This window comes from Sceloporus occidentalis, unplaced genomic scaffold (genome assembly GCF_023333645.1).
Source record: "Sceloporus occidentalis isolate IW3139 unplaced genomic scaffold, rSceOcc1.0.p SCAF_308, whole genome shotgun sequence".
In the NCBI taxonomy this organism is placed as follows: domain Eukaryota; kingdom Metazoa; phylum Chordata; class Lepidosauria; order Squamata; family Phrynosomatidae; genus Sceloporus; species Sceloporus occidentalis.
This window is the reverse complement of record NW_028317288.1, coordinates 550,173-694,351: the sequence shown is the minus strand read 5'-3', so window position 1 is coordinate 694,351 and position 144,179 is coordinate 550,173. Positions and strand designations below refer to the sequence as shown.

At 48.8% G+C, this 144,179-nt stretch overlaps 1 protein-coding gene and 1 pseudogene across 1 annotated transcript; both read right to left on the bottom strand.

The window, feature by feature from the left end:
• Window positions 1-7,820, bottom strand: part of LOC149274950 (interleukin-11 receptor subunit alpha-like) — a 17,463-nt pseudogene extending 9,643 nt beyond the window's left edge.
• A 28,059-nt stretch (window positions 7,821-35,879) lies between these two features.
• On the bottom strand, window positions 35,880-109,544 carry LOC149274949 (ciliary neurotrophic factor receptor subunit alpha-like). The gene is made up of 8 exons (XM_089505075.1): window positions 109,433-109,544; window positions 99,844-100,074; window positions 82,259-82,376; window positions 81,514-81,680; window positions 77,319-77,482; window positions 57,313-57,493; window positions 55,126-55,288; window positions 35,880-36,027 (listed from the first exon to the last, which is right to left on the bottom strand). Exons 1-8 carry the CDS (start codon window positions 109,542-109,544, stop codon window positions 35,880-35,882), a joined length of 1,284 nt encoding a protein of 427 aa, XP_089361201.1.
• Between the last annotated feature and the right edge of the window lie 34,635 nt (window positions 109,545-144,179).

Here is a 144,179-nt window from a genome sequence, read left to right as displayed (position 1 = left end):
GGCATCTCCCTGTTTGCTGATCTGAAGCTGGCAGAGATCAGCCGCAGCCCTTCAAGAACAGATCCGCCTCTGTGCCGAGGCGCCCGACCCCAAACCAATAGTGAATAACGCGCCGTCCGCCATGCTGCGGCAGCTTTAACCCTCTGCGTGCCGGATAGCTGTATAAGGGGCTGCGTTGAGCTGCTCTGAACCGTCCTCCGGCACACAATGGGTTAAATCCAAACACAGGGACAGCTGCTTCTGTTTATTAAATGAGATTTTTTTAACTTGATTTTCTGCTGAATCCGCAAAAAAAAAAAAAAAGGGAATAAAGGGAAAGGCTCCAGATTCATCCATTCTTCAGACCTCCATTGGCCTCGAGAGGGTGGTAGATACGTGGAACAGCCTCCCAGCAGAAGTTGTAGAGGGTAATACAGTGAGGGTATTAAACATGCATGGGATAGACATACGGCTCCTGAATCTAAGACGATTAGGGTTAGAGAAACGGGGAGACTAGACAGGGGCCGGATGGGGCCGATCTGCCGGCGGGACTTTTTTTTATATAATTGTATTTATTGTGTTGCGTAAGTTTTCTATGAATTAATTTGTTTATTGCTCTTGGAGGTTCAGACGGCCCCTGGCGGCCCCCGGCGGTGAGAGGCAGTCTGTTAAAATATATATATTTCAATAGATATTTGCAGAGTTGTTTAACCCTTTCATAGCTGTCTGGTATTCATCAAATGCCCCTCGTTCTATTGTCTTGGGTACGAGGCCCCCAGGGCAGACGGGGCCCCGGATCTGGGCACTGATGGGGTGTCCCGCGTTGGCCCCTGAGTAAACCCTCCAAGCTGCGGCTTGTTCTCTTGATCAATGGCCCCTCTCAGGCCCCGAGAACGCACGACTATGAGAAATGCACACAGCGGGGCCCCTCCCGGCCGCCTTCCTGCCCCCACCAGCGATAAGCCGAGCCGTGCCAGGACCCGGCTCAATGGAGCCTCTGTGTGCGGAGCCGGGGCCCCTGGAGACCTGATACCCCCACGCCGGAGGCTTCAGGGGGAACCAGCATTTTAAATGTTAATCCTGCGCAGCCCGGCAGACCTCGGAAACCTTAAGTAACCCCCGCTACGCCCGCCCCCCGAAGAGTTAAAGGATTACCAGCAGCAGAGCGAGGGGTTAAACTGCCAAGTGCTCTCTCACCCACCGGAGATTAAGGGGGTTAAACCATATCCTCCTCTGCACCAGCGTGACGTTTTGACCGGCAAGCAATTAAGTGGTTAAATTATACCCCTCCTCACCCTCAGAGCATTAAGGGTTAAACCTTTCACTTGTATGAGAATATAATGTTAAAGCGAACTCTCCTAAGGGGTTAAAACATGGCCGATATAGGAGAGGGGTAACGAATCATATAGGAGAGGGGTAACTAAGATATTAGAGAGGGTTAACTAGCGATATAAGGGAGGGCTAACGGCTGCTCGGCGGGGGACTCACCGGTACGACGCGATGTATCGGCTCGGCAGGAACGTCTCGCCGCCCGGCCTCCAGTAGCAGGAGAAGTTGTAGTAATCCGACGCCCGGCAGGAGACGGCCGGGGGCCGCGGGGGGGGCTGAAATCACAGAATAATAATAATAAAATGTTAGCGCTGGCTGTGCTGCGGGGTGTAACGGGTTAAATGACGGTTAACCCTCAGCGCGCCATAACAATGCTCGCTTCCTGCATGGAGATATGAGGTGGGGGGTGGGGTATTAAAAATGACCGTATTTATGAATATAACAAAAAAAAATTTTTTTTGCCCTCAAATTTAAGGTGGATTTTTCAAAGAAAACCCTTTAATGACGATGCATTGCGAGCCGTATGTACGCACTTTGTCGTGAAAGGGTTAAGTTCAGGCGATAAAAGGGACTGGAGATGATAAGAGAAGGTCACAGTGTTCCTGGACTATAATTCCCATAATCCCGAGCCAGAAACATGTAGGGACTGACAATGATTACCCCAGGAACAGAAGGTCCCAGACAATCGGTTCCTAGACTCCAATTCCCATTATCCTGAGCCAGCGCCGCGGTCTCACGGTTGGTACGCTATAAACACGCCGGGAATTTTCACTACTTGGTCCCGTGCCTGGAAGGGGCCGACCCGTAAAACTTTCCTTTTGTTATCTGCGGATGCCATGGACGAGGTCACGCGAGTCTCCCGGTTACAAGGTGTTGATTTAGCAAATATTTACGTACCCAGCAGGACAAACACGCCGATAAAAGGATTTGTCTTTTGGGGTAATTTGGGGCAACTCTAGTCAGAAGGTCCTTGAAGTTACCCCACCCCGTTTTACCCCGGCACGGATTGGCTACTAGTGTAGAACACTCACATCCCACTCTAAGCCGCAGGGCCGCCAGGACTCCGCCGGACTGGCTGTGGCAGCTGTAGTTGCCCGCGGCTGACGGCTGAAGGTTGGGAAGGTCTAGGTGTCCTTGGTCGGTGAAGAAGCCCCAGGGTATATCCCGAGCCCCGTTAAACCTCCACTCAACCACCGGGCTAACAAAACAAACACAGTGCATGTTACAAGAAGGGGGCAAATAAATATCGGGGGGCAGCAGGTGACACGACAAGTGCTGGGGGTTATATTACTGTATACAGTGCTGGGGGTTATATTACTGTATACAGCGCTGGGGGTTATATTACTGTATACAGCGCTGGGGGTTATATTACTGTATACAGTGCTGGGGGGTTATATTACTGTATACAGCGCTGGGGGGTTATATTACTGTATACAGCGCTGGGGGGTTATATTACTGTATACAGCGCTGGGGGTTATATTACTGTATACAGCGCTGGGGGGTTATATTACTGTATACAGTGCTGGGGGTTATTACTGTATACAGCGCTGGGGGGTTATATTACTGTATACAGTGCTGGGGGTTATATTACTGTATACAGCACTGGGGGGTATATTACTGTATACAGCGCTGGGGTTATATTACTGTATACAGTGCTGGGGGGTTATATTACTGTATACAGCGCTGGGGGTTGTATTACTGTATACAGCGCTGGGGGTTATTACTGTATACAGCGCTGGGGGGTTATATTACTGTATACAGTGCTGGGGGTTATATTACTGTATACAGCACTGGGGGGTATATTACTGTATACAGCGCTGGGGGTTATATTACTGTATACAGCGCGGGGGGTTATATTACTGTATACAGCGCTGGGGGGTTATATTACTGTATACAGCGCTGGGGTTATATTACTGTATACAGCGCTGGGGGTTATATTACTGCATACAGCGCTGGGGGTTATATTACTGTATATAGCGCTGGGGGTTATATTACTGCATACAGCGCTGGGGGTTATATTACTGCATACAGCGCTGGGGGTTATATTACTGTATACAGCGCTGGTGGTTATATTACTGTATACAGCGCTGGGGGTTATATTACTGTATACAGCGCTGGGGGGGTATTACTGTATACAGCGCTGGGGGTTATATTACTGTATACAGCGCTGGGGGTTATATTACTGTATACAGCGCTGGGGGTTATATTACTGTATACAGTGCTGGGGGTTATATTACTGTATACAGCGCGGGGTTATATTACTGTATACAGCGCTGGGGGGTATATTACTGTATACAGCGCTGGGGGTTATATTACTGTATACAGCACTGGGGGGTATATTACTGTATACAGCGCTGGGGGGTTATATTACTGTATACAGCGCTGGGGGGTATTCATGTAACTTTTAACAGATAATGTAGTATTTCCGCCCCGTTACCTGTCATGTTTGTGGCCGCACAGTAAGGTGATGCTGCCTCCTATCCTTCCGTATTCGACTCCTAGAACAGAATTATTTATAATTTTTATCTCCATCAGCAGAAAGCACGTTACAGGGTGCCGAGTATTACCGCCCCTTATATCTGAACATACCAGCTAACAGTACCTATCACCCTCAGCCAGGACTATTACACTTGCTGCAACTGCAGATTTGCCCCCGCTAGTTGCCCGTTTCTCCTCCATAATCAGTCGTTGGTCTCGTCTTAGATTCAGGAGCTGTATGTCTATCCCATGCGTGTTTAATTGCACTGTATTACCCTCTACCACATCTGTTGGGAGGCTGTTCCACTTATCTACCCTCTCAGTAAAGTAAAACTTCCTTCCCAGGGCCACCCTAAGACAAAATGCCGCCTGGGGTGAAGTTTAAAATGCCGCCCCCCCCCCCATTATCTACCCTTCCTCTCCCTGCCGCCCCCCCCCCCCATTATCTACCCTTAATACAGTGAGGTTAACCCTCACTGTATTAACCTCTACCACTGCCGGCTTGTAATGTTGAGTGCCGGAAATGACGTCATCTTCCGGCGCTCAGCATTACAAGCCGGCACCGAGACCGAGGTTGAGGGCTCACAGAGGAGAGAAAGGGGTGCCGAGCGGGTACCGACAACTTGGTAAAAGCACTCGGCGCCCCTTTCTCTCTCTCTTCGCGGCAGTAGGGAGGAGTCGGGCAACTACAGGCCGGTGAGTCTTACATCATTAGTGGGGGAATTAATGGAAACCATGTTAAAGGAAAGGACTGTTGAACATCTGAGGTCACACGGGTTTCAAGATCAAAAACAACATGAGTTTTCCTCAGGAAGATCCGCCAGACGAATCTTATTGATTGTTTTGATTGGGTGAGTAAAGTCATCGATCGCGGGGCTGCGGGGGACGTGGCGGATCTTTGACTCTGCGCTACACAGAAGACTTATAAATAAACTGCATCTCTGGGTTTCGATCCCAATGTTGTTGAATGGATCCGGCAGGGGCTGAGTGACAGACAGAGGGTTGTAGTGAATGGCGTATACTCGGAGCGAGGTCTTGTTACCAGTGGGATGCCTCGGCGGTCTCTACTTGGACCCATTCTCTTTAATATGTTTATTAGTGATATTGCAGAAGGTGTTGATGGAAAGGGATGTTTATTTGCTGACAACACAAAAAGTTGCAGCAGGGTTGATGTTCCTGGAGGGAGAAGCCGAATGGCAAACGATTTGGGAAAACTGGGAAAATGGTCAGAGCTGCGGCAATTGGCGTTTAATGCGGATAAATGCAAAGTAATGCACCTGGGGCATTAAAACCCAAGGGCAGAGTATAGAATATCTGATACGGTCCCAACCTCAACGTGCGAGGAGAGGGGTTTCGGGGTAATTATTTCTGAGGATTTAAAGGTAGGCAGACAATGCAGTAGAGCAGCAGGAGATGCGAGCCGAATGCTTGGTTGTATAGCGAGAGGTATTAGCGGTAGAGAGAGGGAAGAGCTCATGCCGTTGTACAGAGGACCGCTGAGACCTCACTTGGAGTATTGTGTGCAGTACTGGAGACCGGATCTCCAGAAGGATATAGAGATGTTGGAGAAGAACAGAGAAGGGCGACTAAAATGCTTCATGGATTACAGGATAAACCTTACCAGGACAGGTTAAAGGATCTTAACCTATATAGCCTGGAAGAAAGACGGGACAGGGGGGAGATGATAGAAACATTTAAATACTTAAAGAGAATCAACAAGGTAAAGGAAGAGAGTTTATTTAAAAGGAGAAATAAAACCACAACAAGAGGACACAAACCATAAACTAGAGGGGCAAAGGTTTAATGGTAACAAAAGAAAATATTACTTTACGGAAAGGGTAGTGGACGCATGGAATAGGCTCTCAGAAGAAGTGGTAGATGTTAATACAGTAAAGTCATTTAAGCAAGCATGGGATAGGCATAAGGCCAAGCTAGATATAGGATAAGGGCCGGTACTAAAGGAAAGTAAGTACTGAGGTTGGGCAGACTGGATGGGCCGACTGGTTCTTATCTGCCGTCACTTTCTATGTTTCTATGTTTAAAATAAAAATAAAAAAGGGCTTGGGGCGGCAAAGCCCCACTCGGCTCCACTGTCAGGCCGGCCCTGTTCCTTCCATTCCTTCTCCACCTCTGACCCTCTAGTGTTAGATTCTGGCCTTTTCAATAAACTTCCCTCCTGTCCTTTGTTAAACCCTTCCACATTGCTCTCTCCCCCCCCCTGTCTCTCTCTCTTCCCCCCTTCTCTCTCTCTCTCTCTCTCTCACTCTCTTCCCCCCTTCTCTCTCTCCCCCATCTCTCCCTCTCCCCCGTCCCTCCCCCATCTCTCCCTCCGTCCCTCCCCCCATCTCTCCCTCTCCCCCCCCGTCCCTCCCCCATCTCTCCCTCTCCCCCCCCCGTCCCTCCCCATCTGCTCCCTCCGTCCCTCCCCCCATCTCTCCCTCTCCCCCCATCTCTCCCTCTCCCCCGTCCCCTCCCCCATCTTCCCTCTCCCCCCATCTCTCCCTCTCCCCCCCGTCCCTCCCCCCATCTCTCCCCCATCCCTCCCCCCATCCCTCCCTCTCCCCCATCTCTCCCTCTCCCCCCCCCGTCCCTCCCCCATCTCTCCCTCCCCCCCCGTCCCTCCCCCCATCTCTCCCTCTCCCCCCCGTCCCTCCCCCCATCTCTCCCTCTCCCCCCCGTCCCTCCCCCCCATCTCTCCCTCTCCCCCCCCCGTCCCTCCCCCCCATCTCTCCCTCTCCCCCCCGTCCCTCCCCCCCATCTCTCCCTCTCCCCCCCCGTCCCTCCCCCCCATCTCTCCCTCTCCCCCCCCCGTCCCTCCCCCCCATCTCTCCCTCTCCCCCCCGTCCCTCCCCCCCATCTCTCCCTCTCCCCCCCCCCGTCCCTCCCCCCCATCTCTCCCTCTCCCCCCCCCCGTCCCTCCCTCTCCCCCCCCGTCCCTCCCCCATCTCTCCCTCTCCCCCCCCGTCCCTCCCCCCATCTCTCCTCTCCCCCCCGTCCCTCCCCCCATCTCTCCCTCTCCCCCCCGTCCCTCCCCCCATCTCTCCCCCTCCCCCCCGTCCCTCCCCCCCATCTCTCCCCCTCCCCCCCGTCCCTCCCCCCATCTTCCCCCTCCCCCCGTCCCTCCCCCCATCTCTCCCCCTCCCCCCGTCCCTCCCCCCATCTCTCCCCGTCCCTCCCCCCCCGTCCCTCCCCCCATCTCTCTCCCCCTCCCCCCCGTCCCTCCCCCTCCCCCCCGTCCCTCCCCCCATCTCTCCCCCTCCCCCCCATCCCTCCCCCATCTCTCCCCCCCGCCCTCCCCCCATCTCTCCCCCTCCCCCCGTCCCTCCCCCCCATCTCTCCCCGTCCCTCCCCCCCATCTCTCCCCCTCCCCCCGTCCCTCCCCCCATCTCTCCCCCTCCCTCCCCCCATCTCTCCCCCTCCCCCGTCCCTCCCCCCATCTCTCCCTCTCCCCCCCCGTCCCTCCCCCTCCCCCCCATCTCTCCCCCATCTCTCCCTCTGCCCCATCCCTCCGTCTCTCCCTCTCCCCCCGTCCCTCCCCCCATCTCTCCCTCTCCCCCGTCTCTCCCCCCCTCTCCCCGTCTCTCCCCCCCTCTCCATCTCCCCCCGTCTCTCCCTCTCCCCCCGTCCCCCCTCTCTCTCTCTCCCCCATCACCCCCATCCCCCCCCTCTCTCTCCCCCATCCCCCCTCTCTCTCCCCATCCCCCTCTCTCTCTCCCCCATCCCCCCTCTCTCTCTCCCCCTGTCCCCTGTCCCCCCATCCCCCCTATCCCCCCTCTCTCTCTCCCCCATCACCCCCCGTCCCCCCATCTCTCCCTCTCCCACATCCCCCATCTCTCCCACATCCCCCCATCTCTCTCTCTCCCATCTCTCTCTCTCTCTCCCCATCTCTCTCTCTCCCCCCCCCCATTTCTCTGTCACACAGGCGAGTTACTGTTTTTCTTACCTTCTTCTACCCATTTAGTTGACGTGGACGTCACAGAGATGAGCGCGAGAGTCACCATCACCCGGCTAAGACATGACGGCAAGCTGCGCATCTGAGAAAAGACATACAGAGCATCAGACATGAGCCCTGGGGGGGGCGTTGGTTTACACACAAACCCCCCACTCCGCTGACACACAGGGCTCCATCCACTAAACAGCGCACAGCTACCTGATGTGCTGATTATTTTATTATTGTCATCATTAAAACACCTGAAATATATTGTATTGTTTTCTTGTATCTGCTGGGAGGCAGTTTCACTTATCTACCACCATATCAGTAATATACATTACGTCTAAGCCTCTGAGCATTTTGTTTCAGATTGCTGTCACTCTAGCACAAGCTCACGCGAGAGCCCCAGGGGGTCTAATGAGACCTCCCCCCCACGCATGTGCAGAAAGTGCGGACACTCACTCACATTCAGACAAAAGTGCCCCTCATTGCTCCCCGATGCCCCCTTACCTCCCCTGATGCCCCTCATTCCTCCCCGATGCCACCTCTCCTCCCCAGATTCCTCTTTTTGCTCCCCAATGAAAAAAAGAGGGTAAAGGAACACTACTGAGAGTGCCCTAGCATGCCTGCCAACTGTCCTGCTTTGCAAGGGACAGTCTTGATTTCTCCACTCAGCCCCCACACGCCCTGGAGAATGTATACTGCACACATAGTTTGAGTGACACTCTACCTGCCAAGCTCCACCTCCCAAGCACACTGATTTGCCGAAGTAGAAGGTGGGCGGTATCACAGAGGGAGAAAGTGGAGGAAGCTCAAAAAGGACAACATATAGGAGAAGGAGAGACGATGAGGTATAATGGGGAGGAAATATCGGTGGGACGTCCTCAATCATCAACATGGGGAGAGCTGAACAGGCACAGGGCACAGGGGCCTCCGCCATACCGGCAGTTATTTAGGGCCCGAACCAATCGTAGGGGCCCCTACCTGAGGCTCAAGAGCTGAGAAAGTGATGCAGGAGCTTATCAATATAAAAGATCTATCGGGTCCCTTTTACCCCCCTCCCACCATACCAACAGCATTCCAGGTAAAGAAGAGACCGCCGAGGCTCCTGACAGCTTAGAAGTCTTTCTATAAATCATAAATTAAATAACGTTATTTGTGCAGATCTGATAAATGTGAATATTACTATTAATGATCAATTAGGAAAAAAGGAGGTTACCCCATGTATCTACCCGTTGTACAGCGCTGCGGAATATGACGGCGATATATATATATAAAATTAAATAATAACATCTGCCGATATCTGAAACCTGAAGCGCTCCAGAATCCGACGGTTCTCACGACTCCTGTGTTTAATAAATAGATCTATTATAGCGGGAAAAAAAAGTAATAAAAACATAAAAAAAGTATAAAAATCCCAGAAAATCCGGGGGAAAAAAACACATAACAGCCTGACGGCCGATAAATGAAACTCTTACAGGGTCGGCATCGAAAAGCACAAGGCGGTCGCTTATAAATAAGTAAAAAAAGGGAAATCTGCAAATTCAGTGATTTGGGAGAGAAACAAGAACCTGCCGGCAGATCGGCCCCATCCGGCCCCCGTCTAGTCGCCCCGTTTCTCCTGCTGTAACGACTCAAACCTTAATCAGTCGTTGGTCTCGTCTTAGATTCAGGAGTTGTATGTCTATCCCATGCATGTTTAATACCCTCACTATATTACCCTCTACCACTTCTGCTGGGAGGCTGTTCCACTTATCTACTACCCTCTCAGTAAAGTAAAACCTCCTTCTATCCCATCACAGCCTCTGACCCTCTAGTGTTAGATTCCGGTCTCTTTGTTCTCCTAGTAACTGGAAGGAAAGTGAGTGCTGATACCCGATCTGTGGCTCCCGCCGTTACACCACCACAACCCCCCCCCGCCCCGCCCCGCCGTTACACCCCTCGCAGATCTCACCTTCAGCTCCCCGCTGGCTCCCGGTTCCTGCGCATTGTAACGGGGCGAAGATTCAGGGCAACATCCTGCGCCTTCCTAACTGCTCGCGAGCCCTGCGGCCGGTAACATGAGCCGGGGCAGCTCAGACCCAACCCCCCCCCCACGAGAGCTCTGTAACCGGAGCAGGGGGGCCAGTGCCAAGAGCCGCCCCGCCCCCTACACATCACAGGGGCAACACATGGGGGCAACACGGCTACAGCCACACAGCGATATCTGTAACCCCGCCTGGACCGGGAGAACAGAACAACCGAAACAACACAACGGTGTCAAACACAGCAACAATGTAACAAAACAACAACAATAACAGAGTAACAACAACGTAACACAAACGTATCACTCAAACACAGAACCTGTCGGCACATCGGCCCCATCCGGCCCCCGTCTAGTCGCCCGTTTCTCCTGCTGTAAAGACTCAAACCTTAATCAGTTGTTGGTCTCGTCTTAGATTCAGGAGCCGTATGTCTATCCCATGCATGTTTAATACCCTAACTGTATTACCCTCTACCACTTCTGCTGGGAGGCTGTTCCACTTATCTACCACCCTCTCTGTTAAATAAAACCTCATTATATTCCTGCACAGGGAGAGCACGAGGGTCTCTCGGAACGTGGGGGTTTACATATGCTTCTTTTCAGCTGAGTTGAGTGTCGGTGGAGCCTGGAACGTATTAGAGAGGCACTCAGTATCATTATAGGCTGAAGCTGCCAGCACCACTCCTATCACTCAGAGGTTTGGCCGGCTCTCCCAGACACACAAACCGATCATTTCAAAATATTTGCAGATTGGGCCAAAAATCCAAATTTCCATAAACCGGTTCCCGGAATAAAACAAAGGAATGAGCTGCCAACCGTCCTGGAAAGACTGGGAACGCCAAAAAAGGAGTCCTAACCCTTTGTGTGCCGGGAGCGCCAAATAAAGCGAAACACAAGGGTTAAAAATTCACATGGATTTCGGGCCCCCGCAGGCCCCCCATGGTCCTCCTACCACAATTAGCCCACCAGGTCTCCAAGTCTAGAAAAGGGGGCACCAGTCCCTAAAATCTGTAAAGGGGCCACCTGGGCCACAAAAACCAATAAGGGGCCCCGCGGTACTGGCTGAGCCCCTGATAAAATGATCACAAGTTATTGAGTATTCTCCCTCCCGTACGCTGCGAGGGAATGACGAGAGAAATCGGTGACACTTTGTATCTCGGGTAATGAAAATCCCCGTTTTTTTATCTCATTTTTCCACTATAATCTATGTACGGATTGCCATTACCCGTTATACATTTTCCTCCGGTACTGGATCCACCCCAGTATTCCCTGCGTTTCCATATAACGAGGGATTATTGAGTTCCGTAGCCAGGGTTCCAGACGGAACGGCCAGTTACTCCAGAATCCGCAGCTGAAAGAGTTAAGATCGCCGCCGTCATACTGGAGGGTCCCGGCCCTTTGTAAATGAGTCATCTTTCCGCTATGTCTCTCACCTGACGGCCCCCGACGGCCCCCGACCAATGAAAAAAAAATGGACACTTTCACTTTCTGTTCCCCTAAAAATGACGGATCCGGAACGTTCCGGGATTAATGAGGATTAATAATACTGGGCACCGGGCACCACGTCGGGGACACCGGAGGAACCTGAATATTTTAATCAGAATGAATATATTATAGAATGTCCATTATTAAAGCTGCCGTCCCACTTGGAGAAACTTTAAGTGCAGTCCCTGAAAAAGATTAAATAATTATTTCTGGGAAGTTTGAAAGGGGCAGGTGCATGCTTTATCTCGGGGGGGAGAGTATATAATATATAATATGAGTAATATAAAGGATATAACGGGTTATAAGGACGGGATTAGTTATACGGCCGGAGAATATATAATATATAATATGAGGAATATACAGGGATATAACGGGTTATAAGGACGGGATTAGGTATACGGCCGGAGAATATATAATATATAATATGAGGAATATACAGGGATATAACGGGTTATAAGGACGGGATTAGTTATACGGCCGGAGAGTATATAATATATAATATGAGGAATATACAGGATATAACGGGTTATAAGGATGGGATTAGTTATACGCCCGGAGAGTATATAATATATAATATGAGGAATATACAGGGATATAACGGGTTATAAGGACGGGATTAGTTATACGGGGGGGAGAGTATATAATATATAATATGAGTAATATAAAGGATATAACGGGTTATAAGGACGGGATTAGTTATACGGGGGGAGAGTATATAATATATAATATGAGGAATATACAGGGATATAACGGGTTATAAGGACGGGATTAGTTATACGGCCGGAGAGTATATAATATGAGGAATATACAGGATATAACGGGTTATAAGGACGGGATTAGTTGTACGGCCGGAGAGTATATAATATATAATATGAGGAATATACAGGGATATAACGGGTTATAAGGACAGGATTAGTTATACAGCCGGAGAGTATATAATATATAATATGAGGAATATACAGGATATAACGGGTTATAAGGACGGGATTAGTTATACGGGGGGAGAGTATATAATATATAATATGAGGAATATACAGGGATATAACGGGTTATAAGGACGGGATTAGTTATACGGGGGGAGAGTATATAATATATAATATGAGTAATATAAAGGATATAACGGGTTATAAGGACGGGATTAGTTATACGGCCGGAGAGTATATAATATATAATATGAGGAATATACAGGGATATAACGGGTTATAAGGAGAGGATTAGTTTTACCCCACGTATTGCTGTGGTTTGCCCCTGTGCCAGTTAGGGACGCCGTGCCCAGTGACCGCTGCCCGGCGGCTTCTCTCGTGTTTGTCACATTGTATATTTATTCACCCGTTTCCCGTCCTGGCCGGAGATCTAATAAATGTGCTTATTTTTGGACGGGTGACAGACGGCGCAGTGACGGCTTCCTCCGCTCAGGGGACCGAGGTTTGTTTGGTGCAATAAGATGACGGGGATGCCACCCACCCGGCGATAGGGGTAATAAAAACACAAGGACATTAAACTGATCCATACAGATCGAGCAAATGGCATATAAAACCAGCGACAACCAACCGGTGAGAATAAACTCAGCCCAATAATAATAATAAATATGCAATGGGAATCAAGGATAGAAAGAGGAACAGAAATCAAAGGGTTAAGAAACATGTAATTATAATGTTTTTTTACTATATAAATGAAAAGGGGCAAATATTATAATATATAATACAGCTCAATAACTGACAGAGGAGGAGGAAAGGGGGGCATTAATGAGGAAAGAGGGGTAGAGGGAAGGAGAGAGGGGCGACGGGGAAAAAGGGGACATTAAGGGAGGAAAGGGGGGTATCGGGTAGGAAAAGGGGCAACAAGGGAGAAAAGGGGGCATAGTGGAGGCAAGGTAGATATCAGCAGAGGAAAAGGGGGCTCAAGGGGAGTAAAGGGGGGTCATGGCTCAAGAGGAGGAAAAAGTCAAGAAAGGATTGTTCATCGCATTATTCTGGATACCAGCTCTGCACCCGGCAAATAAATAAATCATTATTATCATTATTATCATTATTATTATTTTATGAATTTCATTTTTATTTTATTTTTATTTTGCACAAATCTGGGGAAATTGGGATTTCAGATCAGTCCTGATTCCACCCAAATCCCTGAGCGTGACGTTTGGATTCATCCACAAAAATTAACCTTAGAAGAACCCAAACGGAAGCCAACGTGGAAGGAATGTCCACGAGGTTCTCGCAGAGCGTCCTCCCCGCCTCGCTGGGACCAGGAGACGCGGCTGCTGGGCGGCTGATCGCAGGGAGCCGCCGGTGGGAGCGGGCGAGTCGGCGGCTGCCGCGTGAAACGGTTTTATATACATCCTGAGAAACCATTAAACAAAACATCCAACTAAACGCAATGATCTGATGAGCATGGCAGACCGGCCCCTCCGGCCCATCTACCTGTAAAGACTCAAACCTTAATCAGTCGTCGGTCTTGTCTTAGATTCAGGAGCCGGATGTCTATCCCATGCATGTTTAATACCCTCACTGTATTACCCTCTACCACCTCTGCTGGGAGGCTGTTCCACCTATCTTCCATCTAAGCCTTTGTCTGGGGTATAATTTGGCTTTAATCTGTTGAGTTGAATGAGGGCATCCATATGGCAAACAATTATTTTCGCGTCCCGATTACCCTGTGAGAAGGCGACAGGTGTTTATCGCAGCTAATTGTGTTCCAGACAAAGCCTCGCCGCACAGACGGGCTGGAAAAAGCAAATGATCTGAAGCCAAATCCTTATCTGTATTTGCCCGGATCAGTTTGACGAACGTTTACCCAAAATATCGCCCCGTTCACAGGCGTCACGGACACCGACCAGCTGCCTCTCGCCGGGAAGTAAAGGTGATCCGTCTCCTTCACCGAGTTTATCCGAGACACATTCACTCACTACGGCATCATCAGATTTACCCGAGTGACGAGTGGCAGCCTGTGGCAGAGTCAGCATTATCCGAGCGATTTCCTGTCCTGACGTCCCCTCCCTTCCTCTTGACCCGCCCTCACAAAGGCTGCCTGAACCAATCAGCAACAACCAGCAACTTAACAACAGGTTAAAGATCCCGGGAACAGGAAGTGAAGATGGCGGCTACCATGGGATACACATGGGGGGGGGGTTGGTTAATACATACAAATTGCTTATTTTAACCCCTTAACAATCAATGATGTCACAGACAAATAATATGTGCGGAATTGCGAATTTAAAAAAAAAAATTAAACATTTCTATTTTGAAATAGTAATACGCTACTTATGGGCCTATAACGTACAAAAAAAGTAAAAAGACATAAAAAGATATAAAAGCATACAAACATTGGGACAAATATTAGAATCTGTGAAGCAGGTTTTTCTGTTAGCTTTTGTAGATGAGAAAAAGATTTATCTTTTCATATAAAACTTGATTGTCACGGAGCTGGCTAGTCCCAGCGACTGCCTCCGCTGTCTTTTGCTCCCTTAGCCTGGGACTCCACACTTTCCCCGGTTCCCCAGTCACTCGCCGAGACTCAGTGTCGGGTAAAACCAAACGAAGACTGATTTATTTCTCACACACAGATATATCCAGCAAAACACACATTATATATATATATATATCACACACACACATTATATATATATATATCACACACACACACACAATATATATATATATCACACACACACATTATATATATATATATATATCACACACACAATATATATATATATCTATCACACACACACATTATATATATATATCTATCACACACACACACATTATATATATATATATCACACACACACATTATATATATATCACACACACACATTATATATATATATATATCACACACACACATTATATATATATCTATCACACACACACATTATATATATATATATATATATCACACACACAATATATATATATATCTATCACACACACACATTATATATATATATATCACACACACACATTATATATATATATATATATATCACACACACACATTATATATATATATATATATATATATATCACACACACATTATATATATATATATATATCACACACACACATTATATATATATATCTATCACACACACACACATTATATATATATATCACACACACACATTATATATATATCACACACACACATTATATATATATATATATCACACACACACATTATATATATATATATCACACACACACACATTATATATATATATCACACACACACACATTATATATATATATATCACACACACAATATATATATATATATCACACACACACATTATATATATATCACACACACACATATATATATATCCAGCAAAACACACATTAACATAAAACAAGATATTGGGACACAAACCGCCTACTTAATCTGCCTCCCAGAGACAACAGGGGCAGTAACGGGATTAACAATACAATAGGGGGGGGAGACTGATTTATACAACATTAAACTGAAACAATGGCGGCCTCTCCCTGGTGGCAGATCCTGGCTGTCTGCCGGAGATAATCCCCTCAGCCAGTGATGAGATGATACTGCTGGGGGGGACACAGAAGCCTTTACAAACCCAGGGCCCATAGTCAATAGGGAGGAGGCTGGCAGTCAGGCTTCTCCAGTGGCCCCAGTGATGGAGGCTTCCGTCACAATGATAAAAAAAATATTTATATATATTGTTATTTCCGTGCAAATAATAAATATTATTATTATTTTTATTATTAGTATTATTTTAAATATCTGAATTAAAAAAGAGCTGGAATGACTCAATTTTAGTTTTTTTCTGTATTGGTTTTTTACATTTTTGTTCAGATGGAGAATAAATTATTTTTGAAGTTGGTCTGAATTTTTCATTTCTTTTTAACCCCTTAAACTGTATGTTTTTATTATTATGTTAATAATCTGTGTGTCTATTTAAATATTTAAAGGGCCGGTGCAGTGAAAAGGGCCATTCAGGATTATTATTGAGAAACAAGCAGCCAATCAGGAAGCATCTTCTGTTTACATGGAGTCCTGTTGGTCATGCGCAGGTCTGGTCACAGTATGAGCGCCGTTGTGACATTTGTATCACGAAGCTCCCGTTCCAAGTCCAAGTCAGCCTCTGAGTACCGAAGCTGCCGGTTGTCGCAATAAACCGCTGAGATATAAATCAGGTCGTCAGGACTGTACCAGCGAATCCAGGAGTGTTGGCAGCTATGCAACAGCCTCTTACATAAGCAGCTTTATAAGGCGGAGCGCAAACTTTATAAAAAGCATCGGAAAACTAAAATAAAAAAGAATGAAACGCGCCCAACGTGCTGGTAACGAGCGCCGGCAGCCCGGCACCAGATTTCCTGCCAACGCAGCACTAATCACACGCGTGTAAAGCCTTCTCTAGGAGATACGGTATCGGGACTGGGGAACAATGAGCTGTGGGTCTGGCGGTATGATATATGGGGCCGGGGGGCAAAGAGCCCCCCTCACCCCGGACTTGGACCTTTATTGTGGAAAGTCTGGGAATTCCTTAAAAAAAAGCCTCTAAGAAACTCCAAATGTGACAAATCCGTAAACCGGAATATTTGCCAATTCCAAAAATAACCTTTAGAGCCTCCAACTGCTGAACGGAGTAGTCATTACAGGGAACATCCCATCGCCGGCCTCCTTATGTGCCGGATCAGGGGTCCCCAGAAAGAGAGCGCACCCCGCTTACTGCGCGGCAGTCCTGTCACCCCTTAATAACGGTGGTGACGCGAACCAAACATTAATTACCCTCTCGGGATTCTTACAAATAAATCTCAGCTGATTAAAATAACAACAGAGAGAAGTCATGTGACATCTAAGCATCCCGACACGAGCATAATAAAGTAAAACTAGAAATATTGCGTCTAATGATACATTTACAAAAGTGTTACATCCAGCATGGGGCTAAGATGGCACTGATAAGCTGTTTGGGGGGCTAAGATGGCACTGATAAGCTGTTTGGGGGGCTAAGATGGCACTGATGAGCCGTTTGGGGGCTAAGATCATGGCGCTCACAAGCTGTTTGGGGGTAAAGCTGGCACTGTGGGACATGTTGTTTGGTGAAGATGGGAGTTGGGGTCTCCCCAGGGAAGATTTTGCACCCCGTGGGAGCACATTGAGAATCTCCTGCTTCAAATGTTAAGGCTGGGAAGGTCTCGAAGTCTTAAAGTCCTGAAGTCCTAAAGTCCTAAAGTCCTAAAGTCATGTCTCTGCTGTCAGCGTTAAGGAGCCTGCAATGCTTTCCTTAAAACGTCCCTGTGATACATTTATTATTCCATCACCTCCTGGGGGGGCACGGTACCTGCGCGGGGTCCGGGGACAGAGGCCGCCGGCTGATATCATACGGTGATCCGTATCTCAAGTATGATGGCTGAGAATGATAGGACTTAAAAGCCAGGGCAAGGTTCACAGCTAACCCTGCCTGCTTCTATTAATTTACTTAAGGGATGCAAGTAACACACAACATTAACACAACTCTCACAACTCTCAGCCAGCACACTCATAGTAGTGTCAATGCCCTTGAAGAAGGGAAGACATCCGTGTCCTTGACGTGTCCCTCTTCCCGTGTGCGGGCACCATGTTTCCACGGTCACTGAATGTATGGAATGCGTGCCGTGAAGATACATTCCCTGCGAGGAGGAAGGAGATCCGGAGAATTCCATCAACGACAGATTTATAGCTTCATAAAACGGCTTCATCCGACCACAGAGAGGGCCACGGGGGCCACGGGGGCCACGTCCATAAGGGACAGCCGCATGTGCAGAGATAGTCACGGTATCTGAATTATTATTATTCACATTATTATTACTATTATTATTGTTATTATTACCAGTATTATTATTTCTCACATTATTATTATTATTATTCACATTATTATTATTATTATTACCGGTATTATTATTATTATTACCGGTATTATTATTATTATTACCGGTATTATTACTATTATTATTACCGGTATTATTATTATTATTTCTCACATTATTATTATTATTATTACCGGTATTATTATTATTTCTCACATTATTATTATTCACATTATTATTATTATTCACATTATTATTATTATTACCGGTATTATTATTATTTCTCACATTATTATTCACATTATTATTATTATTACCGGTATTATTATTATTATTTCTCACATTATTATTATTCACATTATTATTATTATTATTATTACCGGTATTATTATTATTATTATTTCTCACATTATTATTATTATTATCGGTATTATTATTATTATTACCGGTATTCTTATTATTATTATTTCTCACATTATTATTATTATTACCGGTATTATTATTATTTCTCACATTATTATTATTCACATTATTATTATTATTCACATTATTATTATTATTACCGGTATTATTATTATTTCTCACATTATTATTCACATTATTATTATTACCGGTATTATTATTATTATTTCTCACATTATTATTATTCACATTATTATTATTATTATTATTACCGGTATTATTATTATTATTTCTCACATTATTATTATTATTATTATTATCGGTATTATTATTACTGGTATTATTATTATTATTATTTCTCACATTATTATTATTATTACCGGTATTATTATTATTTCTCACATTATTATTATTCACATTATTATTATTATTATTCACATTATTATTATTATTACCGGTATTATTATTATTTCTCACATTATTATTATTCACATTATTATTATTATTATTCACATTATTATTATTATTACCGGTATTATTATTATTATTTCTCACATTATTATTATTCACATTATTATTATTATTATTCACATTATTATTATTACCGGTATTATTATTATTATTTCTCACATTATTATTATTCACATTATTATTATTATTATTAAATGCTGGACAATTATCTTCTACATAAAGAGGGTTAGGCGTAAAAATTATTCAGCTTACAAAATTCCAAACTTCTATCACCATAGTAACCAAATAAAACGGTCCAATCATCAGAAACATTCCACCGGTTGTTATGGTGACGAGAGAACTTTCTAATCTTGGCACCTTTTGTAAAAAAAAAAAAAAAACACAAAAAAGCCCCTCTATAAACATATCTGGGGACTGTCAGGGTTCCCCCGGAGTCTCAGGTTTTTGCACCAGTCTCAGGGTCTCGGGGCAGATTCTCCGGGTCACTCAGTCTGACTCCTTCTTATTCCTCCCCGTTGGGATCATATAAGACTCCCAGTTGGTACTTTTGCTCCCAGTATGTTATGGTTGATATCCCTGCTTGAATGCAGGTGACTCCATTAAGTGTATCTTTAAATAATGACAAATCTTGATGGGCTATTAAAGGGTTAATACTTCAAGTGTCTCGGGGGCAACTCATTAAGAAAGTATCCCCCCCAGCCAGTGTTCCCTCTAAGCTGTGCGTTTGTGCATGCGCATAGAATTTTTAGAGTGCGCACAGCAGTTTTTCCCAATAAAAAGAATATATATATTTTTTGATAGTTTACGCGGCGCGGATTTTGTGCGCGCAAAGAGAAATTTTCTGCGCACGCCACCTACGAAAAATTAGATGGAACATTGCCCCCAGCCAGTCTGAACTGTAAGCTCTGCGGGTCAGTCTGACAGCTGCTGCCCGCGGGTTCGTAGAATCCATGCTCAATGTGCGTGGAGGGAATGGGGAGGAAATACCGCCGGGGGGGTAATAAGTTTAACACATTCTGGATATTCTGTGATGTTATTTCACTTTCCCGGTCACAGAAACCTCGGCGGTCCCTTATTCAGATCACTTAATATCCGAACGCACTTCGTAAAGCACTGAGTACATAAATGTATACATCCGTACTACTCCATCCCATAACCCACACCTGCCACTAATAGATTGTCAGCTCCTGTGCGCCGGCCCCCCTCGCCAGGCGGTACTAGTTATGCCTGTTTACCTGTTGTACGGCGCTACAGAATATGGAGGCGCTATAAGACCTGATGAATAATTCTATCCTCCGTGTGGGCAGTCAATGCCTCACTTTAACCCTCTCAGAGCCTGGTGGGCGCTGCACGGCACAGCAGGGGTTAAGCCATTAATAACCCCGCGTTGGCCGGGTGTATATATAAACTGCAGCAGGTAGCACAGTGGAAATATTACAAATACCACCTCCCCCCAGAGGGGGATCGCTCCGCTGTTTATAATGATAAATCCCGTGTACGGGAAGGACTCCAGTTCCTTTTAAAGGCAAAAATGTCAGCCCGTTCCGCACTCCGCATAAGGACAGGGCCGCGGCAGGAAGGGGCGGGGCAGGGGTGTTATTATGGGATGTGTGTTTCGGTTACCAAGGCGGAGGGGTACGTTACAGCCGGCCAAACGCCGCTATCATCAGAAGCGACATCGCATTTAAATGCACCGTGTAGCACTGAACCACGCAAAATGGGGTCCCTTCCATAATTATTCCGGGAACGCGTAATTGTCATGTGACTCAGATGCCAAAGAAACAGAAAAAAAGCTTCTTAAAAGTTTCTGTGTTGTTTTTTTTATGTGATTAACAAGGACGCTTTTAAAAGTCCAAAGTAATGGGGGAGGGGTGAGAAGAAATTCACGGACACCTCTGCCGGTACACGGATCCGATTCCAAGCAGCCCATCTGTTAATAAATAAACTCTTTGATCACCATAAATCATCGCTCACACTCCGCTCGGAGCTCACACTCACACTCTGCTTCGATGGCCAACGTATTAAGTCAGGAGGATAAGATGTCCCTGATTTTAGGAGACAGTCCCTTCCTTGAGGTTCCTCTTCCCAGAAATATCCCTCCGAAAACTAAAGGTAAATTCCATTAGAAAGTAACCGAAGTCCGTTCCTCCATAGACTTTCATTAACCATAGAGTCCGGCTGGGTGAGTAAAACCCAGCCGTTCCTTGCTTAACGCATTCAGCACTCTACGGAGTCAGGGAGTCAGGAGAATTTTACTTGAAACGGTTTAAGTGGCGCAGAATTTATCCGCCAGACGTCACAAAGTCATCAGAAATCCACTCAGAACAAAAAACGTCTCCGGATTATTCGATAAAGTATTTGGTCAACTTCCCAAAAATACAGAAACCCAGAACCTGCCGGCAGATCGGCCCCCGGCGGCCCCCGTCTAGACTGTAAAGACTCAAACCTTAATCAGTCGTTGGTCTCATCTTAGATTCAGGAGCCGTATGTCTATCCCATGCATGTTTCATACCCTCACTGTATTACCCTCTACACCTCTGCTGGGAGGCTGTACCACTTAGCTACCACCCTCTCAGTAAAGTAAAACTTCCCTCCATTCTTTGTATCTATACCATTACCCATAATGCACTGCCCGGCAGGGACTGCTATGCTGCGGCTGATTCACGACCCAATACTAACAGGACAATCATCCGCTCGCTCGATGTCGCTCTCCTCTCAGCCCAGAGGTCGCCGTCCTCCACCCCGCCGCTCAGTCATTCCCACTCCCGCTGCTTGTGACGGATCGCAGGCTGTTCAATGCCCCCCCCCCCGATCAGTCACCATCCGCATACATCAAAGGTCCCATTATGTGCGCCTTTCGCTGCGGACAAAGCGGGTATACATGCAATCAGGTGACTCACTGCAAAGCCCTCGGGTCACCAATGGGTTAACTTATTCAATCCCCAAATACTCTGTGACTTTATATTTAAGAATAAAAAACAGTAACAACCCCAGCACTGTATACAGTAATATAACCCCCAGCACTGTATACAGTAATATAACCCCCAGCGCTGTATACAGTAATATAACCCCCAGCACTGTATACAGTAATATAACCCCCCCAGCGCTGTATACAGTAATATAACCCCCAGCGCTGTATACAGTAATATAACCCCCAGCACTGTATACAGTAATATAACCCCCAGCACTGTATACAGTAATATAACCCCCCCAGCGCTGTATACAGTAATATAACCCCCAGCGCTGTATACAGTAATATAACCCCCAGCGCTGTATACAGTAATATAACCCCCAGCGCTGTATACAGTAATATAACCCCCCGCGCTGTATACAGTAATATACCCCCCAGCGCTGTATACAGTAATATAACCCCCAGCGCTGTATACAGTAATATAACCCCCAGCACTGTATACAGTAATATCACCCCCAGCGCTGTATACAGTAATATAACCCCCAGCGTTGTATACAGTAATATAACCCCCAGCGCTGTATACAGTAATATAACCCCCCAGTGCTGTATACAGTAATATACCCCCCAGCGTTGTATACAGTAATATAACCCCCAGCGCTGTATACAATAATATAACCCCCCAGCGCTGTATACAGTAATATAACACTCCCAGCGCTGTATACAGTAATATAACCCCCAGCGCTGTATACAGTAATATAACCCCCCAGCGCTGTATACAGTAATATAACCCCCAGCGCTGTATACAGTAATATAACCCTCCAGCGCTGTATACAGTAATATAACCCCCAGCGCTGTATACAGTAATATAACCCCCAGCGCTGTATACAGTAATATAACCCCCAGCGCTGTATACAGTAATATAACCCCCAACACTGTATACAGTAATATACCCCCCGCGCTGTATACAGTAATATAACCCCCAACACTGTATACAGTAATATAACCCCCCAGCGCTGTATACAGTAATATAACCCCCCAGCGCTGTATACAGTAATATAACCCCCCAGCGCTGTATACAGTAATATAACCCCCAGCACTGTATACAGTAATATAACCCCCAGCTCTGTATACAGTAATATAACCCCCCAGCGCTGTATACAGTAATATAACCCCCAGCGCTGTATACAGTAATATAACCCCCAGCGCTGTATATACAGTAATATAACACCGGACCGCGTATTATTCTGCAGCCCCCCCCCAAACACCTGGGTTGGATGTAGATCCCTGTGAATCGTGGAAATTTGTCCAGATCTTATGGAAAAAGAGGCCGCGTTTATTTACTTTTCTGATATGTGGAATGTAAGAGCGAAGTCACAATTCTGCCGTTAGATGAGGTCACAGCGCTGCAGAGAGATCTGGCTAAAGTCATTACGATGTCATTTGCCTTATATATATATATTAAAAAATTACTAAAACATGAATATAATCAATGCATTATACAGGGGGCCGGACACTGATTTATCTATACATTATACAGGGGCCGGACACTGATTTATCTATACATTATACAGGGGGCTGTCACTGATATAACTATACATTATACAGGGGGCCGGTCACTGATTTATCTATACAGTATACAGGGGGCCGGCTCGCTGATATAACTATACATTATACAGGGGCCGGTTCGCTGATTTAGCTATACATTATACAGGGGCCAGCTCACTGATTTATCTATACATTATACAGGGGGCCGGTCACTGATTTATCTATACATTATACAGGGGGCCGGTCACTGATTTATCTATACATTATACAGGGGCCGGCTCGCTGATTTATCTATACATTATACAGGGGGCCGGCTCGCTGATTTATCTATACATTATACAGGGGGCCGGTCACTGATTTATCTATACATTATACAGGGGTCGGCTCGCTGATTTATCTATACATTATACAGGGGGCCGGTCGCTGATTTATCTATACATTATACAGGGGCCGGTTACTGATTTATCTATACATTATACAGGGGGCCGGTCACTGATTTATCTATACATTATACAGGGGGCCCGCTCTGCCCTTCCTGCAGGAGAAGCCCGGGTTGGCCGTCATAATGAATAAAATCAGGGAGAGGGAATTATTTATCTGAAGGCGACCCGTATGCTGTTCATGGTTTAGTGAATAAAGCCCGTTCATATGACATCATTTTTTCTTGCTGTCACCCACTGGGCAAAAGGTGACAGAATACATAATGGGGGGGGCGCACCATAGCCGCACCAATTCTCGGGTTCCCCTATCTAAAGAGACAGTCAGTTTTGGGGCAGCCCTCTCATGGTGTTTGCCAGCTGAGCGCCCTGACCCAGCAGTGTTGGTCCTGCGCAGCGGGGCAGCCCTCTCATGGGTATGGTGTTTGCCAGCTGAGCGCCGTGACCCAGCGGTGTTGGTCCTGCGCGGCGGGGCAGCTCGGGAACGCCGTGTTCTGTTCCTTCGCATTCCCGGGAACTATTAAAAGGTAAAAGCAGACGGCGGGTGACAGCTTTTTCCGTCCGTCTCTCTGCTTCATCTGAAAGTTCTGAAAAATGTAGGAGGGTCCCTGGAAATAAGTCGGCAGGCCCCCCCCCCCCCCCCCCCCCCCCCCGCCACATGGACTGACTGCTGCTGTTACCCCCGGTGGCTATTAATCACCCGGCTAACTGCCCCCCGGGGATCTGGGAAGCGTTTCAAGCTGCGACCCAAATATCCTCTTCCTACTGCGAGGCCGGAGAGAGAGAATCCACCGCCCTGTGCATGATTAATATTATTCATTGGTTTATATAGCGCCATCATAGTCCACAGCGCTGTACAATAGACTGTTATAGGATATTCTTAAAAGGGGAATTTCCACAGAAAACTTTGGCACAAAAATAAAAATAAATAACCAATAAACATTATTATATATAGCGGAATATAGCAATGCCTTCCTTACTGGGCTTTCCTTAATCAGATTTATCAGAAGAAGCTGCAGCTTCAGAGCTGCAGCACGCTGCCTCCTACTTTGGGCTACTTTCACACAAGTATTGGCTGCCTGAAGCAGCCAATCGCTGACAGAGGAATGCCAAGTAGAAGAAGTAAAGCATACGGTGTGCACAGTGCCAGAGAGCTGCGATAAAGGACTCGATGTGCTCAATATCAGGAAGCTGGAGTAAAGCCTGAAATGACTTTCATCCGTACTGATCGTGTGCACAATGCCAGGCTGCTCCTGAAAGCCCCGGCTGTGTCCTGGAAGAAGGTCCGCGCTGGCCTCCGTGCGCCCCTTTTGCACGTGGGACAACACGGCAGGATTTCATCAAAGACGTTATTGAGCCAGAAGGAGCTCAACGTCGGACAACAAAATAAATAACGGAAATGAAAGCGTTCGGTTAGGAGGGGCGTCTGGCCAATTTGGGGTTATTTGGATTAGAAAAAAAAACCACCTACCAGGGGGTTATAATTATTAGACGCAAATAAATGAAATTTAAATAAGGAGATTTAACTGGGAAACCATTCATTTCATCATTTCGCCCGGCGAGGCGGGGGGCGAGCGGGAGACGGGCGGCTTCCATGAAAGGGTGGTAATGAGTGACGTTTCCTTATTTGCATTGGAGGCTCGTCGTCTCAGGAAGGCTTTTAGGTTATCGGGAAATGTTAGATTTGTTTGTAGCTGCGAGTGAAGCCTGGCCCGGAGTAAGCGTGTGCGACGGCCCTCAAATGCTTTCACCCAAGCGTTACCTACATGCCTCCTCTTCTACCGGCTCCCTCTGGGGGCTATTCACAAAGGTTTGAGTTCATAGATGAGTTGAGTTCCTCAGGCCAACTCACCTTAGTTTCCCTGAAGTGATCGCCACGGTCAAAATGACCACGGATCAACTTCAAGACGGCCAAGACGTTCCAAAGCCAACCTGGATTTTAGGAGAACGCCATTAACTTCCACAAGAGAAATCTTGACGACCGAGTCACCGGCGACCTGACCGCCGTCCCGCGTGATCTTTTCTGCTGCCAACCCAACAGCAATCGAGAACTTAACGGAAACTCAACGGGGGCTACTCGACCCTTGAAAAACAGATGACGCGCCGCTCATGGTGGCGGAAGGTTTTGATTGGTCACATTCCTTCTCAAACTGAGGCTCTGTGTAGGGTGTGAGGGCGTAAAACTGTGCGACAATGGAGAGGATTCGCCACATTTACGATGGAGCCCAGAAGAGAATCCAAACGGGGCAGCATGACACACAAGTGGCACGATGGTCAGGGCAGGCGGCAGGGGAATAGCACTGACTAGCAAGCACCTCTGTACCTCGCCAGGTGATGAGTGGTACCCGGATGTTGCGGCCATAGCTACCCGCATTTTCTCAGGTTATTGGGAGCACCCAGGTACCCGTCTGCAACCTGGCTGACCCAGGGACTGCTGAGGCTATCACCTCCTCGACTCTAACCACGGCTGCCGGCAGGAGGCAGGTAACCCAGTCAGCAGGGTTGGTGAACCGGAGCAATTCTGGTCTGAAGAGCTCCGGTGTTTTGTTTGCCATGGTTCCTCAATGGCACCGAGCGCCCGGCACCAATGGGAACAAAGCAAGCAGTGTCACCATGTAACACAAGCCCAACGGGCACCTTATTACATATACAGGTTCCGGCAGTTGGGGCTGTGATTTATAAGCCGTCTTCCGACAGCCTGTCCTGGCTGCCAGCGGTTATTCATGTATGAAAATGTGCCGCATACCTCGATGACCCCATACTCGGCACATCTGTGCTCCTTCTGCTGCCGCAGGGAACCAATTATTGGCGAATCGCGGCTATTACAGTCAATTAGGAGGCGTGAAACATCCTCGTTACCGCTTCGGGATCATGATGTCACTTCCTCCGGGCAACAATTTCCTTTTAAAGGGACAGTCGCGCCTGAAACGCCCGGGATTTGATAAATTTTTTTAAACCAACAACCCCTTTCCTGCAGCCGCGAGACCAGATGGGGCGACGGTACATAAAAAAAAATCCTACAGTAAGGGCGGTAAAGATGCGGAATTCGCCGGCTGTCGGGATCGAGCCGTCAAAGGCGTTTCTGGATGATATTTTGTATCAAAGAGAGAAATCGAATAATTAATAAATATAAAGAGATTTTTGGTGTACAGAAGAATTTGTGCAATTTAAAGATAAATCAGGATTCCGTGGGATTGGCCATTCTGTGTCACATTGTACATGAACCGATTTGTGATTGGCTGAGCACGGTCCTTAAAAAAGACCGGGATTGGGCTAAAGCTTAAAGCAGAAGGATGGGAAGGATGATAGAATCTGAGGAATAACTCCAGATGGCGGCCAAAAGCTCCGGTTTACATGAAATAAAAAATCTTATTTACAACCCGATCCAGTAACCGGTTACCGGGCAGAGAACGGCGGGCAGCCGGCTATTAGCCACCGAGGCTGCAACCCGGAGCCCTGTATATATTTATCATTTATTTATCAGATTCATTATTTTTTTAAGGCATGTGTTTCCGTTAGAAGGCGTTCGATCTGCTCCCTGCGCATGCACAGGATCCCAGTGGATCCTCAGGATTTAACCCTCCCCGGATCTGGCCACCAGCACGCCAGCCCGCGGAATCCTGGGTAAATTCTATGCGCTGTATAAATAAATGATAATAATAGCGCGTTCCCTACAGCCTCAGCATGAAAAATGATCATTAAAGGACCTGCAGGAAACAAATAAAAGTCACTTAGCTTAAGTAGAAGCTGCAGCGCTAGGGGTAGCACAGTAATGATTCCAAAGCTTCAAAAGCCGTGCGAGAATACGGAGAATACCGTGGATGCGGGGAGCCAGCTCTTTACATCAAAGTCTCGGGGATTTTCATTTCCACCCGATCCCCTCCAGCTGGATTCCTGCCAGTCTCAACTCGCTCTCCAAGTCGTTTAAGTCACTTCCCAGAGATCCCGGCACCCAAACAAGCAAACAAATCCATTCCGTTCCCCTGTGCAGCTCCCTCCCCCAATTCCATCCCACTTCTGGTGGGAGGCTGTTCCACTTATCTACTACCCTCTCAGTAAAGTAAAACTTCCTTCCTCTGCTCCTCTAGTGTTAGATTCCGGTCTCTTGTTGTAACTTTTCTCCTCCTTTGAAATAAATTCCCTCCTGTACTTTATTAACCCCTTTATGTATTTAAATGTCTCTCCCCCCTCTCTCTTCCCCCCCCTGTCTGTCTTCTCTTTTCCAGGTGCAAAAAGACATAAAAAATATACACAATTCAGCCCAAAATCTAAAAGGGAAAGGTCGCTTTTATTATTACTATTATTACTATGATTATTTTATTATTATTGTTAATATTATTATTATCTTTTATTTATATAGCCCCAAATATCCCCGCAGAGCTTCTAACAGTCCCTACATTCATACAGGACTAGAACTAACAGACTAAGACAAACCGATCCATTAGGTAGGGAGGACTGGGCTTGTGAGCTTACAATCTCATACTGATACTGAACACAGAGCATCTCATAAGAGAGACGATGAAGGCGTAAAGGATTCTGGGTAATGCCAATGACACGTCGTTCCACCCACAGAAGACATTAATGGCCCCTCTAATAAACTTCAGCAAAGCCTCTGAAAGAATAAAAACCTGGAACCGGTTAATGAGGTTCTGTTGTTATGGCGACTGCACCTGTTTACACCTTAAATTGTTGGGTTTGCTGTTTGTTGCGGGGGATGTTTACGCGTTTCCTCCGATTCCCCAAAACCGGATCTCACTGACAACTCCGACCGAATCCACCAGAATCCACCCAAATCCGCCCGAATCTACCCAAATCCGACCGAATCCACCCAAATCCGACCGAATCCACCCAAATCTGCCAGAATCCACCCAAATCCTCCCGAATCCACCCAAATGTCCCCAACTCCACCCGAATCCACCCAAATCCGACCGAATACATCCAAATCCGCCCGAATCCACCCAAATCCGACCGAATCCACCCAAATGTCCCCAACTCCACCCGAATCCACCCAAATCCGACCGAATACATCCAAATCCGCCCGAATCCACCCAAATCCGACCGAATCCACCCAAATGTCCCCAACTCCACCCGAATCCACCCAAATCCGACCGAATACATCCAAATCCGCCCGAATCCACCCAAATCCCACCGAATCCACCCAAATGTCACCAACACCACCCGAATCCACCCAAATCCCACCGAATCCACCCAAATCTGACCGAATCCACCCAAATCCCACCGAATCCACCCAAATGTCACCAACACCACCCGAATCCACCCAAATCCGCCTGAATCCACCCAAATCCAACCGAAACCATCCGAATCCATCCGAATCCACCCAAATCCGCCCTAATCCAACCAAATCCGACCGAATTTCCCCTCAAATCCGACAAACTCCACCCAAATCGTAGGTCGTGGTCCTCGGCTTCGTCTTACGTTCTGGATCGTCTGCAGCCTGTGCCACCGAGGCTTAAATACCCCAATGGACGAACCAGTTGGGAAATTACGGCCAGGAGTGGAACAAGAACCCAGAACAGAGAGAATGGAACCCATCGCTCAACCAGGAACACTGCGGGGGGGCGCAGATCGACTAAACCAGAGGCGAGAGAACGCGGACGATCTGAACGGATCCAGAATAACCCGGGCTGTTTAAACGTCTGAGCGCATGCAGCGCGTACAGCGGGGCATTGGGGTAAATCTTGTGGCCGGTGGCAGCGCTCCCAGCGGGCAGTGAGATACAGAAACATCTGGTGGTAACTAAAGCCCTACCTGCCCCCCCCCCGGGGTCTGCAAACGGGGCATCAACCCAAAAATCTTCTACATGCAAAATGACAAAAACTTATTTTTTTTTAACAGTTATTTAATGCATTTGCATAAAAACTGCGCCTGGCGGAACGCGTATCAAAGAGCGAAACGCGGCGCATTAAGGAAGTTGTGACTTTTTATTATTTTATTTTGTTGTTATTTGGTTATTTCTGTAATTTTTCATCCCGTGCAAACCTAAGATTTATTATCGACAAAAACTACTGGTTTTAAGTTGCAGAATCTTTTTTAACCCTCAACATGCTGGACAGATCTGGGATCAAACGTGATAAGAGTGTGCTGGAGTGTTCGATATTTTAGCAATATTACCCCCCAAAAAAATTATTTTCTTTTTATGTTTTTGTCGTTATACGTTGGATATCTGAGAAAAAACAGTATATTATTATTATTATAATACTTTTATTATAATTTATTATTTTTATAAATTATTATAAATTCTTTTTATTATTATTTATTATTATTATAAATTATTATAATTATTTGTTGATTTTTTTGTTAGAACGTATTCATGAAGCTCGTAGATTTTGGGGCCGCTGTTATATTTCGCGTTTTTCTACATATTTTATTTTTCCGCAGAATTACAAAATTCATAAACAATCTGAAAATACCTTCACGCTTCGCAACAAATCAACAACATTTTTGGGTAATTTTCTTCTGTTTCAATATTTTCCCTTTAGTATAAAACCCCCATTTTTTACTTGGAGGCTTTGCACAAATTTCTCATATACTGCGCCGCGCACACAACTACTCACATAACATACTGCACCACACACACACTACTCACATAACATACTGCTCCGCGCACACACACTACTACTCACATAACATACTGCACCACACACACTACTACTCACATAACATACTGCACCGCGCACACAACTACTCACATAACATACTGCACCACACACACACTACTACTCACATAACATGCTGCACCACACACACTACTACTCACATAACATACTGCCCCGCGCACACACACTACTACTCACATAACATACTGCACCGCGCACACAACTACTCACATAACATACGGCACCACACACACACTACTACTCACATAACATACTGCACCGCGCACACAACTACTCACATAACATACGGCACCACACACACACTACTACTCACATAACATACTGCCCCGTGCACACAACTACTCACATAACATACTGCCCCGCGCACACACACTACTATTCACATACAATACTGTGCCACGCACACACTGCTACTCACATAACACACTGCACCGCGCACACAACTACTCACATAACATACGGCACCACACACACACAACTACTCACATAACATACAGCCCCGCGCACACACACTACTACTCACAAAACATACTGTGCCACACACACACAACTACTCACATAACATACTGCGCCGCGCACACACACTACTACTCACATAACATACTGTGCCGCGCACACACTACTACTCACATAACACACTGCGCCACGCACACACACTACTACTCACATAACATACTGCACCGCGCACACACACTACCACTCACATAACATACTGCCCCGCGCACACAACTACTCACATAACATACTGCGCCACGCACACACAACTACTTACATAACATACTGCGCCACGCAGACACAACTACTCACATAACATACTGTGCAGCGCACACACAACTACTCACAAAACATACTGCGCCGCACACACAACTACTCACTTAACATACTGTGCCGCGCACACACACTACAACTCACATAACATACTGTGCTGCGTACACACACTACTACTCACATAACATACTGCCCCGCACACACACACTACTACTCACATAACATACTGCGCAGTGCACACACACTACTACTCACATAACATACTGCGCTGCACACACAACTACTCACATAACACGCCATCCGCTACACGTCATGGGGAATCACAGAGACATCTGACAGCTCAAGGGTTAAGCTTCCAACCCAGGCAGGCAGAGCTGGGTAAGTACTACTCCCGCTCCTGTGATAAATGCTATCAGTCTTACCTTACAGGCTGTTATCCAGCAACGGACTCCATGCTGTGAGTCGGTTTCGCTCTGTCCTCCTCTCTCAGCAGACTGTCTCTCTCCCCCCTGTCTCTCTTTTCTCCCCCAGCTGTTTGTCTCTCTGTCTGAACTCCTCCTGACTTCTCTCTCCTTCTCTTTTCCTCTCTTTCTCTCTCCCCTCCTCTTCTCCTTCTCTTCCTTCTTCTCCCCTCCTCTCTCCCTCCCCTCCTCTCTCTCCCTCTCAGTCCAGGCAGCCCCCTCGCTGAGACCCCCGTGCTGAGTGGGGAGGGGGTGGAGGCCGGCACCCTGTCCCATTGGAGAGTCTGACTGCCTGTCTGCAGGGCCGGGGCAGATCTTCCTGTGAGTGAGTGGGGGGGGCAGGAGGCAGGGGGGGGCAGAAAACACTTTGTACTAAGTGACCCCTACCCTCCGAGCTGAGTCACCGACCCGCATTCCTCACACAACACGGAACACGCGTGCAGAATACACCGGGACACGCACCGCTCCTAATACACAGACACCGGGACACGCACCCCCTCCTAATACACAGACACCGGGACACGCACCCCCTCCTAATACACAGACACCGGGACACGGAGCCCCTCCTAATACACAGACACCGGGACACGGACCTCTCACCCCTCCTAATACACAGACACCGGGTCACGCGCCTCTCACCCCTCCTAATACACAGACACTGGGACACAGACCTCTCACCCCTCCTAATACACAGACACCGAGACCCCCTCCTAATACACAGACACCGGGACACGCGCCTCTCACCCCTCCTAATACACAGACACCGGGACACAGACCTCTCACCCCTCCTAATACACAGACCTCTCACCCCTCCTAATACACAGACACCGGGACACAGACCTCTCACCCCTCCTAATACACAGACCTCTCACCCCTCCTAATACACAGACACCGGGACCCCCTCCTAATACACAGAAACCGGGACACGCGCCTCTCACCCCTCCTAATACACAGACACTGGGACACGCACCCCCTCCTAATACACAGACACCGGGACACGGACCTCTCACCCCTCCTAGTACACAGACACCGGGACCCCCTCCTAATACACAGACACCGGGACACGTGCCTCTCACCCCTCCTAATACACAGACACCGGGACACGGACCTCTCACCCCTCCTAGTACACAGACACCGGGACACACACCCCTCATAATACACAGACACCGGGACCCTCACCCCTCATAATACACAGACACCGGGACCCTCACCCCTCCTAATACACAGACACCGGGACCCTCACCCCTCCTAATACACAGACACCGGGACCCTCACCCCTCCTAATACACAGACACCGGGACCCTCACCCCTCCTAATACACAGACACCGGGACCCTCACCCCTCATAATACACAGACACCGGGACACCCTGCCCCCTCCTAATACACAGACACCGGGACCCTCACCCCTCATAATACACAGACACCGGGACCCTCACCCCTCATAATACACAGACACCGGGACCCTCACCCCTCCTAATACACAGACACCGGGACACCCTGCCCCCTCCTAATACACAGACACCGGGACACGGACCCCCTCCTAATACACAGACACCGGGACCCTCACCCCTCATAATACACAGACACCGGGACCCTCACCCCTCATAATACACAGACACCGGGACCCTCACCCCTCCTAATACACAGACACCGGGACACCCTGCCCCCTCCTAATACACAGACACCGGGACACGGACCCCCTCCTAATACACAGACACCGGGACACGGACCCCCTCCTAATACACAGACACCGGGACATGCGCGGTATTATGTGACCACTAATCTAGGCCCTTGGTAGAAGAGCTGACAGTCGTTTCCGCGTGACGCGTGACGCTGTATTACAGGGATATAAATGTTTATAGAAATGGTGGAATTTATCATCGTTTGGGACAAAGAAGGAATAAAGAGAGTGAAAGTCTCGTAGATGAGAATTTATTATTTTGGGGGCCGGTAAGTCGGCTGTGAGATCCCCGCCGGTCTCCGATGCTGGAGGCGCCAGATAATTCCAGAGACGGTCTGGAGGACGGCGCTGTCAGGGAAGCACCTTAAGGGCTTTTTCCTCCCCAAATTATAGTCATTTCAGAGCAGAGAAGAGAGACAGGAATGTGAATGGAGAGGAAACTAAACGCAATATAATATTATCCCCTGGCCCTGATATTACCCCAATCCCCTGCCCCCCGATTTAACCCCAGTCCCCGGCCCCCCATATTTCCCCCGGCCCCTGATATTACCCCAGTCCCCAGCACCTTATATTACCCCCGGCCCCTGATATAACCCCAGTCCCCGGCCCCTGATATTACCCCAGTCCCCGGCCCCTGATATTACCCCAATCCCCGGCCCCTGATATTACCCCAGTCCCCGGCCCCTGATATTACCCCAGTCCCTGATATTACCCCCGGCCCCGGATATTACCCCAGTCCCCGGCCCCTGATATTACCCCAATCCCCGGCCCCTGATATTACCCCAGTCCCCGGCCCCTGATATTACCCCAGTCCCCGGCCCCTGATATTACCCCAGTCCCTGATATTACCCCAGTCCCTGATATTACCCCAATCCCCGGCCCCTGATATTACCCCAGTCCCCGGCACATATCCCAGCAGCCACGGCAGGTATGTCAGTGATTAGGAGATTGGGGGGCTTTGGGTGAATGAGTGCTCCATGATGTCATAACTCTACCCATATATTTGGAACCACTGGGGGTCCCGGGAATCTGCATCCCTTTCTTTACGCATTGAGGTTGTGACCCCCCCCGACCCGGGTAACTACGTGACGTCCGCTAAAGGGTCTCGTTCTGCTGCTCTCACTTCTATGTAGAACAACATATTTTGGTGAAAGTAATATATATAAATATTCTTCATGGAACGATCTCGGAATTCAAAGTCTTCCCTTTTAATGATTCGTCCCCAAAATCTGTGTAATTAATAATTATATAAATATAATCAAAAGAATCAACGGATCTCAGCAGAATATTACGGGCCAAACTGCACACAATGTTACCAGAAAACAAAAGAGCGGAATCTAACACTACAGCGTCAGAGACTGAGATGGAATGGAAGGGAGTTTTACTTTACTGAGAGGGTGGTGGATAAGTGGAACAGCCTCCCAGCAAAAGTGGTAGAGGGTAATACAGTGAGGGGATTAAACATGCATGGGATAGACATACGGCTCCTGAATCTAAGACGAGACCAACGGCTGATTAAGGTTTGAGTCTTCACAGCAGGAGGAACGGGTGAGTAGACGGGGGCCGGATGGGGCCGATCTGCTGGCAGTTAATAGGTAACTCCAAACTCTAGGAGAATATACATGGACTCTCTTGGTATGCCAGGTGCAAATAAAATTATAAATTATTATTGTTTTATATAGCGCCATCGTATGCCGTAGCGCTGTACAACGGCAAACAGGCCCTGACAGCAGTATATAACATAATAATTCGACTTTCAGAAACAAGGGGTGAGGAGCTTACAATCTAGAGGTTGAAGTGAACCTGAAGCTAGAGGTTCGGTGAGTAAACCTGCTGGGTAACCGACGGCCCCCAGCGCACGCATACAAACTACCCCCAAAATGCAGAGTGTCGTTTGTATAGTGTGAGTGTGAGGTATGTGTCTGAGTGTATGTGTGTGTGTCAGTGTGTGTGTGTGAGTGTATGTGTGTGAGTGAGTGTGTGTGTGTGTGTGTGAGTGTATGTGTGTGTGTCAGTGTGTGTGTGTGAGTGTATGTGTGTGAGTGCGAGGTGTTAACATGAGTTATGAGCTGTTACGGGAAATCGGTAATAAATGCGTGAGTTTAGCTCTGATAAATTTTAATAAATATTCCTCAGTTTCCCTTTTACCCCAGTTTGTAGTTTTTTGCCCCATAATATAAAGTTTTCAGGCAGCTGCATATCAGCCGTTTGTATGATTCTCGCTCCGTTATCTGATCCCCGATCTACTAAACACTGCGACTCCTTATCATACTGCCTGTGGGGAACAATAGAATGGCTCGGTCTTAATCACCCAGTCGGACTCTCTGACTAATGAAAGTCTACAGAGCTTCCTCTTTAAGAATCCAAGAGGTTTCAGCATTCAATAAAACCTTAGAAATCCCTTTTGCCCTGCGGGGGGGGGGGTTTAATGCAGTTTTTAACCCCATCTGTGCCGGAGGCATGCTGAAGGTGTTGGTGAAACATGTCGTACAGATGGATCGACCGTGACCGTCTGCCGTCAGCTCCGTCTTAATCTCCCGCAGCCTCACAAAAGCCCCTTTGAGAGGGCGAAGGTTTTTGGCCGGAGACCCCCTCGAGCCGCTCCGCGTTGGGCTCTGTTTTCGCCGCTGGTACACAGACCCTCTCTTGTTCCCGGCGGGAGCCCCTCTCTCGCTTCCTGCGGGGAGCAGCGCGGCGCAAGACAAACACCTAAACCATGCGTCCAAACACGCCGTGATTTATGCCTGAGCTACGAGCCGCGAAACATCTGGAGGGGAAGGAGGGCCGGGGAGCTGACGCTTTAAACAGGGATTAAGACACAACAGGGCAGACTTTGTGCCGCACGACCCGAGCGCGGCCCCCCGGCGCCCCCGCGTGACAGAAGGCACCGGCCCGGAGCACTTGGCCCCCGGTTACATATTTTTGTTAGGAGGAGAGAAGGCGAGCAGAACGGCCAAGACTAACAGCCCCGGTCAGATGTGTGCCGAGCGCGGCGCGGGGCCGTCTCTATAAAAGAACCCCTTCTGCGAGGCAGGTGTAATAACACGGCCCCCCCGGCCCCTCGCCCGCCAAAACGTGCCAAGAAAAAGAGATTTTGGCGCTAACGACTTCCAAAGCTTAATACGGCGAGCGGCTCCGAAAGGCCATCGGCCGCTTTACGCCATCGAGCTGTTAATGCCCCTATTAATGGTTCATTTTACACAGAGACGTCCCCCCCCCCGAACCCTTCATATGCCTAAAAATAAATAAATTATTATAGAAACATAATGATAAAATGAATTTATTTCCGCCGTCACTGTGCCTCTCACCCTCGCTGGATTTGCGAGTTGATGGCGAGGGCCTGAATCGCAACCCCTCGGGACCCCTATGAACAAAGGCGGCTGAGGATTCCCCCTCCACCGCCATCTGTATGCACTGGGGGGGTCATTAAATAACCCCGGGGGGGGTATAGCCCTAGATCCTGTCCATCAGTGGCCCCAGGCGGTTAAAAGGGGATGGATGTCCATGGTGGGCCTATAAGTGGAGGGGCAGGTGGGGATTTTTTAAAACCATTTTTAACTTAACCCCCTCTATGCCAAAGGACAGAGGTCGGGGGAGGGTAGGCGATAAGAGGCCACCAATTTAACCCCCAACCGAATAAGGCAGAGGGTATCGACGGGTTCTAAACCCCATCCCATGCGCAGACGATATACCTGGTGCTTATCCCATGGAGACAGCCGGTTTGTACGATGTACCTGACAGCAGCCGTTTTCCTACACTTTTCCTAAGTGGTTATTCCTCCCCATTAAATTAGGAGAAGTGAGATCAATGTGGGTCAGGCAAATGCAGATGAGATTTGGGGCAAAATGTTGCAAAAAAACGTAACTTCCCTGAGACACAAAAGCGGACTTTTGAGACATTACTTCGCCTTAAGGTGTTTGCTGTCTCTTCTGATGACCGTTGTAGACTGTAGAGCGCTAACGTCGGTGCTGGAATAGAGCGATATTAGAAGGATTTTCCGGAATGTTTGGATCTTTATGATTTGTCTTTTATGCCCCAAAACATATAATATCTAAAGGTAAATGAGACCCCGGGGTGGGGTGAGACCCCCTCGCCCGTCTGCACGGCCCCCCCGACGGGAATCTCCGCCAAACCCACAGAAAAGTCTCACGTTTGGGGAAGAGAGTTTTTTTTTTAAGAACATTTTGCGTTAAATAAAGCCGCTCTTTATTCCCGTTCTGGATCTCGCGCCGCGCGGCTCGGGGCTGCTGACCGTGTGAATTCCGACTCTCCGGAGCTCTGGAAGATGCGGTCAGTCCGCTGGTTGGTCGGGATTAGAAGCGGTCAAAGGTCGGAGGGACCACAAACGAGCCCAGAATGTTGAAGGAGCTTGGTGTTGTTTCCCAAGCAATTCAGGCGAAGCTTCTCTCCGGCTCTCGGGAAACTCAATGCGATGTTTGTATAGCCAGAGACCTCAGGCTGAGATGTTCTCTCGCTGTCTCTCTCGCTCTCTCACTCTATGTCTCTCTCGCTCTCTGTCTCTCTCTCTCTCCATCTCTCTCTCTGTGTCTCTCTCTCACTCACTCGCGCTCTCTGTATCTCTCTCTCTCTCCCTCTCTCTCCGTCTCTCACTCACTCTCTCTCTGTCTCTCTCTCCCTCCCTCTCTCTCCGTCTCTCACTCACTCTCTCTCTGTCTCTCTCTCCCTCCCTCCCTCTCTCCGTCTCTCACTCTCTCTCCCTCCCTCTCTCCCTCTCTCTCTCCCTCTCTATCTCCCTCTCTCTCCCGCACTCTTTTTTTGGATCTGTCACTTTCTTACAATAAGTTTCTTTCACTCTCAGAATTTCTCGCTGCGGAAAACGAGCCAAGATCCTCCGAGCGGCTTTTATGGAATCGGAAGGCATTTCCCTTCTGGGCCAAGTTTCAGTTCACACTTAATGTACGGACACAACGAGAGGGCAAACGAGGGGTTAAATAAGGAGAATCGCCGCAGGAGAAGGCGAGAGGGAAGGGGCAATAAGGGCAGTTTGGGGAATGATAGAGAGCATTCGGAGCGAAGGTCTCATTGAGTTTGTTTTGTGTTCTTTTAAAGTATCTTTGCTCTTCTGTTCCGTGGATCAGCTGGGGTGGTAACCGGATCACGGCAGCACCTGTTTGTTCTGTTCCCTATTAGCGGCCCCCGGGGAAGCGGTTTGGACAGGTTATTGGGGAGGACTGGAAATGACCGGACTGCCCTCATCGCGGGTATCAATGACAAAGCCGCAGGTCGGGGGGGGGGGGGGCTGGGGGGTTAGTGTGATCGGGGGGGGATTAGTGACATCACAGCAGGTTGTGAACATTAAATGACCTTCAGCAGTTACTCACGATGGAAATGCTGATACATTAAGCGCTCGTTCTGTTTATAGATTCTGTTTTACGTCAGACAGCCCCCTAATTACCCCTTCGGATTGCTTCCCCTGCCTCTTTTTACCCCTCCTTTGCCTCAATTACCCCTATCATTCCTATTAGATTAAAATCTCACATGCCGAGGCCTCAGAAGATCAGCCTTCCTGCCAGGGACTCTGTATGAAAGTGTCGTAAGGCTAGATTGTAAGCTCGCGGGCCGAGTCCTCGGCTCCTGTGTATATTTGTTACGTGTTTGTTGCCACCCCATATATATGAATCGTACAGCTGCCTCACACGGGAACTGAAATACTCTCACTACCCTCAGCCACACAGCATACCTGCAGGGGGCAGCACTGTACCACATACTGTCAGCACCAGGTGACAATGACTGTGTCCAGGAAAAACGGCTGATAGGGTCATTCTAACTGAGTCACACTCACACTCAAGCATACTGAACGCTCTTTGCCACACAAACTCACTCTGATCACTCTCAGACAGTGACGCAATCTCCAGTATACTGCTACTCATTCCAGGGCCCACCCTCAGCCTACTGACCACTCGTCACCGCACTGACTCACACTCATGCCGATGACCCTCAGCCAAACCTGACCCAAACTCAACGACACCAACCGCTCTTAACCAAACTAAGATATAATCGAATAACTCCCAACTGCCCCATTATAGATGAGACAGTCCTGATCCGTTGTGATCCTGGACTACACTTCTCCCACACAGACCTCGATCATAACTCCCATTCGGCTGCCCGTGACCTGCTGAGACTGGGATATGATGTCATAGCCATCTCTCTGCTTTATTATGTCACAGGCTTGCCCCTAACCACACCTCTGTCCCGATTTGGTTGAAAAGCTGGGAGGTCTGCAAGCACTCCTACCACTCTCAGCCAAACTAGCACTCACATCACCTCCAGCCCTGCTAAACCAGTATGTTGTGCCGGAGGCTGTTTCCTCCTTTCGCTTATTTTAATAAATGTAATATTATTTAAAAAAAATTATGAAATGACGTCCAATAAGCCGCTCGATAAATGTTTTTAAATAACCGGTATAAATAATTACCGATCGCTGCTGCCACTTCCTAAAAACCAAAACAATCACAAAGAAAAGCTCAGACCAACCACACACACAACTCTCAGCCACACATCACACATGTCGCTGCTGGTAATACTGCGGGGGTTACTGCCACCCAGTGGTGAGAAAATGTATTACAGCCTGAAGATAAATCAGCGTTGGTCTCGTCTTAGATTCAGGAGCCGTATGTCTATCCCATGCATGTTTAATACCCTCACTGTATTACCCTCTACCACTTCTGCTGGGAGGCTGCTCCACTTATCTACCACTCTCGCAGTAAACATCTTAATTGACTTCTTAATTGTAATGTATTTAGTAAAATATATATATGAAAAAAATATTTTCAAATTCTGTAAATAACACAAACCAAACAATTAGCCGGACGCCATGTTTTTTGTACCCATGGTGCGTTGATTAGACAAGAATCCAACCGACATCCTTCAAACTACACGTCGCCGGAACCAACTCCACCAGATAGACTCGGTATAAAAGGGGTTAATTTGGGGAAATGTGGCTTTAAACAGATTCCACCGAGATGGAGCTAAACCCACAGATACCCGCAGACTCCAATACCGGGGACAAAACATTCGGAACATGACGGGGGGCCGCCGGGGGTCTCACAGCACGGGGTCTCTTTTAAGCTCTGAATTAAGATATTCGGCACAAGAGAGAAGAGTCTGGATCTCTGGATTTATCTAGAAGCCCCAATAAAGTTCCTGCCAGCTTCATGTCAAGGTTCTAGATCCCTCTGGAGAGAAATCGGAGGCCGTTTTGGAGGCGGGAAGTAATTTCGACCCTTTTTTGATGCCCAATTGGAAATCTCTTCAATGTGGGGTTCTGGTTCTTCTGTAGCCGCAGGGGGGTAGTGGTTGCGCTTCACACGGATAGTAGTTATAAAAAAGAAAGAAAAGCACAATGGTGTAAAACGTCTTATCAAGCAGATGAAATAAAAAGCCAAAATACTCACAATTTATGGGGGCTAAATGATTAGCCCTAAAGTAAGCGCTTGGGCGATATGATCCTCGCCTAGGGGTATTCTTGCGTCGTACTCTTACGGTTCTTTGTACGACTTTTTGGAACGTGGTGCACGTGCGAAATGACGAAGAAAAGGCAGACATGGTGCTTTCCATATAAAAGGTACAATTAAAAGTAGAACTTTTCGGTGAGCAATGTTGGAATCGCTCACTCCTTTGCGCTTATCTGGTATGATCCCCACCAAGGATATAGTGGTAGTAGATGGTTATAAAATATATAAAAGTTTTTTCACACCCTGAGGAACTCTGCTGTTAGGCGAAATGCGTTTTGTGCTTTTTTATATTTTTACTAGGTTTTATTACCAGCTTGAATAAATAGTTTTTTTAAAAGTAAGTTATTCTTGCTCCTGGACTTGTTTTTACTCTTTTATATATTTTATACCCATCTAATGTTTTATAACCACCTACTATTGCTCTTCTTCTGACGTGCTGGCACTGTGACTCCTCAGGGGTGGGACAGAAAATGCACCTTACTCAGCAGAAATATCCTGCTCCTGTGCCCTCTAGTGGCCAAACAGTGCAGGTTTGCAAACATGATCCACTTAAAGTCCTTATGGGACCTCACTTTGTGTTCCTGGGCCATGTTTGACTTTGAAGCTGGCATTAATGTGGGTCATTGAGTTATATATGAACTTCGCAGATTGTCTAAATAAGACATCATATCCTCATTGAGTTCAGGGAGTAAGTGATCTCCATTCCCTCGCGGGTGGTACCAGTGGGTGTCCTGCCCCTCAAGGCCAATCCTTCTCAGAGGAACCAGAAGGGAAAGGGAAGGCAATACAAGCAATATCACAGACCTCCATTGATTTTACAGATCCATGGCGGAGAATCCATGGCCGAACTAGCCCATGATCCTTACTGCCTGCAAAAGCGAAAGAATAAAGCAGCTACTGGGACTGTAACTGAATATCAGGACTGTCGCATGAAAGCCAGGACTAGAGGGAGGCTTGCATGAGTCCACAGAGTATTTTACTTTAAAGCCGTGATAGCCGTGACACTATTTGGTATGTTTGGCCTCTGGCCTGTAGGCGGCGCTGTTTGCTGCGATTAGACAGACGTCTCCGATAACAAAGTTCAGACAAACTGGCAAAAAAAAGTCAGGAAACACAAAAGCTCCTCCAGCTGCAGCGAGATCTCCTGATTGTTTTACTTTCCCGAGAGGGATTAAGGATTTCATTTGAAATTCATTTTGCTCCTCGATATGTCGAGGCGGCCGAGATTAAGCGCGAGCTCCCCGAGTCGCCTCCATCCAGGGGAAACGGCGACGGGACTCGTTTCCAATTAAGCTGAGCAGTTTTGGAATACCGGGGTCGAGGCGTTCTCACCACTGATGCCCCGCGCAGGGGCAACTTCACCGTCCGCCAACGGGTGTGCAATGGGCCAAAATGACCACTTTAACCCTTTACAGTACAGAGGCCATTGCAGTCACACTGTCTGTTTTTAGCGTGTTTCATCGATATGAAATATAAATATTGTCCGTGGCTGGAATTATCTCCATCGTCGACTCTATTTCTGGCCTCCATTACGGGCTCTGTAATTACTCCAACGCAGAGGCAATTTCATACATAAAAACTAATTAGTAATCAAACGAATCAAATCAAGGGCTTCTATTTAGATCGTGCGAGTAATTCATGTAATTAGAGTCTCGCTTAATGCGCTCAACGAACCAATCAAATTAATTGTCATAACATTTTCACAAGTTTACTTTTAAACTTTATTTAACGGCAACGGAAATATCGGATCCGCCAGGCCCGTTAATAACGCGGAAACAGGAATCTTGCCGTCTTACTCGCAGTTTTTAGGACCATTAAAAGGATTTTTAAAAATTTCTAATTTCAGATAAAAAAAAAATCACTTAAAATATATTTTGTGCTGTTTACACCTATTATAGTGTTTGCCCCATAATATAATGTTTTCAGGGAGCTGCATATCAGCCGTTTGTATGATTCTCGCTCCGTTATCTGAGCTCCGATCTACCAAACCCCCCGACTCCTTATCATACCGCCTGTGGGGGAACAATAGAATAGCTCAGTCTTAATCACCCATCCAGACACTCTGACTGATGAAAATCTATGGAGGAACGGACTTCATTACCATTGCCAATGACTGATTAAGGTTTGAGTCTTTACAGCAGGGGAAACTGGAGACTAGACGGGGGCCGGATGGGGCCGATCTGCCGGGAAGTTCTGGGTTTCTGATCCTCAGTTGTTACCGAATGGAGACAATGGCTGGACGGACCCATGAAAGCTCTGTGGCCCCCTTGTGGTAAAGCTGCAGTATTACAGGACGCGCACACCCTTCTTTCTCCATTCAATTTCAATGCAGCTGTTTTCTCAGGAATAACCCCAATGAATCCCTTTTTTTCAGGACCCCCTTTTAATTTGAATCTTTGACCCCTTTCTGTTTCCTGTTGGTATCTCTGGCTGATTCGGGAAATCTCTGTGGATCATTCGCATTTCTGTGGAGTTAGATGAAGGGCCCGAGACATATGGTCCCCGCAGAGAAGGTTTCATATCTCTGACGTCTGTAAATCATTTGGCGGATCTGCAACTTCTCTCAAAATCCTGCATTAGAATTTTATAGACTAAATAAACAATATTTTAAATCCCCTTAGGAAAGAGTCAGTTTAATATAAATTGGTTGTTGCTTTTGTCCTGGATAGCAGATAATGAGCACAGCTGATTGGTCAGTTCTTTATACGCTGCTGGATGTCTTTTGTAATTTGACATTTTTAAAAAGTTATTTAAAATGTCTTTTTTGGTCTTTTTTTTATGTTCCGCCAGAGCAATGACTGTATTTTCTCTTCCCTTTTCTGGTTTGGATATTTGACTTCCAAACACTGCTTGCAGACATGACAGGCTGAGACTCCTGGAACCTGGACTGTTGGCAGGTATTGTAGAGATGGGGGAAATGCTATCTTTTAAGGTCCTCGGTTAATGGCGTAAGTTACATTAATGGTCAGTGATGAGTAAAACGCGTCAGCACATTCACAACGTGGATTTAAAGCGCTTGTCTAATCCGGGTCAGGCATGAGACACGCGTGTTAAGCTTCCAGCTAATTAGTGCCGTCGGCCCGCAGACTCCGTCTCTGATTTTTAGGAGCTCAGATACCGGCAGCTTGTGGGGCCCAATTTCTGCTCGTTTTAGGAGTTAATTTCTCATTAGATCTCCCAAGGAGACAGAGGAACGAGCCAATGGGCTGCCACGACCCGTCGGGCCTGGTTTTCTGGCCTGTTTGTGTCTTCAGATTCTGGAATATTCCCCGTAACCTGCAATTTGCCAAAAAGCTACAGTCCCTCTTCCTGCCACAAATCCCTGTGCCCCCTCTCCTCCCCTTATGCCCCTATTTCCTCTCCCATGTAACCCCAATGCCCCTCTTTCCTCCCTTGTCCTCCTTTCCTCCCCCGGTGGGGGCTTTACGCAGACTTTTTATGTGATTTTGGGGCATTTAGAAGAAACCCGTTTGTTACTTTGCTGCTGGCCGCTGGGGTTGTCTGCATGGGCCGGCTGCCATTCTTTGTCTTCAGTAACACAGAGAAGGTTGAGATCACTTTATCCAACTTACCCCCCCGGCTTTAGCCCCTTTAGCTAAGTCACCTGCTCCTCACTTTTATTTATTGAGTTGCCCCCCAATTTAATCAAAAATTCACATCAAGAATTGATTTTCGGGACGGTGCCGCCGACTACAGTCAAAAAACAATGAGATGTTATACGTTGCTGTGAATGTGATGACACTTATATCCCATCATGCAGTGAGTCCAGGGAGCTCTCGCTCGCTTTTTCAGACTTACTGAATGCCTCGAGTCTCACACAGTAGGGGAGAGCGAAGTCAGTCCATTTCTACAGCTTCTCAATCCTGGCGGAGGCCTTCAGAGAGTCTCGTATGACACTTTTATCCCGTCGCTCTTCGTACGTGGCGGTCGCTAATGCTGTGGGGATGGAATCTTTGTATTTCTTGATTGTGGGCTCGGATGGAGAGGCAGCGGACGGCAGGAATGGATCTGGTGGAGTTTCTGATCAGTGATTGGATGAAGGTTTTAATGATCTTCTAGTTGATGATTCCGGGATAATAGAGAAGCTCCGTGAAGAAGGTACATCTGGTGAGATGTCTCCAGTAGTGGCAGGAGTCACTTCTTCAATACTTCCAGATGTTACAATGTATTTAGCGAGCGGGATCATTCCACCAGGGTTAGTCTGTTGATGTTTCTGAAGTTCTAATCCTTCCCAAAATGGCTCAATCACCCCGGGGGTAACATATTCAGCCGTAATGAATACCGCAGGACGGGCCCCGCTTCTGTACCCTCATAAAAGCCACTCATCTCAACCAGGGCGCGACAACTACACAAACCTGGGCATTAATCAACAAATCAGAGAAACCGTCCTGGAATTGTATTCATTTTAATGTATCGGGCGCTAAATGAATAAAAGATAATAATATGGCGGAGGCGGACGTAGTCTGATCAGAGCGCTTCCTTGGAGTTCCGGAATTATCGAGTGGGGGAAAGGTTGTTATCTTTAAGATCGCAAAATAGGCCAAAATGAACCAAACGGAATCCCCTCAATTCTCAACAAATGAAAAAAACTTAGAAGAACTTGCGATTCGATCTTCACATTTTAATGGCGAGAGGACACGTTTGGCTTAAATAAAACTCCGAGAAAAGTCATTGTTCGTAAATCAGGCCGGACCGCGGAGACAGAGGCTACGAGGAGGAAGGCAGAGGTTGTCGGCTCCAGCCTCCAAGCCATCGAAATAAAGAATATTGTCATGTTTGCTGCTCTGCTACATGTCTGAGACAGTCTGGGAGGACGTGAGTTATTCTTATCGCCGTCTCCGCTGCTCCACATCCATCTGCAGAAACTCATATCGAGTGAAGAGCACAAAATAATAGGATCAGGGCAAGTGCAGCCTGTAATCAAATCTTCATCTCCTCCAGGTAGCGTCTTGTAACCTCGGCTTAAGGCAGATCGGAGGCTGCCGAGGATAACTCAAAGAGTCACATATATCAGGAGTTATTAATCTGACGCCGGTGGCTGGAGACAAAGGACACGCCGTTATTTCACAGCCGTCTTTTTCACGTTTTGGTTCCCATTTATTGCAGCGAAACCCGCAGAGAGTCCGTTAGAGAAAAATGGGGCAAATCCGTGGTTATTAACGTCACTGCAAAGGAGTCCAAGAGAACGTCACACAGATCATAGTCATCAGCTGTACACAGGGGCCGTGATATTAACCAGCCCCCCCGCGCAGGTAACAGTATGTGTATATATATATATATATATATATATATATATATATATATATATATATGTATGAGAGCTGTAGAAGGGTCCTGATAAATGTATCGATAAACCGTTACTGATCAGTCTGTTGCTAATTCATCTGGGGAGCTGCTGAAGATGCCCCGACTGACTGTAATTAAATGCGGTCATGCTGCAAAAGGTCAGCAATGATGGATTTTATATAAAATATCACACAGAGGATTGCAGAGAAGAACGTGAAGGTTACGAGCCTCCGATAGACTGATTTTTCTTTTACTGGGAGACAGCCTCCCAGTAGAAGCGGTAGAGGGTAATACAGTGAGGGGATTAAACATGCGTGGGATAGACATACGGCTCCTGAATCTAAGACGAGACCAACGACTGATTAAGGTTTGAGTCGTTACAGCAGGAGAAACCGGCGACTAGACGGGGGGCCGGATGGGGCCAACAGGTTCTGGGAAACACAGGAGAAAAGATCCAACAGATACATAAAAAAAAAAACCAGTTTTATCCTGCGCTAAAGGCCTTTTCACCGGGGCGCGGTGCATTTAGAGTTAAGGGGGTTATGAGCGCTAATGCCAGATTTAACTGTTATTCCCTTAAAATCTGACCTTGCACCCCAAAAATATGTCATGATAACCCCCCCTGTACAGAGAGGTCCGAGAACTGAACCGTGTCCACTGTGTATAATGCCCTCTGAACGCTCTCATTCCAGCACATTCCGGCAGGAACGAGCCTGGAACGCCCGGGAAAAGGTTTTCTCAGAATAGGACAATTCCGGGCAGAATATAAAAATATAAATGCAGGAAAACAGAACCTGAAGTGTTAATGCGACCCACAAATTCATCCTCAGACGCCCCAAAGACAGGGCTGTTACCTGCTTCATACAGATGCTGGGGCTGCTGGGGAGGCAGAACGCGTCATGTGATCGCGAATTCTGTCTGAATACGTCAATGTCATGAGAGTCAAAACATAATTCCTCGCCATCTGTCCTGTCATCTCCAATCAGCCAATTTGGGTAAAGATCCAAGGTTATTAGTAAAAGCGGCAGAAAGAGAGATTAATCACAGTTACCTCTAATCGCGAGCGGGAGCTGAAGTTTATTTTTTAAAATACAGCTTTTATTTTTCACAAAAATTTAGTGATACCTTTTAAAAAAAATAAAAATAGGAATATGTAGAATCATACGAGTGTCCAACAGTGAAGTCTTTTACATCTGAAGAAGGGAACAATGTGACTTTATTGTAAATGCGAGATGCAGTTGAGGGTTTGAGGTTTTGCATTGGGGGGAAATCATTGCTGACCCTGCAGTGGTCCGGCTGCAGGAAATGTTTTATTCTGAGCCCAAAATTTGCAGGTTTCCACCTAAAGTGCCTTCAAATGGGATATTGGGAGAGAGTACAAGCTTCTGGGGCAAGATTATTGTAAATGGCACAGAAATGCACCAACCTCTTCTACGGTCATGTTATATTACTGTATACAGCGCGGGGGGTTATATTACTGTATACAGCACGGGGGGTTATATTACTGTATACAGTGCTGGGGGTTATATTACTGTATACAGCGCTGGGGGTTATATTACTGTATACAGCGCTGGGGGGTTATATTACTGTATACAGCGCTGGGGGTTATATTACTGTATACAGCGCGGGGGGTTATATTACTGTATACAGTGCTGGGGGTTATATTACTGTATACAGCGCTGGGGGTTATATTACTGTATACAGCGCTGGGGGTTATATTACTGTATACAGTGCTGGGGGGTTATATTACTGTATACAGCGCTGGGGGTTATATTACTGTATACAGCGCTGGGGGTTACATTACTGTATACAGCGCTGGGGGTTATATTACTGTATACAGCGCTGGGGGTTATATTACTGTATACAGCGCTGGGGGTTATATTACTGTATACAGCGCTGGGGGGTTATATTACTGTATACAGCGCTGGGGGTTATATTACTGTATACAGCGCGGGGGGTTATATTACTGTATACAGTGCTGGGGGTTATATTACTGTATACAGCGCTGGGGGTTATATTACTGTATACAGCGCTGGGGGTTATATTACTGTATACAGTGCTGGGGGGTTATATTACTGTATACAGCGCTGGGGGTTATATTACTGTATACAGCGCTGGGGGTTATATTACTGTATACAGCGCTGGGGGTTATATTACTGTATACAGCGCTGGGGGTTATATTACTGTATACAGCGCTGGGGGTTATATTACTGTACACAGCACTGGGGGTTATATTACTGTATACAGCGCTGGGGGTGATTACTGTATACAGCGCTGGGGGTTATATTACTGTATACAGCGCTGGGGGTTATATTACTGTACACAGCGCTGGGGGTTATATTACTGTATACAGCGCTGGGGGTTATATTACTGTATACAGCGCTGGGGGGTTATATTACTGTATACAGCGCTGGGGGTTATATTACTGTATACAGCGCGGGGGGTTATATTACTGTATACAGTGCTGGGGGTTATATTACTGTATACAGCGCTGGGGGTTATATTACTGTATACAGCGCTGGGGGTTATATTACTGTATACAGTGCTGGGGGGTTATATTACTGTATACAGCGCTGGGGGTTATATTACTGTATACAGCGCTGGGGGTTATATTACTGTATACAGCGCTGGGGGTTATATTACTGTATACAGCGCTGGGGGTTATATTACTGTATACAGCGCTGGGGGTTATATTACTGTATACAGCGCTGGGGGTTATATTACTGTACACAGCACTGGGGGTTATATTACTGTATACAGCGCTGGGGGTGATTACTGTATACAGCGCTGGGGGTTATATTACTGTATACAGCGCTGGGGGTTATATTACTGTACACAGCGCTGGGGGTTATATTACTGTATACAGCGCTGGGGGTTATATTACTGTATACAGCGCTGGGGGGTTATATTACTGTATACAGCGCTGGGGGTTATATTACTGTATACAGCGCTGGGGGTTATATTACTGTATACAGCGCTGGGGGTGATTACTGTATACAGCGCGGGGGGTTATATTACTGTATACAGCACGGGGGGTTATATTACTGTATACAGTGCTGGGGGTTATATTACTGTATACAGCGCTGGGGGTTATATTACTGTATACAGCGCTGGGGGTTATATTACTGTATACAGCGCTGGGGGTTATATTACTGTATACAGTGCTGGGGGGTTATATTACTGTATACAGCGCTGGGGGTTATATTACTGTATACAGCGCTGGGGGGGTATATTACTGTATACAGCGCTGGGGGGTTATATTACTGTATACAGCACTGGGGGTTATATTACTGTATACAGCGCTGGGGGGTTATATTACTGTATACAGCACTGGGGGTTATATTACTGTATACAGCGCTGGGGGTTATATTACTGTATACAGCGCTGGGGGTTATATTACTGTACACAGCACTGGGGGTTATATTACTGTATACAGTGCTGGGGGTTATATTACTATATGCAGTGCTGGGGGTTATATTACTGTATATACAGCGCTGGGGGTTATATTACTGTATACAGCGCTGGGGGTTATATTACTGTATACAGCGCTGGGGGGTTATATTACTGTATACAGCGCTGGGGGTTATATTACTGTATACAGTGCTGGGGGTTATATTACTATATACAGTGCTGGGGGTTATATTACTGTATATACAGCGCTGGGGGTTATATTACTGTATATACAGCGCTGGGGGTTATATTACTGTATACAGCGCTGGGGGTTATATTACTGTATACAGCGCTGGGGGTTATATTACTGTATACAGCGCTGGGGGTTATATTACTGTACACAGCACTGGGGGTTATATTACTGTATACAGCGCTGGGGGTGATTACTGTATACAGCGCTGGGGGTTATATTACTGTATACAGCGCTGGGGGTTATATTACTGTACACAGCACTGGGGGTTATATTACTGTATACAGCGCTGGGGGTGATTACTGCATGGAGGAAAAGATCGAGTGACACCCCTTTAAGTTTCATTCAATGTCTTATTTTGCGATTAAAATAAAAAACAAACACCTCTATGGTTTCATGAAATGATCACATTTAATGAACATCCTCTCATTTTATATACATCTATAAAAAATTCAAATACAGCATGTTAACATCATTTTTACATTTTTTAAGCATTTTGATTATTTTGTAATACTTGGATGAATGGTATTAAATACTGAATGTCTGAGAAGTGCTGCTTTACAAAATATGAATGTTCGGAAGGATGGAGGCGACGATTTCCGTAATGCTACATTTCGTTTCTGTTACATAATTTCATATTAAATATTAATCAGATTTACCCTAAAATCAAGCTTCAGTTGGAACGCGATTCAAAAAATGTCACATCAGGAAAGAGGAGAAATGTGATAGAAACGGAATCTGCTGTCAAAGTTCTCCATTATCTGTGCAGAGTTTGCGCATTTCAGTGGCAGGTTTAATCCAGGTTGCCGTCCGTCACGCGCAGAGGAGACCTCGGCTGTTCCGCCGACCGAAGTGGGAAGGAGAGCCGAGTGAGAAGGTCGCGGACCCTGATTATTATTATTAAGCTTCTGTATTTACCCCTGGAGCACCGGCGGGACGGCACTTTATTCGGGATTCAATTAAAATAACTTCTCTGCTGCCCCGAAGGCGCTGGTGGCAGAGGACGGGGCGGGAAGTGGTGGCTGAGGATGGGAAGTGGTGGAGGAGGACAGGACGGGAAGTGGAGGGGGATGGGGCTGGAAGTGGTGGCGGAAGATGGGAAGTGGTGGAGAAGGACAGGACGGGAAGTGGAGGGGGGTGGGGCTGGAAGTGGTGGCGGAAGATGGGAAGTGGTGGAGGAGGAAGAAGTGGTGGTCGGTGAATCTGACACAGAAGGCCTTGTTCTATAAAGTATCCCCCACATCTGATTTTTTAATGTTGCTTTTGGAAACAGCGGGGAGGCTATTATCCCGCGCACATCCCACTTCCTGAACGAGATTCATTCGCAGCAGGAAGTGAGGGTTTGAGCAAAAAACGCCTTCCCCCGGAAACAAGTTCATTCATGTAAGTTTTTACGAGTGAGGCACAACAGTCTTTTTTACACATTGGAGGAATTTAACAGCCAGGTCCCAAAATAATATTTTATTTTGTAATGCATGTTGGGGTCCCTTCTGCCTTTTATTTCATGCAAATCGGAACATGCGCCCTGCAGTTATTCGGAATTAGAAAGAGACTTCTTAGTACGGTAACCTTCTTGCACATGCTCAGTTGCACTCAGTGTTTGGATACAATGCATGTGATTGGCTGCCGCTATTCCAGTTGGTTGTGATGGCAGCTTGGCACAGAATCTGTGCATTGTACTGGGCGTGTGCAGGAAGCATACCGCAGTACACTTCCTGCATTCAGTAGGGCAGCTGGGGGGAGGAGTTAAATCCGACAGAAGTCTCATTTTCTAACTCCAGTAACTAAAGAACGCCTGCACCGATCTGAATGCCGTAAAATGCATTGGAGTCCATGAAAAAAAACGTAACAGATGTAAACAGAATTATTATTTTTTTGAATAATGTGTTACCGAGCCGGACAGAAGCCTCTCCCAACATATTAACACTGAGAAGAGTTAATCTCTCAAACGTCCGCATAGACAGCAGCGCAAAATTAGAAGAAATTAGTAAAGGTGTGAGAATATAAAAAAATGATCACCAAATGAACTCATTAATTGGTAAAGTTATAGCAGTGTTAACACTTTGTGTGCCAGGCTAGTGCAGGAAAGAAAGAAAATGTTTTAGAAAGCGCTGGCACACTAAGGGTTAGTTACAAACTATCTCCTTGTGTCATCAGGTTCACTCAAAAAAAATCTACTGGTTTTGTGGAGAATGAACCAAAAACAACAAATATCTCGGTATCTCTGAGCAGCTTCGTCAACAGCTTAAAACTGCACACAAAAAATGCATAAAAGCTGCCGAATCCACTCGCTGGGAGCAGCCATTTTTTACACATAAAAACTCAGTAATTAGCGTCACACATTTATAAACAGAACCTTTTTTTGTTAAATCTCCAAATTTAAGTAAAAAAGTACACAAAATGAGGAGAAATAAAATCTGCGTTTCGCCAAATAACAAAACGTCCCCGTTTCTGATATTTAATAAATACACGTCATGTTTAGAAATTGCATTTGACGGCACGACAGGCAGACCCAGATATCGCCAAAATGGCAATTAACTTTTTGGGCGCCAGACAGATCTTTTTACTGCTGCGCAAATGGCTTGCTCTGAGTAAATTAAGAGTTTTAACCCCTTAAGGACAATGGGCGGTCCCTAAACCCATTGAAAACAATGCATTTTGAGCCCGTACATGTACGGGCTTTGTCATTAAGGGGTTAATCAAATTCTGCCTAATGGAAAATACTATTTATGTTAAAAGATTAACCATTCCCGGCGAGTGATTTCCTCCGACACAGAAGCTTTAATGTTGGAAAACGGTTTCTTTTCATTAGTGTCCAAAACGAATATATATAATACACAGACCTCGCGGGAGCTTCTATCACTGAAGGGGGTGAAGGGGCAGATTCTCAGGGCTTTTACCCCAGTCTCGGGGTAAATGGGCAGATTCTCAGGGTTATTAACCCAGTCTCGGGAGAATGGGGAGATTGTCAGGGTTTTTACCCCGGTCTCAGGGTAAATGGGCAGATTGTCAGGGTTTTTACGTCAGTCTCAGGGTAAATGGGCAGACTCTCAGGGTTTTTACCCTTGTCTCGGGGTAAATGGGCAGATTCTCAGGGTTTTTACCCCAGTCTCAGGGTAAATGGGCAGATTCTAAAGGGTTTTTACCCCAGTCTTAGGGTAAATGGGCAGATTCTCAGGGTCACACAGTCTGCAAGTGACTTCATTTTCTCCTCTGACTTAATGACATCTGAGGATCACATTTTGGGCAGAAGTTTCCTAAACTCTAATTCTTGTTGGGCCACTAATGTTTGTTCTTATCAGGTACAAGTAAAATGTATTGTAAATTGTCACACAGCGGGGACCATCGTCATCTATACTATCGGTATACGCATTACTGAAACCTACCTACACACAGACATCCTAATAATCTGCAGGGACTGCCAAAAGAAGTCAATCTTGACTGTGATTGGTCCATCCATCCGGAATGTTACCTGCAGGGACCCGATGGTAACGTTATGTTACATTGTTACATGCGCTGCTGTCACTCAGATAATATCATAATGCGTGACTCCGCAGGGAATATGAGACCCCGCTGGCTGGGAAAATGCTACATTAAAGTATTTTCTGCCCCTGGTGCCAGGGGACATCTGCCCCGCCGCCTCCGTGAGTTTCGCTGCTGAGCGGGAATCATGTGATGCCCTCATATCAAGGCATGTAGCGCGATCTTGGATCATACCATTTCTCCCACTGCTGGGGGACCCATTGCTCTTATCTATGATAACTCCATTACTAGAACCCATGGGTCGTCCACCAGAGACCTGCGGGGGGGGGGGGGCACTGCTTGAGAGGAGGTAAGAGGAGCGAGTCCGACGTGGGACAGGCAAGTTATGGCAATTCAGCTGCTGTGGACTACAAATCCCACAATGCATTGTAAATATCGTCTACCATACCTGGAGCATAAGGTTACCTTTTTAAGAGTTACTTTACGTTTCTGCACCTGTACATATCAGCGCCCCCCTCTGGCTTTATAATCGGGGCTGCGTTACATCGGGGGGTACACGAAGTACACGAAGCAAGCGGGTATTCAATCTGTTACAAAAAAACAACACAGGAGAATGTGACATTTTTGCTGTAAATCGCCCCAACGCTGCGGAGCCGGCACAGAATTCAGTTCCTGCCGCACTTCGTTCCAGAACTTCCTTGTTTTAAACCCATTTTACGGAAGGGATCAGAAATGTATGAAAGCTGTAGAGTAAATCGGGTTGATTGTACAATGTTTATTAACAAAAATGTTCGTTTTCCCAGGATGCTCACTTCAGCGCCTCGGAAATGCAATCCTTTCGGGAAACGCCATCCGAGCCAAACGATCCGCTAGTTTTGACGTCGATATCATATTGGCAACCGATAAATTTGAGATGTCCCCCCCCCCCAAAAGCAACAAACGAAACAAAAAGACAAAGTCTGCTCGTTGCCAAGAAAGTAAAGCGCGGCAAATAAAGGCGGAGGGGGAGCGCGGCTCAGAAGGCTTTGTTGGGGGTCTCGCTTCCGGCGACGCGCCTCCATGCTGTTTTGGGGAGCACAGCATTGTGGGGGGGTGTAGCGGTGGTCTTTGGCATGGCGGTGTAGCTGTATGATCCAATGACGACTCTTACGGTAACCGGATCCAAAGTCTCCGTGTACAGCCTCCCGCAGACACGCTGCGCAGGGGGAGAGCTTTCCTTGTTTTGGCAGACATTTTTTTTTTCATGACAGCATTGTCTTTTTCGTCACTGTGCGCGCTTTTGGATTTTATTATTTTGAATGTTTTTTTTGGGACCGTTGCAGCGCTCCGTAGTTCGTCCGTTCCGAGGGAAAGTAACATTAATCAAATGTAAAACTGAAAATAAACGCTTTTCTCCTTAACATGTGCAAAATAGAGAAAAAAAATCTTGGAACCCACTCTTCAGTCCGAACGCAAAGAAGGGATCTGGAAGAGACAGAAACGGAGAATCGGTTAAAGGCGCCGTTCCGCTTAGACGATGCTTACAGCGTTACGGTATATGGCGGCGCTACATACATCAATAACTATTAATACCAACCTCTCTTCAGCAAATAAACCTCAGCAGATATTATATTATATATTATATTCTTGCCTCTGGAGGTTTATTAAACTCAGTAACATTTAACAAACTTTTTTTTTCTTCTATGGCAACAACCAATCAGGATCAAGGAGGGTTTGGGCGTTCAGCGGTATTGGGCACGGTGTAATGGTGAATTCGCTTACAGTTCAGCAGTTAGTGGAACAGGAGCTTTAAAATGGATCAGTAAACTTTTATATTTTTGACCAATAAAACTTTGGTTTTGGATTCTTTGATCTTTGGGATTGTTGGTTTTCGGGATCCCGGAAGACCTACCACATCAGCAGGGCGCCGGCGGGCACCAATAACAACACCGCGAGCCACGACACCCGCGCCGCCGAGGATCCAATCACAGACTCCGGCTCGGACACCTTGGTGGTAGGGGCCACACCTTGGCGGTACGTGGTGGTCGTCGTAGTGGTGATTGTAGTCGTTGTTTCTGCAACAACAAAAAAAAGATATAAAGTTCCGCATTTACCAAAACTGATATGTATCGGCCCCGGGTACCTCTACGAGGCGGGATCTCGGTAGGAGGTTACTTTATATACGAGGAAGAGACCTTGGATTCTAGTGCAAAGTTTGAAAAGGGGTCTTATCACCATAGCAACCCATGGGATTGTCCAGTCAGCAGCTTGACCCCCCTCCCATGTCATTCTCTATTAACACGACGTCCACAAAAACTCGTCAATAATTCTAACGAGAAACAAACTGCCATCAAGTCATCAATTTGAAGATTTAAACCCCAAAGGGTTAATAACTGGAAGGCCCCACTGTATCTACTCTGGGAGTGAAGCGGTTAAGAAGCGCAGCCCCGTCACCTGGACAGGTATAATCCGGGTTTACGGCCGCGCCGCCAGCTCCATTATGTAGATCCGTTATTTCGGTTTTGCGGCAGAAAATGCAGTTATTTCCATGGCGATCTCCCCGGGGCCCCGGAGTCAGAGCCGGGCTGATGATAATTATGATCTATCGCTTGTTACAGCCTACAAACAGCTTCCACGCAGATGCTTTCTCTCCGGCCCCGGGCGTGGGGGGGGGGGGATTCGGTTACGGGGGGAGCTGCAGGGAACAAGTGACAGCTTCCAGCCCGCGGGGAGTCTATAGGCGGCTGCATACAGGCGATAAAAGACTCTGATCAGCCCTAAACTGGATCCTACCCCGTGTCACCTCTCTGCGACTGCTGGAGGGGGGTCCCCGGTTTTTGCCCCATGCTTGCTGCCCCTGTGGGTCCTCACTCTACTTGGAGGGGTCTTCCTCTTTCTGGGGTCACAGACTCAGGGAATGGAGAGGGTTAAAGGCCATGTGTTTGGACAAAGGGTGTAAACTACATGGGGAAACACCAAACCGGGGTAGAAACTGGTATAGGGGGTCCAGGATGAGGCAAATTCAGACACAAAGGAGGAGAGGTAGTGGATACATGGGAGAGAAGGGAAGAGAATGGGGGGATGAGAGGCAGCGATTGGGAGAGAAGTGGTTACAGGGGTGACTGATGTGGGGCAGATACAGAGCCCCCCCGGCACTGAAAGGGTTAAGCGCTGCCGGCGCGCTCATATTTCCTCATGCAGAACCAAGGAAAGGGTTAAAGTCGCTGAGAGGCCACATTTTGGAGGACATCATTATCTTCTCATTAGGGTTTAATTATCATCTAATACACAAGGCCTAGAGGTCAGCAGGCGCCCGCTGGCAGGCTGCCGGTTTTAATTATAAAGAGCCCGGGGGGCGCGGGATTCGGGGGGGGGGGGGCTGCTCGTCACTTTGATGTTTAGCTCGGGGTATTTCTCATTTTTACGACTTCCTTCGTGCGATCGCCTCTTCCAGAGACCTCCGCGGCCGGCCGCCGCGCTCCAATAAACACAATTATTACCACCGCTAGTTAATTACTGACACAGCGACATTACCCCCCCCCCCCGCTCCGTACCAAGGGGCAAGAACACACCGACCCCGACCGGCAGGGGGTTCTCTTAAATAAAACGCTGCCGGGGTAACGTTCTGGGGTCTCTGTCTGGAATTTTATATCTGAAGGCTGAGCCCCTAAAAACATCTTTTGGATGCACCGTGCGCATGCATGGTACGGCCATACCTCCCAAGTGTGACTGCTTAGTTTATCCAGTCCCTCTTTGCTTCCCTTAATGCCCCCTCTCCTCCCCCTGATGCCCCTCTCTCCCCTGATGCCCCTCTCTCCTATACCTGACGCTCCTCTCTCCTCCCCTGATGCCCCCTCTTTTCTAGGTCAGAATGTTTGCTGGGTATGAGGGGATCGCAGGGTTCTACAGCCCTAAAAGCCCCGATAATGTGTATAGAAACCGCAGGGAACGGCTTTATAAATGAAACGGGGTAAATAAAACCCCATTATTCTTCTTCTAAATGCCCCGCCAGTTACACCAATACCCCTCAGCGGGACAGAAAGCATTAGTCTGGGAAAAGCCCCCTTTAGGACCCGTTGTGTTGGCAGGGCCGCTCTACCTGTTTTCTGAGCTTCGGTGGTGATGTATTTGGGCTCCTCCGTCCACGGCGTGGCATGCGCGGCCACGCTCCAGTCGCTCCACGTGCCGATTTCGTAGTCTTTGGCTGCCACCTGGATGATGTACTCCTTGCCGGCGTAAGCGTCGGTGATGGTGTGAGACGTGCCGTCCGAGAGCTCCACCTGAGCGCAGAGAAAGCACGGGGTCAGAATAATCAGAAGAGATATATAACCGATGACATGCAAACCCACAGCGAGCCCTGATCCGCAGAGCTTACAATCTAGTGGAGATGTGCCGCGGGTGTAAGGGGATTGTGGGAAATGTCAGGTATTATAATAAATGCCCCCTTCATATGGCGGGAATGACCTTCCTGTCCGCTTTTCACTCCGTCGACAATCAACATGGCGGAGAGCTGAACATTACACTATATATTACACTATACATTGTACAGGGCCGGCACAGATCTTCCCTCAGAAGCAGCTCCCTGGGGCCGCCAACCCCTATCACGCACAGTGAAGTCAGGGGGTCCCGGGGGGTCTCCCGGACCGGGTTGAACTCCACTTGCTGGTTGTGACAGGGCCAGGCTAGCTGGCTCATATGAAGTTTAGCCGGGTCACGGAGCGCTTTTGTGTCCGGTTCTGTATACTGTGACCCGGTAATATATTATATTGTGTTTATTGTGTAACCGGCCCAGAGACTGATGTGGCTTCAGCCCCAGCCTTCAAAGAGACGATCCTATAATCTGGCTGGGGCTCTTAATCAGCCAACACAGCCCTGTCTGCCCAGACGGCCCCCGCACTACAGGGGGGATAACACAGGTGGGGGAACCCATTGTATTCTGTAATCCCCTCACCTGATACATCCCCTGTATACTGATGGGATTTGTGATGGGATGGGAGTGATGGGATTGGGGGTTGGGTTCGGTACACATTGCATTGAGATTGTATATAAATTCTGTGTGTTTGTAATAAAGAGAGTTCTTCTTGGTTTGCTACGAATGGTGGTCTGGATGATCCGTGGATAGCTGAGTGCGATCCGTATGAGGGACTGACTGGTGATTCCTCAGCCCTCAAACAGGGGGACCCAGCCTTGGGTACGGTGACCCTGTAACACTGGTGTTGATGGGATTTAGCCTTTCCGCGAGCTGCCGCCATTCCTTGTGACCCGCGTGAAATACTCTAGATTGTAAGCTCCTCACTTTGTTAATTCCAATTTATCTGATGCACTACTCAGTATCTGCAGTATCCCCGCTGTACAGCGCCGTGGAATATGATGGAGATATATATATATTATATATTATTATTTGATCTGACGCTCCTTGCTTTATGCCTGCGAGGCGTCAGGATCCTACATTAACCCTTTGTGATGGGGCGTGATGCTCTGCCTCCTCCGCTGGCACCGAAAGGGTTACATCTCGCTGAAACCTCTATGGTGAGCATGTCAGAGCGTCACCTCGCACACGGCAAGGACAGAAAGTACAGCCAAGAACGGCCGTCCGAGCAAATCCTCCAGCTGGGGCGGACCGCCGGCCGACGGCTTTATTGCGAGAGACGGGATTGAGGGATGGGGTGACGGGGCTGGCAGGTGGGGTGCTGGGAGCCCACAGGAGGCAGCCTTCAGCCATCACCTCCCAGGGCCGGGGAGCGGGACACGGAGCAGACGGGGCTCAGGTGCCGCTGACGGATACACAATAGCTGTCGGGGGTCCGGGGGGATATCTCTGCTTCTATTCAAAGCCGGAACGGCTGCGTCCGGCTGACAGCCGCGGCTAACAGGCTATCAGGTTTAAAGCGCTGCGCGGGGGGGCGGGGGGTGTGCAGAGAGTTCACTATATATATATATATATATATACACACACACGTTAACACCGTCCACGCTGAACCGGAACTCATCAGCCTATGAAAGGGTTATTCGCCGGAGGTTTTACCCCAGTCTCGGGGTGAAGGGGCAGATTATCAGGGTTTGTTTTTTTTTACCCCACTGGGCTCCCGATCGGTGCTTTACTCCCTGCTATATCACAGCTGGAATCCCTGCTTGAATACAGGTGCCTTCATAAGGAACATCTTTACCTACTGACAAGCTGTGGTTCCCATGAGGTATTAAAGCAGGAGTTCTCAAACTGCGGCCCTCCAGCTGCTGCAGGACTACATCTCCCATAATGCTCCTTCAGCTAAGGGGCTGGCTGAGGAGTATGGGAGATGTAGTCCTGCAGCAGCTGGAGGGCCGCAGTTTGAGAACCCCTGTATTAAAGCCATTCGGCTGTCGCCAACAGCCAGTCCCTGCAATAGGATCTGTGTGATGATTATTAAAGGGTTAATGTTTCAAGCTTTTCGCCATTGGCTTATGTCTGCGCATGCATGCATAATACCGCTAATGCTTTAAAGTAGGTTTGCTACGTTAACCCTCCAAAAGCCAAACCCGGCTTATTGACCCCGACGGGGCGCAAAGAACACAAAAAGTGAATAGATGGGGGGTTGACTTTTTTCTCTTGTGTTTATAGCTCTGCGGTTGGGGGGCTTTGCGAGGGCCGTGTGGACAGGCTCTCTTTTGCGAATGCTCGTCCGTGTGGCCGGGGTCCTCGCAGACCCTCTAGGTGGCGCCGCTCCCTCACGTTCAGCCGCTCGCTCCGCTTAGTATTTTGTGAATGTACGGATTTCGGCGTTTCCGGCCCCGATACACGCAGAACTTCCAACCGCGCCGTGTACTCTGCATGTATGAGCATTTCACGCACAGCGCTGTGTACACGAACCCCACTAAATATTGCTGTCCCCCCCCTATTATTCCGTTAGTAGGGGTAGGGGGTAAATTCCGCTGGTAACGCGGCTGTTGGCCCCCAGAGATGCCGTGATGGACGAGGAGCCCCTCAGCACCGCTGGCTTCAGGACTTCACTACAAAACTGACTCTTAGAGCGCTGGCACGTAAGGGGTTAACCGGCTTCTCCCAGCCCCACCGACCAGTAAGACCAGTAACTCCGTGATGGACGAGGAGCCGGAGAAGGAGCAGCTGTGGCCCCTGGAGCTGAGAGCCGCAGACAGCGGCCAAGAGACGACACAGATGTGACCGCGGTGACATGCCTGGGACCCGGCTCGGGATTTATACGCTGCAGCTTCCCGTGACCCGACACACGGACCCATCACAGGATATGCGTGTCCTTCATATGACACGAGGTCCAGGGAAATAAAGCGTGAGGCGCATGGAGAGAACATAAAGCTGCGTATAGAGCGCACTGTCAGCCCCCATGGGATTAAAGCGGTGGATGTAGAACGCGTACGGCGCTCGTAACCCCCCCATTATCCATACTGAAAATCAACCAATCACAGACACAGGATTTCTGCCTAAGCTGTGGTTGGCTGATATTGGGCCGGGGTGGGCTTGTTCGCCCACGTTGGGGGGGACACGGGGAGCGTTCATCTTATAGACAGAATAACATTACTTACAAAGTATCCGCAAACACCGAACTCCGCGACTCTGAGAATCCCCGACAATCTCCGGGGATTCCACCCATTTAGGGAAAGTTGGCTTAACCTCCGAAATCTGGCTCGCTGCCCCCCCCCGGGGGGAAAACGTTCGCCTCCGAGCTCTTCGTGCAAATTTCCCCTCTAATCGTCACAATCCTCGGACGTATAGAACCGGCGCGGCCCACCGAAGCGGCCCCCGGGGGCCCCATGTTTATTTCCCGCGAGGAGATCCGATGATTCGCTTGATAAACAGAACATTACGGTCGGAAGATAACGTCCGCCAGCCGGCCCTCGGTGCCGAGATAAATCTGGCGTGTGTGATTAACGGCCGCGGCCCCCCGCTCTGCTTATGGCGGGGATGTAAATATTTTATGAATCCGCTCCGTGGGAAATCTCTGGGTTTATTTATATTTATTAAGGGGGCTGAAGAAGAAAAAACGTAAGGTCGCCGAGTTCAGCCGGGATTCCAGCGGCACGGAGCGAAGAAACGAGTCCCGCGGCAGATTCAGCGCAGGGTTAAAACCATACATTTAACTCTTTCCTGCCAAAAGGAACCCCGGAAACACCTAAGCGGCCCCGTAATACCCGCAGGCTGTGCATTCCCACCACGCGTCTCTGGCACAGGACCTCTAATCCGAAGAAGAAGCCTCCTCGGTCTCCAAATTTCTTCCATTAATACATAATAAGTAAATAAACCAGCGCCTGTCCTCTCGTCTCCCGCTGAACCGGAGGATTCCGTCCTTATAAATGACATCAAATCAAAAGCATCAGAAATATCGGGTGACAAAAATCAGTAAGAAATAACATTTTACGACAATATTAGGGATCGCGCTCCCCCTCCCCCCACCGCCAGTAGGAGCACTCAAAGTTTCCTGGCGCAGAGGGGGTTAATAACCAGCAGTTACAGTAAAGACGTTTTATTCCTTTTTTTCTGTCTCTCCTCATCCATCAAACGTACATTTTTCAATTAATAAGAAATATGGCTAAAACTGCCAAAAATAAAGCCCCCCCCCCAGCTTTTACCAGTAAGGCTGCAGAAGCGCCCCCCCCCCCCCGTGGACTGGGATCTCACCAGCTGGATGAGACAGACGGGAAATCCCACCATTGTACATCGCCACAGAACATGACGGCGCTATATATATATCACACGGCGGCATTTACAATACTAAAATACTCCGTACCAGACGAAGGGCCCCAGAGGAGAGCCGGCCCCGCCCCCCTGGGGCACATTCACCCCAAGAACTGACAATCCCTTTGCTATGTAAATTGGCCCCGTGGTGGAAGCGCATTCCTGGGGACATTCCGGGGCCGGCGGCCCCCCTGTCCGCTCCCCCAGGGGAATCGACAAAAATCTCCACGAAGAAAAACCCATTCTGTGAAATAATTCCCGGGCTTTATGTATAAACGGCGCGTCTCCCACAAACATCCCGCACGCTACCGAACCCTCGCAGGCAGCGCTCCGACCGCACTCACTGAAAGGAGCGGCCTCGGCTCAGATTCAGGAGCCGGATGTCTATCCCATGCATGTTTAATACCCTCTACCACCTCTGCTGGGGGGCTGTTCCACTTATCTCCCCGTTCCATCTCAGCCTCCAGTCTGTTATTCCCCTCCTTTGGAATAAACTCCCCGCCGTAGTTAAATCTCTTTCTGTAATCGAGGGGCCGTATGGGGGGGTGGGCATGTTGCTGTGGATTTGCCCCGGAAGCCCCCGTCTAAGGGAATCGTTAGATAAATAAAAGGCGATAAGCGCTGGCGTTGGGGGATTTTATTGCGTGACGAACGAGCGCCGTATGAGGTCATCGCGGTAAATCGGTAAATGTCTGGCAGCTTCCCCGAGTCTCGTAGCGGCCGGCGGTTACTGCGGGGGGTGAGGCGGGGGTCCGCACTCAGCCGACTCCGCACCGGGGGGGGCCGATTCACCTCCCGCAATATACTGAGATCAGCAAATCCTCGGATAACAACGGAGATAAATCCGGTTCCTGAGATCCACAGAAAGCCCCGGTACCCAATATCTGCGTCCGGTACCCGGTATCTGCGGCCTGTACCCGGTATCTGCGGCCTGTACCCAATATCTGCGGCCTGTACCCGGTATCTGCGGCCTGTACCCGGTATCTGCGGCCTGTACCCAATATCTGCGGCCTGTACCCGGTATCTGCGGCCTGTACCCGGTATCTGCGGCCTGTACCCAATATCTGCGGCCTGTACCCGGTATCTGCGGCCTGTACCCAATATCTGCGGCCTGTACCCGGTATCTGCGGCCTGTACCCGGTATCTGCGGCCTGTACCCGGTATCTGCGGCCTGTACCCGGTATCTGCGGCCTGTACCCAATATCTGCGGCCTGTACCCGGTATCTGCGGCCTGTACCCGGTATCTGCGGCCTGTACCCAATATCTGCGGCCTGTACCCGGTATCTGCGGCCTGTACCCGGTATCTGCGGCCTGTACCCAATATCTGCGGCCTGTACCCGGTATCTGCGGCCTGTACCCGGTATCTGCGGCCTGTACCCGGTATCTGCGGCCTGTACCCGGTATCTGCGGCCGGTACCCGGTATCTGCGGCCGGTACCCGGTATCTGCGGCCTGTACCCGGTATCTGCGGCCGGTACCCGGTATCTGCGGCCTGTACCCGGTATCTGCGGCCGGTACCCGGTATCTGCGCCCGGTACCCGGTATCTGCGGCCGGTACCCGGTATCTGCGCCCGGTACCCGGTATCTGCGGCCGGCGAAAGTTCTGCCCCCGACGGGGTCCTCACCGGTCTGCAGTCATAAAAAACCCACCCGGCACGTGTAATAAATAAAAGAGCGGACATCACCACTTATTATTATGTGTTATATAGCGCCGTCATATTCCGTAGCGCTGTAACAAGTAGTGTATAACAATTTGGTGAGGAGGGCCCGGCGCACAGGAGCTTACAATCTGACTCTATAGGCAGTAAGTGAGGTTAGAGGGATATATTATTATTATATATGACAGGGAACGCCACATGGTGCACTCGCTGTCACCTCCAGCGCTGGTTGGCCGAGGGTTGTGGGAGTTGCTCTTCAGGATCAGAGAGGCGGCACCGCACTGAAGCTCTCCCAAATGTGACCCCCCCCCCACTATGCATTTTAAATTGCTCTCTAACTACGCCAAGTCCCCGCAGCAGTGAAAACTCTGGGGGTCTCTGGTCTCCCCGACACAGCTTTAAGCGGTGGCAGTCTGTGGCACAGCCAGCATTATCTAATCCATTTAACCAAATATAACCCAAATAAATGAAACCGATATAAAACCCGCTATATATATATATATTCCTCAAGCTGGAATTGGCTCGGAGGGACGGCAGAAACATACTGACTGCGCTCCGTGACAAACCGCCATCGGGCTCCGGAGCACAGACATCAATCCGCCGAGACGCGCCACGCGTTAACCCTTCAGTGCACTGGACGGGTAAGGGCGCGCATCGGGCATGGCACAGCACGGGTTAACACAAACGCCGCGTTATAGTATAAGTATATTTCTCGCGCACGTCAGAACCCTCATATCCGCCCCATCGGCCCCCCGCAGCTGATGTATGGAGCGAGGACTTCGTATTCATCAGGCCTGACGATGGCGGAGTCTGGGAGGTAAATCTCCCTTCGTGATGTTTACGTGTCCGGGGTTCACATCACATGATTTCACCCGCTAAAGATACACGGAGTCATTTCATGGCGGAATGGGGCTTCGTCTACTTAACGCAGCTCTAAACACCAGAACGTTCTTGTCTCGCACGTCTCACAGTCCGGTGCATAATAATGAGGCTTAGCTGCCCTGTCCCAGCGCTGGGGCTGAAGTGCTAGGAGTCCACGAGACGTCTGGAGTGCCAAGGAACCGAACGCCGGGGAGGAAAAACGGATAATAATATAAGAGCATTTACTTCCAGAGACCCTCTCAGCCAACGACTGACATTCAAAAAAACATTTGCCCTTTTATGTCACTTTCTGCCCCATTGCAGGGTATTTGTGTAACTGGGTGGGGCATTTAGAAGAATAATGGGGTTTATTTACCCCGTTTTATTTATAAAGCCGTTCCCTGCTGTTTCTATACACATTATCGGGGCTTTTAGGGCAGTAGAACCCTGCGATCCCCTCATACCCAGCAAACATTCTGCGCTATAGAGTATAAAGGCGGGAAGCGACGGGGTCCCTGGGCCGGCTGAGAGTGATGGGGGTGATCCGAACGGGTACATTAATGGCTAAAACGCTCTTGGAGGGTCACCTGTCACCGAAGTATGGAACGGTATGAGAACGTAATCCTTGGCGCCGATCGGGTTACCGCATCATCGGGCTGATTAATGATGTCACTGCCCATTATTTCTCTGCAGATGTTTACTTGTGACAATAAACAGACATTTATTGGAGAGGACGGGGATGAGAAACGTATTCGGCGAGAGCCAAACCATAAAAACAGAGGGAATCGTGGAGCCGTCACGGGGCGGAGCGGAGAGCTTAAAGCTGGGTTTAGCTGAGAAGGAACTTTTAACCCAAACTGTGTGCCGCGCGGGGAGAGCGCGATGACGGGAACCCCCCGCCGGGAATAACACTGAGTGAGTGTGAGCAGAGGCATCACGGCCCCCCAACCTCCCACGCTGTGTACATTTATACAGAGACCCCCGACGCCCGGCGTGTTTTACCTCTCTCCGGTAAAGAACTGCTGCTTGTCAGTCGGTTTTTAGGGCAGATTCGTATGATTTGGACAAAATGCTCCAAGCCACAAAATATTTGCTACACTAACTCACAAACCAGTCCACTTACATCTAAGTTCAAGCAGGGCACCGTGGAAAGTACAGCAACTTTTATTATAATAAAGTACTGTAACTTACTATCAAAATACAGAGGCAGCTAACCATCCACTCCCAGCACCCTCAGCCTGCTGTATCAGCGTATAGGTTTATTCCGAGCCCATCGGCCGTCCAGTGTGAGGAGCCAGAAATACCGAGGGCGGATTTGGTGTCCGTGCCGGGCCGGGTTACTCTGGGGTGAGAGGAAGAGTCTTTTTCATACCTGGAGGAATCTTTAACCAGAAATTTCCAACAATCCCCTCGCGGGGTTAAATAGAAGCCTCTCATTAAACGGCTGTTATCACCAGATCCTCATCACTCTGAGCCGCCCGGCAAGGACCCGGCTGGGACGACTTCTCCTGGAGCCAGGGCTTACGTTTATTGTCATCGCCGTCCTCCGCTCCCCCTCGGCTCTCCCTCCGCGCATGTGGCGTCCATGTGTCGGACTCGGCTGGGCGCTCGGCAGGTCCTCGGCCCCGATACCAAATCTTTTATCGCACTCACAAAATCCGCGGGATGCAGAAATCTCCTCTCTGCGGGACGAGCCGTCGGCGAGCATTCAGGCCCCGGCCCCCCGGGGGCCGACAGGATATCCCCAAACGTTTGTCTTTTATGGATCTTTTAAAACCAGTTCCATCCACCGATATAATCCGGCGGGATTCATGCTTCAAAAAAGATCTGATTTATGGAACGGGGAGAACATTTACTTCCCACGGCCGGCCCTTAATGTATTTTTAATAAAGCATTCCAAAGGACGGTAAAAAAGATCGGGAGTAACTGCACTCCCAGCACCCCGAGCCACGGCAATATTCGCCCAGCGCTGGCACACGGTTCCGATCCCTTAGCCGCGGCTCTGTGGATCGTATGAAGTCCGGGGTCCGGTCTTTGGGGGTCCATTAAGGTTCTGCCGCTGAGTCCGATGAGTCCGGAGCTGTCCTGTGTTCCGGGCGACCCGGTTCAGTCTGCGGAGGGCCCCGGGATTCACCTCTTGTTCTATTGTAAGGAGCTGCTGGGTCAGGCTGAGCTTGGAATCGGCCGATATCGAGTTATTTGCCCCAATTCTTAAGGATCTGAAGCAGGAACTCGCTGGGTAGAGAATAGTTTGGCACAGAGAGGGTTAATCTCTGCCCGTTAATTAGTCTGTTATCAGCCAATGAATAACTCTAGCTTTTCTCTAATGGCCATTATTTTCTGCCAATCCGGGGGGGGGGGGGGCGCGAGGAATACCCGAGGAGCCCAAAGCTACCCCCGCACGGGGTGAAAAGTGAACATCAGGGGCAGATCCTGGGCTCGGGGCGACTGCTGGGAATGTGAATGATTAACACACCGGCGGGATTACGGCTTCTCCCGGGGGGGGGTGAAAACATCACAGAACAGATATTTTTGAGAGTTGTTGGTAAGGTAAAATACCTCGTTAATCAATGAATGATGACTTTGAGAGGGGTATCCGGGGCATCTAAAAGCCAGCGACTGAAATACCCCCCCCCGATCAGCAGATACATTGTAGCCTTCAAACGCATAAAACATGAACTGAATCTTAATAAGATATGACGTCATAATGACATCATAACACGGTTTCTCTTTGTACCCTGAGTGGGGGCTCTAATAATTCCAGGGGCCACAAGCTAAGCCCTATGTGACTCTATGTCCCTCTGCTGTCCTCTTGCTGAATCGTAAGCGGTGCATTTAGCGTGTGGAGAACACGCAGACACCGATTACATGTTCCAGAGCGGGTTCTGCCCGCAGGGTCGTCGGCTGCTTGTGAGATTGCGTGCGCGGCAGAGATAAGAGAGCATTAGAGACACAAAACCTTCCAGCAGCAGCAACTTCTACCCCGATTATCCCCCTCGACCTACAGCGGGGGAGGACCGGGGTCCTGCATGAGCAGGTGGGGTCATTTACGGATGGGGGGCTACTGGATCCTGTACTGGAGGGGAGGAGGGTTAATTGATTCTATACCGGCAGAAGGAGAGGTCACGGTGTGTGTATGTATGTGTGTGTATGTATGTATGTGTGTGTATGTATGTGTGTGTGTGTATGTATGTGTATGTATGTGTGTGTATGTATGTATGTGTGTGTATGTATGTGTGTATATGTATGTATGTGTGTGTATGTATGTGTGTATATGTATGTATGTGTGTGTGTATGTATGTGTGTGTGTATGTATGTGTGTATGTGTGTGTGTATGTGTGTGTATGTGTGTGTATGTATGTATGTGTGTGTATGTATGTGTGTGTGTGTATGTATGTGTGTGTATGTATGTGTGTGTGTATGTATGTGTGTATATGTATGTATGTGTGTATGTATGTGTGTGTATGTATGTGTGTGTATGTATGTGTGTATATGTATGTATGTATGTGTGTGTATGTATGTGTGTATATGTATGTATGTATGTGTGTGTATGTATGTGTGTATATGTATGTATGTATGTGTGTGTATGTATGTGTGTGTATGTATGTGTGTATATGTATGTATGTGTGTATATGTATGTATGTGTGTATGTATGTGTGTGTATGTATGTGTGTATATGTATGTATGTATGTGTGTGTATGTATGTGTGTATATGTATGTATGTGTGTGTATGTATGTGTGTATATGTATGTATGTGTGTGTATGTGTATGTATTAGAGTGTTTTATCCCGGTTCCCTGAATAATAAATGGATATTAATATTTCACGTGAAGCCCCCGCTGTGTAAACACGGTACGCGCTGTAATGAGGATATTGGATTTACAGCCGCGTCTCCCCAGTAATTATACTCAATGATATTATTTTATTGTGGATGTAATAGGGTTCTCCATCTCTGATGTCACTTCATTCTGCGCTGAACGCGAGCGGAACGAGCCGGGGGCAGGGGGAACGCGAGCGGAACGAGCCGGGGGCAGGGGGAACGCGAGCGGAACGAGCCGGGGGCAGCGGGAGCGCGAGCGGAACGAGCCGGGGGCAGGGGGAACGCGAGCGGAACGAGCCGGGGGCAGGGGGAACGCGATCGGAACGAGCCGGGGGCAGGGGGAACGCGAGCAGAACGAGCCGGGGGCAGGGGGAACGCGAGCGGAACGAGCTGGGGGCAGGGGGGAGCGCGAGCGGAACGAGCCGGGGGCAGGGGGAACGCGAGGGGCGCGAGCCGGGGGCACGCGAGTGGAACAAGCCGGGGGAACGCGAGCGGAACGAGCCGGGGGCAGCGGGAGCGGAGCGAGCCGGGGGCAGGGGGAACGCGAGCGGAACGAGCCGGGGGCAGGGGGAACGCGAGCGGAACGAGCCGTGGGCAGGGGGAACGCGAGCGGAACGAGCCGTGGGCAGGGGGAACGCGAGCGGAACGAGCCGTGGGCAGCGGGAGCGCGAGCGGAACGAGCCGGGGGCAGGGGGAACGCGAGCGGAACGAGCCGGGGGCAGGGGGAACGCGAGCGGAACGAGCCGTGGGCAGGGGGAACGCGAGCGGAACGAGCCGTGGGCAGGGGGAACGCGAGCGGAACGAGCCGTGGGCAGCGGGGAGCGCGAGCGGAACGAGCCGGGGGCAGGGGGAACGCGAGCGGAACGAGCCGGGGGCAGGGGGAACGCGAGCGGAACGAGCCGTGGGCAGGGGGAACGCGAGCGGAACGAGCCGTGGGCAGCGGGAGCGCGAGCGGAACGAGCCGGGGGCAGGGGGAACGCGAGCGGAACGAGCCGGGGGCAGGGGGAACGCGAGCGGAACGAGTCGGGGGCAGGGGGAACGCGAGCGGAACGAGTCGGGGGCAGGGGGAACGCGAGCGGAACGAGCTGGGGGCAGGGGGAGTGCGAGCGGAACGAGCCGGGGGCAGGGGGAACGCGAGGGGCGCGAGCCGGGGGCACGCGAGTGGAAGGAGCCGGGGGCACGCGAGCGGAACGAGCCGGGGGCATCGGGAGCGCGAGCGGAGCGAGCCGGGGGGACGCGAGCGGAACGAGTCGGGGGCACGCGAGCGGAACGAGCCGTGGGCAGGGGGAACGCGAGCGGAACGAGCCGTGGGCAGGGGGAACGCGAGCGGAACGAGCCGGGGGCAGCGGGAGCGCGAGCGGAACGAGCCGGGGGCAGGGGGAACGCGAGCGGAACGAGCCGGGGGCAGGGGGAACGCGATCGGAACGAGTCGGGGGCAGGGGGAACGCGAGTGGAACGAGCTGGGGGCAGGGGGAGCGCAAGCGGAAGGAGCCGGGGGCAGGGGGAACGCGAGGGGCGCGAGCCGGGGGCACGCGAGTAGAACGAGCCGGGGGAACGCGAGCGGAACGAGCCGGGGGCAGCGGGAGCGCGAGCGGAGCGAGCCGGGGGAACGCGAGCGGAACGAGCCGGGGGCAGCGGGAGCGCGTGGGTAACAATGGAAAGTAAATATTTGCTGGCGCTTCAATTAAAGCAGAAGCCCCGCCGCTGGTTTGCTCATCAATTCTGCGCACATTGAATGGAATCGGCCGCTCTGCTTCCCTGCCTTCCCTCCGGCTCCGTGAATTCATACGGAGGAACGCGGCTGCTGTGGGGAGGAATGCTGGGTTCCCTGATCACGCGCAGTTCCCACAACAGGTTAATCTAGCATTCCCTCACCTGAAGATGATATAAATGATTGTCCTAACCCCGCGCGTTTTCCCCTGTCGGACTGGCTGGTTAGGTTAGATGGGAGTGATTCCTAGCGATAGACGAGGTGATATTATTCGTGCCGCCACCTCCCCGCAGCGTAACACAGATCAGGGAGGCAGAGAGGCGCCGTCCGCCGGATCCAATAACACAACGGCGGGCCGGTGCGAAATGAAAAGGGGAGCGAGAGCCGAAATAACCGGCATCCACAGAGATTATCGCAAAAACACGAAAGAAAAGGAGGCTGAAGGCGTCCAACTCCTGCCAAGTGCGGCCAGAAACCCCCTTATTTGTGGGGCGCAGCCCCGGACCCCCCGCTTGTGATCGTATTAACCCCGGAGAAGCCAAAGGCTGAATTTCCTTCTGTCTTTTACCGATTTTCTGGAGTCTTTCCTGATAGGTTGTGTAATTTGCCCCCCCCCAACCCCCCGACTAGACTAGAGGGAACGGGTTGAAAAAGCGATACCCTGTGATCCTGTGACATTGGAGGAGCTTTTTTGCAAAATGTATACTTTTCTCTTCTCTTCTCTTCCAGTCCAGTCCCGGTGCGAAGCTTTGATACAACGTATCAGGCCTTCGATGGAGGGGGGGGTTACATTACAAATCTCTGGATAACAATGTTACCGTTTTCTGCCCCGACGTTCCTCCTTGACTATGACAGATCTTTGAGAGATGTTATATTACAGGCCTGCTGACTGCCCTGAACGCGGGGCGGCTGGCATCTGCCCCCCCCCCCCCGGGCCGCATCAGAAGACGAGGCAGATATATTGCGCAAGCCTAAGGGCGAAGGAAAGTCTACCTGTGTTCAAGGCTTGTGTTCCGCCTCAGCATTTCTCCGAGAAGGAGAGACGAGAGCAATCAATGGGATTTCATGAGTTCACTTTCCCCGCGTCCGGCCCAGCCGCCCTCCCCTCGCTTCTGCTGCATTGTTTGTCTTTGCAATGCTAATGGCTTCAGCCATTGATTTCTCATTAATGAGATCCCGGCTCCCAGCGAAGGGGAGAGCGACTCCTGGCAGCCGAACAAAGCCGGCCTAAAGAAAAGAAAAAATAATCCGCCGCAGCCTCCGTCCAATTAACATTTCTGTTACATTCACCCCACCTGCGATCGCTTATTAACGGGAACGGATTCCGCTTAGCGCTCAATGGGGAAACGATTTAGTGTTACAGGATAACGGGCGCTCCCCGCCAGCCCCGGTCACGCAGCCTCTGGATCGGCTCCCGTGTACACGTGTGAATCAAGGTGACGCGGGGGTCATTCTTTTATGGGACACACGTCTCATACATGACTTCCCACCTAACATGAAAGGCTGCCTTTGGGCATCTAGTCTATACAGTATAGTCTATAAAGTGGGATACGTCGACCAAGAAGGGCGCATCGCATGATAAATCCTCGTGCCAGGGCACCTCAATCTACTGAGTAAGATGGGCGGTTGGCCCCGATTATCTGAGAACACGGAAACACGTTATTAAACGTCTCTATGTGTGATTTTAATAAACTCATATAAAGAGGACCTTAATAAATAAAAAAGGGGATGTGGGGTGAGTGTCCCGCCAGCAGCATGGCTGATCCTAACCTCTCCGGGGGTGAAATTATTATACCCTGACCTATGCTATGCATTCTGGGAGTATACAATATTCTTTGCCCCACTGTCTTAAGTTTTATGCAAGGAATGGCAAAACATACAAAATGTTAAACTAATTTGTATCGAACTCCATGCAATCCGGCTGAAGTTCTCCTGTGTGCCTCTAGAGGGCGCTCCTCATACTCTGACCATAAAAGAAACATCTGCTAGAAAATGCGAGATTTATTTATCGCTGCAGGAATTTAGCTTTCTTGGTGTTTCTACACCCGTTTGCAAGTCTATGGGCCCTACCTGTGGGTCCCAAACGCAGGTATAAATAATCACTAAAAATGTTTTGAGTCCCGGGTGACTTTGAAGCCAAGCTGCAATATGTTTCAATATAGAGATCTGCACGTTGGGTGCCCCTTCTATGGGCGATATGGTGGTATGGCCCATGAACACCAACAACTCTTTTTTCGACGAGGACCTCCAATGAACTCCAATCTTGTCAGCATTCTCAGAAGGAAGTTATAATCCAGAAAGGGCATTTAAATATGCGTCGGACAGACATACGGCTTCCGAATCTGCCGGCAAATTCTGTTTCTGAGCTCATCGGGTCCGCTGCCCATGGCATGGAATACTTCCTCTATCTGTATGTGACCTGCGCCTTTACAAACCCAATAGGATTTCCATCTTGTTCCGAGAATGTCTGTAATAAAGATCTTTGTGGATTTTACTTTCTTGCCAATGTTTAATTTGTGCCAAGATCCTCAGAGGCTTTGTGCGCACGATGTACGAATGATGTACAAATGAAGGACATGACAGCAGGTTTGCCAGTAACGCTTCAGTGACATCAGGGTGCTGGATGGACAGGGAGGACGCAATCAGACATAGAGAGCGTAGGTCCTCCTCCCAAATAATGTTATGGAACCCCGTGCGAGGAAAGTCCTTCATCTCTACATTCTGCAACAGCTGAAAGAGTTCTGCGGATGCTCCTTGAGCGCATGAAGAAGGAGGAAGAGGAGGAACGTCGTGACGTCTCCACCGTGCTTCGCAGCCAGCGGGATATCAGGTCTGTGGAAGCCGTATCAGCAGTTCATGAAATAGTAAATGCTGTGGAAGACGGATCCGTCATCAACAACCTGTTCCCAAAGCTTCTGTGTGCGCTGATTACCGAGATTATCCGCACCGGAGGAAGAGACAGGCTGTGAGGACATCATGGGGCGGTTAGAACTACAGAAATACGAGCAGATCCACTCTGGTGGAATTATCCATCTTGCTTGATATATTGTGACATCTAGAAGCTGCCAGCGGACTCTTGCGACATCTCATCAGATGCATCTCTTTACTGGGACGGCCTTTTCTGTGGAGATTATCAATTACTAAGGAATTACTGACAAGAAGGTCATTAAAACCATCAAAGCGATGATAAGGAACGCCACCAGCCTCAGCTCTGCAATCCTTTGCTTATCCATGTGGGCTCTCGGCAACGCCGCGAACGGAGCCCACAAACCGATTATAATGTTCCAAGGATGGAGTCTGGAATTTGAGGACCGACAGAAGAATTATAGAAGAATCTCTGAAGACCTCAGCCAGGATTGTCCAGAAAAGAAATGGGGCAACATTTCGAGGAGATGATCGTTTTTAGTCACAGGTTCCTGAATAATGAAAAAGTGAAGCTTTCGGATGGAAGCGATCCGGCTACTCGCCCGAAAATGTAGAAATATCAGCAACATCTCTACTTCTCAAGCTTCAACACGAAGACATTTAGATCATATCAGCCACCACGTTCAGCCTCTATCACCGCCTACCCATCGCGGGCAGCCAGGACATGCAGAGCCTCCTACAAGGACAAGCGATCGCCCAAAGCAGCAAAGAGCAGCTGAAGATCATCTATAAGCCTCTGGTGTAGCAGCATGTTGAGTTAGCAGGATTGGTTTCCACCTGGAGTTTATGGACCTTCAGGTCCTCTGCAAACTGAATTAAGATAATGAATCGGGATCAGCTCTGGAGGGACATGACGGGGCTGCCACAGTACCCCAGACGAGACAGAGAACCGGGAATGATCCGGGGAGGTAACTCGTTTATTAGGAGACTCTATCATGCGCTAATTTACAATATGGGAGAAAATCCCAAATAAATACTAAACATTTAGTGTAACATTAACCCGACATGCAGCCCCGGGGCAACAATCACTCTCAGGCCATACTATTTATAAAGGAGCCCGTTAAACCTTTTATAGATCTTACACTTATATAAATATATATATACAGAATGTTTTCCCCCTTTTAACATAAGCATCTAATATATTGTTATCCCCCGATAGGTTGTATACAGGAGCTGCCATCTTGCTGCCCCATCACGGGGTATAAATCGCCCCTCGCCCTGAGGTATCTGTGATAATAGCGTTACGGAGGGACCTGCGCGGCTGGAAACAATCTCTAGCGCTAGAGGCTCATGCGCCGTCCGCTAAAACAATGCGGGGAGAGAACAGGAAGCGGCTTACAACTTCCTGCTTGGGCTGACGGGAGGATCCGACGCCGCCTGCACTGAGGGATCATGGGAAACGGAGGGGAATTTGCATAACATTTGATATTTCACCCTTTGTGCATCATCTTTCTAATTCAAACAATGTCGATTTTCCGGAAAGCCCTTCCCAGGCTGTGTTATAAGTACCCTCTGCGTTTTAAGTACCCCATTATACTCTGGAACGTCACTGAGGTTTGGGGAATTTTTACTCGAGAACAGGCTGGAGAGGAAAATGGCGTCCCGGAGTAAAGGAGATTCCATTAAAAGGCCTCGGCTCCGAACGCCACTCACATCAACTACAAAGATCGTTCCCCCCTCTCCATTACATAGCGTTGGTCCTGTGACCTCCCGCCGGCGGGCAGGCCGTGCTTTGCCCTCTTCGGGTGCTGAATCAGGCTTCAGAGGTAAGATAACACAGCCTGACGGCGTGGAGGTAATGCATTTCCGATCGATACAAGCCCAGTATTGGCTAAGATCAAGTGTAGTTCCCTTCGGACAGGGGGGGGACTATGCTGATCCTCTGGCCTTAGGGTTCGGGAAAGCATGAAGCCCGAGGTGCTTAAATTGCCCTGACGCAAGTCGGAGTTACCGTGTGCAGACTTGCACGCCGCTGCACACGGTAAATGCACATTTTTTGCACCGGCGGATCTTCACACTCCCTCCATCGCACCATCAGGGCATGGAGTGGAATTTATTTTTGAACCTGGCTGGGTCAGTCATGGTCCGCCCCTAAATTATTTATTTATTTATCACAATGTGTTTAAGCACGTGTGCCCATTAATTTTGATTGGATTCCACGGTCACCAAACCTTTAAGCGAGGCCACGTTTACGTTTTGGTTTTTTCGATTTGGCACTTTTGTTTTCGGACACTATCTTTCGGTAGTGAAGCCAAGGGGGCTACTTCCCGATGGGAGTGCCCCATGGCGATGGGGTCTCACCCTTCGGGGAGAGTCCTAAGATCCGACCCTCCCATGGGGGGGGGGAGGAATTTGTCTGGGTTCCCCTTGTGGGGACCCAGTTTCGTATATGGCTTCCGCTGCCTCTTAGGAGCACGGAAAGCAGCACCCAAAGGAGCACGCACCTCGGGCTTCAAAAAAAAAAAAAAAAAAAAAAAAATCAGGCTTCAGAGGTAAGATAACACAGCCTGACGGCGTGGAGGTAATGCATTTCCGATCGATACAAGCCCATGAATACTTCATGAGTGCATATTAATTTCCGTAAGCTGCGCCCTTAGCCCCCGGCTCTCTCTGTCGTCCCTGTCCTAATTGACATTGCTTGAATTAAGGGCACGGAGCTCGGTGCCGGTCCCAGGGGCTCGTGGAGAGTAGACTAATAATTAGAGTGTGCCATGGCACCCCGCCAGGCCCGGGGAGGAGGATATTACACGGCAGACAGTGCCGGAGGGAGCTGGCAGCTCAGACGCGGCCGGGGAAGATCTGCCAGGAAGCCTCTACGGCCAGCACCTTCGTAACACATTCCCGGCGGCGAAAAGAAAAGCCACGTCGGGCCACAAAAAGACTCATTAATAAAGAAAACATGAACATAAATGGACATGCGCTTTATTCCCACCTTTGCCATCAGACGCAGTGGCGGCACACGGGGCGCGCATGTCCAATCCCCACCGGTTATTTACCAATGCTTCCGGGTGAGCCCGGGGCGCAGAATATCAACGAAAACATGGAGTACAAGCTACTGACCCCCGGAGAGGGCAGAAAGGACAGGTGTGGTGGGTCCTCCTGCCCCAATACCCCATACTGGTAGACAGCACCGAGGTGTGCGTCCATGTTTACGTGAGTAACGCGCCCGCTGAATGGCTTCATCAGACTCAAGAAGAACCCTCTGGCCCCCAAGATGCTCCCAGCCCCGTCTTCCCTATATAAATATTGAAATATGATGATCCTCGTCCATTTCAACCAGTAAAATATGCCCAGTTTGAGTAATATATATACATATTTATTAGTAAAGCTGCGCTGTTTCCCTAAGGCCTACATTTTACAGATTAAGCAAGCAATTTATATGTAATAGAAACTCCCTTACGTGTATCCCGTGGGAGCCGCCATCCTAACCTCCTGGTGTGCAAGATTATTCCTCCCCATTAAGTTATCTCTCCCCTGCAGGTTCACAATTGGCTCAATGCAGCCTTTGAAATATTGAGGAGGAGGGGAAGATAACTTTGGGACAGAGAATTGATCAGATAAAACTGGCTCTGCCACAGGCTGCCACCGATCTCAGCTTCTCATAGGTAAATAGTCCCTTTTTAAAAGCTGTGCAGGAGACAGTTCCCATATATTTATACTGTATATATATATATATACACACATATATATATATACACACACACACACATATATATATATATATACATATAAAAGCCGGGGCAGAGGGCAGTTCATTTTGTATGCTCAAAGGGTTAATAGTGGCTCTTATAAATTACAGAGCTCCCCTCGTTGCTTCTTCGAGAGGAATTAGGAGTGAATCCCTCCGAGGACATCCTTACAGCGTCTCCTGAAATTCACTTCTCCTCTGCCGCCATTTCATGAGATGAGTTTCTGGAGCGCCGCTCCCCGTCTTGGGTTTTCCATCCCGATAAGCGGTGAAATGCGCCGGGTGCTGGTTAGTTATTAAGGGGGAGTATAAAGCGTTTTCTACATGAAAGATGAGATGGAGGATAAAAACATCTATTTCTTGCGTCATCCCTGTGTCTGTTTTTTATGAGATCCATTTTTAACAGAAATGTTTACCAAAACCCCACGTTTTACAGTCCAGTAAATGTAATAAACGAATGTAAAGGAGTTTGCAGACGGAAATAATCAACGCAGTATTCTAAATGCTCCTTCCTATCTATATGGCAGCGGGAGCAGTCCTATTTACTTCCTGTTTTAGGGGTCTGCGTTTTTGTTCCTCCCCATTACGCTGCTCCTTCACTTAGGTGGAATATGATTGGTTGTGCGGGAGGAGAAGGGGGGGTTTAGGGTAGAAGGAGATTTTTCTACCACCTCCCGCTGCTCATAATAACGGATTTCAAAAATTCTGGGTAAAATAACAAGCTGTATGAAAGCGTTGGCCGCGGGGGCCGTTACTCACGTGCTGCCACTGGTCAATGATGAGAGGCCGGTATCTCAAGAAGTATTTGAGCGGAAAAGACTCTGGGTCCGGCCATGTGGACGGGATCTGCCAGGTCACCTCCAGCCTGCGAGGGTTTTTGTGGACTGGCTTTGCCAAGACGTTTTCCGGAGGGTCGGGTTTCACTGCAGATAGAAAGAAGATGGAACCTCGTTATAGGACGACTGCCTCGTATATTGGGGTTTATTCACTAAATCGGGAGAGAAGCAACTTTAACTCCACGGAAGAGCCAGCACTTGGCCGACAGGGTTACATTGAAGCGAGTGAACATTCATCGAGGAGGGCCAGCTCGGACATCGGTGAGAAGAGGGTTGCTCTCATGTAACACGGAGTGAATATAGAGAGCGGCCACTCTATGGAATCACCTTATTTAACGATTAAAACCCGTAGGCAACAACGTCAAGTTTACGGAGGAGACGCTAAAACAATTTTGCTGCAACAACCTAAACCCAACGTGTTTTAAAAAAACTATAAAAGAGTTCTTTTTTTGCTCTTTTTTATGGTGCATGAAAGGTTCCTAATGCTTCATACGTTTGTCCCTCGCAGGCACTCGGATACGATGACAATTAGGTGTTCAGGGTTTAGGAAAGAGATTACAGGGAGACCCAGGGACCGTCTCTCCGCCGCGCGAGGATTACTGAGGGTCTCTGCTTATTTCCTAGATAATGTATCAATTACCATACAAATGTCTTAAAACCTCTTTAATCACTTAACGTTACGATATCCAGCCATCATTAATCACCCCCCGCAGACGTTACATGAAGTAACAGCCCTGCAAACACAACAGTGTGTGGAATGACACGGCTGCTAATTGAGAGGAACGCTGTCTTTTTGCCCTTGTCTGTTCCTATAACGTGTTGTGGCAGCTCTCTGCTCGCAGAGCGATAAGCCGGGGGAGCGCAGGTGCGACGTGACACACACTCGCTTCTCGCTCGGAACAATCGCCGCCAACCTCCGGACCGTTGCATTGTTGTTCATGTTGAAACGATGTTCCCTCGCGGCGATTCTCGGGTTAAGACCCTTTCAGATTCTAAGACGTCAACGCGAAAGCAGAGACACCAGAGAAGAGGGAGTTTGAGACTCCGTGCGTCGAAGAGCCCCAAACCTCAGCGATTTCACAGCCATGTCCAAATGTTCTTTTCCATGTCTTTCCAATTTAATTAGTTTTATTGGCGAGCGAGCAACACATGTGCTGCCAGAAGAAGCAGCGGCCAACGCAATTAAAAATATGGCCGGCTTTCCCGGGATGAGGTGTTTGACATCATGATGGGCTTGGAATGGTTCTTCGTCTCCTTTTCTCGCTCAGCCTTCTCTTTCTTCTGATCCCACCTTATTTTTCACGGTTTTCCGCTTGATCTTTTGCTCTGTGTGTTTCCACAGCTGGGATATTATATTTCTCTGTATTATGTGGATCTTTCTGTCCTCCGTCCGATTAAAACTGACCTTTCCACTTGCGGGAATGGCGCCACTTACAAAACGTCGCTTTCTCCAAGCTGCGGTGGCCTCGAAACCCATCAATAATGTTCAGGACAAACCTCAAAAATTTACTTTTTAATGAAACCCGTAAAGGGTACAAAACACGTTTCATATAAGGTTAAAAGACACAAGTTTATCAATGGACCCTTCTCGACCAGCAATCCCTGACAACCAACAAAAAGGCTTGCGTTCCTCCTACGTTACGCTGGGCAATGGTGCCAGGTAGAGGTTCCTGGTACCGGCATACTGCTATTCAACAGCTTCGGTTCAAGGCAAAAAGGGCTTTGTTAATTAACACTCTAAAAGAGCTAAATCCATCAAGCTCCTTTCTACTCCAGACCCAGAAGATCAAGAAAAGCACAGTGATTTCCAATAATGCCTCAACAACCTCTAACTAATCCCGTCCTTATAACCCGTTATATCCCTGTATATTCCTCATATTATATATTATATACTCTCCGGCTGTATAACTAATCCCGTCCTTATAACCCGTTATATCCCTGTATATTCCTCATATTATATACTCTCCGGCCGTATAACTAATCCCGTCCTTATAACCCGTTATATCCCTGTATATTCCTCATATTATATATTATATACTCTCCGGCCGTATAACTAATCCCATCCTTATAACCCGTTATATCCCTGTATATTCCTCATATTATATACTCTCCGGCCGTATAACTAATCCCGTCCTTATAACCCGTTATATCCTGTATATTCCTCATATTATATATTATATACTCTCCCCCCGTATAACTAATCCCGTCCTTATAACCCGTTATATACTGTATATTCCTCATATTATATATTATATACTCTCCCCCCGTATAACTAATCCCGTCCTTATAACCCGTTATATACTGTATATTCCTCATATTATATATTATATACTCTCCGGCCGTATAACTAATCCCGTCCTTATAACCCGTTATATCCTGTATATTCCTCATATTATATATTATATACTCTCCTCCCCGTATAACTAATCCCGTCCTAATAACCCGTTATATCCTGTATATTCCTCATATTATATATTATATACTCTCCCCCCGTATAACTAATCCCGTCCTTATAACCCGTTATATACTGTATATTCCTCATATTATATATTATATACTCTCCGGCCGTATAACTAATCCCGTCCTTATAACCCGTTATATCCCTGTATATTCCTCATATTATATATTATATATTATATACTCTGCGGCCGTATAACTAATCCCGTCCTTATAACCCGTTATATCCCTGTATATTCCTCATATTATATATTATATACTCTCCGGCCGTATAACTAATCCCGTCCTTATAACCAGTTATATCCTGTATATTCCTCATATTATATATTATATACACTCCGGCCGTATAACTAATCCCGTCCTTATAACCCGTTATATCCCTGTATATTCCTCATATTATATATTATATACTCTCCTCCCGTATAACTAATCCCGTCCTTATAACCCGTTATATCCCTGTATATTCCTCATATTATATATTATATACTCTCCGGCCGTATAACTAATCCCGTCCTTATAACCCATTATATCCTGTATATTCCTCATATTATATATTATATACTCTCCTCCCCGTATAACTAATCCCGTCCTAATAACCCGTTATATCCTGTATATTCCTCATATTATATATTATATACTCTCCCCCCCGTATAACTAATCCCGTCCTTATAACCCGTTATATCCTGTATATTCCTCATATTATATATTATATACTCTCCGGCCGTATAACTAATCCCGTCCTTATAACGCGTTATATCCCTGTGTATTCCTCATATTATATATTATATACTCTCCGGCCCGTATAACTCATCCCGTCCTTATAACCCGTTATATCCTGTATATTCCTCACATTATATATTATATACTCTCCCCCCCGTATAACTAATCCTGTCCTTATAACCCGTTATATCCCTGTATATTCCTCATATTATATATTATATACTCTCCGGCCGTATAACTAATCCCGTCCTTATAACCCGTTATATCCTGTATATTCCTCATATTATATACTCTCCGGCCCGTATAACTAATCCCGTCCTATAACCCGTTATATCCTGTATGTTCCTCATATTATATATTATATACTCTCCGGCCGTATAACTAATCCCGTCCTTATAACCCGTTATATCCTGTATATTCCTCATATTATATATTATATACTCTCCGGCCGTATAACTAATCCCGTCCTTATAACCCGTTATATCCTGTATATTCCTCATATTATATATTATATACTCTCCGGCCGTATAACTAATCCCGTCCTTATAACCCGTTATATCCTGTATATTCCTCATATTATATATTATATACTCTCCAGCCCATATATAAAGGCATCTGTTAGATCTGGTAGCGCAGAGCGGAGTGGATTCCACATATTTACGGCTCCTACTGTAAAGAATCCTTTTCGCTGCTTTAGCAGAAAATTCATTTCTGAACGCACGGCATTTTTTTCTCTGCGCAGCCCTATTAACGGGGAGGTCATGACACAGTGGCGGTTTTGTCCCCGTATGTATTTGTATAATGACTTCATATCTCTCTAGTGTAAAAACTGATTACAAACAAACATATCTCTACATGCGTATGAAGTACATGTGACTGTAAACATCGACATGCAGACACGGATTGCTAAAATACATAGGATTAATAATAAAGCAGATTACCTATGGAAAACTCATCGAAAGTGATAGAGGTAGAATTCTTCCCCAACGCGTTTGTAACGAACACAGTTACTCTGTACTTCAAAGTGGAGAACAGACGGCTGTATTTGATATGACACCTGTTTTTGGGGAAAGGGTCTTTCTCGCAGAACAGAGGCTGAGAATCATGCCTATAAAACATAAACAAAACTTTGAGTTACTCTGTTATATCAGAAAAATAACCCGTCAACAGGTCGGCCCCATCCGGCCCCTGTCTAGTCGCCCGTTTCTCCTGCTGTAAAGACTCAAACTTTAATCAGTCGTTGGTTTCGTCTTAGATTCAGGAGCCGTATGTCTATCCCATGCATGTCTAACTCCCCTCACTGCCTCTACCACTTCTGCTGGGGGTCTGCTCCACTTATCTATCACCCTTACCACTATAACCACCTACTACCCTCTTGACACAGAAACCCTAAAAAGCAATGCTAGAATTAGGCTTATTTTCCTTAATTACGCATCTTGGTTTAAGAAGACAGACAGTTTAGCGTAATGATGTCGGCTGCCTACCTGCTGAGACATTAGTTTACATTATTTGTTATACGCTGGAGGGGGGCTTTTATTATTATCCTTTATTTACATACAGTCTACGCAGCGCTTAATACAACACATATATTCAAGGGGTCTGACAGGACGAGAATTGACAGACTAAGACAAACCGATACATTAGGTGGAGAGAGCCCGGCCCGCAAGCTTACGATCTCGTACTCACATGACTGTGATGTTGAAGGAGTTGGGGATGTTGGTGGGACTCGGGAGATGCCAGTTGCAGTAGAAGGACGCTGGGTAATTGTTCGATCGACACATCAGGATGGGCTCCTTGGGGGGATCTACAGGAAAGAAGCATAAAGATTTCAGACATCATTCTAGGGACACGTACCGGGTTCCCACACAGATCACGCGTGACGTTTCACGTGACTGGGGGGGTCAATCGTATTTTCTTATGGAAGCCTAACATACAAACGGTGAACTTTCCAGGGACCAGACCAGAGAATCTGCGGAGCGATTTCTGCACGATTTTTAATTAGGTTTTTTTTTCCATCAGCTTTAATCAAGAAGCCAAAACAGGTCCAATTATTTATTCAGATTGGATTTGTCTTTAAGGAAAAAATAATATGAAGTATAATACAAACTAACGCAGCGTGCATGGGGAGAACACCTCTCTGCGGTCACAGGTTACTGTCTGGTTATATACTCTCTCGCCCGTATAATAATCCTGTCTCGTTATATCCCTGTATATTCCTCATATTATATATTATACACTCTCCGGCCGTATAACTAATCCCGTCCTTATAACCCGTTATATCCTGTATATTCCTCATATTATATATTATATACTCTCCGGCCGTATAACTAATCCCGTCCTTATAACCCGTTATATCCCTGTATATTCCTCATATTATATATTATATACTCTCCGGCCGTATAACTAATCCCGTCCTTATAACCCGTTATATCCCTGTATATTCCCATATTATATATTATATACTCTCCCCCGTATAACTAATCCCGTCCTTATAACCCGTTATATCCTGTATATTCCTCATATTATATATTATACACTCTCCTCCCCGTATAACTAATCCCGTCCTTATAACCCGTTATATCCTGTATATTCCTCATATTATATATTATATACTCTCCGGCCGTATAACTAATCCCGTCCTTATAACCCGTTATATCCTGTATATTCCTCATATTATATATTATATACTCTCCGGCCGTATAACTAATCCCGTCCTTATAACCCGTTATATCCCTGTATATTCCTCATATTATATACTCTCCGGCCGTATAACTAATCCCGTCCTTATAACCCGTTATATCCCTGTATATTCCTCATATTATATATTATATACTCTCCGGCCGTATAACTAATCCCGTCCTTATAACCCGTTATATCCTGTATATTCCTCATATTATATATTATATACCGTATTTTTCGCTCCATAAGACGCAGTTTTTTTCCTCCCAAAGTAGGATGAAAAATCAGCCGCGTTTTATGGAGCGAAGATGCAGGCAGGGGGGGGGGGGGGCAACGATATACCGTATTTATCGGCGTATAACACGCACTTTTTTAACTAAAATCCGGAGCTTAAACCCTACCTGCGTGTTATACGCCGATAAATCCGGGGTCGCAACTGAGGCAGGCGGCAGTGGCGGCGGCCGCCAGCAGAGGAGTCCTGGATTTCTGCCAGTCAGGGGGGCCCAAGGGGTGCCGAGCGGTTGCTGAAGACAACCGCTCGGCAACTCTCGGGCCCCCCTGCCTGACAGATATACAGGAATCCTTTGCTGGCGGCGGCCGCCGCCACTGCCGCCTGCCTCAGCGCTTCAACTCCTGTGTTGGAAGCGTTTGTCTCGGGTGCCGGCGCTTTACGCTGGGCGCCGGCATATGACGTCAGACGCCGGCGCTCAGCAGTGAAGCGCCGGCACCCGAGACAAACGCCTCACGCTTCCAACACAGGAGTTTAAGGTAAGTGACCGGGGCGGGGGGGGGGAGATCCTGAGAAGGGGGGGTTAGGGAGTTAGAGGGGAGATACTGAGAAGGGGGGGTTAGGGAGTTAGAGGGGAGATACTGAGAAGGGGGGTTAGGGAGGGAGGTCTTACTGTGTGTGTCTTACTGTGTTTGTGTGTGTCTTACTGTGTGTGTGTGTGTGTGTCTCACTGTGTCTGTGTGTGTCTTACTGTGTGTGTGTGTGTGTGTCTTACTGTGTGTGTGTGTGTCTTACTGTGTCTGTGTCTGTCTTACTGTGTGTGTCTTACTGTGTTCATAGCTTATTCAGTTATTGTAATAAATATTTTAGCCCATTTTTTAGCTCAAAATATTTTTTCCTTTTTTTTCTCCTCTAAAATCTAGGTGCGTCTTATCAGCAGGTGCGTCTTATAGAGCGAAAAATACGGTACTCTCCGGCCGTATAACTAATCCCGTCCTTATAACCCGTTATATCCTGTATATTCCTCATATTATATATTATATACTCTCCGGCCGTATAACTAATCCGTCCTTATAACCCGTTATATCCTGTATATTCCTCATATTATATATTATATACTCTCCGGCCGTATAACTAATCCCGTCCTTATAACCCGTTATATCCCTGTATATTCCTCATATTATATATTATATACTCTCCCCCCGTATAACTAATCCCGTCCTTATAACCCGTTATATCCCTGTATATTCCTCATATTATATATTATATACTCTCCGGCCGTATAACTAATCCCGTCCTTATAACCCGTTATATCCTGTATATTCCTCATATTATATATTATATACTCTCCGGCCGTATAACTAATCCCGTCCTTATAACCCGTTATATCCTGTATATTCCTCATATTATATATTATATACTCTCCGGCCGTATAACTAATCCCGTCCTTATAACCCGTTATATCCTGTATATTCCTCATATTATATATTATATACTCTCCGGCCGTATAACTAATCCTGTCCTTATAACCCGTTATATCCTGTATATTCCTCATATTATATATTATATACTCTCCACCCGTATAACTAATCCCGTCCTTATAACCCGTTATATCCCTGTATATTCCTCATATTATATATTATATACTCTCCGGCCGTATAACTAATCCCGTCCTTATAACCCGTTATATCCTGTATATTCCTCATATTATATATTATATACTCTCCCCCGTATAACTAATCCCGTCCTTATAACCCGTTATATCCCTGTATATTCCTCATATTATATATTATATACTCTCCGGCCGTATAACTAATCCCGTCCTTATAACCCGTTATATCCCTGTATATTCCTCATATTATATATTATATACTCTCCCCCGTATAACTAATCCCGTCCTTATAACCCGTTATATCCCTGTATATTCCTCATATTATATATTATATACTCTCCGGCCGTATAACTAATCCCGTCCATATAACCCGTTATATCCCTGTATATTCCTCATATTATATATTATATACTCTCTGGCCGTATAACTAATCCCGTCCTTATAACCCCTTATATCCTATGTATTCCTCGTATTATATATTCTATACTCTCCGGCCGTATAACTAATCCCGTCCTTTTCACCGGGTCTGAACGGATGACGTCCTGCTCTTTTCGGCTGATTTCCTGTGCGGTGAGTGCCGTCACCTGTATACTTTTTATTTAAAAGTATTGGGGGGTTTGCCCCGCGTTTTAAGATCGCGGAGGTTCACTAAAGAGCGAGTGTATAGATGACAAATAGCATCTTCTCACCTCGGGCCGACTAATCCTTTGCTCCAACGTCACGTTTCCTACGTTAATTCCTTTGTTTGGAAGGTGATTACGAGTGAAGTTAATGATTTTAATCTCCCAGCGAAGGATTAACGGCACTTTATTTCGAGATAATGGAATTCCTGTTAAACTCCAGCTAAGAGGACGCGGGGAGCTTAGTGAAAGTGTATCCCTCGGTGAAACGCGTTACCAGATCAGCAGGTGATAATCGCCAAGCCCTGCGCTTCCCACAAATCCTCTTCATTATTCGCTGTCTCTGCCAACACATCACGGACCGCTAACCCGGGCAGGGAATCAGCTGTCAGCCCGACACCCAGGGGCCGACGCGGCTTTCTACACACGCGGCCCTGGAAGTCAGGCTGCAGAAGGACGTTCCTTGGGGGGTTACCCAGGATGGAGGACAGTCACGGCAGCAACAGAGGGCTCTGCCGGAGATCAACAAGAGATTTACATTTTATAAACCTTACCGAGCCGGTTTTTCATGTTCAAGAAGGGCAACACAGAACACAAGCGACCCCGAACACAGGGTATCCAACGCAGCCACACGAGTCCCCTCAACATAAACCATCCAGAAATACACACACTATATATATATATATATATATATATATATATATATATATATATATATATATATATATATAGCCAGACACACTGTAAGCAGGTCATTCTTCCCCCAAACATCCTTCTCTCTCCTCGCCGCCACTAATGGACGGGCATTATCTTCCTCCGAAGCTTTCTTGATCCTTATAAATAATGGAGAGGGTGAAGTCTCCTTGAGTAATTGTCTCTGGGGCTTGAAGCGCTCTGACTCGACTCGCTAAGAAGGATTCGCAGATATTACTTAGTGAAACGCGGAATGGCCTCGCTGTCCTGGGGTAATTTCATGTACGCCAAATGTCTTCCATATGCTGGGATTTTACGGCAGCCTTAAAGGGACACGCGTGCCACGGGGGGGGGCCCCTTATTATTAGTATTAATGACTCAATTACACGTTATTGACCCAGTTGGCTGTGCAGCGCTCTCGTGGTACACCACTGACCCGGACCCGAGGCAGAGAGGGTTAATGGTGCCTGTCTGTGCCCCCGCCAGGGGTAAAGCTGCCGGCTGCTGGGTTACTCGGCAGTCACGCCAAGCGATGGATGCTCTTTATCTCAGTAAGGCAGACGGCGGAAGGGCATCCCAGCCGAGGGGCCGCTGCGAGCGGGATGGCAGCTGCCATATGTCGGAAGGCGACATTATGGAACGAGCGTGGGGGGTCTCACCACCGCGAGGGACCCCCGCACACGGCGGCGTTACGCAAAGACGCTCTTTATCTCTGATCGGGTATAAAAATGTGCCAGTTTTGCCTGGTAATAAAGTAAAATACGAAGCATTGTATTCCAGCGGAATTCATTAATTAGCCGCCCCGGGCAGCCGCCGCCGTCACAGTTTTTCGCCGGGCCTCGAAACGCCGGGATCGGCCAAAGTGATTACAGCCCTTAAGCTAACGAGACGTTTCAATTAAATCCACGGCAAGGCGGTGATTCTGTCTGCAGTCCTCGGCTCCATACCGGTTCCCGCACTCTGTGTCTTACCGTCTGGCCACCGGCACCTGGCTGCCAGTCCACGGGGTATTCCGATACCCCCCGGATCCATCTGGTACACATTAAGTAACAATCGCTTTTATTTAATGCTTTGGTGTCACGAGGAGGCGAGACCGATGTTTCCTGAAGGCAGAAGCAGCTCAGAAGGCATCGCGGAGACGTTAAACATTCACACAAAGGATTATTATTCAAAGAAACCGGAGCCGATGCAAAGAGAACCCAGACCCCGCCAGCAGATCGGCCCCCAACGGCCCCCGATTCTCCTGCTGTAACGACTCAAACCTTAATCAGTCGTTGGTCTCGTCTTAGATTCAGGAGCCGTATGTCTATCCCATGTATGTTTAATACCCTCACTGTATTACCCTCTACCACTGCTGCTGGGAGGCTGTCCACTTATCTACCACCTATACTATGCATGTTTACATCCCCCCCACTGTATTACCCTCTACCACTTCTGCTGCAGACACGTCGCGTTTCGCATCACGCTAACCCCCGACAGACAATACGCTACGAGCCCCACGCCGGGGCCCTTAACCCTTCGTGGCATCAGACGCGGCCCTTGAGATGCCGACTGCTATTATGGATCCGTTTAAGCTGCGACAACCAGATCTGAAGATATCCAGGGAAGATGGCAGCTATTGCTGAGGAAGACAGATAGTTTTCGATGTGTTACATCTTTCTGCCACGTGTAACTTTTTATGAATATTTTCATTACAAAGTAGCAACCCCTGTACCTTAACAGCGCTGTTTCCCGGGGAAAAGCAGAATAACAGCCTCCCCGCAGAGGTGGTAGAGGGTAACACAGTGAGGGTATTAAACATGCGTGGGATAGACATACGGCTCCTGAATCTAAGACGAGACCAACGACTGATTAAGGTTTTGAGTCGTTACAGCAGGAGAAATGGGGAGACTAGACGGGGGCCGGATGGGGCCGATCTGCTGACAAATTCTGTATGTCTAAGAAGTCGATCCCTTCACACCTCCTGAATCAATCAGCTTCCATTTACCCAGAGGAGCAGCACACCAGGGGCAGGTAGTCATGCGCAGCGTACTCCAGTCGTGCCGAGGGCTGCTCACTAGTAACACGTGAGTTACACGCAGACTCGGGACGCGACGAGCCGCTTTATCTGCCCCACGGTGGGCTTTCACTGCGCTCGCCCGGGAAGCTGGCTATTATCCATCTCCGTCACTCCATGTTATTTCCAGGCCGCCCTTTGCACCGTGCAGATGTCTGAATCGCGCATGGACACATTCCAGAGATGAGCGCGGCCCCCGCCGGACGGAGCGCTGCGTGATGACAGACACCTCGGGCTCGTGTAGCCGCAAATCACTCATCTTCGGGACTTCAGAGCCGCAGATGTGGAGAGCGAGCCGCTTTAAATCGATAACGGATTCTCGAGTCCGGAGTAAATCTGCGCGTAACCGACAGACTCCTCGGGACGGCTGTACGGGCGCTGCGGAGTTACCCTGCGCGGGCACCATTTAACTCTATGATGGATTTTGCCCCTTTATGGTCACTGAGACCCGGCATTCACCATACAGGTTCCTCATAAACACGACACGGAAGCTTCCTGAAGCCTGGGATGTTCTGGTGGCCATACGGGCCGGCTGCGCACGGTAGGCGGACACGTTGGATGTATGTCATGCGGTATAAGAGTCCTCGTACATCAAAGCGTGTCGGGTGACCCCGGGCCGTCCGATGCAGCGCGGGGAGCCGTTTATCACGTCTTTACGTTAAGCGGCTGGGGAGCAGAGCGCACGGCCCGACGGCCCGACGGCTACATCATCTCCTAAACCTATGGCTTAACCCCTTCCGTGCCACGAGGAATCCTTGGACCGATGCAGGAAGAGAACTTGATCCCCAATATGAAATGTCTCATCCGGTCCCTGTCCTGCGCACTGCGACTCCCACCACGCTCAGGCGGTTTCAGGCTGGGGAATTTAGTTGAGAGACACCAGCCGGCGTCCTGGGCGCCCGACACGGATTAACGGCTCACGCGGTTCTAAACACGCGGACAACGAAAAAGAGTTTCTGTGGGACTCGGGGTCTGTACGGTGCGCTGAAGGGGACATCCCAAGACATTCTGGACGATGCTCGGCTTCCAGCTCTGTGGGGTCAGTTCTGTACACGGCCGGACGAGTTTGGGGAGGAAGAACTTGAGCGGCCGCACAGAACCCCGACCTCAACCCCATCGCACACCTTTGGGATGAAACGGAACGGAGATTGCGAGCCGGGCGTCTCGTCCAACATCAGCGCCTGACCTCACAGACGCTCTACTGGAAGAACGGGAAAAATCCCACAGAAACTCCCCAAAATCCTGTGGAAGAGCGGAAGCCGTTATATCTGCAAAGGGGGGCCGACTTCATATTAATGTCTGTGTTTAGGAGATGATGTCATCAGAGTCTGTATACTGCATACTGTGCTGATAGAATGGAGGGGGCTAATATTCTGCGTCCGGTGAGAACAGAAATATCTCCGCAGAGTTTTGGACGCGATCTTTATCTGGGTGTCCGGGGGGCCGTGTGCCCTGACCCGTGCTGGATTCGCGTCTACAGATTCTCTCCTAACACAGAATCTTGTGAATGGAAATGTTACAGAGAGCAGTAAATCCCCCCCGATTAGAGCGGCGTTATCCGGAGCCGGCGGCGATCGGGGCGGAATCACAAAGCCGTTTATTTCTCTATTTACTGTAAACGTGGGAGAAAAAAACAGATTACGGAGAAGAAATAAACACGGATCACAGGGGCTCTGTCATAAGCGGGACGCACAGCAACAGAAATAAACACACGCACACATCAAAGGGTTAAGCAGAGGTCATGCGCTGCCAGGAGTTCTGGGATTTGCATATGCAAATGAAGTGAGTAACCGGAGGATGTGGCTGCGCATGTTTATTGGCAAGGGCCACAGGGGACCTGCAACAGATTATCTCTCCCCATACACGCTGAGCCAACAATCGCCCAACGTCTCTGTACTTTACCCAGAACCCGCCGGCCCCATCCGGCCCCCATCTAGTCGCCCGTTTCTCCTGCTTTAAACCTTAATCAGTCTTTGGTCTCGTCTTCGATTCAGGAGCCGGATGTCTAATACCCTCACTGTTTTACCCTCTACCACCTCTGCTGGGAGGCTGTTCCACTTAGCTATCCCATGCGTGTTTAATCCCCTCGTTGTGTTAAACGGGACCACTTCTCAAACTTTGCACCAGAATCACCTTTTCTTGATGAGCTTTAAATGGTAAAAAAGGGACAAAAATCTGTCTAAAGCCGATGCTCTGCGCTTTCTTCCAGCCATCGCTAAACGCCTGCCGCTGGTTACACGGGACCCCCGTCTGCCGCTGGTTACACGGGACCCCCGTCTGCCGCACAGGGGTCTGATGTCACGCGGAACAACCCGCCTCCACGGTGATCTCTGCTGCGCCCTTACACGTGGCTGCGCTGGGGCATTTCTTTATGCTGGTACCCCAGGCGAGGTGGTCTGGGGGGGTCAGCCTGCGGTATTCAGTGCTCAGGGGTGATAACTATTACCTTCTATTTGGAGAGTTCGGAGAGGGCAGAGAGGTTTCTGGGGGGGGGTCTCCGGGAGGCTTAATGAGAGTCAGGTCCAGAGATCTCGCCTCCCGACACGATGATAAATTGCCCGGCGGGCCGCTGTTTGCTTGCAGGCCGCTAATTGCCTGCCTCCCCCTCGCTGTGTGGCTGTCTGTGCAGACGATGGAAGAACTCGCCCCGCCGCGGGGGGCCGCGGGGGGCACGCTGGGCTCGCCGCTCTCTCTGTACACAGTTTAGAGCCGGGCAGGGAGTCCCGCGGAGACGTTCCCAGCGAGAGATCTTTCCATTTATCCCGGAGCTGCGTATGGATGAGCCGAGAAGCTGCAGGGAAGGGATGGGGTAGTTCATATATGGAGCTGCCTGTGACTGGGCCAGGCTAGCTGGCTCATGTGTCATATGAAGTTTAGCCGGGTCACGGAGCACTTTTGTGTCCGGTTCTGTATACCGTGACCCGGTAATATATTATATTGTGTTTATTGTGTAACCGGCCCAGAGACTGATGTGGCTTCAGCCCCAGCCTTCAAAGAGACGATCCTATAATCTGGCTGGGGCTCTTAATCAGCCAGCACAGCCCTGTCTGCCCAGACGGCCCCCGCACTACAGGGGGGATAACACAGGTGGGGGAACCCATTGTATTCTGTAATCCCCTCACCTGATACATCCCCTGTATACTGATGGGATTTGTGATGGGATGGGAGTGATGGGATTGGGGGTTGGGTTCGGTACACATTGCATTGAGATTGTAGATAAGTTCTGTGTGTTTGTAATAAAGAGAGTTCTTCTTGGTTTACTACGAATGGTGGTCTGGATGATCCGTGGATAGCTGAGTGCGATCCGTATGAGGGACTGACTGGTGATTCCTCAGCCCTCAAACAGGGGGACCCGGCCTTGGGTACGGTGACCCTGTAACATCGCCCTTCAGTGGAGGTGGTTCGATGAGACAGGAAAATAAACTAAAAATTGGTAAACTATTGATGATAAAAAAAAAAAAAAAATGCAAACCTAAGAAAAGCAAAGGGCTCCCGGCCCCAGGGGCCACAGGCGATTCGGATAAACTGGACACGGTTTATCGAGTACTATATGCAACTATATGCAACGTTCATTAATTTACGACAACAGGACTGGATCTGCAATGGGCGGGGGGGCGGCGCATATTATTCACATTATTTATTAAGGAGTCCAGGTTCCAGGGTGCCAGAGGTGGAAATGCACCACGTTCGAGGCACCATGTGTGGCAAAAACAGGACATCATATGTAGTGAAGATGCCGCGTCGGCAGGCGAGGAAAGGATCGAAGTGACATCACACGTTACAATCGATGACCCGATCTGACTCCGACTCGATAACAGAGAAAGATGGCGGCCCCCTGAAACTCATCAGAGGACAAGTGACGTTTCATTCCATTCTATATATATATATATATCGCCAGCATATTCCGCAGCGCTGGCGTTTCTCTCCATTACATATCATTATATAGATATATATATATATATCGCCAGCATATTCCGCAGCGCTGGCGTTTCTCTCCATTACATATCATTATATAGATATAGATATATATCGCCAGCATATTCCGCAGCGCTGGCGTTTCTCTCCATTACATATCATTATATAGATATATATATATATCGCCAGCATATTCCGCAGCGCTGGCGTTTCTCTCCATTACATATCATTATATAGATATATATATATATATCGCCAGCATATTCCGCAGCGCTGGCGTTTCTCTCCATTACATATCATTATATAGATATAGATATATATCGCCAGCATATTCCGCAGCGCTGGCGTTTCTCTCCATTACATATCATTATATAGATATATATATATATCGCCAGCATATTCCGCAGCGCTGGCGTTTCTCTCCATTACATATCATTATATAGATATATATATATATCGCCAGCATATTCCGCAGCGCTGGCGTTTCTCTCCATTACATATCATTATATAGATATATATATATATCGCCAGCATATTCCGCAGCGCTGGCGTTTCTCTCCATTAGCGCCGTCTCCTTCCAGCCGTAGGCCGCAGTCTCATTAAACCGCCGTGTTAACAATACTTTAATAACGTTAAATGAGAGGGAACCGGCCGCTCGGCCCTTTCCCTTCACTGCTTTTATTGGCTATTAACGTGAATTAAATCCCAGGGAGAGCGGCATAAACTTCACCGGGAGACGGAGCGCTCATGGGCCGGGGGCCGACCGGAATAAAATGCTGCTCAACCCCACGAAATATAAGAAGGGGTTAATCCTTTTCTCTCAAAGACCCATCGATAATAATAATAATAATAATAGTAATAATAATAATGAAAGATCCTGTTTCAGGGCTCCGTAGGGGGATCGTAGCCCCCGTTACACACCCGGCGTTCGGCACAAACCGCAGCATTCCATGAACAGGTCAGGCTTACCGGACTGCAGCTCCCCGCATGAGACGTGAAACCCCGATCCCTGCACCCCAAATAACTTCCGTTATACCCCAAGAGGTTTCCGCTCACACCGCGCACCCCTCCGCAGGGCTCATTTATCACACAAAACACCAAATTTGCCATGAATTGTAAAAGCTAATGAGTTAGAAGCCGAGCTCTAAGCCAACGGATTGGGGAGGACTTAGTAAGGGCTTTGAGAGCACAAAAGCAATTAAACGATCCAGGAAACCTGCCAAAAAGCCCAGATGTTTAATTAAAGCCCGATCACCTCCGCTCACCTGTTACATGTAAACGACGCGTTCTGGGGAATTACTGTCATGTTTCCGGTTTGTAACGTTTTAACACGCTCCGTGCCGCCGGCGGGTACGGCTTGTGGGGTAAATCACCGGCCAATCAGCTTACAGCCACATTATCCAGGCAGCTCATTCGCCTCTTAAAGCCAACGTATGAGAGCTTAAATAATACAAGCTGAATACGAACGTCACCATTTCTGCCACTTTAAACAAGACGCCTCTTCCCACGGTCTGCGGGACGGACTTCATTAGCTTCGCCATAAAGCATCAGCTCAGTGTGGTATCTCAGCTGGGAAACTGACCCAAAATATCACATGACTGACAGCAACATGTATACAGCGCTGGGGGGTTATATTACTGTATACAGCGCTGGGGGGGTTATATTACTGTATACAGCGCTGGGGGGTTATATTACTGTATACAGTGCTGGGGGGTTATATTACTGTATACACCGCTGGGGGGTTATATTACTGTATACAGCGCAGGGGGTTATATTACTGTATACAGCGCTGGGGGTTATATTACTGTATACAGCGCAGGGGGTTATATTACTGTATACAGCGCTGGGGGTTATATTACTGTATACAGCGCAGGGGGTTATATTACTGTATACAGTGCTGGGGGTTATATTACTGTATACAGCGCTGGGGGTTATATTACTGTATACAGCGCTGGGGGGTTATATTACTGTGTACAGCACTGGGGGGTTATATTACTGTATACAGCGCTGGGGGGTTATATTACTGCATACAGCGCTGGGGGTTATATTACTGTATACAGTGCTGGGGGGTTATATTACTGTATACACCGCTGGGGGGTTATATTACTGTATACAGCGCAGGGGGTTATATTACTGTATACAGCGCTGGGGGTTATATTACTGTATACAGCGCAGGGGGTTATATTACTGTATACAGCGCTGGGGGTTATATTACTGTATACAGCGCAGGGGGTTATATTACTGTATACAGTGCTGGGGGTTATATTACTGTATACAGCGCTGGGGGTTATATTACTGTATACAGCGCTGGGGGGTTATATTACTGTGTACAGCACTGGGGGGTTATATTACTGTATACAGCGCTGGGGGGTTATATTACTGCATACAGCGCTGGGGGTTATATTACTGTATACAGTGCTGGGGGTTATATTACTGTATACAGCGCTGGGGGGTTATATTACTGTATACAGCGCTGGGGGTTATATTACTGTATACGTATCCTGTAACGTGTATAAATGAAATGTTCTGCATCCAGCGAAGGTACGTTTGGGGATCACAGACTTTGCGCTTTGAAACATTTCACAGAATGAATGCTTATGAATGAAATGATGAATTTTGTAAACTTACTGGAGAGAAAAACGAAATTTCCCGCGGGGTGACCGGCGTGTAAATCAGCACAGAATGGGGTCCCGCGGCTGCGGTTCTCCCCGGACAGACCCCGAAACACGCAGGATGGAAACGAATTGCTGTGTGATATATAGATTATTATTATTATTCATGTATATATGGGGGGGGGCAGACGGTGCCTGAATCGCAGGGATGCGGAGAAGAATGTTAGGAATGCCTCTCCCAGTATAATCCGGAGCATTGGGGGGGGGGGCACCAGGATTATTCCTCCTCTGAGTCTTTCCAAACAACCTTCAATATTCAACAGGTTTTTGGAAATCAAATTCCAGCCGTTAAGAGGCCGTTTAACTCTTCAATAAAAAAATGATCCACAGGAGTCACATTGTGTAGGGGGTACCTTCGGCAGCCCTATTGAGTCACAGACATCACCAATGTCAGACCCTACACAAAAGCAGGGAGCCGCGCCTCCGGCCACCAGGGAGCAGCGCCTCCGGCCACCAGGGAGCAGCGCCTCAGCCCACCAGGGAGCAGCGCCTCAGCCCACCAGGGAGCAGCGCCTCCGGCCACCAGGGAGCAGCGCCTCAGCCCACCAGGGAGCAGCGCCTCCGCCCACCAGGGAGCAGCGCCTCCGCCCACCAGGGAGCAGCGCCTCAGCCCACCAGGGAGCAGCGCCTCCGGCCACCAGGGAGCAGCGCCTCCGCCCACCAGGGAGCAGCGCCTCCGCTCACCAGGGAGCAGCGCCTCCGCCCACCAGGGAGCAGCGCCTCCGCCCACCAGGGAGCAGCGCCTCCGCCCACCAGGGAGCAGCCCCTCCGCCCACCAGGGAGCAGCCCCTCCGCCCACCAAGGAGCAGCGCCTCCGCCCACCAGGGAGCAGCGTCTCAGCCCACCAGGGAGCAGCGCCTCCGCCCACCAGGGAGCAGCGTCTCCGCCCACCAGGGAGCAGCGCCTCCACCTCACAGGTTACCGTTAGTTCATTTCTGGAAATCTTGGGGCCAAAGAGCAGATCATCGCACACATGCGCGACAACGCCCTCTAGTAAAAGTCAGAGGCTGTTTCTATGGAAACTAGGCTTAATAAATGAAGGGCTTGGTTCTAATATAAGTGATAGGAAAGAATTTATACTGTAGGACAGCCTAAAAAACATTAAATTTTTCAAGGGTCTATCCACCATTTTGTGATGGGGCCCCGCGTACCTTTGGGGGCCCTAAGCGGTTACACGATCTGCTTACACGGTGGTGCAGCCTCTGAAAAACCTCACTTTTGGGCTGTTTCTTTCCGTGTCAGTCGGTAACCCGTCAGCCTGATGAGTCTCCTGCGGCCCCCGGCAGGCATGTCACGGACGCATCGGCCAAATCCTGGCCCGGGGGCCGCATACCGCGAGAAAGACACGTACCGCTAGGAGGGGCCGTGTGAAGTATATCAGGGGCCCGGAGGGTCACTCCGGAACTCATGGGTGTGGTGACATAAGTATGGCTGTCAATGTTTTTGCCAGTTGACCGCTTCCTGTATCACACCTGGCTTTTGATTTATTAACGAGGGCAAACCTACAGATTCAATACGCCTGTGGAATGCAAAATCTCAGTTGCGTCTCTCTCTGCCCCCGTCCTGCGTGGACGGTGTAATCGGTGCTGTGCTGGGTTCCGTGGACCTTTAGGGCGCTGCACTGTATGTTGGGCTGTCACTCATTGATTGTAGGTTACGCTGTTTTTGTCTCTTATTAAATATTCTGTTAAATGCAGACGAACCTTTGTGTCATATTTTTATATTTGGTTTAAACAGCACAATGGGGTTAAAGAGCTATCTGCAAACTATCATCGTTACTAGACCCTGTGTGCAAGAGCTTACATTCTAATAGGCTGTCAATCAGCGAACGGATTAACCCTTTGAGTAAACAGAGCGGCACTGCAAGGGTTAAAGATTTAGTTTTGTTTGAAGGTCCCAGTCACGGCCTCTCCATGTGCTGCCGGCCACCGGCTTCACAGAAACGCTTTCCATATAATCGGCTTTTAATGAAATATTTCGGTCCCGCTTGAAATGAATGCGGGGGCCCCGTCTGCCCGGCGCCCCCCTCGATGATTAACAGGTAATAAAAGGGTTTTGCGGAGGCTTCTGCCGTGCCTTCAGGATCTCCCCGCGTGACGAGGGTCTCGCAGGTACTCGTTTTAGGGGATTAAGGCGGTCGGGAGGATGATGAGGGATTATCGGCGAGGAATGTGGCTGCGAGGGGCTGTCTATCTCGGTGAGTCCCGGCTGTCAGCGGGGGCCACTAAAACAGAAAGGGGGGGGGTTATAAATATTCAAACGGAAACAACCAGCAGTATCAGCCAAAGACGGCGACATGCGCAGACTCTGCCGGCAGGTAAGAGCTGCTGGCCGCATCTGCCCGTCCTGCCCATTTGTCAGAATAAATTTATGTCGGGGAGGAAAAAAATCAGCTCCTGGGATCCATATCTAGCCTCCTAGGAACCCGGAACCGGCCGGCAGATCAGCCCCATTTGGTCCACGGAACGAGAGAAGTGTGTTCTGGGCATGCGCGGATCGCACAGAAGATTTACGGAGCCAGCGAGGCGTCTCGGGGGTCCGTCCGCGGCTGCGCATGAGGAGGCCGCAGAATAAAAGATTTTTCTTTGGGGATTAATCCTAGTTAATTAGATAGCAGACGTCCGCCGAGTGACAGGGGCCCTCAGGGGCCTCGGCCGCCCATTCTCTATATCAAGGGGGGGGCCAGATACAGACTGGCACAGAACTACTAAACAATCTCCTGGACAGCAGGGCTGCCAATCACTACTCCAGGCTATAGCAGTGATTGACAGCTGCCCAGAAGAGGTTCTGCAGCTCCTGCGCCCCCACACCGAGCAACCCAGCACCCCACTCCCCCCATCCAACGGCCTCATCCCAGCAACTGAGGGGAGCAAATGGAGGCAACGGCGTCTCCCCTCAGCCTACACTGCGCTGTTCATTAAGGGGGCCGCACTGTACCCCGCCGGCTGCGCTGTTCATTAAGGGGGCCGCACTGTACCCCGCCGGCTGCGCTGTTCATTATGGGGGCCGCACTGTACTCCGCCGGCTGCGCTGTTCATTATGGGGGCCGCACTATACCCCGCCGGCTGCGCTGTTCATTATGGGGGCCGCACTGTACCCCGCCGGCTGCGCTGTTCATTATGGGGGCCGCACTGTACTCCGCCGGCTGCGCTGTTCATTATGTCCGCCCTCGCGCTGATATATAAAGCTTTGTTTATATACCCTGGTTTTGCGCAGGCAGCTTCTGCTGGAAGGCTGTGCCGGGTCTGGGAACTCTCTGCGCCCCCGGAGCGAACGTCAGAGATATGAACAGATCTCCACGTTCCGCTTCTGCAGCTCACAAAATTAAAGGTCTCTACCGGCCCAATTTCAATTAAAATAAATCACCGGATCTCAGACCGAAACCGAATGTTTATTGACGGAGTCTGAGAGTCAGGAGCCGGAACACGAAATCCATCTCGACGCACCCCGGACCGCCAGCGAGCGGCAACCCCGCCGAGACCGAGAAACACGATTTACCCGGCGGGGCTCAGAAGAATAACTTCAACCAAATTCCACAATACAGAGCAAATCCATAATGATATCCGGGGAGGAAAAAGGTCTCCCCCAGAATCTGCAGACAGATAGATCGGCCCCATCCGGCCCCCGTCTAGTCGCCCGTTTCTCCTGCTGTAAAGACTCAAACCTTAATCAGTCGTTGATCTCGTCTTAGATTCAGGAGCCGTATGTCTATCCCATGCATGTTTAATCCCCTCACTGTATTACCCTCTACCACTTCTGCTGGGAGGCTGTTCCACTTACTACCATAACTGAAGCAGACCCACGTCTCCTGCAACACATTAACCCTTTCTTAAACAATAAATGTTAGAAATAGCCGTACCCATAGGCTCAGCAGCGTGGGTTATGAGCTCTCCAGGTAACGCTCGGGGGGGGTATTAGGGCAGCAGGAATCCGGACTCTGTGTGTGAAGGGTTAACCCAGTAATATATACTGTCTGTTGGCAGCCTGTTTGTGCCGATACTGAATATTTTATCACTCTGATGGGATGATTCAGCGCGTGGATGACATCAGCTGATGACATCATGTTTGTCCTTCCATAAATAATGCCGGTTCAGCAGCTGATGTCACCCCTGCCGGGTCACCGCGGGGCAGAAGGATGGTGACAGCGGCAAAAACCACCACTGCTTTGTTATCAATTATTAAGGCAACAAAACAAACAGAACTCGGCTTCGGCAGGAAACGCGCTGAGCGGCGTTAACCTGCTTTGTGGCGCCGTAAAGCCACGCGGCGCAGCGGCCCCTACAAACCCCGGCCACGCCCCCTTTCTCTCGCCTCTATGTGCCCCCTTTCTCTCGCCTCTATGTGCCCCCTTTCTCTCGCCTCCACGTCCCCCCGTCTCTCGCCTCTATGTGCCCCCCGTCTCTCACCCCTCGAAGAGACGTGGCTGGGGTCATCCTGTGACGCTAGAGCTGGGGGAATTAGGGGCTTCAATGTATTAAAGGCGGTGTGCAATGTGGAAGAGTTGGTGCAGTCACCATAGCAACGGAATATTCCTGTTCTTCTCAGGGTAAGTTAGTAAATAAACCCCACTGTGTTACTAACCAGCAGATCGGCCCCATCCGGCCCCCGTCTAGTCGCCCGTTTCTCCTCCTTAATCGGTCGTTGGTCTCGTCTTAGATTCAGGAGCCGTATGTCTATCCCGCGCATGTTTAATACCCTCACTGTATTACCCTCTACCACCTCTGCTCGGAGGCTGATCCATATATATAAAACCATATGTAAAATTACAATATGCAGAAGGCTGCTGGGTACTCACGGCCCACTTTCAGGCTGGTCTGATGAAGGAGCCGTCCGGTAGGCCCCGCGAAGCACGAGTATAAGCCGCTGTGAGATAAATCCACGTTCCGCAAGATCAGGGAGGATCCGTTGAAATGCGACTTATCGATGTCTGTCCCGTTAACCGTCCACATGACCCACGCGCTTAGATCCACCGGCCTGCAGCGTAACACGGCGTCTGAGCCCATCTTCTCGTACTGAATGTGAATTTCTGCGGAGATAGAAACACACATTATAAGTGAATAGCTCTCCCCCCCGTCCATCACCCGCTTCCAACACCATACAAAACGCGCATCTCTAAATACCCTAAACGGGGCTTTTACATAAATAGCTTTACTAACCCAACCCGCAACGCTCTAAAGCAGCAGCGACTGCGTTGGCGAGGACTCGGCGGTACCGGCCGGGGGCTGCGGAAATATTATTCTAATAGCGACGGAGGGACGTTTAAGGCTTCGGATCAAACGCTTCGGCCGACCTCGTCTGCTGATATCATTTATACTCCAAAAATCACTAAACCGACCCGATATACAGCAACGGAAACGAAATAACAAATAATGTCATTTTATTGACAATCGGCGAGCCGGCCCCTGTATAATGTATAGATAAATCAGTGTCCGGCCCCCTGTATAATGTATAGATAAATCAGTGACCGGCCCCTGTATAATGTATAGATAAATCAGTGTCCGGCCCCCTGTATAATGTATAGTTATATCAGTGACCGGCCCCCTGTATAATGTATAGATAAATCAGTGACCGGCCCCTGTATAATGTATAGATAAATCAGTGTCCGGCCCCCTGTATAATGTATAGTTATATCAGTGACCGGCCCCCTGTATAATGTATAGATAAATCAGTGACCGGCCCCTGTATAATGTATAAATAAATCAGTGACCGGCCCCTGTATAATGTATAGATAAATCAGTGACCGGCCCCCTGTATAATGTATAGATAAATCAGCGAGCCGGCCCCTGTATAATGTATAGATAAATCAGTGACCGGCCCCTGTATAATGTACAGTTATATCAGTGACCGGCCCCTGTATAATGTATAGTTATATCAGTGACCGGCCCCCTGTATAATGTATAGATAAATCAGTGACCGGCCCCTGTATAATGTATAGATAAATCAGTGACCGGCCCCTGTATAATGTATAGATAAATCAGTGACCGGTCCCCTGTATAATGTATAGATAAATCAGTGTTCGGCCCCTGTATAATGTATAGATAAATCAGTGATCCGGCCCCTGTATAATGTATAGATAAATCAGTGACCGGCCCCTGTATAATGTACAGTTATATCAGTGACCGGCCCCTGTATAATGTATAGATAAATCAGTGACCGGCCCCTGTATAATGTATAGATAAATCAGTGACCGGCCCCTGTATAATGTATAGTTATATCAGTGACCGGCCCCCTGTATAATGTATAGATAAATCAGTGACCGGCCCCCTGTATAATGTATAGATAAATCAGTGTCCGGCCCCTGTATAATGTATAGATAAATCAGTGATCCGGCCCCTGTATAATGTATAGATAAATCAGTGACCGGCCCCTGTATAATGTATAGATAAATCAGTGACCGGCCCCCTGTATAATGTATAGATAAATCAGCGACCGGCCCCCTGTATAATGTATAGATAAATCAGCGACCGGCCCCCTGTATAATGTATAGATAAATCAGCGACCGGCCCCTGTATAATGTATAGATAAATCAGTGACCGGCCCCCTGTATAATGTATAGATAAATCAGCGACCGGCCCCCTGTATAATGTATAGATAAATCAGCGACCGGCCCCCTGTATAATGTATAGATAAATCAGTGACCGGCCCCTGTATAATGTATAGATAAATCAGTGACCGGCCCCCTGTATAATGTATAGATAAATCAGTGAACCGGCCCCCTGTATAATGTATAGATAAATCAGTGAGCCGGCCCCCTGTATAATGTATAGATAAATCAGTGAACCGGCCCCCTGTATAATGTATAGATAAATCAGTGACCGGCCCCTGTATAATGTATAGATAAATCAGTGACCGGCCCCTGTATAATGTATAGTTATATCAGTGACCGGCCCCTGTATAATGTATAGATAAATCAGTGAACCGGCCCCCTGTATAATGTATAGATAAATCAGTGACCGGCCCCTGTATAATGTATAGATAAATCAGTGACCGGCCCCTGTATAATGTATAGTTATATCAGTGACCGGCCCCTGTATAATGTATAGATAAATCAGTGACCGGCCCCTGTATAATGTATAGGTTAATCTGACCCGACACGTTATTGAGCCGGTATCAGAACCATCGCATATACCCACGGGGGCAACTGTCGTAAGGAAACACCTGGGGACGCCTAGTGGGGTATTAATATGTGGGACAGGCAGGAAGAGGTTAATGACCCAGTCGCTCACACCGCGCAGGTACTGGGTTGGAGGGGGGCACACGGTGTCAAAAATGTTCAGCGGTAATGGGGTTAATGAATTATTTAATGGGGTTATTCATAGCCCTGGTGATAAAGCAGCCGTGTGGAACAGGCCATCGATCAATACCAGCCGTGTGTCTCAGCATTAATAAGAAAGTCACATCAGGGAGAAGAAAGACGTGGATCTCCTGGGACCGAACGAGACCAAATTATACTCATTTCACCAAAAAATGCTTCAGGACAGGGGGGCTTCATGGGGGGAACCCCCCCTTCTATCAGGACCCACCGCGGGAAGTCAGCTGGGTTTTATTTCACAAAAAAGTCCTTTTACGAAAATGTGAGTTTTTTTCTCCACTGCTATGGCAACAAAGCCAACCAACCCAGAGATACGGATAACGCGGGATTAGAATCTGATAATCTCTTCATTAACGCTTAACGCACTAATTGTTTCTTGCTTGTCGGGAATAACAACAGGCGAGCGAACAGCCCGAGGGCCCCGCGAGTGTAACCCTTTCACTGCCGCACGCGCTGACACGCGGCTACTCGCTGTACGTGGGCCGGTTTCGAGCTGTGCCTGCGCGTCTGCCCGAGACGATCAATAGGCGAGAGGCCAGCGGCGGCTCCTGGGTGACAGCGCCGGTGTCGGGAGACAGAAATCTCGGCTCGTCAGCGGGGGATCAATAGTTTGTCACCGAGTTTATTGAGAGACCTCCCGGCGAAAACATGAGAGCAAAAGCAAGAAACAGACCACCGAGACCTGCGTCTGACTGCATCCCAGCCAATGGGGAAGAGTTTATTGTCAAACAGGCGAGGCGGAAATCTCGAGCGGGAACAGGCTGCGCAGGGATGAGCGAGCGTAGCGGGGAGGAAAACCCTGGCGATCTTTTCATCCATTTTTTAATATAGATCTGTTTAAAAAGTTTGAGGAAGAGGAAGTTCTGCATTTTCCAGTTCGCATTCTTTGTGATTTTCCTCCTCCCCCCACCGTTGCTGGAAGCAGGAAGTGCGGGCAGGAAGTGCAGGCAGGAAGCAGACTTAAGTACACTTCGTGCACACGCTCTGTTGCTAAGCGCTCTTTCAAATCAATGATTTCTCTGATGTTCATCAAGCAAACTCGCAATTGGCTGACGGCGGCTGCCATGCAAACTGCACACAAATATGCAGTAAAATGTGGTGACATATATCAGCCTCCCACTACCACTACCCATAATCCCCAGCGGCCCTCCCTGCAAAGTGATTCTGGGGTCCTCTCCATCATGTCCGTCTTTATTGAACAGGCTTCTTTCCGTACTGAGGTTGTAAGCCGCTTCCTGTTCTCTCCTGCACCAGCCCGAGCAGGAAGTTGTAAGCCGCTTCCTGTTCTCTCCTGCGCCAGCCCAAGCAGGAAGTTGTAAGCCGCTTCCTGTTCTCTCCTGCGCCAGCCCAAGCAGGAAGTTGGAAGCCGCTTCCTGTTCTCTCCTGCGCCAGCCCAAGCAGGAAGTTGTAAGCCGCTTCCTGTTCTCTCCCTGCGTTGTTTTAGCGGACGGCGCACGAGGCTCTAGCGCTAGAGATTGTTTCCAGCCGCGCAGGTCCCTCCGTAACGCTATTATCACAGATACCTCAGGGATGAGGGGGGGATTTAACGGGGTGGATTATAAAAATACTTAACGAAAGCAAAAAAGATCCAGCATTTCCGGGGTGCAGGAAGAGAATTCTAAACGCGCCTGCTGTGTTTTCAGAGATTTTCCGGGTTACATCAATTGAAAAGTCATTTTTGTTGCTTCTAAAACCGTAAATATGGTCATTTTTCTGACATCACGGTTTTGACACCGTAATAGCACAATGAGTATCCGGCTGCGGTGACATCACTCCGCAAAAAAAGTCACGACCAAAATGATTTTCACAAATATAATTTGCTATTTTTGTCCATGCGTTTAGCGGCAGATTTCCCGGCGCCCCCCGCACTTCTCCGGTCTGTCCTTGAGCTTCACCAAATGAGCTGTGTTTATTCCCGGGACCCGCATCCCCCCCGCGGCATTCCGAATAAAATGCCATTATTAGATTTCATAAAAGAGAAACAGCTTCTAACAGCTCAAAAAATTATATATATATCAAAAACGTAGCAATTGCCCTAAAGCGAGGCGCCTGGCGCAGTAATTCCGCCCCATTATATCGCGGGCGGCGATTGGAAGAATTATCTTTATGGAAAGAGACGCTTTTCGCAATAACATAAAAATGTCACCGGAGCGATACGTTCCAATTTCTTGGATCAAATTGCTTTTACAACAACAAAAAAAAGTAAATTGATAAAATATGACCTTTCTTATGATGGAATATTTTGCGAAATTCCATTTTTTCAGCGACGCTGATGGAATTAACCCCTCGGTGACCAGAAAATTGACAACACGGCGCTACAGCAGAGGCTCCCCTGACTGCGTGGAGCACAAAGGGTTGGTTTCGGGGAGTTTTCACTCACACTGGTTTGAAGAGCCGTGGAGCGAGCGAGCGAGCGCCAGGAGGGGTCGGTCCGTTTACCGGGGTTATTGGGGCATTTACGCCGGTTACTAATTGCCCCTCAGGTCCGCAGTGCCAGCTCCCTGATCCGTCCGCCCAGTCCCTGCATTGATGTGATTTAAAGAGTCTTGTGCTGTAGGTCCCACTCCCAAAAGGCGGCACTTTGGTTAACGAGGGAGCCCCGACACCCCCAGCCCGCCGCCGCACCGGGGCAGAAACGCGGCTCCGCTCCATTCATTAACAAGAAGCACACGGAGCGGAAAGATGGCGGAGTGCTTTGTGTGCCGCGCGCTTTCACGGTCACTTTGGCTTGCGATGGGGGACATTATTCAGTCCGTTTGGTCCCAGACTCTTTTTTTTTTTCACAGTTTGTCTCCGTTTATCTCCTCGGTTTTGCTTGTCTCTGCTGTGCGGCGGATCCTTTAAACCGCCGATCACGCAGGAAAGCTTTTACTGCGAGGAACAGAAATGTTTGTGAAGCGTAACGTGGACAGGAGTACAGAGCACACAGTTCAGCGTTCAGCCGATAAAGGCATTTATATAACCGTATCGCAGAGAGGCGTCCGCTTTCTCTTCCTGCATGTAAAGTCTGGAAAACCGGCCCCACCGGCCCCCGTCTAGTTGGCGTTTCTCTTGCTGTAACGACTCAAACCTTAATCAGTCGTTGGGCTCGTCTTAGATTCAGGAGCCGTATGTCTATCCCATGCATGTTTAATACCCTCGCTGTATTACCCTCTACCACTTCTGCTGGGAGGCTGTTCCACTTATCTACCACCCTCTCAGTAACATAAAACTTCCTTACACTACATCTAAAAGCACAGAAAAGGCTTATCTATATATGGTTTTAAGAATTTGGATTTCTTTTTAAACTGGATAAACAGAAAAGGCGGGCGGCCTGGAGTGGGCACAGACTCCTCGCCCTGTTTAATGTAAATGTTGACTCATCTTTGAAGCCACGGCGTGGTGTAGCGGGATCCGCCTGCGTGCCGAGCTGTGCCGGGATGTTTCTGTGTCTGCGCTCCTGTTTATTTATGTTACTTCTTCTGGCCGGTTTTATCCTCAGTTACTCCTCGCGCGGAGAGCCGCAGTCTGCGCAGGCACATATGGCCGCACATACTCTGACTGTTCTCGTTGTCTCGTGTTAATTAAAGAGGCCGATCCGTAAACAGAGCGAGCGGCGGCTCCTCGGCCGTTCTGCTTATTCTTCGGAGAATTGGGTGTTAGCGGGCTGGCAGCGCCGACGATTCTTTCAGGGTTTCTGTCTGATCTCCGTCTCACCGCCAAAAGAAACGCCGCCTGCTCTCCCCCGGTAGGCATAACACAGGGGGGGCCACAGACATCGGGGGCCGCAGACATTGGGGGCCGCAGAGGCGGGGGGAACATGATCCACTTTTCCACTAATGGCTGGATCCGGATGAACTCTGCCACGGGCTCCGAAGGGGAATTTACCCCACCAGGGGCAAAGAAACAAAACATGGACTTAAGAACCAAAGACTGCAAAGCCACAGCCCCCCCCCCCCCACGGCTTCAAGCCTCCTCCTGCTGGGGTCCATCACCGGTCAGCCCAAGACAGCCGGAACCGGGAGGGCATGAATCCGGGACTCCCAGGACATGCGTCTCCAGCCGCGCAGGTCCCTCCGTAACGCTATTATCACAGATACCTCAGGGCGACGGGGAGATTTATACCCCGTGACGGGGCAGCAAGATGGCGGCTCCCGCGTACAGCGCAACGGAGTGGATTTTAAAAATACAAAAAAAGCAAAAAAGATCCAGCATTTCCGGGGTGTAGGAAGAGACAATTCTAAACGCCGGCTGTGTTTTCAGAGATTTTCCGTTTCTTCTAAAACCGTAAATATGGTCATTCCTCTGACATCACGGTTTTGACACCGTGGTACTTGGTACGGCAGGAGTCACACAGCAATAGTGTCGTGTGATGGCGCAGCGTGCGATGGTGCGTCGTGTGATGGCCTGTCCTGCTATGGCGTGTCGTGTGATGGCGTGTCCTGCTATGGCATGTCGTGTGATGGCGTGTCCTGCGATGTCACGGGGTGGAAAGCAGTAGCCGGCCGTACGCCGGAGTCTAAACACGTCAGGCAGGATGACAGAAAGCAGAGCGCCGGCGCGGGGAGTGCGAGCTCACTTGGCGACTGCTTCAAATTACCGGGAGAACGGACGCATCCAACGCGGTCCCACCAATGGGGATCTTAAATGTTAACCCATTATCCCCCAATCACCTCATGGCTATGACTTAACCCCTTCACGCTTGGGGTATTTTTTTATAACCTTAGGACCAAAATATTTTTAGTAATTTTTACCATATTTGATCAATCCACACAAATTATACATTTTGTTCCCAAAAAGTAGGGTCTTCTTTGAAAATCATAGAAATACATAAAACATAAATATGAGTCATAATAAATTGAAAAGTTTAATAAAAACATTTTGTTTTATAGTTTAAGCGCCTCAGCGGAGCAGCGACCAACTTACAACCGATTACAGCCCCCCCCGCCCCGCACATATTTTTATTTGGGCCACAGGCATGCTTTACATTGAATTTTTGCAGTGCGGCTCGAGCTCCCTTTGGTGCGTTTTTGATGGCAGTGATATTACCGGGCTCCTTATAAATTTAATTTATTATTTTATTTATTTTCATTTTGGGAAGGGGAGAGGCTTTCTTTCTCCCTCTCCTCCTCCTGATCTGGCTGCGCTGATCACAGTGTGATCAGCAAGGACCCTCCACTGCCAATTGCAATATGTGTGATCAGCCAGCAGGAGACGGTGCTGAGGCTCTCCTGTCTCCACGTGAAGCGCCAGCTGCGACGCTGACCGGGGGGGAATGCCTGATCGCGTCACCAATGGGGGGAATGTCAATAGACAGCCGATTTACCGTGTAGCAGCAGGGAGAAGTCCTTACTGCTGCAACAAAGTCACGACGTACCTCTATGTCCTATTGGTCTTTAAGGGCGCTGGCCGGTGCTTTGGGCTAACACCGTGGCACAGTCTCCGGGGTGAGCTGTGTGGCCTCTGACAGGTCTGTGCTATAAGAAAGTGCCACGTGCACCCACCGGGGAGAGTCCGACAAACCGTCACTACACGAGACTCCTCTCTTATAAATTATTACAAGTCGGAGCCGCCTAGAGCATCAAAATACAAAGGGTTAAGAGGATAATCTCTGACCCTCTCCTCCGTAATATAACGTTAATGTTCACCAAAACCCACCTGTCCAGAGGAGCTTACAATCTATCAACAACTTACATCCTAAAGAAACCATCCGTCTTCCCCACCATTCTCTATATCGCCCTCACTACAATCACATCATCCTCAGCCTTCTGTCTCATCCCCCTCACCCTCCGAATAGATGGACCAGGGCCCCTTCTCTTACTGTTAGCTTCATTAATACATTTACTTTATTCATGCATGTAAGTAAATAATGTATTTGATGTACTGACGGGGTTCTTGTAGACAGCTTGGACCTACTTGGTAATACAGTATTCACAAGATGCAAGAGACAGGGTTGGTATGGCAACATAATATTGCGCACGTGAGCTTGCAATCTGTTCCTCTTTACAGGCGGGGTACGTCCCCCTCCTTGTCATTAAGGCTTAGGAATAATCTGCTCCCCCCGTCACAAACCGATGATTTACTCGTGGAAATATAGTGTTTGGTGCGACCGGCTCTCAATGCCGGCTTTATATTCACGGCTGGAACAAGGGCCCCTGTGAGCGCCCCGCTCCGCTGACATAACATCGCTTCGGCCCCCGCTGACACAGGAGCCGGGCGCACACTGGAACAGTGCAGTGGAAATGCCTGTGGGGGAAGGTGTACGGCGCGGCACTGCACTGGTTAAAGAGTTATTAGATGTGATGAATTATTCACGGGATGTTTGTGGGGGAATCCTGTTCAAAGCGAGGCTGGCGGCAGACGCCATGTTTCTGGCCGTCCGTTAGTCAGCGGCCAATCAGACAGGGAGAGGAGGAAGCGGACCTTCCATTCACGCGGGTGCCGGGCAAACCTGGCGATAAAATACCCCAGGCCTGAAAAGAAAGCAACCAGTTCCAGGCCTGCTATTAATTTGACTAAATCCAGTGCGGTTTCATTAATATGTTTTCCCAAACGTTCGCCAAGATCTGTAACGGCCGCCGGCAAATTCCTGCCGTCCTGTGGGGCCGGAGGGCGTCTTTCAGCACCTGGCGTTACTCGGTTTAAATCCTCTCTCTCTCTCTCTCTCTCTCTGTCACCCTTTGGGGTTTGAGGTCGGACTGCAGAGGAACCGGCGTAGAGCGAGCAATCAGAGGGTGGTGCGGCTCTCCCTGCCTGCGCAGCTCTCCCCACTGCCTGCGCGGCTCTCCCCACTGCCTGGGGAGCTCTCCCCACTGCCTGGGGAGCTCTCCCCACTGCCTGCGCGGCTCTCCCCACTGCCTGCGCGGCTCTCCCCACTGCCTGGGGAGCTCTCCCCACTGCCTGGGGAGCTCTCCCCACTGCCTGCGCGGCTCTCCCCAACGCCTCCTGTGCTCTGCACACGCCGGGCCTTCTAAGTGCCAATCATGTTTTGCTATAGAGTAAATAAGGCGAGGATCGTATATGTACGGTATATATCGTATATGTATATCATATATATTATATACAGACACGGCATCGTCCTCGGTTCGCTTACCTCTCTGCAGACTGCGTCCGGCTCTCTGCGGCTGCGCGGACTCCGACGAGGATGAGCGAGGCTTTGCCCTAAACTCTGTAAAAACAAAAATACATTTAAAGAAATCATTCATTAAAAGAAGATTTTCTGGCGGTTTAATGCAATTTAAATGAAAAAGGAACTAAGCGACTAATTTATGAAAGTGTAAATGACATTAATGATACGTACATGGCGGGTGTAACGTCCAACATACCCCCCAAATCACACGCGCACGCACACGCGATATACTTTTGGATAATGTGGCCACAGCGTTTACTAACAAACAACAAATAAAACACCAACAATACATTCCAGTTTATTATTATATTGCCAGGGACGCATACACATACACACGCATACACATACACACGCATACACATACACACGCATACACATACACACACGCATACACATACACACACGCATACACACACGCATACACATACACACGCATACACATACACACGCATACACATACACACACGCATACACATACACACACGCATACACATACACACACGCATACACACACGCATACACATACACACGCATACACATACACACGCATACACATACACACGCATACACATACACACACGCATACACATACGCATACACACACGCATACACACGCATACACATACACACGCATACACATACACACACGCATACACATACACACGCATACACATACACACGCATACACATACACACGCATACACATACACACACGCATACACATACACACACGCATACACATACACACACGCATACACATACATATACACACACGCATACACATACACGCATACACATACATAAATACACACGCATACACATACACACGCATACACATACACACGCATACACATACATATACACACACATATACACACATGCATACACATACACACGCATACACATACACACACGCATACACACGCATACACATACATAAACACACACATATACACACGCATACACATACACATACACACGCATATACACACACGCATACACATACATAAACACACACGCACACACATACACATACATAAACACACATATACACACACGCATATGCATACATACACACGCATACACATACATAAACACACACATATACACACACGCATACACATAAACACACACATATACATACATACACGCGTAAAACCTGCGACACATACTAAGAATAACCCATCCTCACCAGCCCAGATAATAAAATAATATTACTTACTAATAATACAATAATAGTAATACTAATACTACTAATAATAATAATAATAATGCTAATAATAATAATAATAATAATAATGCTAATAATAATACTACTAATAATAATAATGCTAATAATAATAATAGTAATAATGCTAATAATAATAATGCTAATAATAATAATACTGCTAATAATAATAATGCTAATAATAATAATGCTAATAATAATAATAGTAATAATGCTAATAATAATAATAATAGTATCCAGCTCTGGTAACTTGTGTTATTTTCAGGACGATGTCTAGCAGTGACCGTGAAGAAGCGTTAAATGACCCGTTCGGCACTCGTGATGTTGAGCGAGGGGAAGATGACTTCGTCTGGCAGACCAGCCATGCGCAGGAGCCGCGAGAGGCGATTCCAGCCCCGGACAAGGTACCCAAACGCGGCAGATTGCCTGTGGGGGTTGTAGTCAGGACCCCCTCCACCTCCCTGAACACTCACGAGGTGCTCTGTGGTGGGTCCCGGCTCTCCTCATTAGCTTCTCCGCGTCCTTCAAAACCGCAGCCCTCAGCCTGCGCACAACGAGCCCCTGTGTCCTCTGGCCCCGGGAGCCGGCACTTTACAGCACATTCCCGGCCTGACGCTCAGTCGTTAGCTTTGGGTTACGGGGAAAAAGGTTTATTTGTGCCACAGAATGTGTATCCAAAGCACCGGGCAAACCGGGGGAGGGCATTAAAGCGGCAGCTCTCCGAACCGCAAGGCTGTATACACCTAGCTCTTTGAATGAAAGCGCAGCATACACTACAGGTGGTATCTGGGACACAGGTGGGCCCCTGTGGCCCCGGCCCTGACACCAGATGGCTCTCATAAAGTTTTGGGGGGCAGATCTCCAGAAGCTGAGCTGTGGGCACGATATACAAACGTCTATTGTAATGCCGTTCAGACGCACTAACCGCCCCAGCACTCCTCTCCATGCGCAGACTCGCTGTGAGTTATGGGCTCCACTCAGTGCAGCGATTAATGGAGCGGCAAAGGGACGCTCGGTATTTTCTTTCTTTTCCTTGGCGTCCGGCGGATCCTACTGAAAAATATTTAAGGCTCCCAGATTTATCAAGCTGGGGAGGCAGAGACTCAAACTCCCCACACGGCAGGCGCCGCGTCACAATATAAAGCCCCCCCCGGATAAATCGCTCCCAGACAACAGAGAAGCCGCTCGCTTTCTTTTATATCGCTTTATGCTTTACGGGAGGATGTAAACACGGAACGGTTTCTTCTAGAGCCCAAGAGCAAATATTCATGGAACCAAATCCCTGCGTGTTCTCCATACATCATGAGTCCACGAGAGGAAGACTGAGGGATAATGAAAGGTAGTAGATACCTGGAGGAGATGCCCAGCTGAAGTAGTAAAAGCCAACACACAGTAAATGAATTAGAAAAAGCTCGGGATGCACATAAAGGCCGCCCGTGGACAGGTTAGCAGCGCACGGCATCATTAAACTTATTTTTCACTATTTAGCAAACTCGTGAATCAGAGAAATTTCGGATGTTTTAGAAAAATGTTTATTAATTATCTGCCCCGACGCGTTAACCGGACTATCCTGCCGCGGGCGTCACGGAGCGAAGGCGCTCAGACAGGCAGCGGCAAAACCTAAAAGGCAGACACTTTATATTCAGCCGCAAGAACACAGCAGCTATTTCTTGTTCAAAACTACATGTACATTAAGCCCAAGCAGGAAGCTGGAAGCCGCTTCTTCTTCTCTCCCGTCAAACCGAGCAGAAATTTGTAAGCCGCTTCCTGTTCTCTCCCTCCCGTCAGCCCAAGCAGGAAGTTATAAGGCGCTTCTTGTTCTCTCCCGTCAGCTCGAGCAGGAAGTTGTAAGCCGCTTCCTGTTCTCGCCCTGCGTCAGCCCAAGCAGGAAGTTGGAGGCCGCTTCCTGTTCTCTCCCTGCGTCAGCCCGAGCAGGAAGTTGGAAGCCGCTTCCTGTTCTCTCCCTGCGTCAGCCCAAGCAAGAAGTTGGAAGCCGCTTCCTGTTCTCTCCCTCTGTCAGCCCGAGCAGGAAGTTGTAAGCCACTTCCTGTTCTCTCCCTCTGTCAGCCCGAGCAGGAAGTTGTAAGCCGCTTCCTGTTCTCTCCCTGCGTTGTTTTAGTGGACGGCGCATGAGCCTCTAGCGCTAGAGATTGTTTCCAGCCGCGCAGGTCCCTCCGTAACGCTATTATCACAGATATCTCAGGGCGACAGGGAGATTTATACCCCGTGACGGGGCAGCGAGATGGCGGCTCCCGCGTACAGCACCACGGCGTATAACGGAGGGGATTTTATATAAATACTTGGGAGATGGAAAAACACTCATTAGGGATAATACCCTCGTTATGATGGCGGCCATCGTTGTGTATAAATACACATTAATGAGACAATACGATGGATTTCATTTCCCTTCAGAAACATCAAATGCAAGGATTTTCCCATAAACACACGAGCCCGCTCTCCTTCACGCTCCCGGTAACGCCACACTGACCCGGCGGCCGGGGGGATTCTGCCTCAGTTTATTCCAGCTACGCTCTCTCTCTTCAAGGACATTTTCTTAACCTACGATCTAAAGGCAAAACCTTGTTTGAAAAAAACATAAAAAGAAGAAAGAAAAGGGTCGGGGGAGGCATTCTTTAGCGGGATGAAGCTATTTCATCACTGGGACCCTTTTGTGATGCGGGGAGCGGAGTGAATTGCTGTGTTTAAGGGGTTAAGCTGATTGAGTCCATGGATGATAACATGAAAGGGCCTTTCACAAAGTCCTTTATCAAAGAGGCTACAAAGGAGAAAGCGGCTTCAAAGCCGGCCTGGAATGTCAGCCTTTATGTAACAAATTGTGCTGTGGCCCTGAGTGGGCTGGGGGGGGGGTTGGGATCACAGCCATTCACGGCCAAGTGCGCCCGCCGTAAACAAAAAGGCCGTCAGACAGCGCGGCGGACCGGGGGCACACATCAGCCGCCACCCCAATGCCTAGCAGCCTAATCCATTCCTCTGGGGGGCTTTCTACAAACTGTCTTTCAAGTCCGGGGGGCTTTTTAATCAGCAGGACAATATGCCAGGACTTAACACAATCATCATGACAATGATTTTATGAGGGGGGGGGCCGCCAAGTCCCACTCGGTCAAAGCGAGACGGCGGATTCCTGCAAATCACCCCAGCCATAAATACAAAGAGGGGCTTGACATTTGCCATAGGCACGGAACGTATGGGGTATTACGGCATAATGTGAGACTCCAAGGGAAGCAGATGGAGCAACAACGGATCTCCTACCGGCTCAGGATAACTAATTCAGAAAGGGTGATAGAGGCAAGACCAGGAACAGCACATGCTCCATATATAATATATATATATACCGTATATACAGTTACACGCACACGGTATATATACTGTATATAATGACAGACGAACAGGCAAAAGCATAAAAATGCCCAGGAATTATATAGTTCGGGCCAAATAAATAAGAAATAAAGCAAAAATCAAATACATAAAGTGAAGAATAAACAGAATTAGACATTCACACACAGTCACAAATTAGTGATAATTAAGAGAACTAAGTGTAATGTTTAGCACAGCCCCCCAGCTTCCAAAGGGTTAATATGCCTGTGAAGAGGGCATATTCACGCTTACACGTATGTAGTGCTGCCTGCGTACACCGCTACACCCGCGGTGTGAGATCCGCCACCCAGCTGGCCGCCAGCAGGAGGGAGATGATCAGCGCTGCTGGAACACGGACTTGGCCTGCTTTATTTAAATAGCCGGAGGCAGCGCTCTCTCCAGAGCTCAGCGTCGTTTGCTTCATCCGGCCCATCCTGGACCGGGCGAGTGTTTGCCACGGACCCCTCTACTCCACATTCCTCGTGAAGACCCCGTACCCAGGAAGACGGCTCTTTAATCCTGTATTGTTATCGTTCAATGGCCTCTCTGCCCTCTCCTAGTCATGTGACCGTGCAATATGCGAGTTGTTTGGTGAGGGCATGTGACCGTCTCTCACTCTTCTCTCCCATCCCCTCTTCTCTCCTCCATCTCTCACTCTTCTCTCCTCCATCTCTCACTCTTCTCTCCCATCCACTCTTCTCTCCTCCGTCTCTCACTCTTCTCTCCTCCATCTCTCACTCTTCTCTCCTCCGTCTCTCACTCTTCTCTCCCATCCCCTCTTCTCTCCTCCGTCTCTCTCTTCTCTCCCATCCCCTCTTCTCTCCTCCGTCTCTCACTCTTCTCTCCCATCCCCTCTTCTCTCCTCCATCTCTCACTCTTCTCTCCCATCCACTCTTCTCTCCTCCGTCTCTCACTCTTCTCTCCTCCATCTCTCACTCTTCTCTCCTCCGTCTCTCACTCTTCTCTCCCATCCCCTCTTCTCTCCTCCGTCTCTCTCTTCTCTCCCATCCCCTCTTCTCTCCTCCGTCTCTCACTCTTCTCTCCCATCCCCTCTTCTCTCCTCCATCTCTCACTCTTCTCTCCCATCCCCTCTTCTCTCCTCCATCTCTTACTCTTCTCTCCCATTCCCTCTTCTCTCCTCCGTCTCTTACTCTTCTCTCCCATCCCCTCTTCTCTCCTCCGTCTCTCACTCTTCTCTCCCATCACCTCTGCTCTCCTCCTTCTATCTCTCTCCCATCTATCCTCCAAATCAAACATACTGAGATCTCTTTCTTGACCATTTTATCCTGCAGAGCGTTCCCCTTTTTAGTCGTCCCCTCTGCACTCCAGAATATCCATATCCCCCCCGCAGACCTCCAGAACTGCCCCAATACCCGAAGTGAGGTCTGACTGGAGATCTGCAAAGCTCCTATTGCCCCTCATTATACCCTGTACTGCTCGCATCTGTCAGTACAGACTGTACCAGGATAACCACAATCCGAAGCCCACCCAGCCACAAAATCACCCCCAGCGAAGACTTCCTACGATAATTCAATGCGGATACGATTATCAGATAAAGAGGGTGATTTGGTTTTTATGTTATGCTAAAATTACTTTAGATCAGAAATCTGGCGACAAAAATAGAAAAAAAAATTAATAACAATAGCAGAGCAGACCTCTATATAATGCCCTGGCCGATGTATAAAGAAAATCCGCAGCCAGGCAGCAGGTATAACGCTTTATACTTCGAGGCTTATCGCAGCAGCTGCGACAGTCTGCACCTTCAATATATATATATAAAAGTAACCAGGGTCCCAAATCCGGACCATCTCCAGAATACCGGCATCCATCTCTACGCCCCGCCTGCTCCTGATCCGCTAACTCCGTTATAACATCTATTAGATTGATTGCTTTGGCCTGGGCTTAGGTTTAAATGGCCGGCCACAGGGTTGTTATATTTACCCCACATAAGGCTGATACCCTCCCTGTCGTTCCTCATCTGTTCCGGTCCGGTGGATGGTTATGTCACCATGCGCGGTGAGGGGCTGGTTCTGTCCAATTACTGTCAGTAACAGCTCGTTAGACCGCCAGGCTGTCTGGTGCGCTCGTCCATGCCGGCTCGGGGCTAATAAGTGGAGTCTGACATGCTTCCTTACATGTATCGATCAGGAGAACATGTACTTCAGCGCAATATACTGACAGTGAGCGCGTCTGACAGCAGTGTGCAGGGGATTTGGCTGTGCGTGAGTGTGCGTGAGTGAGTGTGAGTGCGCGAATGTGGTTCTGTAGCAGCACCTGTGTATGAATTCAGTTTCCTGCACTCAGGAGACTCAGGATTATTAAGGGCAGAGAGTATAAGTATGCTGGCTGGGCATGATAGGTCATATAGCAAAGTAATGTTGGTGCAAAGTTTAAAACGCGGTGCTATCACCAAGGCAACGATCAATAGAATATCCCAAGCATGGACAGACCGCCTGCAGGGTGGGAAAGCTACTTACGGCCCTCTTTCGGGTGTTTAATAAAATCAATAAAATAATGATTATGAAGACCAAATGGTTTGATTAGTGGGGGTACGGGTAAATTAGGTGCAGAGTAACATTAGTAACCAGTTGTTCCTAATTAATACCCCTCACGGTCTCTCCTGCAAAGAGCGTCACAGAGGTTCAGCCCCCCGCTCTCCTCGCCCTCGGATAAGTACCCCTTATTCTTATTGCTTCATAATAAGAGTGTAACCAGCAGGGGCAATAAACCAAGTGGGGTAGCAGCCTGTATGTGCCAACTGCCCGAGCAGGACTCCAGTCATGAAGGGGTTATATCTGTTGGACAGAACAGCTTGGGGTTTGGGGCAATAGATACCCTCTGCATCCTATCATAGTCTCTGCTCCAACCCAAAGCATCTGTATCCTGCCCCCACGCTTCATGCCCCCGATGTACCCTGCGCTCTCTCTCCGGTACCCAGCATCCCCTCCGGTATCTTAAATATTAACTGCCCCTCGCTCCATACAGCGGCTCCCAGACCCTCGCTCCATACAGCGGCTCCCAGCCCCTCGCTCCATACAGCGGCTCCCAGCCCCTCGCTCCATACAGCCGCTCCCAGCCCCTTGCTCCATACAGCGGCTCCCAGCCCTTCTCTCCATACAGCGGCTCCCATCCCCTCGCTCTTTACAGCGGCTCCCAGTCCCTCGCTCCATACAGCCGCTTTCAGCCCCTCGCTCCATACAGCCGCTTCCAGCCCCTCGCTCCATACAGCCGCTTCCAGCCCCTTGCTCCATACAGCGGCTCCCAGCCCTTCTCTCCATACAGCGGCTCCCAGCCCCTCGCTCTTTACAGCGGCTCCCAGCCCCTCGCTCCATACAGCCGCTTTCAGCCCCTCGCTCCATACAGCCGCTTTCAGCCCCTCGCTCCATACAGCCGCTTCCAGCCCCTCGCTCCATACAGCCGCTTCCAGCCCCTCGCTCCATACAGCCGCTTCCAGCCCCTCGCTCCATACAGCCGCTCCCAGCCCCTCGCTCCATACAGCCGCTCCCAGCCTCTCGCTCCATACAGCTCCTCCCTGCCCCTCGCTCCATACAGCCCCTCGCTCCATACAGCCGCTCCCAGCCTCTCGCTCCATACAGCTGCTCCCTGCCCTCGCTCCATACAGCCGCTCCCAGCCCCTCGGTCCATACAGCTCCTCCCTGCCCCTCGCTCCATACAGACGCTCCCAGCCCCTCGCTCCATACAGCGGCTCCCAGCCCCTCGCTCCATACAGCGGCTCCCAGCCCTTCTCTCCATACAGCGGCTCCCAGCCTCTCGCTCCATACAGCTGCTCCCTGCCCTCGCTCCATACAGCCGCTCCCAGCCCCTCGGTCCATACAGCTCCTCCCTGCCCCTCGCTCCATACAGACGCTCCCAGCCCCTCGCTCCATACAGACGCTCCCAGCCCCTCGCTCCATACAGCGGCTCCCAGCCCTTCTCTCCATACAGCCGCTCCCAGCCCCTCGCTCCATACAGCCGCTCCCAGCCTCTCGCTCCATACAGCTCCTCCCTGCCCCTCGCTCCATACAGCCCCTCGCTCCATACAGCCGCTCCCAGCCTCTCGCTCCATACAGCTGCTCCCTGCCCTCGCTCCATACAGCCGCTCCCAGCCCCTCGGTCCATACAGCTCCTCCCTGCCCCTCGCTCCATACAGACGCTCCCAGCCCCTCGCTCCATACAGCGGCTCCCAGCCCCTCGCTCCATACAGCGGCTCCCAGCCCTTCTCTCCATACAGCGGCTCCCAGCCTCTCGCTCCATACAGCTGCTCCCTGCCCTCGCTCCATACAGCCGCTCCCAGCCCCTCGGTCCATACAGCTCCTCCCTGCCCCTCGCTCCATACAGACGCTCCCAGCCCCTCGCTCCATACAGCGGCTCCCAGCCCCTCGCTCCATACAGCGGCTCCCAGCCCCTCGCTCCATACAGCGGCTCCCAGCCCCTCGCTCCATACAGCGGCTCCCAGCCCTTCTCTCCATACAGCGGCTCCCAGCCCCTCGCTCTTTACAGCGGCTTCCAGCCCCTCGCTCCATACAGCCGCTTCCAGCCCCTCGCTCCACACAGCCGCTTCCAGCCCCTTGCTCCATACAGCCGCTCCCAGCCCCTCGCTCCATACAGCCGCTCCCAGCCCCTCGCTCCATACAGCCGCTCCCAGCCCCTCGGTCCACATAGCGGCTCCCAGCCTCTCTCACTCCATACAGCTCCTCCCTGCCCCTCGCTCCATACAGACGCTCCCTGCCCCTTGCTCCATACAGCCCCTCTCTCCATACAGCGGCTCCCTGCCCCTCGCTCCATACAGCGGCTCCCAGCCCCTCGCTCCATACAGCGGCTCCCAGACCCTCGCTCCATACAGCCGCTTCCAGCCCCTCGCTCCATACAGCCGCTTGCAGCCCCTCGCTCCATACAGCCGCTCCCAGCACCTCGCTCCATACAGCCGCTCCCAGCCCCTCGCTCCATACAGCCGCTCCCAGCCCCTCGCTCCATATAGCAGCTCCCAGCCTCTCGCTCCATACAGTTCCTCCCTGCCCCTCGCTCCATACAGCCCCTCGCTCCATACAGCCGCTCCCAGCCACTCGCTCCATACAGCCGCTCCCTGCCCCTCACTCCATACAGCCGCTCCCAGCCCCTTGGTCCATACAGCTCCTCCCTGCCCCTCGCTCCATACAGACGCTCCCTGCCCCTCGCTCCATATAGCAGCTCCCAGCCTCTCGCTCCATACAGCTCCTCCCTGCCCCTCGCTCCATACAGACGCTCCCTGCCCCTCGCTCCATACAGCCTCTCGCTCCATACAGCCGCTCCCTGCCTCTCGCTCCATACAGCACCTCCCTGCCCCTCGCTCCATACAGCACCTCCCTGCCCCTCACTCTCAATTAGTGTATCGGCTCTTTCATGGCATACCACAGGGAGCATCGCTCATTACTCTTATTATTGCTCTCATGAAACTGGTCTAAAAAAGGTCTAGGAAAGGGATTTTCACCGCAAATGAAGATCTCAAATGAAGCTTAACCCTTTCAGTGCAGTAATACATTACACACCAGCCCTTCTAAAGATTGAATATTCCTGAACTCGTCCTAAAAATCCTAAAAATTATAGGCGTATAGAGCGCCTCTTTGCTGCTGAATATCCTACACAGGGAGAGGATGGTATGAGGTCTCACTCACCCTCAGGCTGTCTGAGTGGTGCTCTGTCTTACGTAGTAGTGCCTTTTAGTAATTAAGGGCCTCAAATGTCCTGGTCGGGATGTGTGAGTGACATGTTTGCAGCGCCCTGCTTGCTCCTAGAACATGTTCTGTGGTTAGAGAATACCCCTGAGTTAATACCCCCGAGGGGCTGCTCTCCCGCTTCTGCACCGTGCCATGCATTATCTGCTACTAGTGAAGTTAAACCTCGCACATACGGAGAGCTGCCTATTGCTGATCGCTCCGGGACCCTGGGGGTTAAAGTCCCAGGCTCTAAGTAAAGCCATTTTCCCCAGAGAGCCCTATAACCCCAGCTAGGAGAGCACTCGGTCATTTAACCCCTAGCTGCTCGTATCCCACACACACCCTGCATACACACATACAGCACATGTGAACATACCTTGGCCGTGTCTCTGCGCGTGCACCATTACCACCGTGGCTAGCATCATGCAGCAGGCCGCTGTCACCGGGCTGGCCATCTGTTTAAGGGACAGAAAACGGACGGTTAGGTGATATCAGACAGGAGCCTCGCTCCCCGCCGGCAGCCGGACGCAGCAAACCATCGTACGGTCACCTAACCCATGTGCTGTGAGTCATCTGCGCTGTAGTGCGGCCAGGAGACAGACAGACAGCTAATGGGCTGGACGCTGACGGGGACCAGAGCGGCCTGGAAACATTTCCAGCTAATAAGGAGGGTCTCGGCAGACAGCGAGCGCATGCTTAGAAACTCGATAACCCTCTACATACAGGCAGTTACCGCGTATCGCAGCCTCAGTAATGTCATTTACTGCGCACGCATAAATATACAACTTCACACCGGGCCCCGGTATATGACATCACAACCGCCTAATAGAGGGGAGCCATGTCAGAATGTGTGCCCCCCAGACAAGCAACCACGAATAACCCAGTCAGGGAGCAGGTATTGTGAGTGGGGGTGGGGCAGGTATCGTGAGTGTGGGGGGTCAGGTATCGTGAGTGTGGGGGGTCAGGTATCGGGAGTGTCGGGGGGGCAGGTATCAGAAGTGTCGGGGGGCAGGTATTAGGGGTTATTATTATTGATTGTTTTATATAGCGCCATCAAATTCCGTAGCGCTGTACAACGGGTAGACAGGACATAACAAGTAGTATGTAATATAACAATGTGAGGAGGGCCCTGTGCACAGGAGCTTACAGTCTAGAAGTTTCAGGGAGTTTCAATAAGTTTAAGATTTAAAACCAGCATAAAAAATGAAATATATTCAGTAACGGAGCGCCTCGTTTTGTTTTAATAATTATTATTATTTCCCCTAAAACACACCGGATGGCTGCAATATTCTGGTAAAGAGCAGTCTGTAGTATTGGGGGAGCGCTCTGCGCATGCATGAAGCACAGGGACACGCGCTCAGCCTGCTCGTCATGCTACATGTGACCCCCCCATGCCTGGGGAAGCCAAACCCGTCGCACACCTGCACTCTGAGCCGCCGGGCCACGTTTTATGATGCCATTGTGACTTGTGTTCTTTTTCCAGTCCTGGAAACACATGGCGAGGTTTAGCTGAATGCGATATGGCGGGGAGCGCATCTGCCAATACTGCCCCCAGGAAATGAGTGCAACAGGGACTCCCCAAACCTTTCCGGGGAAGTTCATCCACTAATCAAAAGTGTCCAGTGATGCCAGCGGACTACGAATAGATGAAGGGGACGCCGACCGATGAAGTAATACCGGAGAACATAACATTTAATTGCCTCACTGTATTACCCTCTACCACTTCTCCTGGGAGTCTGTTCTATTTATCTACCTCCCTCTTGGTAAAGTAAAACTACCTTCCAGTACATCTCAGCCTCTGAAGGGTTGTTGAAGCCTTTCTATCGAGGTAGTCCACAAGGTTTAATGCAGCCTTTCCACGGAAGGCTGTGCCGAGGGCCGATATTCTGCAGGCCGGACACATTAACCCATCGCACGCTGCATTTGGACACCGGCAAAGTGTGACATCAAACAGCCCCGGTGATGTAACGCAGGACACGCGGTCGCCGGACCTTTATTTCATTAACACGTTTCACGAACACGCCACAGAGATCATTCGCTCCGGCAGATTAAATGCACACGTCGTTACTTCTACACCCATTAATCTGATGAGAACATAATGGTGCGATGGCTTTAGGGCCCGGTCGGTCACATGACCCGGACTGAAATTACCGACGCTGCGTCCTCAGGGGTTCAGGGACAACGTGGCAGATGGGAATGAAGCTGGTCCAAAAAGTCGCCCGTTTCTCCTGCTGTAAAGACTCAAACCTTAATCAGTCGTTGGTCTCGTCTTAGATTCAGGAGCCGTATGTCTATCCCATGCATGTTTAATCCCCTCACTGTAATACCCTCTACCACCTCTGCTGGGAAGCTGCTCCACTTATCTGCCACCCAACAATGCAGGAAGGTTCCTGTGCTGTACCAGTTTCAGCGCCTGCCTCCACGCATCGCGTTATTGCCCCTATGCTTCTATCTGATGAAGGAGCGAGTCCCGCGGGCCCCTGCCGCAGATCAAACTACAAGCTGTGAAAAGTGCGGAGGGCTCAGCAGGTGAGGTCTGCCGTTATCATGCGCAGCTTCAGCGGAGCGTGGCCCCTTCTGTCAGGGCAAAGCCTTTCTGGGCCACATCTGCTTCCCAGCGGAGTCGGGTTTCGCTTTACGTGGCTGTGTGGAAATGCACAGCTGTGTCTGCTAATAGGAGCTCATCCGCTCGACGCAGCGCTAACAACACCGTGTGGCTGCTGTGACAGGGATTTGTGTCACAGCCCGGGGATATTAGTGCTTCGCTCTCTCCGCCGGTAGATGTGTGACAGTCCATCGAAGCGGCAGTAATCGTCTGCACGGCGACGCACTAGTGAACCCGTCTGTACGGTGACGCACTAGTGAACCCGTCTGCACGGCGACGCACTAGTGAACCCGTCAGCACGGCGACGCACTAGTGAACCCGTCAGCACGGCGACGCACTAGTGAACCCGTCAGCACGGCGACGCACTAGTGAACCCGTCAGCACGGCGACGCACTAGTGAACCCGTCAGCACGGCGATGCACTAGTGAACCCGTCAGCACGGCGATGCACTAGTGAACCCGTCAGCACGGCGATGCACTAGTGAACCCGTCTGCACGGCGACGCACTAGTGAACCCGTCTGCACGGTGACGCACTAGCGAACCCGTCTGCACGGTGACGCACTAGTGAACCCGTCTGCACGGCGACGCAATAGTGAACCCGTCTGCACGCCCACGCACTAGTGAACCCGTCAGCACGGCGATGCACTAGTGAACCCGTCAGCACGGCGATGCACTAGTGAACCCGTCAGCACGCCCACGCACTAGTGAACCCGTCAGCACGGCGATGCACTAGTGAACCTGTCAGCACGTGATGCACTATGTCGCAGCCATAAATAAACAACAGGAGTCGACGCGAAGCCCCAAAATCAGGTATAAAGTACGGCGACTCTACTGACTCATATAACTACCTTATATCATGACTGTTCACGCAAACACGCTTACTGATACAAACATGCGGGGTAACTTTACATGACGTCATCCAACTACAGGACAGGGAGCATCCCCTACGTTCACCCTGTGTTACATTCACCCCGTGTTACATTCACTGCCTATTACATTCACCCCGTGTTACATTCATTCACCTCGTATTACATTGACCCCGTGTTACATTCACCCCGTGTTATATTCACCCCATGTTACATTCACTGCGTATTACATTCACACCGTGTTACATCCATTCACCCCGTATTACATTCACCCTGAGTTACATTCACTGCGTATTACATTCACCCTGTGTTACATTCATTCACCCCATATTACATTCACCCTGTCTTACATTCACACTATATTGAGAGGCGATAGTCTCCGGCAGGCAAAGGGTTAATGTGTGCAATTCCCTGGAGAGGCACAGAAGTGACATTCAGAGGGGCATTACCCTGCTTCCCAATGCCACAGGTCACACGATGTCCGAGGTTAACCCGCTGAGTGCCAGAGCAGCGTGCTGCCTGCCCTATTCCCAACAACTCTTTGAACCCCATGTGCCACGTTAACCACAAAACTAACCATCTACCCCAGATTATCCAGGCACCTGCCCCACGTCTCTCCCACACGCGCAGGGTCTGAAAGGACACTATCTGGGGGGTGATTTGGATCTGCGCGGACGCCTCACTTACGGTTAAGGTCCTGAGCAGGTGCTTGAGAGGTCTGCGTGTCTCTGCCCGTGGAGGGGATGCAGACGGGTTATCAAGGTCCCGGGCACCGGCTCTGTGGGAATGCGTGTGTGATGCGTGTGGGATGCGGGGTTAAGAATCTAGCGGGTGATTCACATCCTCTCTCCGATTGCTCGCTGGACCTTCTCTAATCTGGCTTTTCAGGACTTTCTATCAAAAATGCCAGTGACTAATGAGCACCAAAACCCCCTTCCTCCTAATAATCCCCGCACTCTCGCAGTCACACGGACCGTCCTGGAGCTCCTCTCACGTATATCTCAAACATTTATTTGGTTGCCCCCGTTACGTTTTACCTGATCAGACACCCCTTTATCCCTGATTTAACCCTCTGCTCGCTTTTTCTATCTATCCGTAATTCACTCCTTCTCCACATGAGAAAGGATTGCAAGCTCTAGTGACGAGTCTCTCTGTGCTGGTATGTACGGAGGAGACCTCTGTGTCGTCGCTGCATTCTGTACGTGTTCAGCGCAGACAGCGGCTACCGTTATGGACTAAGATACGGAGCAAAGAACTCTGAGTACCTTTAATGATCGCCAGCAGACAGCCTAAAACTTCTCATTATTGTAAGTTCGCCATTTAATGACATTCCCAATAACCCAGCCGCGTATCAATCCAAACACCAGCCCCTCCAATCAGCCCCGCTTAAAGACGCAGTGCCGGGGGGGCCACGGCGTGGGGGGATGCCACTCTTACATTGTCACAAAGGCGCAAAAGCCCAAAATTGCACTTATATTGCAGGGTGATGCGCCGGTACAGGGGTTAGCGGGGTAACCCCCCTAAAAACCCAGAACCTGCCGGCAGATCGGCCCCATCCGGCCCCCGTCTAGTTGCCCGCCTCTCCTGCTGTAAAGACTCAAACCTTAATCAGTCGTTGGTCTCGTCTTAGATTCAGGAGCCGTATGTCTATCCCATGCATGTTTACAACCCTCACTGTATTACCCTCTACCACTTCTGCTGGGAGGCTGTTCTACTTATCCACTACCCTCTCAGTAAAGTAGTGAAATAAACTGCCTTCCTGTACTTTGTTAAATCCCTTCATATATTTCAATGTCTGTCTCTTGTCTCCCCCAGGCTGTGCGGATACCTCTGGCTGGGGGAAGGAGTTAGAGAGCGCACACAGCCCCCGGCCGTGTAATGATCGGATTGTCACCCCCGCGCGCTCGAACATCACAATCTATTTCCTTTGTTAACCTCGCAGCTTCCAATAAGGCAGACTTTGCAAAACCCCCAAAGATCTGGTAACGTATCCGAGTGCCGCCTGCCGGCCCGATAACGGCCCCGTCGGGTGATGTTTCTGACGGGGGGGGCTGACAGTCTGCTCCACGTTAAACACACCAAGGCGGAGAAATAAACCTTCGTAACCAATATATTAAATATCGCTCCCCGTACCCGCGGCACTTTACCCAAATCAGCGGATATCCCCTCTCTGTTTGGGGCAAATAAAGGTTATTCTGGAATCCGTTCATTTGTTGTCATTCCTCGGGCTGACCTAAAGCGGTGATTATTTACTCACGGCGACGCACGCAGTCTACAAACAGAGTCCAAAGTAATCAGACGTGGCAGATAAAGCCTGTGGGGGCCACAGGAGGGCCATTAAATAAAGCTGTGGCCAGCACAAATTTAAATGGGTTAAGAATGACACTTTCTGGACAGATTTACATTCAGAGGGTTCTTCTCGCTAGAAATGCAGCCGTTTGGGGTCCGTTCTCCCCTCATTGAAAGAGAAAGTGGATGCAGTTGTTTAAATACACACTTAGCAGACGATGCCCTCTTCCCTCTCGTTTCCCCAGCGCAGGCACGGAGGTGCTGTATACTGGGGCTGTATGGAGACGCTCCTTATACTGGGACGGGGGCTGACGGGGTTAATCCGGCTCTGGCGGAGCCCGGGGGCCTGGATGTGCTCACCTGATATTAGTCTAATGACGGAGGACAGGCTCTGGAGCGCAGATCCACTTTCTGGGAGATTCAGCAGATATTAAAGATGCAAACTGCTGAGGAATGTCCGTTACCCGCGCGGCATCTCTACTCGTATTTATATGGGGGGCCACAATACGCACCTTCAAGGGGCCCACATAGACTCTGGGGTTTGGCAGTGAGGTTTAAAAGGCAGCTCTTATCTATACCCCGTACATCTCAGGGACCACCGGCAGTCCGGCTTGCATTAGAGTGCAAGCTCTCAAGACTACTTAGATATACCCAATCGTTACGTTTTATAAAAAGTTTATTTGTCTGTTTAGAACTCTTTCTACATCCAGTCACAAGTAGAAAAAGGAATCTACTCCCATCACGCAGAGCCGGGCAGACACAGAAGGTGATGACTGGACGGCACGCAGTATCGGTATTTAATTAAGCCAGTTTATCCCCCCGCCCCATCGGCCGTTAGCAGCCTTTCCGCTCTGTCCTCGATGATGCCGACCTCAGCAAAACGTTTTTGCAAAGCTGCCCGGAGCTGGAGAGGAGTTCGGGAAATGATCCGGAGTCTCTGGGAAATAGGTGAGCGGACGCGGGGGCTGCTGGTGATCGCAGACCGGTGGCCGAGGGCCAACGGGGACAGTGGATGGGACCGCAGCGCTACGGAATCTGCTGGCGCTATATCACTGTAATGTCATGACCCTATAATATACATAGAGCGGGGTGCACATCATCAGGCCCCCACGCCGTCCGCGTATACGCACAATGGGACTCGGTCACGGTCAGTACAGGACGCCGTTATATAAGGTGAATATACCATGTGTGCAGTCTCTGCATGCGTTAGCTGTGTAAATGCCGTGGACCTCGGCACGAGGAATGGGTGGCCGTGGGGAGAGGGGTCTGCGCCGGGGACTCCGGGTACTTCCAGGAGCTCCGCAGTAACCGGTGGGACTCGCGCTGCTCCCTCGGCAGCCGGCTCTGTTACCCGCTGGCACCGTATAGGACTTCATTCTCCATTAAGAGTAATTTGTGGGCAAACGCTGCGGCCCCCTGCGGACGGCACCGGCCACCGGCGACAGTCCGGGAAGGACAGCGAGAGGGAGAGAGCATCAGGAAGAGTCGTGAACTAATGCCCCACACAAGAGGCATTAACACTTTCACTGCCTGGTACGGTCACCCGATGCCCCGAAATGCCACGGTTCACCCCCGCACGGCCGGCAAACCAAAGCAGAAAACCAACGGACCTCCATAGAAGAGATTAACTCCTCGAGTCCAGATACAAAGCTGTCCATCCAATCAACTGTCCAGGCGAAGGAGAGCAGTTATCTGCGGCGTACAGGACCTCGAAGGCCACGTATGATCCCGGCATCATACATGACGAACTCTTAACAACCCTGGGTAGAGACCTGGCGCTGATCTCCTAAACGCGCTCCGAGTCCAGCAGGCTCTGCACTTGGCTTTCATCGTCCATTACCCCATTCCTCGCTTTCTTCACGCAGCCCGTCGGGGGGCACCTGTATGTCATAATACCCCGCGCTCCCAGTGCGGGGTAAGCCAGGGAACGAGGGGCTCTCCGGTAATTGGCACGGAGGCGAGCGCCGCTGGAAACGCACTGTGTGTTCTGAGCTCTCAGTAATGAGGAAGAACTGATTTATTCCTTCATGAAAACATGAAATATTGAGAAACAGAACTTTAAAAGCTCATTTACATAGTTAATAAATGCCTTGTATTTTTCTAATTAATGCCGCAGATGTCGGCGCGTCCCAGGGGAGCGGGGCAAGAAGTCATTTTTTTCTGAGTTTATTATCTGGTTGTGATTTATTAGAAGTGTCGGTGACATCGGAGGAGAAAACAACAACGATACCCGAAAACCACCAAAAAATGGCACCCGAGGATTCAGGCTCAGAAAATCTGCTTTTTTCCTTGCACTGGAATGAATGCGATAAACCGAGCAGACCTAAAAACCCAGAAATTAACCCTAAATTATATATATATATACATGCAAATAAACAGAATTCCGCACAAAACTATACAATACATGATTATTATAATAATAATAATAATAATAATAATATATTACCTCCAAGCCCAGCAGAATATAAACCCTTCTCAACTGCTTCGTAGTTTAAAGGGGATGCCCCCTGAGGTATAACCCCCAGCACTGTATACAGTAATATAACCCCCCAGCACTGTATACAGTAATATAACCCCCAGCACTGTATACAGTAATATAACCCCCCAGCACTGTATACAGTAATATAACCCCCAGCGCTGTATACAGTAATATAACCCCCCAGCACTGTATACAGTAATATAACCCCCAGCGCTGTATACAGTAATATAACCCCCAACACTGTATACAGTAATATAACCCCCCAGCACTGTATACAGTAATATAACCCCCCAGCACTGTATACAGTAATATAACCCCCAGCGCTGTATACAGTAATATAACCCCCCAGCACTGTATACAGTAATATAACCCCCAGCGCTGTATACAGTAATATAACCCCCAACACTGTATACAGTAATATAACCCAGCACTATATACAGTAATATAAAGAAAAGCACCAGAATCCGATACCCTGCTAAGGGTTAAATGCCTTGACTTCATGTTTCCTACCTGCCTCTCTCTATCTACGGACTCTGTTCAGACATTCACGTCCTAACGAAGCGAATGAATGAATGACATCGCGGAGAGCACCGAGCCGCGTAATAATCACACTGAGCCCAGACTAGAAAAACAAAAAGCTATCTCGCTGCTCTCGTCCCGAAATCCCCGAATGCTCCTTTTCAGGGTTTGGATAAATTTGCAAGCAGTTACCCATCCAGTTCAGACTCCGCAGGAATACTCGCGGCTCGTACGTTAAATAACAACCACGAGTGGAAGCTCTACGGGCGAAGCCGGAGGCGCTGGCAACTGGCTCTTGGCTGCTGGCACCTGCTACAAAAATGGCAGATCTTCCGCAGCTTTGAATTTATTATAGCAGAGTTCGCTAGAACAATAATCAACAAAGCCCCTGACCAGAAACATAATTTAGATTGTAAGCTCACAAGCCAAGTCCTCTTTCCCTAATGTATGGGTTCATCCTAGTCTGTCAGTTGTAATTCTGTAATAAAAGATAATAATAAATGATTCTAATCAGAAGATACTGGCCAAGTGGCTCCCTGCCATGTGCAGATGGTCGGCAGTAGAGGGGCAGGTGCGCTGAACGGGATTCTGCAGGGACCACGTCCCCCTCGTGACCGTAACAAGGGCAGCAAAACACAAATAAGCAGCAAAATATTGTAGGAAGGGGACGGGGACGTTGCAAAACACGCATGCCATTAACACTCACGTCCTATCTCTAGAGGGTGGTGGATAAATTGTACAGCCTCCCAGCAGAAGTGGTAGAGGGTAATACAGTGAGGGTATTAAACATGCATGGGATAGACATACGGCTCCTGAATCTAAGACGAGACCAACGACTGATTAAGGTTTGAGTCTTTACAGCAGGGGAAACGGGCGACTAGATGGGGGCCGACGGGGTATTTCCATAGAATTGTGTGACTGGCGGGTAACGCTGTATTTCCCGCACTGCGTCATTCTTTATACATTCATGCTGCGGCCGGACCCCGCGTCCACAGATATTCCAGGCAGTACCCGGGTATCTCCGCAGTCTGGAACGGGTTACAGTAAAGCAGCGAGGTAAAGTCCGCTTATTTCCACTATCCGGCCCTCTCGCTTACATTCCGGCAACTTCCCGGCCCCTTCCTCCTCAGTTATACCCGACGCCGGCCAACAAGTGGCATGGGGACTGCAGACTCAGGCGTTTCGTGTAACGGGGACCATCTGGCTGATGGATAAAGTCAATAAGTGATGACATTAACAGGACGGACCCCTGAGCCGGGGAAAGATAGTCTTCCACCTCCAGTCCAAATCTAAATCCTATAATATGTTGATCTCGCGTGACGCAGGCAGGGGCCGCCGCTGCCCCCCGCGGGCCGTTAACATGTCTAACACTTGCATCATTGTCTCTGCTCTTGGATCGCTCGGAGATGACAGCACGGCTATAATGATTGTGCGGCGCGACCCGTCGTTACCAGAGATTGCTGCGGATTCCGCGCGCCGTTACTGCGGTAATCCCGAGGATTAGGGACCATGTGCTGCGTTACTGCCGGATAATACGCTAAATACTGACATAGCGAGGGACAGCGGAGCGGTGAGCGGCGGCCGGGAGAGGGAAACAGAACAGAGAAAAGAGGAGAGTGAATCGGAAAGTAACACAATCAGCGGCACTTTGTAATCCGCTCGGCACCAGGCTGATTAAGATGATTTTAAAACAAGTAACCAATAAGAAAGCTGAAGAAGAATAAAGCTCCCGGCCTCGAGATCTGGACTGACCTCCCACGGCCCCCCGAATCTGGAGCCGGTCCCCTGGGGCCGAGCGCGTCCCTCTGTGTCATTTCAGATGGGAAGCCGGCGGCAGCCGTCCTGCGTGGCAGCCCGTGGCACCGCTCTGCCGTGTAGCCCTCTCACTAGCCGTGGGCAGCTCTGAATCCCCGTGCGCATTGTGTGTGAGCGGCCGAGGCTCGGCCCGGCAGATGGAGAGCGCGGCGCTCGCAGCATCTGTCGCAGATGTTTCGGCTGCATTGTCTGTAACTCTGGAATGTGTCAGCGACCGAAACAAAACACGAAAACAAGCTCCAAACGGCCGGTCCGCGGCCTGCACACGCAGCTCATTAACTAGCCATTAAATAACCACATCTCGAAGCTGCAGCCAAGTCGCTCCTCGGGATGAGGCGGGGTGCCTGCTTGCACACAGGTGATCCGGTTTCACTGAATTTACTGGCAGGGCTGCCTTAAAAAAAAAAACCTCACTGAAGCCAGCATTTGGAAAACATGGTTCTGTCATTATTATTTTATGTAATATCTCTTTTTTTAAGTGATTGTTATATATTTCTAATCTGACTCCCCCCAACAGCATTTTAAGCAAATGTTCCTCGTTTTCCCATGATCCCTCAGCGCAGGCGACATCAGAATCCCATTGGTCGGTCCGAGCAGGAAGCCGCTTCCTGTTCTCTCCCCGCGTTGTTTTAGCAGACGGCGCATGAGTCTCTAGCGCTAGAGATTGTTTCCGGCCGCGCAGGTCCCTCCGTAACGCTATTATCACAGATACCTCAGGGCGACGGGGGATTTATACCCCGTGACGGGGCAGCACGATCCCGCGTATGGCACCACGGGGTATAACAGAGAGGATTTATAGTGTAACACCTGGGAGAAAGGGGACAAAACCTGATGATAGGGAGTAAGAATAAGGTTTGGAACGTGGCGGGTCTCTTTTCTATCGCAGAGTAGCGTTTTTATTTTAATGTCAGGAAGAAGAAGAAAGAACAGCCCGGTAAACGCACCCACCTGGAAGAGAAACAGTTAAACGAGCAGCAGGTTTCATCAAACGGAGCCACGGCTGGACAGAGGAAGCATTCTTCCTACCGTGACAGAGCGTGTAATGAACTTCCCGTGATCTCCATCTGTACGGCTTTATCTGCTTAGAGGCCAAAGCATATCGTGGTGTAATAATCCAGAACAGAGCCAGACCACGGAATAAGATCTGGGGGGGGGGACCGATACAGACAGAAGATGAGGTCTGTTGGCTTTCCTGTTAACTAAACTCACGAAAGGTTCATACCCCCCCCCATGTATCAGCAAAACTCGGTGTCCCACTTTAGAATACGTACCCGTGGGGTCGCAGGTGCGCATGCACAGCACGCTTTAACCTGTCATTTAGCTAGACCTGATAAAGCCCGATCAATGCGCAGGCATCGCTCTGCATGCTGAAAAGCGAGGGCTTTCTGCCGAATTAGGCCATCACCCCCATAATGTCATTTCCTGCCTCCATGTAATTCAATTTGCCCGCTAATCCCTGACAGTAACATTTGTCACAGAGATTTGCCGGGGACGGCAGGCCGATGTCATGCCTCAAAACATAAAATTGACAATTAGCTCCCAGCTGAGATTGTTTAGGGGTATCTGACATATTTCATGGCTGGTAATAACAGGCTCATTAACTAGAACCATTACGAGAGCCGAGCAGAGAGGATTTATGGCCGATCTGAGGCTTCACCTCCATCTGCAGCACAATAAACCAATTGTCATAGTGATGACGTGCTGCGCAGGCGCCGGGTCTGTCCTGTGTATAATCTTCCCAAATCTACCCCGTCACATATTAGATCTGAAATACAAGTCATCACGAAGCACAGGCAAGAGGCTAATGAAGTTCAACATAGACAAATGTAAAGTCATGCACTATGGGGGGAAAAAACAACAATGCTTTAAATTGTATCTTTCTGGGCAAAACTACAAGAAGAAGGATTTACAGATAATTGTAGATGCAGCAGTGCACAATGCCAGTCAGCAGCTGCAAAGGACAATAAAATATTAGCATGTATAAAACGGGGTATTGATTCACAGGAGGAGGAGATCATCAGCGTTTTTATAAGTCAATGAGAAGACCTCACCGTGAATACACAGTACAATTCGGGGCACCAATCCTTAAAAAGGACATTATGGAACTAGAAAAGGTGCAAAGGAGAGCTACAAAATGAATAAGGGGATTGGAAGATATTAGTTACGAAGAAGAATATGAGGAATATACAGGAATATAACGAGTTATAAGGACGGGATTAGTTATACGGCCGGAGAGTATATAATATATAATATGAGGAATATACAGGGATATAACGGGTTATAAGGACGGGATTAGTTATACGGCCGGAGAGTATATAATATATAATATGAGGAATATACAGGGATATAACGGGTTATAAGGACAGGATTAGTTATACGGCCGGAGAGTATATAATATATAATATGAGGAATATACAGGATATAACGGGTTATAAGGACGGGATTAGTTATACGGGCCGGAGAGTATATAATATATAATATGAGGAATATACAGTATATAACGGGTTATAAGGACGGGATTAGTTATACGGCCGGAGAGTATATAATATGAGGAATATACAGGGATATAACGGGTTATAAGGATGGGATTAGTTATACGGCCGGAGAGTATATAATATATAATATGAGGAATATACAGGATATAACGGGTTATAAGGACGGGATTAGTTATACGGGGGGAGAGTATATAATATATAATATGAGGAATATACAGGATATAACGGGTTATAAGGACGGGATTAGTTATACGGCCGGAGAGTATATAATATATAATATGAGGAATATACAGGGATATAACGGGTTATAAGGACGGGATTAGTTATACGGGGGAGAGTATATAATATATAATATGAGGAATATACAGGATATAACGGGTTATAAGGACGGGATTAGTTATACGGGGAGAGAGTATATAATATATAATATGAGGAATATACAGGATATAACGGGTTATAAGGACGGGATTAGTTATACGGGGGAGAGTATATAATATATAATATGAGGAATATACAGGGATATAACGGGTTATAAGGACGGGATTAGTTATACCGTCGGAGAGTATATAATATATAATATGAGGAATATACAGGGATATAACGGGTTATAAGGACGGGATTAGTTATACGGCCGGGGAGTATATAATATATAATATGAGGAATATACAGGATATAACGGGTTATAAGGACGGGATTAGTGATACGTCCGGAGAGTATATAATATATAATATGAGGAATATACAGGATATAACGGGTTATAAGGGCGGGATTAGTTATACGGCCGGAGAGTATATAATATATAATATGAGGAATAATCAGTGATATAACGGGTTATAAGGACGGGATTAGTTATACGGCCGGAGAGTATATAATATATAATATGAGGAATAATCAGTGATATAACGGGTTGTAAGGACGGGATTAGTTATACGGCCGGAGAGTATATAATATGAGGAATATACAGGGATATAACGGGTTATAAGGACGGGATTAGTTATACGGCCGGAGAGTATATAATATATAATATGAGGAATATACAGGATATAACGGGTTATAAGGACAGGATTAGTTATACGGCCGGAGAGTATATAATATATAATATGAGGAATATACAGGATATAACGGGTTATAAGGACGGGATTAGTTATACGGCCGGAGAGTGTATAATATATAATATGAGGAATATACAGGATATAACGGGTTATAAGGACGGGATTAGTTATACGGCCGGAGAGTATATAATATGCGGAATATACAGGGATATAACGGGTTATAAGGACGGGATTAGTTATACGGCCGGAGAGTATATAATATATAATATGAGGAATATACAGGGATATAACGGGTTATAAGGACGGGATTAGTTATACGGCCGGAGAGTATATAATATATAATATGAGGAATATACAGGGATATAACGGGTTATAAGGACGGGATTAGTTATACGGCCGGGGAGAGTATATAATATATAATATAAGGAATATACAGGATATAACGGGTTATAAGGACGGGATTAGTTATACGGGATGGAGTATATTTTTCTCCGAGCACAGACACACTTACTTATCTCTGTTGTCAGCAGACACTCTGGGGCCTGCCCTCTGTTCACATAAATAATTTGTCTTCGTGTAACGTATTGTATCTGATATTGTATCTTATTGTATCCTAAGACACAGGACGGCATTTCACTCTCCATCCTCTTCCCAAACCCATCTTTATAACAGTCTAGAGAGTCTTCATATACTAACTCTTTAACAGCCTGGTGCAGAGATCCTGTTGCAGTGATCCACTTATGGTGTATAACGGTCCTGACGGGTATAGTCACTCTTCCCTCTCCAACAATGGAACTGTAGCAATAATTACCCCACCCTAGATCAGAACGGCTGTCTCGTGCTAATATTTTAGGGTAAAACCATAACGCTGCATTGTCTGAAGCGGCCCATATATTGGAGAGAGAGAGAAAATAAAGGCAGCGGCCGAATCTCTTAAGAGCTGTGGAAGAGTATTTGCTTTTCCAGCGAGGACTCTGACCTTTCATGCAGAGAGATAGAGATGAGGAGCGGACCAACTGCTGCCACGCACCGGGGCATCTCTGCAAACACTCCCCGAGGGCTGCTTATCACATGGCGGTCAGTAATTGAATACAGAAGAGAGATGGAGGGAGATGCAAAAGGCTGCATACTGGGGGGGGGGGTCAAGCTGCAAACTATATCATAAGGGATTTAAATCTTGTGAAATCTCCCACTTTTAGTAAATACTCATTACAATAAAATGTTTTTGGCAGGCGTCTCATTTGTGCAGGAGAAGCGTTATTATTCGTCTTGTTGGCGCAGGGAGGCCCAGACTCGTTTTCCTATTGGATGGGGTCAGGCCCGGACTGGGACAAAAATAGGCCCGGGCATTTAAGACTGAGCAGCCCATTTTTATTTATTTATCTATTTATTTATTGTTAAAGCCCACCCTTCATGTACCATCTTTGCATTTCCCCAAATCACTTAAACATTCATGATAGACACAAACACTTACTCACTCATTCACACAAATTATTAGCACACATTCATTAATGCAGTCTCACAAATCATTCAAGAAATTCATCTACACATGAATTCATTCATTCTCATACGCATTCACACAATTCATCCACACATTTATTCATTCATTCTTGTACGCATTCACACTACCCCCTCTCCCCATCTACCCCTCCCCTTCTTATCTGCCCCTTCTCACTATGTACCCCCTTCCCCAGTTCTCAATATGTACCCCCTCTCACTATCTATCCCCTCTCCCCCTTTCTAACCCCTCTCTCCCCTCTGCACCCCCTTCCCTCACCCTACTTACCTTGTTGCCGGAGTAAGCAGCAACTGGGACCGGGTCCGCCACTCTGGGGGCGGGCAGCCCCCACCAGGGCCGGTCTTAGGGGTGTGCGGCCGCACAGGGTTTAAATTAAAACATCGTTGTTGGTTTTTTTTTTACTTTATTTAACATCCTCCATGTTAAATAAAGTAAAAAAAAACTTTATTTAACACGGAGGATGTTAAATAAAGTAAAACAAAAAAACCCCCGATGTTTTAATTTAAGCCCTGTGTGGGCGCACACCGCCAAGGCCGGCCCTGGTTGGGGCTGCCCGGCCTCCTAGAGTGGCGGACCCGGTCGCAGTTGCTGCGGGCATAAGGGGCAGGTGCATGCCGCATGCCGCATAGGCCCAGTCAGTCCAGTCCTGACTGGGCCTATTTTAAGGTAGGGGCCTAGAGCTGCAGCTCCATCAGCCCCTATGTCAATCCGGCACGAGGCCGCCCGGCCCACCGGGCAAATGCCCGGTGTGCCCGATGGCCAGTCTGGGCCTGGATGGGGTATATCAACACAATAAAACAGAGGCCGATATTTACAGCCAAGCCCTGCCTTTCCTTTACATTCTTGTGAAAAATTAAAACCCTACAAAATTAGAATTTTCTCTGCGACACGTTAAGATCCAGGGAAAGCTACAACACATACATCATAGAAACCCAGAACCCGACGTCAGATCGGCCCCATCCGGCCCCCGGCTAGTCGCCCGTTTCTCCTGCTGTAACGAATTAAACGTTAATCAGTCGTTGGGCTCATCTTAGATTCAGGAGCCGTATGTCTATCCCATGCATGTTTAATACCCTCACCGTATTACCCTCTACCACTTCTGCTGGGAGGCTGAGTGTGATTCGACTGGTCTATCAGTTGCTCATTGCTTTCAAAAGCTGTGAACTGGCCGCACTCTTGTTCAGCAACCTTTTGTACTGAAATCCTAAAGAAATTAACAATATAAAAAAGTATAAATATATATGCAAAGGGGGCTTAGCGAGCAGGAAGGTACCCCATTAACCTTCACTGATTTAGGGGCAGATACCAAGGGCGGCTGAGGCCCCTAAGGACAGGGTGACTCTCATAGGGGAGTTTAATTTCTCGTCTTACTTATTAACACTGAATTTGCCACATCCCACCCGCTAGGGGCAGATTATCTAACCATATTTACATCATACTGCTCACTTGCTCAGCCGGAGTAGTGAAGACTCTTTTGGCACTGAAAGGGTTAAGAGAATGGAGGCTTGCTTCATTTTACTGTCAATTCACTATGGATATTGGAGTTCAGTGACATGTGATGCAAAACCCAAACAACCAATCAGTCCCTCCTTCTCCTCCGGTCAAAGCCAATCCGCTTTCAGCAAAAGGGAGGAGCAACTTCCTGGTAGGCATAACCAAGCAAATTCTGATTTGGGATGCTCCATAAATATAACCTGCAGCCTCTATAAATAGAAATTCCAAGAATTATCTGAATAGAACAAAGGCCGGGATCTGCCCCAAATGCCCCGGCAGCTCCGGACCCCCTGTCACGTCCGGTTATTTGCAGAGAACTGACCAGCGAGACCCCCAACTCTCCCCTGGGCCTTTACTGATCAATGCCTGAACCCAATGCAATAGGAATGGCAGCATGATGAGACTTTATGGGGGTCTCTGGGGTAATAAGGGGGGGGACCGGTCTGAGCTTTAATGATAGCGGAAAGGTCACTTTGAATGAGCGTGGGGGTCCCCCCTTTCATACGCATTGTATGTTTGAGGGGCTCTCAGGTGCCGCTGCTATTCCACGCTGGGCTCGTGAGCTTTGAATGACTTCGTCCTTCCCTGAGATCATTTCAATCACGTTTAAGCATTTCAGGAAAGAATACTTTGTGTGAGAGGGTCACGGCGGGCTGGGAGAGAGACCCCCGGTCAGGTCTGCATCTTCTCTTCCCCATAAAGCTTTATGGTGGTCCGGCACCACGCCAAATTTCTAGAATGCCTTCTTGGCAGCGCAGGGGTTAATCGGACATTAAGAAGGCCATTATAATCATTCCTTTCAGAGCGGGTTAGCCAGGCGATCCATTAACGCCGGGCACGCCGTTCAGCTAATGCCCTTCTGTTAGATGAAGGCTGGGTGGAAATATTCCATCATGGAGCCTGCCGTGGCTCAGATGACTTACAGTAATTCCTTGACCTCATCAGCCGGGCGGAAGGAGAGATGAGAACCGGCTGGAAGGAAGTGAATTGATCATAACGGGGAACGACTCTGCTGGGAGGCAGAGCGGGGAGGATTAACAGCGAGACCTTCTTGGGATCAGCTGCGTGACCTTGACATTTGGGTAATTTACGCTGATGAAAGGTGTGAATGAGGTCATCTCCGTGACCTTTGATGCTACAAACAGATTCATGTCAAAGTTTCAGCTATTTCCTGACGGTTCCGGAACCCTCGTACATTCACAATATATAATGTATTACACGCGATCCCGCCGCCAATCATGCCACACCGGCCCCATCTCCGTACACATCGAGTCGCAGCGCTGCGGTTGCTGACACGTTTCCACGCACAGGGTCCAGAAACAACCCCCCCCGCGGCAGAATTCATGAACCCACCCCGATGAGAGAGTCGGGCCGGGGGGACGGCACCACCGGAGGGGGGCTGCGCCCGGAAGCTTCTAAAATAAACACGTTGGTAACCTTGTTTCATTGTAATAAATCGGCGTGCCTGTTCCTTTAAGGCCCCCCAGACATACGGACATTCCTTGCTGGTGGGGTGCAGGTCACAGAGGGAGAGGTCACTCACACCGCTCGGGGCCACATTCTTCTAACAGCGAATACCGGAAACATACGTGACTCCGAATCTGCTAATGAAAGGCAAACATTTATGTTACCCGGCATCCCTTGATCATGTCACGTTCTGACACATGATAATTCTATCCTGCTGTAGAGTGCAAGCTCTGGGGTCAACGGAGGCCACCCTGACAATATCCAGCACTACCCTGAGAAAGTTTCAGCCACGTGAGTCTCATTCCCGGCGGGTTTCCCGGATATAGATCGTCTCACAGGGATCTTTCAGTGAATCTGATCGTCTCTGATCAATGAGATCGATACATTTACAATAAATCGCCTTTCATTTCTCCTTCAGAATAAAGCAGCAGGAAGGGGTCCTCAACGCGTTTAATGCGGCCATAAATCTCCGCGCTTTACACGGATCCCTGACGGGACGACAATGACACCAAACGGTCCCTGGGGCCCCCGACCGCCATCCGGCCTTCACAGGCCTATAAACGGCAAATTAACTATAAATGAGCGAGATCTGGCAACCTGCTCGGCCGTAAGAGCAAAGCTATGAAAATCCACCCTTCCTGCACCCAATCCAAAAATGTGTTAAATAAGGGGAGACCACCGAGTCCTTATGGACATGACAGGCTCTTAGTGACATATCGCGCTTGTGAGTTTAACCCTTTGAGCTGTATGTTATGGGGCCTTTTCTGTATTTTACGATCAATTAATCGCATGTCTAAACATAAGGGCACGTTCTGCTCCATTCAGATCCTGACCCGTGGCTTCAGACATACCAAACACTATTAACCCTGCGTGTCCCATGAGAGCATCAAAGATTAGAAGATCGGTCTCATCCGGCCCCCGTCTAGTCGCCGTTTCTCCTGCTGTAAAGACTCGAACCTTAATCAGCCGTTGGTCTCGTCTTCGATTCATGAGCCGTATGTCTATCCCATGCATGTTTATTACCCTCACTGTATTACCTTCTACCACCTCTGCTGGGAGGCTGTTCCACTACCAACGTCTCAGTAAAACCTCCCTAATCAAGAGAGGAAGGTGTAGGAACACGGATTCATGCACAGCCTTTCTCACTGAGAATATTCCTCCAGGCTCACTACGGGCAAATAATCACCAGGGCCAGGAAATATATTTGTGTGTGGCGTCTGGCAGTGAAGGGGTTAATGCGGTGGGGGTATTACTGGCTTTTATCTGGGCAGCCCCCCATAAACCTCGGACTCTTCAGTAAATGCTACCGCGCTTCGCAGGAGAGGCTAGTGTGTCGAGTGGGGATCGGCCAACATTCTCTGCGCTGCGAAGCCAACGAGCGCCGCAGCCTCATAAAACGCTTTATATTGGAAGTGTGAATTAGGGCAGCGCGTATGAACGCTTTTTATTGAGCTGGTGTGAGACTGAGAAAATGTAGTTAAACTTCTACAGCCCCCCCCGGCATACTACCGGCTTCCTACAAATCAGAAGGTCTCCTGTGCCGAGCGTCTGAAACAAACACCCGTTTCATTGGATCGCAATCAGCTGCTTGATGGGGGGCGCCGGACCCTCGCTGGGTGAAGCGGAAGTACGGAGGTTTCTCGCATAAAGACCCCAACGCTGGAGCAACTATAATTATAATCGCAACTTTCTATTTCATCCGCGCCAATCCAGAACCTTAAGCGTCACAAATGAGACGCTGATGACAGGTCGGCCCCATCCGGCCCCCATCTAGTCGCCCGTTTCTCCTGCTGTAAAAACTCAAACCTTAATCATTTGTTGGTCTCGTCTTAGATTCAGGAGCCGTATGTCTATCCCGTGCATATTAATCCCCTCACTGTATTACCCTCTACCACTTCTGCTGGGAGGCCGTTCCACTTATCCACCACCTTCTCAGTAAAGCATAACTTCTTTAAGTTTTAACCAGGCCTCTAGTTTTAGATTCTGTCCTCTTCAGCATTTCTCCTCTTTTGAAATAAACGTCCCTCCTCTGTGTAGTTAAATGTCTCTCTCCTATCCCAGACATATTGAGATCCCTCAGAATCTCCTGTTAGGATTCCATTCAGGATCTCCTGAATGGTTAAGGGAAATAAAAATCTACATGCATACAATGAAAGATAATCCAAATCCACCGCATTTACACGGGATACGGCAGTAGGATGACCTGATGTACACTATATGGACACCTGACCATTACACCGACAGGGACTCTGATGACATCATCTCCTAAACACAGACATTAATATGAAGTCGGCCCCCCTTTGCAGATATAACGGCTTCCGCTCTTCCACAGGATTTTGGGGAGTTTCTGTGGGATTTTTGCCCGTTCTTCCAGTAGAGCGTCTGTGAGGTCAGGCGCTGATGTTGGATGAGACGCCCGGCTCGCAATCTCCGTTCCGTTTCATCCCAAAGGTGTGCGATGGGGTTGAGGTCGGGGTTCTGTGCGGCCGCTCAAGTTCTTCCTCCCCAACTCATCCAGCAATGTCTTAAAGTAGCTCGCTTTGTGCGCCGGGCGCAGTCATACTGGGATAGAAAAGGGTTTCCCCAAAAGGAAGCCGAGCATTGGCCAAAATGTCTTGGGATGTCCCCTTCAGCGCACCGTACAGAGCCCCGAGTCCCACAGAAACTCCCCAAAATCTTGTGGAACTCCGTCCCATTACAGCAGAAGCCGTTATATCTGCCCAGGGGGATGACTTCATGTTAACGTCTGTATTTAGAATGTGATTTCATCAAAGTTCCTGTTGGTGTAATGGGCAGGTGTCCCGATACTTTTGTCCATATAGCGTTTGTTCCAAGCAACGTGTGTAGAGGTTGATGAATGACAGGACTGGCGGGATGGGGGGGGTCACACGGACGCTGCGGGGGACCGTTTAACGGGGTCTTAAATCAGCATCCTGGGCCCACATTAAATGCCACCTACTCTTTCACTGCCTCTGAGCTGCAGCTCTGCTTTGGACCGGAATATTTTTCTCGTATATATTTTATTGAGAGGCGAGAAGATCTTAAATCCCAAACGTGCCGAAGGAGGAGCTGAAGCTGCAGAGGCTTAAGCTACTTTTCCCCGAAGCCGGTGATCACGGCTGGATGTTCTCCTCCTTGTCAGGAGATTAGAGCGTTCTCGGAGTTTTGCTTAGCTGTGATTCATACCACATTACATGCATCTGTCTCCAATAACCCGTGGCCCTTCCACCGACTCCAGAAATCCCCAACAGTTGTTAGAAAAACAGAGATTAAGAACAAGGTCTCTGTTTTAAATAAACCGCTGCCCTCTGCCCTAATCCTGGGCCCTACCCACTAAGTGGCCAAACCGCACAAGAGGATATGCAGAAAGAATCACTCAGTGGAAAGATACGGCAAGCCCGAGTAAGGGGGGACAGGGGGTGCAAAGCTTGCGCGGCTTCCTTTGGCTCCCCCCGGTTCTGATCCAAACACCAACACCCAGGTAGAACACTTAACCGGACCGGCGTCCGTCCCCAACTATCCCTGCAAACACCAGGCGGACTCCCTGCGAACAGCCCCAACGCACAACCCAGGGCCGTGACACAGCAGAAGTAAAGAGTTTCCAGCACACAAAGGGTGTTTGGGTTACCTTGCGAGTGTTAAATCCGTGACGTCCCTCTGTCATGGACCGGAGCGCAGGCTTTGACCGTAAAGCGCCCAACGGGGAGAACCGCAGCTGCGAATATCTACAGAAAGACGGGAAACAAATAAGAAGCGGGTTTGCACCTGGCGTTAAAAGACGCCGGCCAATTCCCCAACTGATCAAGGAGACTCCCTGACACCGCGCTGACAGCGGGACCCCCGCCCCCCCCCCCCCCGAAAATCAGCACCAGGAGGCGGAAGAACCCCCTGTGCGGCCGCCGGTGGCCAGATACCGCTCGTCAGGGGTAACAAGGTTTAACGTTACATCTGCAGCAGCACACAGCAGGTTTTAATAAGGGTTTAGCACTAAGATACGGATTTTATAATCATTCATATTTAAAAAATGCAGAAATGTCCAAAAACCTGCAAAAATACAACAACCTGATAAAAAAAACATAGAAACAGCATAATAATAATAATAATAATAATAATATTATAGAAATACCAATAAAACCAAAGCAGTGAAACGCTCTACATTCTCTTAGTTACAGTTCCCTCTGTCAACAATCACACTTTACTGAACTGCCAGAAATGGGGACTTTAATAATAAGGGGTGTGGTTAGAGGTGTGGCTGGGGGCGGGGCTTTCTGTAGACTTTTTGTGCGGCTTTGTGCCCTATTGCGGGGTATTTGTGTAACTGAGTGGGGCATTTAGAAGAAGAATAATGGGTTTATTTACCCCGTTTAATTTATAAAGCCGCTCCCTGCTGTTTCTATACACATTATCGGGGCTTTTAGGGCAGTAGAACCCTGCGATACCCTCATACCCAGCAAACATTCCGACCTCCTAGAAAAGAGGGGCATCAGGGGAGGAGAGAGGGGCAACAGAAGAGAAAAAGGGGCATTAGGGGTGGAGAGAGGGAGGACAGAAAGGCACTGGGGGAGGAAAGGGGGACACAGGGGTTTGAGGCCCAAAGAGGGACTGCCCAAACTAAACAGGGACACCAGGGAGGTATGAAAACTCCCCACTTAACCATAGCATTGTTATGTTGATCTTCAGAGAAAAGTTAATAAAACTGAAACTTTGTTCCAAAATGTTTCTGTTTCACTGCAGGATGCGAGCGAATACAACCTGCTCTTAATAATTGCATTTAGGAAAGCTTCCAGCCCCCACCTTCCCGAAGAGCTCTTTCCTCCAGGGGCTAATACACATTCTATTTAGAAAGTTTATGTGGTTTTGGAGCAGAGCCGTTTGTTAGAATTTCAAGCCTTTTTTTTTCCAGTACATATTTTTTATAAATAGGTCATCAATATTTGATATGTCTGGAAATTCTTTTCCCCCCATCTTGATGCGATGTTCGCCAAGCAAAAGAAAAATAACACAGATTGCTCCAGATCGCCGTTTAATCTGTTTCTGGCGTTCCGTAAAGACGTTTTCCCAGTGCGGTTATCTCCTACTGATTGTAATGTGTTTTTCCCTTCGATCCAGAAGGATTATGTTTAAAAATGAAGTGACCTTAAAGAACGAAAAGAAAAAAAAAACAAAAAACGCAGAGGCGAAAATTTGGAATGTTACGCGAAAATGTTGGGTTTAGGTTGTTTTGTAGAAAAGGAAAAGTAATTGTAACTGAGCGAGAAATCGATTTAAACACAAATCCAGTAGACTCAATTTTGAATTATTTTTTTTTTACAAACCTTTCAGATCTACGTATCGGTTCTGTGTTTATTCCCAGTTACAGACTGAGCTTCGCTCGCGGAAATTAAATTCATTTAGTTAGCGTCCTTCACGTTACAAACAAAAAAAGATAAATTACTTGTACGGCATTTCTCTATAGAATCGCTCGGCTGCACAGTAACAACGCTGGGTATATGGATATTATATACTCTCCCCAGTATAACTAATCCCGTCCTTATAACCCGTTATATCCTGTATATTCCTCATATTATATATTATATACTCTCCGCCGTATAACTAATCCCGTCCTTATAACCCGTTATATCCTGTATATTCCTCATATTATATATTATATACTCTCCGGCCGTATAACTAATCCCATCCTTATAACCCGTTATATCCTGTATATTCCTCATATTATATATTATATACTCTCCCCCCGTATAACTAATCCCGTCCTTATAACCCGTTATATCCTGTATATTCCTCATATTATATATTATATACTCTCCGGCCGTAT

Bases quoted from the DNA above. Each gene is read 5' to 3' on its own strand.
- LOC149274949 (XM_089505075.1), bottom strand. From the start codon at position 109,544: ATGAATGATTTCTTTAAATGTATTTTTGTTTTTACAGAGTTTAGGGCA. The intron at 82,377-99,843 runs GTGAGTACCCAG...TCTTTCCTGTAG, and splicing joins GACCAGCCTGAAAGTGGGCC to ATCCCCCCAAGGAGCCCATC. The intron at 55,289-57,312 runs GTAGAGCGGCCC...TTGTTGTTGCAG, and splicing joins CACCGAAGCTCAGAAAACAG to AAACAACGACTACAATCACC.